We start from the raw sequence: 141,663 nt of genomic DNA on the forward strand, positions 1-141,663 counted from the left end.
GGAATCTGAATTTATAAGCTTAACACTAAAACCAGTCAGTTTCCTTTTAGCTCCTACAGCTGTCTTGTAAACCTGTACCCCCTCCGTATCAGAGGCAGGGAGGAAAGGGCTGGACAGAGCCACACAAGCAAGGCACTCACTGCCGATTGCACTTCGATGGGCACTCTATATCAGGAATGATTCAGACACCACCATGCTCTCTGTAAGGAAAGCAGATTATGGTAATATTTTAAATCATCATGACTATTCAAAGCTCCCTTATTGATCATGATTATAAATCTGAGCTCTCGGAGATCAGTTATTCAGGATGGAGAAGTTTCTTAATACCAAGAATAGTATTTTTATTTTGATATTTTGTTGTATCTTCTCCACAGGCACATGTAATTATTGGCGTATCCCAAAACATCTTGGAGTGCCGATTTCATATCTTTTGGGGTTCATTCTTACAAATATTATCAATCCATTTGTTAGTGTACCTATGAAAACTGCCTACTACAGTATAGTCTTAGGACTATTAGTGTGTTTGTGATTATAAGAATGTGTACATCCCAGTCATGCATCATAATTATACAAACAGGTTTCCTTATATGTGTGATATATTTTGATGCAAAACACCTCAAATCAGTTAATAATTAATAACTATGACAGACCCTTGCCTCACTAAAATCACAATACTAAGTAGATCACCACAATTTTGGCTAAGCTAAAATGGTCGATTATAATGTCACTCTCAAGTCTCTCTCTCTCTCTCTCTCTCAGTGGATATGAACGTGGCAATGGGTCATCTTATAGGTGTTCAGGGGAGCTAGGTTCTACTTTCAGCCTCACTTCTATAAAACTAAAATTTACTTAAAGAATAACATGAATGTACATTTTCCATGTATCTCAAATAGAAAACTGCAGGTAAAATTACTTTCTACAACCTCCGTTGAGTGGTGTTTTTATGGTATCATTATTGTAGACTCCACGTGGCATCCATTATTTGGTGGATCTCATTCCATTTTTGTTGTTGGGTTCATTAAAGATCATCTCATACCAACACATTGATTTATCCTTTTACAGTAAGTTTCTCCAAGAATGCTAGGGGTTGGACTGATTATATAAATACACATTGGGATTGCACACAATATCCTCCAGCCCTATAAAAATATAATCAGTTACACAAACTCACTTAATGAAAGTCTTACCAGAAAAAAAGGTAATCAAGTTAATACCAGATTCAGAAAAATAAACCATATCGCTGTTTATCTAGCACTGCACAAGATGGACACAAGCAATCCCAGCACGAGAAAGATGTTCCACAATGAAGTCTGGTAACACGTTATCATACGTTTTCAATGCTTAGCAACAACATCCCAACAAAACATTCTGTTATTGCCACCAGTGGCATACCAGGGTGACTTGAGTAATATGAGAAGAAATAAGTTCATCTACCCTAACAAAATACCTCAAACAACCCCAAAATATAGTGGCTTGAGTAGGATAAAAATTTCTTACTCTCTCACAGAACCATCTGGATATGAACCAACCTAGCAATGCCAACTCCGCCATTCCCCATATTCATCTCTCAGGGTTGCCCCACTTCTCATCATTCCCCAGTCGATATCAGGGAAAAAATGGCAGGAGGTGTCTAGGTCAAGTGAATTAATTTTGAAGGAGACAACCCAGGAATCACGCATATCCTTTCTGCTTACATCCAACTGATTCATAATTGGCTGCAAGGGAGACAGGAAAAGTCACTTCTAGCTAAGTGAGAGACTTGTCTTACTAAAAAGAAGAGGAGAAAAGAAAGATACTAGGAAGAAGTTACTAGTCCCTGCCCAACCCTCTGGTCATCCCAGTATTCATGCATAGCCATTTTTGCACATACAGAGCACACTCACATCCTCTCCAAGTCCCCTCCAATTTAGTCAGCTCAAAGCCCGGGGTCTCTAAGTGATGCAAAGTCCTTCCCACCAGGACCAAATGAGGCTCTTCACATTTCAGTGACCTATAGACTGATATGCAAGTGTTTTCTCTCTCTTTCTCTCTCTGTCTCAGTTCCTCTCTCTCTCTCTCTCTCTCACACACACACACACACACACACACACTTTCAATGATAGAGAAGGATCGGGATAGCTGTCATAGAATTTCCAATTTATAAAAGGCAAGAATGGCACACACATAGCGTTGAATGGTCTGTAGGAATGATGCATTCTGCTGGACAGGACTTATGAAGACCCACTGCCTTGAAAGTATAGGAGATCTCCTGGTTGGAATGTAGTTCTGTTCATCATCAGGCAACTCCTTGTCAGTTATTCTCTGTGGCCACCAGCATTACTCTCTGGGTAGTTTTCTCTTGTTCACCATTGTCGTAGTCCTATAACCAAAGAAGTTGTCCTTGACACATATGCCACCTAACTGCTGGTACACATTCAGAGGGAGGGAGGATGCTTTAGAACAATCATAAGCTTTTGTAGGCCAGACTTGTTTCTTTGGCAAAACAATTCTCTAAAAATTGTAGCAAGCTCTTACGGGCTTGCTTCTGCCAAGTTCCAAGTGCAATAACCATTCCTAAAGTTCTCCTTCAGGCATAGTTCTTAAACTGATTGACTCTTCCCTTTATTAACTGATCTCTGTGTTTCCTCAATTTCATGACTGCTACCCTGAGGCCGTTCTAAACAATAAGGCTGGGAGGAAAAGAAATGCCCTTAATCAGATCCTTGCCCCGGATTTGCTTGCAAGTCTGGATGTGGTATCTTAACAGGTTTGTGAGAAAAGCTCTGAATGGTAGTTTTATCTTCAGAAGTTTGCACCAGAAGAGTTAACATTTCCAACCCTGTGAATCCCCAGATTCAACCTGCAGCTTACACGCAGAGACTTTCCTTTAGTAGGTCTATATTCCTTTCCATCTCTGTTTCCAAAACTGGCTAATCCCATCTGCCTTCATCTCTCTTTTTTAAAAACCAGGAAGAAGGAGCCAATAGACATCAAATGTTTGAGTTTTTCCAAGTAGTCACCTGAGACCAATAGACTCAGTAAGCATGTAGTCGGTCTTCCAGCTTACCGTATACTAAATTACACCAAATATTTTGTAACAGTTAGCAGTATGAGAACGTGTAGGATATACTGTCTTACAACCCACTATCAGACTGTTAAGCATAGTTTTAACTATTGTTATGTAGGACCTCACTACCAGTACCATTTCCTGTATTCATCAGCTGCTATAACAAAAGATTTCAAAACAGAGTGGCTTATAATAAGAATAAAGCTCATTATTTCCCCCAAGGCAGTCTAGAGCTCCCAAGGTGGTTTTACCGTTGGTGACTAATGACATTCAAGACTGCTCCAGTTGTCACCATTCTCCAACCTGTAGGCAAGAGAGAAGAGACAACCAAGGCAAACAGGTGCTAAAGAGATTACCTAGAAATTACACGTATTTCTGCTCACATCCAATCGGCTTAAATTTATTTACATAGCCGCATCTTTGATTCAAATGTGTTCTCTAGCAGGACAACCACCTGCTCCACTAAAAACGACTTGGAAGGAATTCTATTACTAAAAAGAAAGGGGGGAAATGGTTAGTGAAGAGCAATCATGGTCTCTGCCACATGGGGATTTCAGAATTTCAACCACTATTTTGATTCCCTGTTTGACATGGGTTCCTAAGAGTTTGCAATGCAGAGTATGCAATGCAGCACCTCAAATAAAGACCCAAAGACTCATCCTGGATAAGTTTACATAGATTACAATCCCCATACATTACACCGTTCCAGTTCCACCTCCCGTTTCCCACAGCAGTTTATATCCCATAAAAAGGAGCAAAGAAGGAGGCAGATTTAGCATGTAAGTCTCTTGCTTCCTTTTGGAATATTTGTATTTGAACGTGGCCTTTATTATCTCTTCCACATGTTGAAATTCTTGAAATTCTGTGTCACACAGCACCCACCCATTAGTTGTAGTACAGTCTCCAGATAGATCTAGGTATTGCCAACCTTTTCAGCCCAGATACTATCCTCCTTAAGTTCCATAAATACAAAAATTATGACCTGTAGGAATATGACTTAATCAAAACACAGTCATGTAAATGTGCTATACAACATTCTAAGATAAAATGGAAAGCAAGTTCCCTACTGATTATAGTGCATTGCCCCTTAAGCCAGGTGTCCAGCATACCATTTGAACCTTTTTAATGGTATTTTAACACAGGCTACTTCCAGTATTATAATTCCATGTTCATCTTCTGATCATAATAAGCTCAATTTCCAGACACTTTAATACTAGGAAGTGCAAATCTTGGGTAAGGGATTCATAAAATGTCTTGCTACCTAGCATAAATTGAATATAATGTTACTATGTAGGAGATATATGAGAATTTAACAGCAGTGAGTTTGTCGTCAAGAGATGGTAATTTCTGGTTAAACCAAGCAAATCTTTTTCTTAGACCTGCAAGGAAATAGAACAAACAATAGAAAATGATGACTCAAACACAATGCTTTTTCAAGAGGCTCCACTTACAATAAAATTGTCCCTCAAAAAACAACCTCATTGGCCTTCCCTCAAACTCCTATAAATGCATTTCTAATTCTCATCAGTAGATTTCTTATGAGCTGTCAATCTGAGGGAATGGTGAGGGGATCTTGGCAGTATTTTTTTAAATTCTTAAATGGGGCAAATACTTCAACACTAATTAGAGAAATATGACTGTTCTTGACTTTCTATTTTTTTAATGAACCCCTATTTAGACAGAGGAAACATACATACACACCTCTCATGTACCAGAAGACCAAATACTGATGACATAAATTTTTTTTATCATGTGGGTTGATAAATATACAACTTCATTTATGCCCATAATAGATATTCTAAACCTGTCATAGCACCCTTTCCCACAAAGTTAGAAGTAGCCTTAGAATCATTCTTCACGTGAAAATCCAGGAAATTATTATCAGTTAGAGTTGGTCTTCAGGGTAAAATCTATTCAATGCTCTGACAAACACATACACATGTTAAAATCTAAGGTCACATGACAAGTTAGTGAATAGATCTGGGACTAAGGTCCAGAACTCCTATTTCCTGAGACTAGTGTCCTTTCTTCTATAAGGTATTATGATGGCTAATTAGTACATTAATGATAGTTGTAACAGCTTGAAATGTCTTTATTTGCCAAGAAAAAATTAATGAAAGAAAATGAAAAATTGATCCATAGCTCTCTGGGTGGCATTTTAAAAGATTTGTGCTATAAAAATAATTTCTAAAAGCCCTTCTAAATGTTAAGAAGGTAAGAAAAATTGCTGTTAATTAAATGTTCAATTAATGCTTAATATACATGTTATGTCATTTTTAGGCTAAACTTATACATATGCTTCTTACATTTTATAGTATATTTGTGCTTTCTTGTATAATCAAAGTATATGGAATGTCAATGCCAATTTTATAGGCCTTCTATAAGGAATACAATGAACAATATACTGATAAATTAGAAGAAATAAATGGGATCTGTCCTTATCTTAGAGTATGGGTATGGGCTAGTCATTGATTTTTCTGCATCCTACTATTTTCATTATTAAGTTGAGAGGGTCTTTATGGTCTCTGAAAGTGCTCAAGCCCTATTATTCAAAGCATAATTTTATTGTTTTCAAATTATTATCTTTAAGATTTAGGATACTAAATTTAGGAGATACTAAAATTGAAGTTTTGCCTTATAATGTACCTAAAATATGGCAATTTGACACCAATTTTGAAAAAATTATATACCTCCTCATGTATTTTTAAGCTGAATCTAAATTTTATCTGAAATGTAATAGTTACAAAGATGCAATTTCTAATATATAGAATATTATTTACAAAATTTTAATATATCTTAAGATAGAGTAATAGAGAGAGATCTATATCTTAAAATATACTTGGAGTTGCAGGTTTAGCCTTTTCAATTAATGAATCATAACTGCTAGATAATACCTCCCTGTCAAAGCCAGTCCTCATGGTCAAACCAATTAGTCAAATCATACTTTCTTTTTGCCATAAAAAGTTCAACTTCATTTTTCAACTTAAATAAAATGTCAATATGTGCTCTATAGCAACACTTCTGTTTTTGAATCCCAGTTCCAACACACATGGACAGAGACAAGGTGGGCACAGAGCCAAGTTTGTGGCCTGGATAAAATCAAGCACTGTTCTCTTCCATTATTTTTGTTTGCTCATTTTACCAAATCTGGGCGCTCTCATCCAAGAGCTCTATATTTTCTTTTTTTTTTTTAAGATTTTATTTATTTATTTGACAGAGAGCAAGAGAGCACAAGCAAGGGGAGCAGCAGAGGGAGAGGGAGACGCAGGCTCCCTGCTGAGCAGGGAGTCCAATGTGGGGCTCAATCTCAGGATCCTGAGATCATGACCGACTGACCCACCCAGGCACCCCTAGAGCTCCACATTTTCAAACAAACCCTGTGTTTAGTGACCCTAAGACTGTTATATCCTGGGAAATCCCGCAAAATAAGATTCAGATGGGTGAGAGGTGCCCATTTCTTTTGTAAAGTGGGAGACAGTCCACTATGGAAAGGGAGGCAGGAAAGGAGAAACGCTGACTGCAGGAGTGGTTCTGGGACAGATCAGCTTTAGGAAGGGACACAATGGAAGCTGAGCACCTACAAAATGATTTCCTTAAAACTGCCTAGGCTGTGTACCCCTGGAGGCTCCCAGGGGTACACATACCTTATTTACAGATATCCAGACTGAGATTCCTCTAAGATTATATTCCTCTAAGATTATATATACACACATATATGCAGCAAGTTATGAGGTCCTCATTGAAAGAAATGAGACAAATCAAATTCGATTATGAATTCACTTCCCAATAGTTCACTTCATAATAGTTAAAGTCAACACATTATGGAAAATACAGTTTAGAAATTTTTGTGAGCAAGGAAATTTTCTTTTCTTTTTTTTTAGATTTTATTTATTTATTTGAGACATAGCATGAGCAGGGGAGAGGCAGAAGGAGAAGCAGACTCCCCACTGAGCAGGGAGCCCAACATGGGACTCAATCCCAGGACCCTGAGATCATGACCTGAGCTGAAGACAGACGCTTAACCGTCTGAGCCACCCAGGCATCCTACAAGGAAATTTTCTACAACAAGCATTTTAACAAATGTAGGTCACCCTAACAAGCATTTTTAGTCTCAAGGTTATAAATCAACATTCATAAAACAAACAAGATTCCTCAGCAAACTGCTAGTTATTGTTTATAGTTTCAAATTCCCATTATGTTTTCTAACCAAGTTTGAATGAAAGAAAATGGAGCTTAGCTCTAAAAAGAACCAGAGGTGTTTGGAGAAATGGTTATTTCAGGACTGGGGCAGGGAAAGTACAAAAAGAACCTGGAACATGTTAGAGCAGATAGTAGGACAGGGCTGAAAACTGATGGACCTGTATGTTAAAAGGATGTTGGGACTAGACCAGAGAAGCTCACATAGGCTGAATCTGGAATAATTTGAACATTAAAATTACTAATGACAGAAATGGATTATAATCCCCCAAAAATGTGTCCATACTGATAATAAATAAAGGGAAAGGGGGGCATTATGGGTTGAATTGTGTTTCCCCCCAGCCAAAAAAAAATCCATATATCCTAGCTCCCAGTACCTGAGAGTATTATCTAATTTGGACGTAGGGTCTTTACAGAGGTAATCAAGTTAAAGTGAAGTCAGAGTGGGCCCTAATCTAATATGACTGGTGTCCTTATAAAAGGAAATATTTGAATGAAAATATGCTCAACATCACTATTCATCAGAGAAATGTAAACCAAACTGCAATGAGATATCACCTTACACCTATTAAAATGGCTAGGATCAAAAAGACAAGAAATAACATGTGTTAGTGAGGATGTGGAAAAAAGGAACCTTCGTGCACTGTAGGTGGGAATGTAAATTGGTGCAGCCACTGTGGAAAAGTATAGAAGTTACTCAAAAAATTAAAAATAGAAATACCATGTGATATCCAGTAACTCCACTACTGGGTATTTACCCAAAGAAAATGAAAACACTAATTTGGAAAGATATATGCACCCCCATGTTTACTATAGCATTTTTTTAAAGATTTTATTTATTTACTTGACAGAGAGAGAGACAGCGACAGAGAGAACAAAAGCAGGGAAAGCGGGAGAGGGAGAAGCACGCTCCCCGCCAAGTAGGGAGCCTGACACGGGGCTCAATCCCTGGATCCTGGGATCATGACCTGACCCAAAGGCAGATGCTTAATGACTGAGCCACCCAGGCATACTGTAGCATTCTTTACAATAGCCATGATATAGCAGCAATCAAGCGTCGATCAATAGATGAATGGATAAAGATGTGTGTGTGTGTGTGTGTGTGTGTGTGTGTGTGTGTGTGTATAATTGAATATTATTCAGCCATAACAAAGAATGAGATCTTGCCATTGTGACAACATGGATAGACTAGAGGGCATTATGATAAGATGAAATACAACAGACAGAGAAAGACAAATACCATATGATTTTTATCTGTGGAGTCTAAAAAACAAAATACATGAACAAACAAGCAAAAAACAGAAACAGACCTGTAAATACAGAGAACAAACTGATGATTCCAGAGGGGAGGGGGTCAGGGGAGGGGAAAGACAGGTAAAGGGGAGTGGGAGATACAGGCTTCCAGATGTGGCATGAGTCAGTCACAGGGGTCAAAGGCACAGCATAGGGAATATATCAATGGTACTGTAATAACGTTATGTGGTGACAGATGGTAGCTACACTTGTGGTGAGCACAGCATAACCACTATGCTGCATTCCTGAAACTAACGTAACATTGTGTGTCAACTATGCTTCGATAAAAAAGAGGGGGATATTTGAACACAGAGACATACATGAAGGGAAGACAATGTGAAGAGACACAGACAGAAGACAGTCATCTACAAACCAAGGAGCGAGGCCTGGAACAGATCCCTCCCTCACAGCCTTGGAAGGGGCCAACCGTGCTGACACCTTGACTCAGACTTCCAGCCTCAGAACTGTGGAACAATAAATTTCTGCTGTTTCAGCCACTCAGTGTATGACAGTTTGTCATAGCATCCTTAGCAAACCAACATAGGAGGAAAAGCCCTTTCCGGTAGTAAATGTGAGAGACACAATAGAATTAGAATGTTGCTATAACAGTAATAGTTCATTCTGGCAAGAACCGTGAGTAGATGCCAGAATGCATTGGGTCCAAGCATGATTAGGACAAAATATGTGCACAGTTTCAAGGGATTCTCCCCACAGATTACTTAGTAATTGCTGAAACGGTAACTTCTAAAGAAGCCTGGCAGACACAACCTCAACCAAATGATACAGTTACTATGACCAGTAAATGGGAAAAACTGATATTGTGTGAAAGATAAATCTTGAACGTGTAAGCTGAATCTAATCATGAAGAAACACCACAGATACCCAAACTGACATTTTACAAAACGACTGACCTGCTCTCTCCAAACGCATCAGTGATGTCACGAAAAAGCCTGTTCCAAATTAATGACGTAAAGGAGAAAACTAAATATCACACAACACATGAGCCTAGATTTAATTCTGGATCAGAAAAATAAACTGATTCTCGAACGCTTCAGCAAAAATAAAAATAATATGTATGTATATGTGTGTGAAATATGAGTTTATTCTATTCTTGCAACCCTTCTGTAAGTTTGAATATTTTTCAAAGTAAAATGTTTTTTAAAAAGGGAGTAAAAAAGAAGGATCTATTAAAAATACAGTTTAAATTCATACCAAAAATTAAATTTATAGAAAATTATATTTATACATAATCTTTTTCTTTTTTCAGAAAACATTTCAAACAAATTTTATAATCAGTTGAGTATCTTAACTGTTTACTTGACATTTACTTTCCCCAGTACCCTGAACAACATTACTATATTTGTACAAATCACAGACTTTTAAAATTATAGCCCTCACAGAACTGTAAGATGGTAAAGATCAGTTCTACTATAAAAGGAGACATGAAGGGAGAAGAGGAAAAAAAAGAATTAAAATCTTCAGCTTTCTAGAAAATTTATATAGCATAATTTATACAGCATAATTTGTTGATTCCTAAATTACCTCTAAGTATTAGTTCTTAATATTTATAATTTATGTGACCATTATGCAAGCACATAAATGATGAACAAGTGTTCCATTTAAATTCAGTCCTCCAAATTCAATCCATTTTTTGTGCTCAGAAATACCATTAGACTCAAACAAAAGAAGAAAATTACATAATCCTAAGCAAAGAAAGGTCTGTCCGGATCAAAACATGCTGCTTGAGATCACTCAGCCCAATAACATTTGCTGGGACCCAGAGTAATACGTATTTTTTAAATAGCCATTTATTTTACATATATATGGACTTTCATTTTTTCTCTTTTAGACAATTATGATCAACAATTGGTGCAACAAGTTGAGACTATCAGCAATTGTGAAATAGGATAACCTACAACTCTTTCNACTCCACAGTTATGCTAATTCAATATTTCCTCACGGTAACTGTTCTTCCTTCTGACATAGTTATCAGAGTTCAGCTCTTACTGTGACACCATCTAAGTCATAGTCTCTCATTTTTGGCTCACTCTTTGACCAGTAGGAATCTCATGGATCAAACAGTGTTTCACAGACTACCAACCTATAAAATTATGAAAGAGTAACACAACAATATTTCTCTGACTCAGTCCCCTTCCACAGAATTCAGGTAACAGACCCATCTAAATCCTCTCTCTTAACTCAAAGCGAGGAGAAGAATGCCTGGGAAGTCATACATTAATGTCTTCCTCTTCATTTCCTTGTCTACCCTGGCTTCTCTGTGTGCAATCTTTGCTAGCGTATCTAAGAAACAGGGTGTTTCCAATGCCTGTAAAATCCCAGCTCACTGCGGAGGCCAGCTTGGTGTCAAAACAACTGCTCGGGGCCGCTTTAACATGTGCTTTTCTTTTTTTTTTTTTAAGATTTTATTTATTTATTTGATGGAGAGAGATAGCCAGCGAGAGAGGGAACACAAGCAAGGGGAGTGGGAGAGGAAGAAGCAGGCTACCAGCAGGGAGCCCGATGTGGGGCTTGATCCCAGGACCCTGGGATCACACCCTGGGCCGAAGGCAGAAGCTTAACAACTGAGCCACCCAGGCACCCCTAACCTGTGCATTTCTTCTCCATGGTAGATCTCAAAGCAGCATTGTGTGTGTCCTCTTTTTTTTTGTCTTATTTATTTAAGTAATCTCTACACCTGACATGGGACTCACACTCATGACCCCAAGATCAAGAGTCTTGATGACTCTGATATGAGCCAGCCAGGAGCCCCCTCTTCATTTTAAATACAAGCTCTTATGACAAGCACTTTAACTTTCTCTCCCTCTCTCCCTCTCTCCCTCTCTCTCTCTCTCTCATACAGCTCCCTCTTGTCATCTGTTGAAAGATAACTGGGCCAGAAGCTTAAAGATGATCACATCTTGGTGTAACCGTGTGCAGACCCTACCCCACTCTCACTTAAGCAAGAATTTGTGGAACATAATGCCAAAAAGGAAGGAGCTGTACAAAGAGAGAGAACTCCAGAGATTCACGGGAAGGGTCCACTCAAACGTTTGACTGATTTTTTTTAATTAAAGTATAGTTGACACACAATGTTACATTAGTTTCCAGTGTAAAATACAGTGATTCAACAACTCTGTACATTATGCTATGTTCACCAAAGTGTAGCTACCATCTGTCACCACATAACACTATTATAATACCATTGACTATATTCCCTATGCTGTACCCCTTTTATCCCTGTGATTTATTCATTCCATAACTGAAAGCCTGTATCTCTCACTACCTTTCACTCATTTTGCCCATCCCCCTATCCTCCTCTCCTCTGGTAGCCATGCATTTGTTCTTGGTACTTATGGGACTGTTTCTGCTTTTGTCTGTTTGTTCATTTGTTTTTTAGATTCCACATATAAGTGAAATCATGTGGTCTTTTTCAGTCGGACTTATTTCACTTAGCATAATACCCTCTAGGTCCATCCATGTTGTCACAAATGGCAAGATCTCATCCTTTTTATGACTGAGTAACATTCCATATGTAGATTAGATATATCTACATGTCTATCTATATATTTATCATATTCCTTATCCATCCATCAGCGGACACTTAGGTTGCTTCCGTATCTTAGCTATTATATAGTATGCTGCAATAAACACAGGGGCGCGTATGTCTTTTCAAATTATTGCTTTTATTTTCTTTAGGTAAATATCCTGTAGTGGAATTACTGGATCATACCACATTTCTATTTCTAGTTTTCGTTGTTGTTGTTGCTTTGCTTCTATTTTCAGTTTTTTAAGGAATCTCCATACTGTTTTCCATGGTGGCAACACCAATTTATGTCCCCACCAATAGCACACAGGGTTCCTTTTTCTCTACATCCTCGCCAACACTTGTTATTTCTTGTCTTTTTGATTCTAGCTATTCTGACAGGTATAAAGTGATATCTCATTGTGGTTTTGATTTGCATTTACCTGATAATTCGTGACATTGAGTATCTTTTCATGTGTCTGTTGGCCATCTGTAGATCTTCTTTGGAAAAATGTCTATTCAGGGTCTCTGCCCATTTTTTTACTGGATATTTGGGGGGTTTGGTGTTGAGTTATATTAAGTTCTTTATGTATTTTAGATATCAACCCCTTATCAGATATATCATTTGCAAATGTCTTCTCCCAATCAGTGGGTTGTCTTTTCATTTTGTTGATCATTTCCTTTGCTATGCAAAAGCTTTTTATTTTGCTGTAGTCCCAATAGGTTATTTTTGCTTTTGTTTCCCTTGCCCAAGGAGATAGATCTAGAAAAATGCTGCTAAGGCGATGTCAAAAAAATTATTGCCTATGTTTTCTTCTATGATTTTTATGGTTTCATGTCTCACATTTTGGTCTTTAATCCATTTGGAGTTGATTTTTCTGGTGATGTTGGAAAGTGATCCAGTTTCATTTTTCTGCATGTACCTACCCAGTTTTCCCAGGGCATCTATTGAAGAAACTGTCTTTTCCTTTTTGTATACTCTTGATTTCTTTGCTGTAGATTAGTTGACCACATAAGCATGAGTTTATGTCCGGGGTCTCTATTCTGTTCCATTGATCTATGTGCCTATTTTTGTGCCAGTACCATACTGCTTTGATTACTATGGCTTTGTAGTATAATTTGAGATCTAGGACTGTGATACCTTTGCTTTGATAGCAAACAGCCTTTGCAACAACAGCTTTGTTGTTCATCCTCGAGATTGCTTTGGCTCTTTGGGGTCTCTTGTGGTTCCATACAAATTTTATTATTATTTGTTCCAGTTCTATGAAAAATGCTGTTGGTATTTTGATAGAAATTGCATTGAAACTGTAGATTGCTTTGGGTTGTATGAACACTTTAACAATATTAATTCTTTCAATCCATGAATAAGGAATATCTTTCCATTTGTTTGTATCATCTACTTTGACTGAATTCTTATCTATCCATAAATGTAATGAAAACTATACAAGGCTAATAAAGAAACTCCAGAAAATAAAGGCTGAACAATTCCCAGAGTTCACACAAGGCTAGGAATGGTTTACATTACCACCAGCCAAGGTGCAGAGACTTTAGAATACATGGACCATTGGGTAGAATCCTCAGAAAGATATCACCTTAATAAATTAGCCCATAAAAACTATTCTGGACCTGCCCTAACAAATTTTAAAATCAACTCTTGAAAGAATCAGACTAATACGAAGTAACTAAACTGTGCCAAATGAAGTCCAATCGATATTCCTTAAAAGAATACAATATGAGGGCATCTGGGTGGTGCAGTCAGTTAAGCATCCAACTCTTGGTTTTGGTTCAGGTCATGATCTCAGGGTCACGAGATCAAGCGTGCATCAGGCTCTATACTCAGTGCAGAGTCTGCTTAAGATTCTCTCTCCCTCTCCCTTGGCTCCTTCCCCCACTCCTTCCCTCTATCTCTCCAAATTAAATAAATCTTAAAAAAAAAAGAAAGAAAACAATGTAAGTCAACATCTAACAAAATCATACTGCATAGCATTCAATCAAAAATTGCTAAACATTCAAAAAAGTATGAACATATAATTCCCTAATGAAGAAAAACAATTGATACAGATTCAAAAATAACAAAGTTGATGAAATTAACAAATGAGGACGTTAAAATAATTATTATAAGTATACTCCATATATTCAGGAATATAGAGAAAAAAACATGTGCATAATGAGGAAAAAAATTAAAGATATAAAAAAGACACAAATGGAACTTCTAGAGATGAAATATGTAATATCTTAAATGAAAAATATTCTGAGTGAGATTAACAGCAGGTTAGACAAGGAAAAAAGTAAACTTAAAGACATGGAAATAGAAATTATAGATTGGTGATGGGTAGTAAGGAGGGCACGTATTGCATGGTGCACCGGGTGTTATACGCAACTAATGAATCATCGAACTTTACATCAGAAACCAGGGATGTACTGTATGGTGACTGACATAATATAATAAAAAAACATTAAAATAAAAAAAAGAAATTATCCAAAATAAACACAAAAAACAAAAAGGTCTAAAAACATTAGGACATCTAGAGCATCAGTGACTTATCAACATCACATGATCTAACATACACCTAATTGTAATCCCAGAGATGAGCAAATAATATTTAAGAAATAAGGATTGAACATTTTTCAAATTTGATGAAACCATAAACCCACAGGTCCAGGAATAAGGATCAATGAAATTCAAGCAGAGTTAACATAAGTAAAACCACACCAGGACACATCATAATCCAATTACTAAAATCCAACAATAAAGAGAAACTCTTAAAAAGCAGCCAGAGAAAATGGAAGGATGTGAAAAGGAACCAAAATAGGAATGACAACAATTCTCATCTGCAGCTATGCAAGCCAAACACAATAAGACATCTTTAAAGTGCTGAAACCCGTTAATAAACACTTTAAATAAAATACTGGATACAAATGAAGAGAAAACAAGTGAACTGGAAACTAGAGCTAAGAAACTACCCCAGAATGTAGCACAATGATTTATTCACTCAATGACTATTTGAATGCTAATATATGCCAGGTACTGTCCTTGGCATTGGCAATATCTCACAGAGATAAATAGAAAAGTTTCTTTCCTGACCTTGTAGAGTTTACAACCTAGAGGAGAAGATGTAATAATCAAATAAATAAAAATAAATATATAATGTCGAGTCGGGTAATAGTTATTGAAGAACTATAAAAAAGAAAACTGAGCTTAAAATTGAAAATAGACAATTTTAGATAAGATTCAGAGAAATAATTTCTGAAGAGATGAGTTTTCAACAAATACTTAAAGAAAGTGATGATCCATGAGAATATCTGAAAGAAGGTCATTCTAGAGAGAGCAAACACCAGTGCAAAGGGCCTGGAACAGGAACATGACTGACATGCCAAAAAGTGGCAAGGAGATGGTTCAGAGAAAGAGATGAAAAATGTGAAGTACAGGTTAAGAGACATGGAAGATAGACAGATCTTAAAGAATATAGTGTAAGGATGGGGGAGAGTCACCATTCAAAGAAACAGTGGCTGATAGTGTGCCAGAAATCGTGAAACATGTGAGTCAGTAGACTGAAGAAACATTATGAATTCCAAGTAAGAGAAAAACATCCACGGACCCAGACAAGTTGTAGTGAAAGCTTGGAAAAACAAACAAATAAAAATCTAGAAAGCAACTCTTCATGGTAAACTGTTTTTTTTTTCTCACTCCTTATTTTTCTTGGATTCTCACCCCAACACTTATGCCTCATTCTGAGACAAAGAGAAGTGACTCATGAAACTGAAGAAAAAGCAGGCATGCCTGGCTCTTGTCTCTCTTTGAGTATCTTCCTACACTCCGAAAGTACGTATTTTGCCTTGTGCTGAAAGGAACCTGCATCTACAGGGAAGTTTTGAGGTCACCTACTGTGTCGAGGATTCTGTGATTTACAACTGTAGGTTATTCAAAAGGACATCCGGCTCTGACTGCAGCAATCATAAGAACAAGCTTTTAATTTTCTACCCTTCAATACTCATAAAATAAGTGGTAAGATTGCTAATATGCTAGAGTCCTAAAGAAAATTACATTCATTTATTAGTCAAAAGTTGACTAATATAATCTTAGGACATGTAAAAAAAATAGCACTGGTTGAATTACTAAAATAGCATAGCAAATTTTAAATGTCACTTAGGTTTCTTCCCGAAGTATATTTCTCATGTCCTTTATGTTCCCACTAGCATTTTTGAATTGTTTAGGAAATGCCTTTTTTTTCCCCAAAGGTGAAATTCCCATAAAATTAACCATTTTAAAGTGAACAATTTAGTGGCATTTAGTGCATTCACAATGTTGTGCAACCACCACCTCTCTCTAGTTCCAAAGCATTTTCGTTATCCCAAAGGAAAACAGTTTTCCAGCAGTTACTTCCCTTCCCACTCCCACCTCCTCCCCAGGCCCTGGCAACCACAATCTGCATTCTGTCTCTATGGATTTACCTATTTCAGACATTTCATATAGATGGAATCATACAATAGGTATGATTTTACTTCTGCTTTCTTTCACTTACCCTAATGTTTTCAAGATTCATCCACATTTTGACATGTATCAGTACTTCTTTCCTTTTCGAAGCTGAATAGTATCCTATCGTATGTATATACCACAATTTGTTTATCCATTCATCCATTCATGGACACTATTTCCACCTTTTTTGTTAGGAGTAGTGCTACTATGTGCATGTCCATCTATTTAAGTACTTGTTTTCAGTTCTTTGGGATATAAAACTAGAACTTTAATTCAATGTTAAATTTTTTAGGGAAGGCATGTCTTTTAAACTTTACATTGCTACATTACATTCTGTCGTAATTCTAATTAAGACATTCAGTTATCCCATTCAACTTTTGTCTCTAAAGTAATATTTAAATTTTGTCTCACTGTTTTCAAGTACATGTCATTTGTTTTGCATGGGTTATTACCTATAAGTACAAATGATACATTGAAGAATTTCTATATACTTAAATATTTTCAGCAAGTAATATCTATTCAAATTTCAAAGATATTGTACAATGCTATATCATTGGAAAACTTAACATATTTTTTAAACAGCTATGCGCTATTTGATATATTAAAAACTTCTCCCAAGAACATGATTTAGTTCAAATTCTGAAATGAGTATTTGTTAAATTTAGATTTATAACCTGTAAAACTATCTAATGATAATTCTGGTGGTTCTTTTTCATTGGTTGGAATTCAAAACCTATTATTTTATCTCTATCCAACTTAATTGAATGTTATTTGCTCAAACTACCATGACCTATAATAAATTAAATATATTCCTAACATACTTATTCAACAAAAATATCTCTTATCATTTATATTAAGTGAAATCCATATTATAATTTTAATTCTAAAGCTAAAAGAAATACAACATTTTCTAAGTAGATTTTAATGGTCAATTTTTTTTACTATCCACACATTTTATCTCCAACACAAAGGTCTACTTTGAAATTTTCCTAATTTTAATCTTTGATCATCAGTTCTCTCATAAAGTAAAAAATACAACTACATTCTTGAACCATCATGATAGTTAATTGTGGTCAGAGCACTTGTCACCAAATAACTGCCTTTAGCTGGAATAATTCCTCATTTATGGACCATATTATGATTTTCGTTTACCTAACCTGGCTATATGGACATATAAATACATATATGCACCATCTAATGCATGAAGTTTTAAGAAAAGAACACCAAAAGAGCTCTGATTATCTGGTATTCCATTTTTTCCTAGCCACCACTTAGAGTCATTATACCATGAGGAAAGCAGCATTGTATACTGGATAAACACAGAGCTAAACAAGCAATCACAATGTATATCGTGATTGCCATAACAGGTGTGTGACAGGTATAGAACTTTACAAAGGAGGAAAACTGCTGAGCCTGGGTGTCTCGTGCTTTCCAAGAGAGGTAACCCTGATGGGACTTTTACACAATATACAGGGAATTGCCAAATATGCAAGGAGGGATCATGAACAAATAAATGCAAGTCTCAGAGGCCAGAGGCATCATGATGGCTTCAGAAAACGACAAGTCATCTAGTACTGCTGCTTCAGAAAGTGTGAAGGATGTTAACCAGAAGAGGTAAACAGGGGCTGGCCCACCCACAGCTTCATAGGCCATGCCAAGAACTTTTGATTGAATTCTGTAGGTAATAGGGGCTACTGAAAGGTTTTCTTAAAGGCGACTGATCAGGAGCTCTTTGCTTAGTCCAGTTAAGACATGACAGAGCTAGAATGAATGGCATTAGCAATGACAAAGGAAAAGATGGAATTTATACATATATGTAGGGTATAAAATGGACAGATCTCAGTGTCTGATTAGAAGCTTGAGCTGAGGTGTGGTAGGGGTAAAGGAGAGAAAAGTAGAGCATGATTCCCAGGTGGAACTTGTCTTGGGTGGAACTCAGTTCACCCTTGGTGTCTACTCCTCACAAGGAGGGGTGAGGCAAGGAATGGCTCCAGGACAAATAGGCTATGATCTGACATTTTGAACCTAGTCTTTCTGGGGACACAGAGGGATAGCTCCAGTGTTAGCAAGAGGCTGTAGGAACAAAGATCATTACAAAAACCCAAGTTTGCTTGCTATGAAAGACACTTAATGCTAATAGCCACAACTTCCCAAACATCTTTAAACTCAGACTTCTTTGACAGGTTTGAAGCCCTATCGTCCATCCATCTCATGTATAAAAGGAAACAATAATGTAAACTTTTTTAAAAGATAAATTTGGGGGGCACCTGGGTGCCTCAGTCAGTTAAGCATCTGACTTTTGATCTCAGCTCAGGTCTTTTTTTTTTCTTTTAAGATTTAATTTATTTATTTGAGAGAGAGAGAGCACAAGCAGGGAGGAAGGGCAGAGGGAGAAGCAGGCTCTGAGCTGAGCAGAGAGCCCAATGTGGGGTTTGATCCCAGGACCTTGATATCATAACCTGAGCCAAAGACAGATGCTTAACCAACTGAGCCGCCCAGGAGCCCCTCAGCTCAGGTCATGACTTTTTTTAGAAGATTTTATTTCTTTATTTGACAGAGAGAGAGCACATGCACACGCACATAAACAGAGGGAGCTGCAGAGGGAGAGGGAGAAGCAGGGAGCCAGCAGCTGGTTCCATCCCAGGACCCTGGGATCATGACCTGAACCCAAGGCAGATGGTTAATCAACTGAGTCACCCAGGTGCCGCTCAAAATCTATGATTTTGTTATACAGTAGCTCTTGTGGTGAGCAAATAAATGTTAATGCTTCTACCAAAGGTGATTAACATAAAAACTATAAGCAGGAAGCATTGTATAATTCTAATAAAACCAGAAATTTCCTCAAACTCCAAAAACAGTTGAATTAGACTTTTTTTTAACACGGGAAATATTATTACAAAATTGAGTCTGTGGGTTATAGTGCTTCTAAAACAAAACAAACAACAGCAACAAAACCCTCAAAAGCCATTGCCACATGGTTCTCAAAGTTTTCTGCCTCAACTCTATTCACATATGCAACCAATACATTTTGCCGATAATACATATTCACTCAAAAAATAAACTGAATTCTTTCTACGTGCAAAGCACATGCATCTTTATTTAAGTATACAGAAGTAAATACAACTGACAAGGCCCCATAGAGATTAAAGCTTCCTGGTGGTGGAGATAAATAGTAAATTAGCAATATAAATGTAAATAGGATAACGGGTAAAAGATGTAAAATGGTGTGTCTGCCATCTTGTTCTTTCCACCACCGACCCCCAGGCCCAGTCCCAGCTTTTTTCACATGCTAAGATAAAGATGCCCACGTTGCCCCGGGAGCTATTTGGCTTATTATGCCAATGGAGGTACCAGGCAAGACAGTAGAAACAAAGAAAAACTACAAAATCCAAAGATGTTAATGACAGAGTAAAAATAACAGAGCTGCTTCTGAGAGAAAAAGAATCACTATTATAAAAGAGAAAACAGCTTTAGTTACCTGCATTTTGAGCCACCTTTGTTGGCCATGATGGAGTATGGGGATTTATCCCCATGCAGAAGTAAGTAGAAAAATGGACAAAACATATGAAACAATGGCTTTGTGTTTTCTCAAGAGGAGGTGGTAAAACTTGTCATTGTTTTTTATGGAATGCCAGATTGTGTTATAATTGGGCAGTATCATTAGAGATTTGGGGCCTAAAGTACAGTACTCATCCGGCCTCAAGCAAAACTCCTCATATTTGTGCAGAGAGCACCTTTACTCTGACAGAAAGAATACTGCGATTACCCAGTCCAGAAGTACAAAGTGACCATTCTTAGATATTAACATGGAGCCAGAGGGAAAGGATGGATGGACATTACCCTAAGAATGCTTGATGGGTTCACCAAACTGAGGAAGCTGAACAAACCAGTAATCTACTAGTAACCCATCTTCCAAGGACATCATATTTCTTAAGAAATTATGGTCCCTGGATGGAGAAGAAACTCAATGACTACAGACTGAGAGTGCCTTAAGGTCTTTGCCATGTTCCAACCACTGAGATCAGATCCTCTGGAGATTCAGCTGTTGCTATGGGATAACTGGCTAAGCACACTTCAAATGAGAATGCTACTTGAAATTTGAGAAAGCTGGCCAAGCAATCTAGTAAGTACTGGGACTGAGAAAAAAGCTGAGTCATTTTTGGAGAAATGCCACAGAAATGGTGCTAAAATGGTTGGAAGCAACAGAGAGAAATACCACTCCCTAAGCATGGTCCAAGCTGGCCACTAGGCGTGATGCATGTAGTCCAAATGCCCAGGACCTCTACAGCTGCAGCAGACACCTTCAGAGTCCTATAAAGGGTGAGCCAAGAAGTGGAGAAGACCTGGAATTCACAAAGCGAATTTATACACCTGAGCCAAAGTGCCCAAGTCAGAGGTGACAAGCTGGTCACATTTGACCACTAAAATATGTTATTTGGTTTGCACAGTGCTGTAGAAATCAGAAAATTTCTCATAAAAATTTAGATTTCTGGCTTCTCTAGTAAGCTTGGAAATCTGCAAACACTGAATAAAGGCAGCCTCCTTTCTTTACTGGAGTATGTACCCTCCCGTCACCTCGGTCCCCACCTTTCCCTATGACCTTACATACAGTGTAGTGGATATCCTTCCCTACTTCCTCCTTTCAAATAAATCGGTTTTCTTTGAGGCAGTGATGAACCCAGCCCCCAGCAAAGTATTCACTTTTGAAAACATCCTTTTGCAGCTAAGGGTGGCCATGTGACAAAGTTCTGGCCAGTGAAACATAAACGGAATACTTCTGAAGATTATAAGAAGGCTTTACTTTTCCTCATTAAAAAAAAAAGGTACACCCTATGCCTCCTTCTTCTGAACGTGAACAAAAATGTGATAAATGTTGCTGAAGCAGCCATTTTGTCAAGTGAATAAAACCAGCTTGTAGAACTTAGTCCTGAGGTCTGGCGTATACTTGGAGAGATTCAAGTGAGGTGATTATATGTCAGCTCTCTGCATTCAGGCCCTCAACAAGCAAGGGCAGGAGAAGCAGAAGGGGCCTGGAGATTGAACTGGGGAATGCACTTTCTGGTAATTAGAGTGTAGTAGTTTCACACAGTGCTTCCTCTTTGACCACTCAGACATCATTCCTTCAGCATTTTAGAGATCCTGCCTTCTTACTTAGGTAGGATAATGAGTCTCTGGAAAGAAAGAGGATAAACTCCTCACTGTCACATTTTCCCCCTGGAAAGTTCCAAACTCTGTTTCATCTGGCATCATTAAGTATTCGGATTTTTATTCAGAATCGATTTTCATTTTTCTTAATGTATTCATGATTCTATCTTGTTATTAGGCATAATTTTTGTAAATGTCATGGTCACTTTATCAGTAGAAACTGGATTTTTCCATAAGATATAGAGGTGAAAAAAAATGGCATACAGCGAAATTTATTTCTATCTTACATAAAAGTGTGAAGTTAGGAATCCTCAGGGATTCGGGCTCTTTTCAGCTCACCACTCTGCCATTCTAAGATGAAGTCATACTCTGTGAGGTTCGAAATGGCAGCCTTTGCATCCATGGTTCAGTCAGCAGGACGGAGGAAGGATGAAGAAGTGTGGATTAAAGGCACATAATAGTTGTCTTTTAAAGAAGGTTCCCAAAAGCTACCACAAGACACTTCTGTTTACATCTCATTGGCTAGAACTTGATCACATGACGCAAGGGAAGCTGGTAGAGTCATTATTTTTATAGTCATAGTGGCTAGCTAAATAAATTAGTAATAATGGAAGAAGTGGAAAATGCTGAGAGATAACTATCAATGCTGCTACAGAAAGTTACAGAAATTGCCCATTAAAATCTTGCCTATCTACAAATATATACAAGAATTAATCTATCTCTTATTCAAACCACTGGGTAACTCAAAACAAGATACTATTTTTAATATACAATTGTCATTAATATCTTTTACTAAATATACATTCGGACTTTCTAATGTTGTATTATGGAAAAAAATATTTACTAAAAATTAAAGTGAAAAAATGGCAGTAGATTGTTCTACTGAGCAACAGTTATTTATCAACCTTTCTGATCTGTGTCGAACTTAGAGAAGGAAAGTGTTTCAGTGTAGTTTTAATTTTATTTGTTTTTTAAAATCAGCCCACTAAATATCACTTACAACTTATATTAATTCATTTAGAACTTCCTTTCTAAGATTTTAAAAAATAAGGCACAGCCACAGACTTGAATTTCATTTCCACAGGAGTTCATTCATTCTGCGTACATACCTCATAAGTTTACTGTCTGTTATCCCTGTTTCCAAATGTTTTAAGTCTGCTGTTTGTTTGTATTTTCTGAAAAGATGTTCTTTATTTGGCATGACTACTCTAATTTTAAGAAGACAATAATATCTAGCTTTAACAGATTTCTCTATATAGTCCTTAGCATATAAAACCAGTAAAAGTGAAATTACCTGTAACGAGTATATGTATTCATTCATTCTTATTAGTTACATAATAATAGTACACATGAACATATGAACATACTATTCTCTTTTAATCTAATGTAGAAGACCACATGTACATATAATATAAAAAGTATGGCATAGAAATATATTTAAGTGTATCAGAATGATTGTGTAAGTATGCCAAATATCTCACTAAATCAGAATTGGTTTGGTCTGCTTTATTATAAATTTCAACTATATAAAGAAATTTCAGATTAATTAATTAGAACTACTTGGATTAACAGCATAGACAATATTGTAAATTCTTTAATAAAAGGTTAAACCTAATTTCATAAGCACATTATTGACAGAAGCAACTAATAACATAAATTTGTGAGTGTTTAAAACTACTATATATACTGCCTTAAATGAAAGATATATAAAATTTGGTACCTAGGTTTATCAGTTATGATATAGGAAAATCCATTGTTTAAAAGCACCTCAAAGGGACTGTGGCTCTCCTCCGTGTCCGGCTGGGTTACGGCCATCTCGGACTCGGCTTCGGACTCCGACCGGGAGCCGCACACCAGGTCCCGCTCCGGCAGCTCGGCGCTGGCCAGGATGACCCTGTAGTAGGCGAAAGAGATTCCCAGCTTTCTATCTCCGCTCTAACCAAGTAGCACAAGCTCGGTGGCTTCAAACAACACACATTTATTTTCTCCGTGTTGTAGGCCAGAAGTTGTGTGGGTCTGGCTGATTTCTCTGCTGGGAGGCTCCCCAGGCAGAAATGCAAGTGTAGGCAGGGCCGCTAGCCTTGCCGGGAGAGGCGGCAGAATCTTTCCAGATCCCCGGCAGAATTCAGCTCCGTGGGGCCGGACAATGCATCGCCATCCCTTTGCTACTGTTGACCAGTGGCTCTCAGTTTCTACAGGCTTCCTTCCTTCCTGACTTCACAGCCAGGGACGCTGCCCCTGGGTGGCTCAGTTGTTGAGCGTCTGCCTTCGGCTCAGGGCGTGATCCCGGAGTCCTGGGATGGAACCCCACATCAGGCTCCTCTGCTATGAGCCTGCTTCTTCCTCTCCCACTCCCCTGTTTGTGTTCCCTCTCTCGCTGGCTCTCTCTCTCTGTCAAATAAATAAAATCTTTAAAAAATAAATAAATAAAAGCACCTCAAAGAAATAGAAGTTGATTTCTATCTCCCATAGTAGTGCCACAAAGTCACTCAGATTTCCTCTGTCTTATTGCTCCATCATTCCATAGGGTATTCCTTTTGGCAGCATAGTAAAAACTGACTCATCAGAATCATGTCTACATTCTAACTTCAAGAAGTAGGGGAGAATCAGAAATGGAAAGCAAGCAATTTCCTTTTTACGCGACATGACCCTGAAGTTGTGCACATCACTGCTGCTCTCCTCTTGTGGTGTAGAATTTAGTTGCCTCCCCACATCTGCAAGAGAGACATGTGCCCAGCTGAAACTCAAGGGTCCTTCGCAGTCTCTGCTTTACCTAATCGACTCATTAGACCGATGTCAGGTGAATAAGGTAATGAACGTCTATTGTAGAATATCAGATCATAAGCATATTTGACCTCTCATATCAATTAATAAAATTATTAATTGAGTATTAAAAGAGTTTTTGTCCTTGATCTACTATTATTTCAAGAAAGTTGGAGATTGAGTCCTATAACACTATTTATCAACATGTAGGAAATATCCAAATTTGGTTGCTAAGTTACCATTTTATTTACTAGAACTTAAAAATCTAATTGAATTAAGTAACCTTTAACAAGAGACAAGAAACTTCTTATGTAAATTTAAAGTAACCTAAATGAATTCCAAATGATGACTGTGTTTTTAAACCAGTTAAGAAGACAGTGCTTAAAGGATAAAAAATTATTGAAAAAATAAATATAAATCATAATTTTATTTGAATATAATTATTTTCCTATTTCTACTGATTCTCATAGACTTGGTAATCTTTTCTGACAAGCCCCACAAGAAGATATACATATACGAAGTATGGATTCATTGGCATTCTCATTTCATATTACAATTAAAAAAGATGTGCATCACAATGATTTTAACAGAGCAGACTGGGGTTTCCTCCCTCCTGCTTCCTTCACATGTGTTCATTGGGAGAAAACAAAACCATTCCAGGCATGTATACCACTGAAGTTATCGAAGGAACGAAGGAAGGAAGGAAGGAAGGAAGGAAGGAAGGAAGGAAGGAAGGAAGGAAGGAGGGAAGGAAGAGGGAGAAGGGAGGGGAGGGGAGAGGAGGGGAGAGAGGGAAGGATGGAGGGAGGGAGGGATAGGGAAGGAATGAGGGAGGGAAGGGAAGGGAAGGGAAGGGAAGGGAAGGGAAGGGAAGGGAAGGGAAGGGAAATGGAAGCAAAAGAAAGGAAAAGAAAACATGATAGAATTTGATGAGATGTCAGGAACAGAGAAATATCCTTCCCAGACTTTCCAGCCTTATGTTCTCTAGTCACTTAGCAAAGATCTGCTGACCATCTACCCTGTGTTAGATGCCATGCTAAGCAGTGGCACACCTTAGAGGAGGCATAGTTTATGCTTGCTAAATGTTCACAGTCTTCCAGTAAAGAAAAATAAGTACATGGGCTCTTTCATCTCTATGTGATGTAGATTAAGCATATTTTGAGGCTTTTACCATAGTGTCCTCATTGTGATTAATTATCCTTCCCTCCCTTTTATAAAAAAGTATTTAGAAGACTCTTCTGGGCAAGGCACCTGGCTGTTTCAGTCAGTAGAGCATGTAAGTCTTGATCTCGGGGTTGTGAATTCCAGCCCCATGTTGGTGGTAGAATTCTTTTCTGGGAAATCTTATCAACCCAAGAGAAAAGCCTAAAGATATCACTCCAGATTTCCTAATGAAATGGCCCATTCAGGTCTCCATACACTAAAATGCGCTATTTACATGCCCTGCCCACATGCACACGGCATCCATCCAGTCAGCTGTATAGATCCCCTTGTTTAAATATGGGGAGACAGCCAAAGATCACCAGACATCTGAGAAGTGGCTGGTGGTGGGGGGTATACAAGATGGGGTGCAAGAGAGACAGGACCATTACAACTGAGAGGGACAGAAATATAGGACTTACACTATTGTATAAAACTGTTAACATATTTCCTGTTTGAAGATCCAATCAATGTTCTTACAACAGGGATCAGCAAATTACAGCCCATTAACCAAATCCAATCTATCCACCCACAGATTTTGTAAGTAAATTTTTATGGAAACATTGCCATGCCCATCATTTACATATTACCTAAGGCTGCATTCACATGACAATGGTAAAGTTGAAGAGTTGAGATGGAGACCATTTGATGCACAACACCTAAAGTATCTACTGTCTGGCCCTTGATAGGCAAGTTTGCAGACCTCTTTTCTACAAAGTAGATCATTTGAATGGTCTCTTTGATCAATCATTCCATTTTATTTCTAGTGCCAGCTATATGAAGGGAGAAACAAAGGTGATTAAGACATGGATCCTATCCTCAAGCAACTTACGATTTAGCAGGAAGAGATAACATTTATCTAAATATAAATATATATAAAAATATAAATAGATATAAATATGTACATATAAAGCCACCTGAGGGAGTAGACAGCGCAAATGCTATGCAGGATACAGATAAGATGATGTTGTGGAGAGACAAGCAAATATTTACATAGCACAGGGACTCAACCAGCACTCCTAAAGTACATGATATTTGAGAGGAACTTAAAGATTAGATATGTCCTTGAAGTCTTTACCTTCTTTTATGCCCCCCCTTTTTTTTTTTTAGAGAGAGAGTGCACTTGTGCAAGAGTTGGGCAGGCGTTGGGAGGGAGGGGCAAAGGGAGAAGGAGAGAGAAAATCCCAAGCAGGCTCCACACTCAGCACAGAGCCCTATGTGGGGCTCAGTCTCACGATGCTGAGATCATGACCTGAACTGAAATCAAGAGTAGGACACTCAACCAGCTGAGCCACCCAGGCACCCTTCTTTTATGCCCTTTAAAGTGCTTTAGATATTTACTTGAAACTATAGATTTTTAATTCAGATGTTTAAGTAATAATAATAAATGTGTCTTATTTAAATATCATCTTTAATACAAGCTATTTGTATTATAATTTTATTTAACTTCATTTCTATTTAATTCTTATTGTCAAAGACCTTGAAAATTTTGTCTAAAGAAACTAACAATGAAATCACATAATGTTCTCTACATTACTTTGATTTGGGTAGGTACCATTTATTATGATATATAGTATGGCAGGGAAGAAAGAATAGGTCAAAGTAATTATAGTCAAGCTGTCTTCTAATTAAAAGGGTACCTTTGGCTGTCTGACATGAATCTAATTGCACAAAACATGTCATTCATTATTGGTGGTATAAAAAATATTTTTTTAAAGAACACTGTAGTTCTATGGCAACAGAAGACTAACATCTTATTTTCAATGGTGCAAGTCTTAAATTGTATTAGAAGTGGAGATGAAGATCTCTTCTGGGCTCCGTATACACAGGTAAGCTGAGGCTGTTCACCCACATCAGTCTGGAATGATGGTTTACCACCTTCCTATGAAAGACTACTGCAGCTTCATAATAGAGAAAACAACCTTCTCTTGGGAGTGGAGCCCCAGCTCTTACCTCAAGATTCCTGCTACCACCTCACTGGCTTCAAGCACTGACCACCATTAATAACCAAAAGCACAGAAGGGGAAAAAAGTCTGAAAATTCACCAAGGCTTGATTAAAGACTAGAATAACAAGGAAGTACACACAGAGTATCACATGGGGCGCCTGGGTGGTTCATTTGGTTGAGCATCTGACTCTTGGTTTCAGCTCAGGTCACAATCTCACGGGTTATGAGATGGAGCCCCATGTCGGACTCCACACTCAGCGGGAAATCTGCTCCAAGACTCTCCCTCTGCCCCTCCTCCCACTCACACAGGCACACACACGTTCTCTGTCTCTCTCTCTCTCTCAAATAAATAAATAAATCTTAAAAAAACACACACACAGAATATCCATAAAACTAACTAAATAACAGCTTAGCAGGACACCGAGACACAGTGCCATCCTCATGTACTTCTAGAGGGAAGATGGAACTACAGTCCCAAATTTACTTCCTTCAACTCTCTCCCACACCTGTTTCCTTTTTCTCCAAACTTCTGAGATGCAATCATTTCGTCATGAGAGAATTTCCTCACTATTGTGTCCAAGATGGATACAAATCAATGATTTTTAATTAAAATACAATTTGAATAGTTATTATAATATGCTATATGACAATATTCCCCAGTATTGCTATGCTGTGATCCTGGAAAAGGCATTATTAAGCCAGCTCAAAAAGTAAGCTGTAATCTCAGAAACAAAATAATAATTCTTCAGTGTCTGTCAAGGAATTAGCATTAAATCAATCGCGTACATGACCAACTGGATGTATTTAAAGGGGTACTGCTGGTGCGAAGTGTTGCCTGCTCAGTGTTCTTTCTGTATTGCCTGACTGAGCCTCTCAGGTCAGTGTTTTCTTCTTTAGTGTTTACTAATGGAATTCCAGCACTTTGCCTTGAAACTGGAGAACATTTGAATTCCCACTAAGAAAATTTTTCAAATGATAATAAGAATATATTATTCTCTCTTCCTCTACAGTTGCAGAAATGGAGACTAGTTTTGTGACACAAAACTGAACTTACAAATGTAATTTCTAACAAATAAATCTAAAACACCGGGCCTTCAGAGATAATTGCTATGCCCTGTAAAAGTAACCTCTAACATCTAAAAAAATCTATAACTGTAGTTGATTGTCAGGAATTGTTTTCCAGGTGCTAATATTTAAACAAACTCTTCTCTGTTTGCCCAGGAATTTCCCCGTTTCAGCATCAGAAGGCCCATATCCCAGGAAAACTCTCTGTCCCAGGAAAACCCAGATGGTTGGCCAAAGTAATCGGCATCTTTGTGTTTTAGAAGGTATAAATGCAAGCTAATATTCTTTGTAAAGTCAGAAGAGGATTATTGACACTTAGTTCTTCTTTCTCAAGCAGGAAGATTTTAAAACCAATCACTGCAGTATTTCTTACTTAGATGAAGAGGTTAAGAATCCGTGCTTCACTTAATAATGCAAGCAACTGTAAACTATAAGCTTCTGTGATACATGTAAATAAATCAACAAGCTCTGAGCACTAAATGGGCATACATTTTTGTGCTCAAATACTCACAACAAAAGGAAACTTGTTATATAAGTCTACAATGTAATAAAATAGATTTATGATTAATTTTAAACTGCTAATTAGTAATAATTATGGTGTTTACTTAGAATTTAGTGGAACTTTGAGAAGAATGGATTAATGGACTCAATAAATTTCAAAATTTTTTAAAAATTTTATTTTTAATTTTAAAATTCACCAGGCGGCTCAGTCAGTTAAGGATCTGATTCTTGATTTCAGGTCAGGTCATGATCTCAGGGTCATGAGATGGAGCCCCACATTGGGTTCCATGCTCAGTGGGGAGTCTGCTGGAGATTCTCTCTCCCTCCCTCTCTCTCTCTCTCCCTCTGCCCTTCCCTGCTCACATTTTCTCTCTCTCTCAAATAAATAATCTTTAAAAAATAAAATAGAATTTTAAAAATGCCTCACCTTGACTGAAGCCTGTAGCACTAGATTAGAATCAGAGACATCAGTATGAACTCATGTTTAACTTAATGTAAATACAAATAGATGGATACAAAAACAAGTATAGACATGTGTGTACTGGTGGGTTAGGATGCTACATACATTACCTCACTTGGTCTGCAGAGAGGGCCTAGAAGCAATGACAATCCAGTAGCAGTCACCACATCCAGTTCCTGAACTTGAACCCACAAACGAATGTAAAAGAGCTTTCGGTAACCAGAGCTGGAATAAGTTGAGCAACAAAATAAATAACATAGTATGGGATCATAACTTAGAATATAATATAAATATGAGATTACACTAAGTTTTTAGTAAAAGAATAATAGAAATGGCTGAAAAAGAGAGTGGACATAAGCAACAAATATTTCCAAAAAAATTACAGAAAAAGGAAAGCAGTTCTGGCAATTGATTAATGAAGATGGAAACAAACATAGACCACATCTCTCATAGAAGGAATACAAACAAGAAGACTGACAGCTTCCCCCATCAAATCCTGAGCATGCTCAATCCTTGAAGATGTCAGATGTAGAATAATGTAGAGTTGAAAGACAGGGCTGGAACAAGGGCTTTGGTTACAAGTTTGTATGTAAAATACTGATTTCCAGGGTGCCTGGGTGGCTCAGTCGTTAAGCGTCTGCCTTTGGCTCAGGGCGTGATCCTGGCGTTCTGGGATCAAGCCCCACATCAGGCTCCTCCGCTATGAGCCTGCTTCTTCCTCTCCCACTCCCCCTGCTTGTGTTCCCTCTCTCGCTGGCTGTCTATCTCTGTCAAATAAATAAATAAAATCTTTTTAAAAAATACTGAATTCCTCCATTACCTTCCACACCCTAGATGTAAAATCCTGGGAACTAGGTGCCCATTCACCAGAGGGTCCCGGCTCTAGGAAAACTGAGAGGTTTCAGAGAAGAGATATCTCTGAGACCATAGATAAAATCCTCAGGTATAGTCGAAAGATTTGGCATCTATAAAACGAGAATTAGATACTGGTTCTCCCACCTAATAGGAGCTTCAGAGGTGAAAAAGAAGAATTGGAAGATGCAAATTATCAGAGAAATAATACTAGAGAAATTCCCAGAAATTGAAACACAAGTTTTTATATTGAAAATTCCCACTGAGTGTCCAACATACTGAAAGAAAAACAAAGCAAAACAAAGAGATGTAGGGAACATTATTAGAAATTCTGTTACACCAAATCTGAATAACACAAATGAGAAAATACAGGTTATCAACAAAGAGTAAGAATAGCATGAAGTTTCTCTTTGGTAACCCGGTGTGCTAGAGGATGGTAGACCAAAACCTTCAAAAATATGAGAGAAATTGATTGTCAGCAATTAATTTTCCATTCTGCAAAATTATCAGTCAAGTGTGAGGTAAAATAAAGATGTTTTTGTTAAATGCATGCATTCAAATAAATTCTCCTCAGGCCCATCTTTTCTAAGAATTCTACTCAACAACATGCTCCAACAAAATAATAAGCTAACCATGAAAAAGAGAGTTAAGAAAACCTGATATGGTAGATTCAACCTGAAAAATGGTGGAGAGTCCCCAAATGACAGCTAAATAACATGTCTGGGGAACTGTCAAGCCAGCAGTTAAGAGCAAAGGAAGACAGGACCTCAAGTTGACTCCAAGGCCTTCAAGGAATAAAGGGTAGGAAGACAATTAGAGAACAAAATATGGTAGAATATTCAGAAAAATTAAAGGTATGTAGACGGAATTTGGCCAAAAGAAAAAAGAGTACCTCAAAAAATTTTAAACTATACAATAATGAATATATTCATATAAGCAGTGGTTTCTGATAACTTACATTAGCAATATATCTATATTGGGAAGATTGGAGGAGAGGAGGTGAGTGTCCCAAAATTGATAAATCCTCACCAATCAAAACAGGAAGTCAATAAGGAATCTCTCAACTTGATTACTAAGAATATAATAGTATAAACATATCATTGTAAGTAAGGACATAACCACTGAAAATAGAGCAAACAAAAGCATTAAAAATGATTGCTTCTTAAAAGTAAGAGGGGCACCTGGATGGTGGAGTCAGTTGATCGGCTGACTCTTGGTTTTGGCTCAGGTCATGATCTCAGGGTAGTGAGACTGAGTTTCACTTTGGGCTCCGGGCTCAGTGCAGAGTCTGCTTAAGACATTCTCTCCCTCTCCCTCTGCCCCCCCCTCAAATAAGTAAATAAATCTATTTTTAAAAGGGGGGTGTGCTGGGTGGCTCAGTTGGTTAAGCATCAGACTCTTGATTTCAGCTCAGGTCATGATCTCAGGTTCCTGGGATCAAGTCACACATTGGGCTCCCCACTCAGTGAGGAGTCTACTTGTGGATTCTCTCTCTCCCTCTCCCTGCACTTTCTCTCTCTCTCTCTCTCAAATAAACAAATAGATCTTTTTAAAAAAGTTCTCATCACAAAAAAAAAATTGTAACTATGTGAGATGATAAGTATACTTATTGTGGTAATCATTTCACAATATGTACATTTATCAAATCACTGTCTTGTACATCTAAAATTAATACAATGTAATAGTCAATTATATCTCAAAGTTTTAAAAAAATGACTTTCTTAGTGGGGGTGGTAATGGGCAGTGGAATGTGGATTTTTATTAAAAGTAATTTAGTATATGTTTCATGTTAAATGTTTGTATTTAAAAAATTAGAATATTGGAAACTTCACATTTTAAAAATCAGAGAAATAATACTAGAGAATTTCCCAGAGATGAGCAGTAGATATGTCTCTATTGACAATGCCCTCCCTATGTCCAGCACCTGGTAACATACATGTGCCAGGTTAGATAATTGTGAAATTTTGGATATCTTTTCTTTGTTTTTCAACAGATATTTTTCAATAGATATTTTTCCTGAGCATCTAGCAGGTACCAAGCACCAATCTAGGTCTGGAGCTATAGTAATGATCAAAACCAAATTTTTACTCAATGGAACTCATTTGGGGGATGGGGGGAGTTGGCAATATAACGACTGAATATAGAAAGTGTCAGGGGATGGTAAGTTCTTAGAATGAAAATCATGGGAGTCAAATATAGTAATTTCATGGTAAATTTTGAATGAATTAAACTATCAAACCTCATAATATTTTCCCAAACCTGAGATTCCAGCTACTTAAAAGTTGAAAGAATAAACCAATAATTACCTATATACTATTCTCCTAAATTCATCAATTCTTGACAATTTTCTGCATTTGCTTCCTCTTTCTCTCCAGGTAGAGACAGAGAGAAAGAGAGACTGTTTTACATTATTTAACTTTTTACTGAGCCATTTGAAAATGAGTTGTAAGCATCGTGACTTTACCCCTATTTCAGCATGCATCCCTTAAGAATACAAATATTATTTTACCTAACTCCAACACAATTATTTCACCTAAGAAAATTAATGAGGTATGCTTGTTGCTGCTGGGGTCTAATTGCTTCTTAGACGTTAATGAAGACAGCAAAGAATACATATACACAATTTGTTCATACTGTTATCTCCAATTCAAACCCAACATCCAATGTTCTTCCTTAACTTTTCACATTCCATTTTTGTAAGTTCCTTCTCCTACATGAAAAAGCCTGTTTCCCCCCAAAATGTATGTATTCACTCATTCACTGTCTACTATGCAAACAAGACGGAGAGTTGGAACCCCAATATCACCAAGTACAACAAACCCAGTAAGAAGAGTTCAAATGTGGTTTGTAATTGTTTTTGTCCTTGAAATATATTCTTCTAAGTGTATATGGTCAAAGTACTATATTCAGTTACTTTGATTAATTCCTTTTTCTATGTAATTATGATATCAACTTTATACACAATGAAGATTTTTTGTATTTGTATTAAGTTTTAGTATTTGCTTTTTATTTCATCCTTTTTAGTTGCTTGTTTTTGAATATATAAAATATTTACATGAATGTGTAAAATATTCCAAAAGTCAACACTATTTAAAGGTATGTTCAGAGAAGTCTCGTTCCCAGCCCTACCCCTTCCTCAGTTCTCACCCACCTGCTTATGTAATCACTTTCATTACTCTCTAGGTTGTCACTTCTATGTTTCTTTTTTGAAAAACTAGGCAATGTGTGTCTATGTGCTCTTATTTATTTATTCTTTATTACACAAAAGCCAGTTCACTGCATACCTGTTGGTACTTTGCTTTATTTAATGATATATTCTGGAAATCATCCCATATAGTTACATAAAGATCTAATTTGTCACTTTTACAATGGCAAATTACACCATTTTATGGCTGCTCAACTAATCAAAGCGTGGGTATCTAGATTGTTTTCAGTATTTTACTAATGCAAGTTATTTTGCCACGGGTAGTTTGGGGTATTTTTGTATTGTACTTGTAAGGTGTATCTTCAGGGGCTTACCACTACATTTAGTTTTTGGAATAATGGCTGGTTAAATGTTAGAGAAATACTGTGATAGTTGTCTATACAATATTCAATTTCTCCTACCTAATAACAGAATCCTGGTTTAATTACAAGCTTCGGTATACCAACTGAAAGACTATATTCCCTACTCACTATTAAGGACATAAACTCAACAAGGAGGGGATTTTGTTGTCCTTTTGTCCTCTACATTATTTCTGTCTAAAACTTGAACAAAATGTCTGGAACCCCAGTTGCCACTTTGCACCATGAGGCAACCTCGAAAGTTGGAATCTAAGTACAAAGGATGGGATAGAAGAGAAATAGTACACTGAGTTCCGGTTCTAAATTACCTGCCTCCAGACTTCTTTAACATGAAAGAGAAATAAATTTCTTACATTGCTTGAGCTAGTTGTTGGAATTTTTCTTATAAATAGCCAAATAAAATCTTAGTGATTCAGAAACTGGTAATTGAAAGTGGAATGCTACTAAGCCGAAGAATGTCAAGAGTTAGTGGAGGAATAGCAGCTAAGAAGCTGGTGATCCTTACGATGAGGTAGCAAAATACTTAGTCAAATGCTTGCCTCTGTACTTTGGAAGAATGTCCATGTTCTGCTAGAGACTCCAGTGTTAGGGAAATAGTTGGAATATTCATAGTGATCCACATATGGGCTCTTATCTGGCACTTTTAGTAAAGTCTACAAGGGAGAAACAAACTCAGATCAGAGTTACCAAGCCTATAAACTGAGATTAAAGGAAACACTGTTTTAGGGAGGGAGATGTTCTCTGCCTGAGGTCTGCAATCTAGGCTGAATGAGAGACTCACAGTTCGAAGCTTCCAAGGTATAAAAGCAATCACTGCTTCTGTACTCTCAACCAGCGCAGTCATAAGAGGTGTCTGTAAAACTGCAGCCTTAACAGGATTTAAGATGGAGGGTGCATCTGTTGACAATGATGACAATGACAAGACTGAGAGTGCAGCTTCCTACTAGAACCATTATTTCAATGAGCCTTGAATTGAAAGTGTTGGCCAAAAGTAAAAGTTGAAAGTCTTCAGGCTTTAGAATTATGTATCTACAAGAGAGATAGAGTAGTACCATCATTTTTGGAATAGGAATAAGGCCACTGCAGCAGCCCCAGACTATGACCATGAAAACTGTCCCTGTCTCCTTGACTTCTATCTTCCAGAGGAAAACCAGCTGCTACTAATGCTCAAGAGTTTACCTTAAAGCAGTTGTATCAGATATGCTGCATGGAAGGAAATCCGTTACTGGCTTTCTTCCTTCTAAGACAAGAAAGAGGTCAGGAGGTCTAGCTGCTATTAGATGCACTAACAAGTTCACTACATCAGAACATTCTTCCAGCTGGGTCCTGTTGACCAGTACAGTGTTATCTCATAATCCCGGATTCCTTTTGAGCCAAAAGACTTGAATGCTGGTCTTTGACTCTTTTCAGGGGAAGGAAAAAACATCTGTTTTTTTCCTTCCCTTGATTAAAATCTGCTTTGCCTTTTTACAAATAAATCCTCTAGGTGAGATCATCGCAAGGCTAAATTGAAGGGATATCTCTTACAGACTTTATGAAGGAGGTGCAACTTGAAGAATGGCTAGAACTTAAATTACCTGTTACTTATTTCAAGCATAATAAACAACATGCCCAAAGGTTGGGGGAGAGAAGGCTCGGGCCTGTCCGAACTACAGTGAACTGGTTTGGCTGAAGCTTTAGTCACAGGCAAGGAGATATATTTGGACAGGGCCTTGAAGGCAAAGCTAAGACATTTGGACTTTGTCCTGTAGTTGACAAGGATTCCTAGAAAACACTGAATGCTGTTTGCAAACACTGTTTTCATACAATTGAATAGAGCAATGCCCAAAGCTAAATCATGGAGTCACTGAAGGACCCATGCAAAACTGCACAAGTTCAACTGAGGACAGTTAATAAGCCAAATGGAGTAAACTGGTGGTTAAACCAGAAAGCCCCTCTTGTGCTCACCAGCACAGGCAGCAATGACAGGGCAGAAATGAGGCCAACTCTGCTCATTTGGAAAAACTCTTCCATTCGAATCTCTACAGAATCAGACTAACGAATGTGGAGACTTAGGTAGCATATGATGTATTATCCTTGCCAATTGAGAACTTTTTAAATCTTTCTTTTTTCTCTCCATCATTACTTGATAGTTGGTCAGCATTGGAATTCATCTAGGAGCACCAAAACTCAGATTTGTGACTCATCCACCATCCACATTAAAATCTGTTCAAATACATGGCTAAGTGACTATTTACGAATGTGTTGGCAATGCCTAGCCAAATACAAAGACAGAAATTCTCCTGGGGCGCCTGGGTGGCTCAGTCATTAAGCGTCTGCCTTTGGCTCAGGGCCTGATCCCAGGGTCCTAGGATCGAGCCCCGCATCAGGCTCCCTGCTCCGCTGGGAGCCTGCTTCTTCTTCTCCCACTCCCCCTGCTTGTGTTCCCTCTCTCACTGGCTGTCTCTCTCTGTCAAATAAATAAATAAAATCTTTTTAAAAAAAAAGAAAGAAAGAAAGAAATTCTCCTAAGCTTACTAAGCAATCTTGAATTTTTTGCATCGATTTGCATTAGTTCTCTCTATAAGCCGTAATCAAAATAGGATACAAAACATTGCCTTTTGATCTCATTTATATCCAATAGTTGTGTCACTTCACTCTGACAGTGCACTATGATTTTTCTGACCTTGAGGAACACGGTGTAATCTCAGGGGACTTCAAGAACAGCCATTATACATTATGCCCACATCTGTGCAGTTATCTTGGCCACTGAACTGTCAGCTCCAGATTATAAATTTCATCTACCCATTCATGAAGCGGGGTCTCAGAGAGAGAGCATCAGGCCTGGCTTTAAAAAAGTATCAGAGGGGGACCTGGGTGGCTCAGTTGGTTAAGCCTCTGCCTTTGGCTCAGGTCATTGTCCCAGGGTCCTGGGACTGAGCTGGGTGGGCCCTGGACTTCCTGCTGAGCAGGGAGCCTGTTTCTGCCTCTCCCTCTGCCGCTCCCTCTGCTGTTCCCCCTACCTGTGCCCTCTCACTCTTGCTCTCTCTCAAATACATAAATAAATAAATAAAATATTCTCAAAAAATAAATTAGGGGCACCTGGGTGGCTCAATCCATTAAGTGTCTGCCTTCAGCTCAGGTCATGATCCCGGGGTCGTGAGACTGAGCCCCACATCAGTCTCCCGGCTCAGCAGAGAGTCTGCTTCTCTCTCTCTCCCTATGCCCCTCCTCCCTGTTTGTTCTCTCTCTCTCTCTCTCTCAGACAAATAAGTAAAATCTTAAAAAAATAATAATAAATAAAATAATTTTTAAAAAGGTATTGGAAAGCAAAAATGGATTCAAAGGTAAAAACAGTATTAAAAAATAACAAAACAAAAAATATACTATCAATGTCTCTCTAAACAACAGAATAAATTATTCTAACATGAATGCAAGAGGAATATTACTATTTGTTAGAGTTTTTCTTTCTCTCTCTCTTTCTCTCTGTTTATCTTTTTACCACTCTTCTATTTGGTATGGTACATCTTTTAAATTATGTCTTGCCAAGGGCAAAGATAGTTTTGTTGGTGCTTTCCCTCTGGAGAGAAAGCAAGGGTGAGTGTCATTTGAAGGTAGACAGCATCTTATTTGTTCTGTTGAAATCCTGGCGCACTGCAGAGACTTGATAAGAGCTTAAAAAATAAGGAAGAAATCTACTATCAGTTGTACCATCAAGATCAATGTCCATGCTTATACTGAGTAAAAAAATTTTAACTCCACAAACTCCAGAGTTTGTGTTCCTGTAGACACATGAAAACCCTTCTGAATCAGGCACTTGAGAGTTCTGATTATCTTTTTTTCCTCCATAAAATAATACTTCCTACTCCTAAGAGGAATGCAGAGACATCAAGCAGAAATTAACTAGACATTTTCTTTTTGGTTTAAAGATTTGTTTAAATTAATAATGTTGCCTAAATTATAGAACAGTTTCTTCAGTGAGATAGCATACTGCATTCATATGGAGACAAAGGTGATTGGTACAGAAAACCAGGAGCTCTTACTGGGTTACCTGATATTATGAGTTGAATCCTGTCCCCAGGAAGATATGTTGAAGTCCCAATTCCTTGTACCTGTGAACGTGATCTCATTCAGAAATAGGATCTTTGCAGATGTAATTCAGTTCAAGTGAGGTCATTAGAGTGGGCCCTACTCCAACATGACCATTCTCCTTGTAGGAAGAGGAAAATGCCACGTGAGGACAGAGACACAACAAGAACACCACGTGACAAAGAAGACAGAGATTGCACTGATACAGCTGGTAGTCGAGGAATGCCCAGGACTGCTGACCACACCAGAAGCTGGGAGAGGCAAGGAAGGATCTACCAGAGTCTGAGATGGAGCCTCACCCTGCCCAAACCTTGACTTTGAACTTCCACCCCCAAGAACTGTGAGAGAATACATTTCTGTTGTTTGAAGCTATCTATCTTGTGGTACTTTGTTCCAACATTCCAGGAAATTAATAGAACATATTGTATTAGAACAATGGCAGGAAATAGGAAGTCAAACTGGATTGGCAAAACCACAAAATTTGTCTCAGAAAATTTGGATTTGGGTCATGGTTCTGCCACAGCCCTCCTACCTGTATCTTATGGTCATTATTATATGCTAACAAACTATTTTTACCTGAATTACAAGATGATTATTTTAATCCTTAAACAAATTATAAAAGTCTATAATTCTGTGCAAGTGGTCCAAGAATTAAGAGTTGTACTAACCCTACTATCCCAGATTGCGAGGATAACTCTGATAAGTCCTACCAAACAACTGGATGCATCACTTTGATGCTTTATAAAGAATTTTGTATTTTGATACCACAGACTTTTAAAAATTTCTACTTTGTAAATTTTAAAACAGTGGTGAGAAAGTAAAGTGTTAATAACTGTAATGAAGAGAAGCTAGAAGGACACTCTGTGTGTATGTATGTCTTATTGTGGTGGCTAATCTCCCTTGAGATGGGCAGATTGGCTTTACAGACGACTGCTATGGACTGAACTGTGTGTCCCCCTAAAATTCATATGTTGAAACCTTAAACTCTCATGCAACTGTAGCAGAAACATGATCTTTAAGGAGCTAATTAAGGTTCAATGAAATCATAAGGGTGGAGCCTTGCTCCAACAGGACTAATGTCATTATAAAAGGGAAGAAACACCAGATCTGTCTCTCTGTCTCTCTCTCTCTCCCTCCATTCCCCCAACCATCTCTATCTCTCTGTCTCTGTCTTTCTTTCTTGCCACCATGTGAGGGCAGAGAAACACAACTGTCTGCAAGCGAGAAAGAAAGTCTCACCCAAATCGGAACCCTTCTAGAACCTTGATCTTGGACTTTTCAGTCTCCAGAACCATGAGAACATATATCTCATTTTTTTTAAGCCACCCAGTCTGTGTTACTTTGTTGTGGCAGCCTGAGCAGACGAAGACAACCTTCAAACGTTTGGCAGGGTAAAAGAAGGGTTGTATAATCTGAACAGTTAGAGAAAACCTATTCTAAAACAAAACTACCGTTTTGAAAATACATTGTATCTGAGTCGTCAGCAATATTTTGGTTTTCTTTTTAACACATTAAGGAATCATTTGGGGAAGTCTTTGGAAAACACAGATTCCAGGGTCACTGGGGACCACAGCCTGAGATTTTGATTCAGTAGGTCTAGGGCAGGGTCTGGGTTTTGTTGCTCTAGTTTTTACATTCCCCAGATGATTCTGATGCATCATCAGGGTTAGAAACCACTGTGCCAGGGAAACACATCACAAAGAATAGAGTTAATGAGTGAAATCCCCTTCTTTCATGTTTTCTTCTCCTCCCCTCCAACCTGCCTATCCCTCACCCACCTATTTCTTACCAGTAAAATGATTTTAAATTAATCAGAGTATTGAATTGAAATCAGTGTGTAGAAATTTTCTGATAAAGAGCAAGAAACCTGCCACTCTCGGTCCAACAATTAGAAGGTATGCACAAAAGCAGAACACAAACCCGAGGAAGCCACCGAATCAGTTCTGTCTGCTCCAGAGGCCTGTTACAGGCCTCGGGCTACTGTATTCAAAATGGCCTGCTGGATTCTTCTACTTACTGTCTTTTTACCTTTGCATTTTTTGGTCTCCCAGCCTAGAAGCAAGAGAAATTCCAACATTCCTTTTCCCTCCTGCCCCTCCTCTCCAGTTGGTCACCAAATCCTGTTGATTTTGCCTTTTTAGGCAAATACTTCCTTATTTCTGTATTATCCATAACCTTTGTCTTATTTCTGATTCATATAACTTCACACATAATTATTGCAATAGCTCTGGTTTTCCTTGCTTGCACTCTTGACCTGCTGTGATCCAATCCAGACTAAGATCCTTCATACTCCTTACAGTGAGTGGCAGGGTTCCTCTTCCTTTCAAGGATAATTTCCACAGCATTACCCCAGCCCTGACCCCTAAACACACACTCTAGGGCCAGTCACACTGAACTGTTTTATTCGCTAAACACTTTATGATTTCAAATGAATTTCATACATTAGCTATCATAAATCACCCCTCTGCTCAGAATAGGACTTTACCAAAATTTGTCCATTCGTACTCATCACTCCTTCCAGACCATCTTAAATCCTGCCTCCTCCATGAAATGCTATAGATCTTCGCCTGTACAGTTAATAAGAAAAAAAAATCACTTCTGTGAATAACTCAAATCTCTGAATAGGCCTATTTTGGGTAAGAAAAGACTATGGGGATGTAAAAACCAAGCCTTGGCATTGTGCCTCTAGAGCCTAGGTTGTAAAGCCAAGTCTGATGAAGCTATGATGAAGAAAGAATCCAGTGCCTGGAGGGAGTCAGCTCTGGATCCCTTATCTGCCCAACAGCTCCCCCAACAGTGCTGGGGGAGGCACAGTCTTTCCTTCACCATGCAACATGGCCATGGAGAACCACCTCCCACGTGAAGGACCATGTTAGCTATAACATCAGGGACCCTTACTCAAAATGTAAGGAGAAAGAAAGGAGTTGAAAATCCACTGAAGAAAAGTAAAATACCAGAATATTCCACAATTGGTGCTGCCATTACGATGTCTGAAGTTCCTAGGGCTAAATTTTGAGAGAGACCCTTGTGAGAAACTCAATCTACTTTCCTTTCAAGGACTCGCTTTGGGAAGTACTTACTAATAATAATTTCCAGAGCCTGATATAATTAACTTTAAAAACCTTTTTTAGGGACATCTGAGTGGCTCGATTGGTTAAGCATCTGCCTTTGGCTCAGGTCATGATCTCAGGGTCCTGGGATTGAGTCCCACATCAGGCTCCCTGCTCTGTGGGGAGTCTGCTTCTCCCTCTGCCTCTGCCCGCTACTCATGCCCTGTCTCTCTCTCTCTCAAATAAATAAATAAAATCTTTAAAAAATAAAAACCTTTTTTAATACCAATACTTTCTGAAAGGATTGTGGCCAATTCTCTCTGTGTAGACACATGGAATTCCCATGTTGACCCAGTCACCTGTGAATTCAAGAATTTGCTGGAACTAAAGTAGGTTTGGGGCCCTCAGACTCAAAGAAACACAATTATGTCTCCATGATGCTTTTACTTCCAGTTTCAATATCCTCCTCAATACAAGACCACTCTTTTTCTGTCTCCCAGCACACCAGGCTTTGTATCAATCTTTAAGGAGAATGCTAATGACAAAAATACCAACTTTGGAGTCAGGAGACCTAGGATGTAATGCAGACCCTGCCTCTGACCAGATGTGTGACTTTGGAAAAGGCCATACATATCTTTCTTTTCACAGCCTATATCCTTACCTGTATTTAAATAATAATAATAATAATAATTAATTAATTAAAAGGTATACTATATATTAATGTCCAAGGGTCAGATTTCTCTAAAATTCTTCGGGATCTGATAAATAATTTTATATTGAATATATCTACATTGAGAGTACACCTCCATGTACTAGCAATAGCCTTAAATAATTTATCTACTGACTTCTCTAGGCCTCACTACTGGTGCCAGATTGCCAGGTTTTAAACCTCAGTGTTGCCACTCTCTGGCTACAAAGATTTGGGAATGTTGCTTAACTTTGAACCAATCTACCAATCTAAAAGATGAGGATAATAATAGCCCTATCCACAAAAGGTTGTTGCAAAGATTAAATGAGTTAATACACATTATATATTTAGAGCAGCATTGCACGTAGGAAGAGTTCCATAAACGTCAGCTACTATTACCATCCTTATTGTCATGATAAAGTGAGAACAGCAACCTGCTTTGACTTCTCCCCTGATTTGTGAGGGTCAGTTAAGATAATATATGCCGAAGTGATTGGTAAATGTAAAAGTGCTATTTAAAGTTAGGGAATTATACAAATGTTCAGCAACTGGTGACAAGACTAGGAAAAAAAGTACCACATGTCCATATAATGCAAAACAATTCAGTATTGGAAAGAAGGAACTACCGATACATGCTACGTACAGGTGAACCCAAAGACATTGTGCTAAGTAAAAGAAGCCAGACGCATAATATTGCATATTTATATGCACTGATATGCAAATTTATAAAGACAGAAAGCAGATCAGCCGGTGGCCTAGGACAGGAGGTGGGAGCAGGGAAATTGTAAACAGTCATGAGGGAACTTTTTAGGGTAATGGAGATGTTCTACAGCTGGACTATGATGATGGCTGCAAACTGCATGTTTAACAAACCCATGAATTGTATCCTTGCAACAGGAAAATGTTATGTTATGTAAGTTATACCTCAATAAAGCTTTAAAAATAAGTAAATAAATATACACAAAGTTAAGGTATTATCATCACTTAATATGTTATGTTGTAAACTCTGTTTCTTTGTTTATAATGATTTGAAATTGTTGGGTTTTGTGGAGATAGTGAAAGTATTTTGAAAGTTGTAAATCTTCTATGCAAAGCAAAATGACTAATAATAATAAATAATAATAAACATATCTAAGGCACTCTGAGATTGGTCCACTCAACAACCCCCATACACACACATCCTCACCGCCAAATTCTGCCACAGAAATCCCCTGCTTTGGTGAGTTTGGGTCCCACAGCCAACTGAGCCAGTCCCATAACCAAATCCCATAATCTCTCCCTTTCCCCAGCACTCCATCAGCCCATCCCTGGAACACATTGCAAGATCGTTAGAGCCAGTCTTGGGTTTAAATCTCAGCTCAGCTACATGTATATCCTTAGGCAAAGTATTTACCCCTGAGTTCCTCCTTTTCCCTAAGGGCAGGAAGACAGGTACTGAGACAGAAGGACTCGCCATACACAGAGAGAGCCTAGTCATACTCTGCAAGTCTTTCCAAATTCAGCTTAGCCCCAATTTCTTCACAGACGCTTCTCTGCTCCTTCAGCTCTTTCATGTAATAATTCATGGAAGTGCTTTCTCTTATCTTGACTTTGGAGCTCCTTGAAGGACAGACCAGTTATTTGCCTTTTAAACTTCCCAGATGGAGGTGTTTAAGAAATATTTATTGAAAATATGTCAACTATTTCTAGTCTTCACTAAGTGAGCTGCTTCTCATGATCACTTTCAGTGTAGAAGCATGTTGATCATGAGCCACTCCAATACCCCAGAGCCTGAGGTTTAGTTCCATGGAACTTGTGGAAATAAGGCATGGAGAAATGGCCAGTGTACGCCCAGAGAACAGAGCTTTTTCTTAGTGCAAGGCTAACTGTGCCTGTAAAGGTTGGACCCTGATGACATATTCTCATCAACTAAGTTAGTCAGCCTAGATTCATTATTTTGCTCCTTATATCCTGAGGGTGGTGAACACCATTAGCCAATAGAGTCAATGATTCATTTTTTTCTTTTCAAATTTTTATTTAAATTGTAGTTAGTTAACATACAGTGCAATACTGGTTTCAGGAGTAGAATTCAGTGATTCATCACTTACAAAAAACACCCAGTGCTCATCACAACAAGTGCCCTCCTTTTTTTTATATAGATTTTTAAAAGATTTTATTTCTTTATTTGAGAGAGAGACAGAGAGAGCACGAGCAGGGGGAGGAGCAGAGATAGCGCCAGAAGCAGGCTCCCCACTGAGCAGGGAGCCCAATGCGGGGCTCAATCCCAGGACCCTGGAATCATGACCTGAGCCGAAGGCAGATGCTTAACCGACTGAGCCACTCAGAGGCCCCACAAGTGCCCTCCTTAATATCCATCATCCAACTATCCCATCCCCCACCCACCTCCCTCCAACAACCCTCAGGCTGCTCTCTGTCCTCTTATGGTTTGTTTCCCTTTTTCTTTTTTCTTTTTTTCCCCCCTTCCTATATGTTCATTTGTTTTGTTTCTTAAATTCCACATATGAGTGAAATCATATGGTATTTGTCTTTCTCTGACTTATTTCAATTAGCATAATATTCTCTAGCTCCAACCACATCATTGCAAATGGCAAGATTTCATTCTTTTTGTTTGTTTGTTTGTTTTTGTTTTTGTTTTAAAGATATTATTTATTTACTTGACAGAGAGAGACAGCCAGTGAGAGAGGGAACACAAGCAGGGGGAGTGGGAGAGGAAGAAGCAGGCTCCTAGCGGAGGAGCCTGATGTGGGGCTCGATCCCATAACGCCGGGATCACACCCTGAGCCGAAGGCAGATGCTTAATGACTGCGCCACCCAGGCGCCCCAGGTTTCATTCTTTTTTTTTATGGCTGAGTAATATTCCATTATATATATATATATATAGCTCATAACTTCTTTATCCATTTGTCAGTCGATGGACATTTGGGCTCTTTCCATAGTTTGATAATGACAAGTAAATATTTTAAAGAGAAAATGCCTTCATTCAAAAGCATTGCTGGAGACTGTTGTCAATTGATAATTTGTTCACAATATTTTGTCACTACCAGGCCCATTTCTACAGAGCCCCTCTACAGAATCCTTCCCTGGAGGAAGTAAACTCAGCCATATGACTATTTTAGCAATGGAATATGAATAGAAGTGATTTATCCTAATATTAAGGAAAAGCTTTAAGAGCAATTGTGATATTCTACCATTACTCTTCCCTCTAAGAATTGGTCTAACCCCATTAGCCTAGGTCCCCTAATGAACATGTGGATTGGACTGCAGCCAATCCACAGCTAATTTTTACTGTGGGCAAGATATATCCCATAGCATAACTTAGTGACAGCTGATTAGTGCAGAAAGCTACCTACAGACATTTCATCCTTTCCCTCTGGCCTTCATCACACCATGAACATAGAATGCAATTCGAAGTTCATTCTTTAAAAGCAACAGTAAAGGGGCATCTGGGTGGCTCAGCTGGTTAAGCATCTGACTCTTTATTTCAGCAGGTCATGATTTCAGGGTTGTGAGATGGAGCCCCATATCTGCTTGAGATTCTCTCTCTCTCTGCCCTCCCACCCCTCCCACACTTTCTCTCTCTCTCTCTCTCAAAAAAAAAAAAACAGTAAAAAAGATAAGAAGTATGTCATAAGGTTGTTGGGATTGTTTGGTGGGATACCATATGGAGAGAACCTAGGACTGCGTAAGCTCAGTAAGCATGAGCTCCTCCTCACCATAACTCCTTCCTTTCCCATTTTACTTCCACTCCCACAGTATAGGCAAATATCTACTGGAGTCTTGACTTTCCTGGATACTGATGACATGAAAAAGTCATACATAGTCCGTACCTTGAGAATCTTCTAGTCGAATTCGTATGAGGAAAATGCAGCGTGTGTATGCTTGCTTCCTCAAATATTTAAGTAAGTTTCCAGCATCCTAGGAGAAAGCTAACAAATAGGATTAGAATGTGTCTTGGGGATGGACACAAGCTATTGTTCATCATTTTTCCCACTCCCCACCACTATCAACCACCCCTTCTCCTATACACACACACACCACCCACACCTCCCACCAGTTTCCTGACCCTCAAGGCTGGATTACGGTGCCCTCCTTTGTGGTTCCGCAGAACACTGTACTCCCCCTTTTCCCAACTATTACTTAGGATTGGCTTTGTTAGTTTGTGAATTGGTCTTCCCACTAGAGTATACAGTGCATCAAAGAAGAGACTGTGTCTTCTTACTCTATTCCTAGAAGCTGGCTCATGCCTGGTAAAGGCTAGGTATTTATCAACATTTTGGAATGAATGAATGAATCTGATCAGTTCATTCCTTCAAAATGACTTTTGAGTTTTCACCACAAGTTGATAAATTTGTTATGCCATGTGCCCAAGCCTCTACCCAATATCTTTATAGATATTTTTTAACTGACAAGGAATTCTCCATTATGAAATCAGCATGTAATTTACATATACCTATAATCATTAAGTACTCATAGAGCCTCATGGAAATTCAAATGGGCAATCCACAAATTGAATTATCAGCTCTTATTAAGCAGATGTTGAGTTTCATTAAAACTGGTAAATTAATTAATTTATCCTAGAGATTAATTAATAGCTTGAGAATAACCATGAACCTCTGAAGCTAAAATCTGCCAAAGCCAAGGTATGCTGAGGTATGCTCAGGAGAGTTTCCAAATGTATAATATATGTTTCCATATTTGCTAACACTGTAATAATCAAAGAATAAGTAAGTTAATTTCCTTTAAAAAAGACCAAAATGAACTCAAATTTTATTCATCTTTTGGAACGATTCCGGAGTTGCCAGAATAGGGCCATATCCTCATTTACTCCTGGGATATCTAAATAAAAAATTTGATCCTATGAGGTTCTTTTTTAAAATGAGGAGAGATTCTTGTTCTGTTTGTTTTTACATAACAGCTCTATCATTAAACACATTTCAGACTATGTCTTGGAAGTACTATCTTTCTTTGGTAGGAAAACACCCTTCCATCCCATCCTCCTGCTTGGCTTTAGTCCACTGAAGCCTCTTTTCTTAGGATTAACAGAAGCAAATCACAATTCATGACTAGAGTTTACCAACCTTCCTTTCTCTCCTTCAGTGAAATTCCCCTTCACACCACCACCCAGCCCCTGCTGATCCTGAGAGGCACTTCAGAAGGCAAGAAGGGCATACATGCTTGCTTTCTGAATTGAAGAAGAAGGATTTCATGTGTCTTAGAGAAGCCAAGCTACCAAAAAATTAAATCAAACCAAATAAAGCCTCCTCAATTCAGCCATAAAACCACACACTAGAAAGGCAAGTGTGAGGCAGATATTTTGGGGAAATACATGGGTTGTCTACAGAGGCTGCACAGTCCTCTCAACTTGTATCAGGCTGTCTACAGATCATAGAGTCTGCATAACATTTGCTATTCTATTTTATAACTCCCCATCTCTCCTCTCCCATCTGCCAGGGTTGTAGCTCAAATAATTCGATTTTTTTTCTCCCAAAATAGGGAATCAATCTATATAAAGCTTCAAGGTTTCAGAGCCACCCAAGTTCCCTTTGAGAAGTAACCAACTAGCCCTCAGGAAGCTTCCTTCAGCAGTGCCAGGATTCTATAAAGTCCCTCCTAAGTCAACGCCTCTGGCCTTGTAGCAGGTGGATACCCCTGGAACACTGGGAAGAGCACAGAGACCTTGCCAACCTGAAATATCACCTCCAACACTTCCCCTTCCCCTTTTCTCCTCTGCTTTCCCTACCTTTCTGCCCCTTCTACTTTTTTCCACCCCAATGTCCCCCTACTTCTTCCTCACCCCCTTCTTCCCATCCCTCTCCTTAAAGCACCCTGTAGATGTTGACTGTAATTTTCCCCTCAAGGAAAGATGAATAATTCACTTCCGTAGGGTTTGCCTAGAGGAGCCACAGAGAGGCAAAATCCAAACCGGCCAGCGACTGTATTCCCTCTCTCCCCAACCAAGGCTGGCCACAGAAGAGTATGGGATCTGCCTTTCCTTGCACCACCTGGACCCTTCTCCTCCTGGGCCGCCCCCAACACAGGGCTCTGGATGTGGGACCCAGGTCCACACCACCAAACCCTTACGCCACGTTTATAGCATGGACAGCGCTGCCCTCTAGTGTTTGCAACCGGGAGCCCTGAGGGCGCCATCAGCTCCAGAATTTTTCTTTTACAGCCTAAGCAAGACCTGAAGCAACTCGGAGCTCCGACCCCCAAGCTCTGCTCCACAGCCACCGTCCGCATTGCACCCTGGCTCACCTTTTGGTCCCTCCCACCCCCTCCGCCGTCAGTGGTGTCCTGGGCGACTGCAACCTGCCGGTGATTTAGTAGACTGCTCCCTGCTCCTGCTCTTGTTCCTGCTCCGCTCCGGCTCCCGCTCCTCCTCCTTCTCCTCCTCCCAGCTCTCGCTCTCGCCTCCTCTTCCAGTCGGGGCGCCCAGACTTCGCAAAGCGCAGGGCCTGCCGCCGGCAGCGCCACGGGGTTGCCCGGCGCGCCGCGCTCCCGGCTCCTTCCCCCACAGCCTGGGGGCACGGGCGCGGGCAGAGGACGCTCGAGGGGCCAGTGCTCCGGAGCCCGCTGTCGAGAGAAGCTGTGCTTTGATAAAGCTCGGGAGAGAACCGAGCGTGTTCGGAGTGAGACTTCGGGAGCCAGCGGGACGCCGCAGGTCACCGAGTGCGGCGCGGCTGCACGCACCGTCCACAAGGTGAGGGGCGCATGCTTCCGGGGACGTCCTCGGCTTCCCGGCTCGCCCCCTCCGCGGGTCAGGAGCTCAAGCGCTGGTTTAGGGATTTTTGCCCCCTCTGAGGCGCAAAGGCGGCGGGGGTGGGGCACGCGGAGGGAGACTACAGGGGTCGCCTGGGCACTGTGCCTCCCCTTGGACCTCTTAGTAAGGAACGCATTTCTCGGTCAGACAACCCTCAAATGTGTGAAGCTGAGTGTTGACATGGTGTGTAACTGTGGTTTAAGAATTTTATCCTGCTTCCTTGCAAAAGGATTTGAGGCGGCTTAAAGATGAAATGAATGTGGGAGGGGTGCTAGGAGGAAAAAACTTGAGTGGAAATCACGCGGAGATAGGTGTGCGGCGAGGACCGCTGGAGGACGAGGTGATTTCAAAGCCAACGCTGATTGAAAAACCTTTGATTAAAAAGGACTGCGCGGTTGCTCCAGCCCTGAGAAAATAATGATGTGCTTAGTCTCGATAAAGAAAATACCCAGCTGGGCAGGTGATGGGGTTGACTCATTTTCTTAAATTACAAAATAAATGTTGAAAGTGAGAGTTGAGACGGGAAGTTAAGTCTTTAGCTATTTCTACCCAATACTGCAAGGTGAGAGACTGGCCCCCTGCGTAATGAAGATGGAAGGGCATCCAGGCTCAATGCAAGGGGTTCCTGCTCCTATTACAGGATGATACATAGTTTTGCATAATTAAAATATATATACTTCTGTATTTTTTTTATTTGGGGGGGCTGTGTCCAATTTTGGATTCAACTCAACCCTGCTTGTCCTTGAGTTAGAAGGGTGAGGCAGAGGGTATCAGCATCCCAGGATGCTTCTTCCTAACCTTCCTCACTGTCCTTCTCTGCCTCCTGCACCAAATCTCTCTGAGTCCAGGAGGGAATAAGAGATGGTGAAATAAGTTGGGGGAGGGGTATTTTCCCAAATATGTCGGGTTCTCCTACCATTCGTCTTTTACTCCAAGCTCCAACAGTTTATGCTCCTATTCTGCACTTGACATTACTCTGGGTCACATTTTCTGTGGCTACACATTTGGACATAATGTGCCTGACCTTAAATACCCAAGATGGACCTATGAATCTGAGACTTCCCTGACTTAACCGTTTATGGAGCAGAAAGCAGGGGCCTGGGTCTGGTTGCCTGTGCAGCTCTTTCACTGCGAACATATTTGAAACACCTTTGAAATGCATGTTTGAAATACAGAGAGGAAATTATGAGCCAGCGTTTCTGCACTTGCTGAATTAAATGAGATGACCCTGTCTTCAACAAATAAATGAGCAGAGGCTTTTGAGGCGCACTAAACAAGCGCAGGAAATATGCCTGCCTGCCTTCCTCCTCCCTTCAGAGCTTTAGCCCCTAGGCCACAGAACTGTGAAAATGAAGCCAGCCTCCTGAGTGGGACTCAGTGCAATTTCTGCACCATGTTTAAAGCAAAGTGTGTTGCTTATTTCTGAAATTGCACAGCACCTCCACAATGAACCACTTTGCTGCCTAGAGGTGGGAGAAGTACTTCTGCCCAGATATTTCATCACTAGAGAGCTATACAGAGAAACTCATTCAAATCCTGACTCATCATTGTTGATAAAACTTAACTATTATGTCATCATCACCTGATATGGGCTTTTGAAACCCAGAGACCGCCTCAGATCTCTGTATAAATTGAGACTTGTAATGACAGAGCCGGAAAGGAGTTCAAAAAATAATGTAGCCAAAACTCCAGTTCTCAGGATCTTGGTAAATGCATGCCTAAATATTCCTTTAGGTGGTGATTATTCCTTTCATAAAATTTCCAGGGATGAAGACTTCACAGATTGTTTTTATATTAAAAAGTATTCACATTGACCATTTTTATCTACCAGCTGGCAAATTTAAAATTACACAAGAATTGGGGCACCTGGGTAGTGCAGTCGTTAAGCGTCTGCCTTTGGCTCAGGGCGTGATCCCAGCGTTCTGGGATCGAGCCCCACATCAGGCTCCTCTGCTGGGAGCCTGCTTCTTCCTCTCCCACTCCCCCTGCTTGTGTTCCCTCTCTCGCTGGCTGTCTCTGTCAAATAAATAAATAAAATCTTTTAAAAAAAAATTACACAGGAATCAACATCACAAACAGTAAACTCATTTTCATTTTCTCTTCTGCCCATGGTGACTTAACTTTGGGGTATATTCCTAGGCCAGGTGTTCCTCAGTACCCTCCTGGACACACCATTCCCTGGGGCACATGTTGACACGTAAACCAACCTCCCTTGATACTCACCCTGATGCCACCTTTGTTAGCCATTTTGGTACCTATTAAAACATTTGCTCCCCATTTTTTCTTACTGATGCCTCATCAGCATCAATTATATAAATAAATTTATTTTCTTTTGAGATTTACCATGTGGTTACACATTTGGTAACAATTTGGTAACAATTTACCAAGTCAGGATTTCTCAGAGATAGTATTTAGGAAGAAACAAAATCTAGGACACACTGCTATCCCAGGTGACACTGCAGTATGTTCCCATTCTCTGCTGTTTGATGAGATTATTATTGGAGAGCAAAGTGAGATTATCAGTAGCAGTACATCACCCCAACTGGCTGAAGTTCCTTTCTATCAACATATTACAGGGGCACCTGGGTGGCTCAGTCCGTTAAGCGACTGCCTTCGGCTCAGGTCATGATCCCAGAGTCCTGGGATCCAGCCCCACACCAGGCTCCCTGCTCAGCAGGGAGTCTGCTTCTCCCTCTGCCCCTCGCCCTACTCTTGTGGTCTCTCTCACTCTCTCTCAATCTCTCTCTCTCAAATAAATAAATAAAATCTTTAAAAAAAAAAAAAACAGCAACAACAACATATTACACCACCACCAAGATTCCAAGGCTTCAAATCGAAAACATAATCCCTTTACAGAAAACCTTAGGCCCTGACCTGATGGGTTATCTTCTCATTGCTCAAGTACCTGATTCCCTAGACCTTGCCTTTATGCACATGCCATTTTTGTGTGTGTCTGTGGTCCTTAGAATTTTATTTCTATGCTATCCTTTGAAAGTGAAAGATCTAAAGATAATATTTTAATAGGAGGAGGCCTTTCCTCCATTTCTGTAGGCTTCTTTACATGAGAAAATAAGCCTGAGGCTGCTCAAGAGGTGAATTTCAACCAAATGGGGATTTATTGTTCATACCATATGCTGTCAAGGCCATCTCAGGGCATCTCATGCTGTACACTCCTTTTTTCTCCACCTCCCACATTTTTCTACAAATGAAATTATATGAACATTAACTTCAGGAAAACACTGAAGATAAGTATGCTCTATGAACAAGGAGGGAGCTGATGGGTGAACAGGGGAGAGAAAGGGGAAATGGGGCAGCAGCTCTTTGGAGTGGCTAAATACTGCCTTGTGTCTTCCTCCCTGAGTCATTGTGTGGCCCCTACAGCTTGGGGCCCAGGTGAGTGAATTTACCAATTCCTGAGAATGAAAGGCCTTTCATCAATATCCCATCTACTTTTCATAATTTAGTATCCCCTCCCACATTTTGTGGATTAAGAAACTAAGGACCAGAATTTATATAGATCATTTAGTCAATCTGGCACATTCCTAGATCACAACAGATTCATAAAATCCTTGAGAATTCTATTTCCAATACACTTTGATTCTAATTTTGTTTTTCATTCTTAGTGTTCTCGCTCTCTCTTTTTTGTCTTGCCCACTATGGATTACCTGATTCACTATGGTCCTTATTCTAATAGATTTCAATGCTTTTATTTCATGGTTTTATTCTCCTAAGACATGCCAAACGAAAAATAACATAGCAAGTGGAAACTTGGAATAGGTTCATTGTTAGAGCTCTCTCCTGTTGGTCAGTTCTCAATACGTGCAGTTGTAGGATAAGGAAACAAAGTCCTTTAGAAAAAGCTGTAAAACCTAATTCTTCTGTATCTGGATCATTTTAACTACAAGTTGTAAGAGGAATGAGCATCTCAAGATTCTAGTTATCACTACAGACCAGATGGAAGGTCTTTATGAAATCTGGCATGAGAAGGAAAGCATTTTTATAGGAAGAAGGTAATATTTTGCAAAACAGCAACCGAAAGAAGCAGCAGCTTGAAGTTCTAAAACTCTCAGATTCTTCTAATGACCCCATCTACCTACAGTGCCCAAATAAAGGAAAACCAGACCCCATGAAATGTCTTTCCTTAGCTGCAGCTGTTCTTTATCCCTTTATCAGATAATGGGCATGTGGTGATATTTCCAAGGGACTTGGGAACGATCTGACTTAAACATTAAAGTATGAGTTTTGTTGGGACAGCTTGCCCCAGAAAGTCACATTTATGTCAAGATTTGTATTCTTGGGAATTGAAGACAAGTCAGAGTGTCTTTGGGGAATAAACTCCACAAAATGGATACAATACCACTCAAAAATTGACTTCAGCTCTAATACCCTAATAATATCCAGAGTTATCAAAGGTCCATTCTTCTGCACTGGTGGGAGGGGAAAAGAGGAAGGAACTAACATATGCTGTGTCTGCTATGCTTCAGGAACTGTGCCAAGACCTGCATGTACATTCTTATATTCAATCCTCACAAAAGTACTGTAGGGTAAGTGTTATCAGCCCCATAATTATCACCCCACATTCTTTCATTAAAAACTTGTATTTGTCATCCAACCACCTGCCCTGCTGTCCCTTTCAGGGAGAGGCAAAACTTCAGATTGAGTGAAGTGAACGTACACAAGGAGAATACCTAGAGAGAAGGTTTGAGAAGTGTGCGGGTCATTGAGGGGATCTTATGAATTTGGACTTTACCTTATAGGCCTGAGGGAATTATTACAGGATTTTTAAATGTATTTATTAAGAATAATGTTCATACAGGGAAGCATACAGATCATGATTGCTAAGCTCGGCAACTTTTCTCAACGTGAACATACCCACGTCGCTAGCCAACAGCAAGATAAGAAACAGTACATCACCACTACACAAGTTCCCTTCCTGACCCCACCCAGTCGTGACTTCACCCTCCCTAAATGTATCTACCTGCTTTCCAACATCACTGGTTATTTTGAGCCATATATCTGTATAAATTGTGTAGAATGATACCTTTCATGATTTGGTTCACTGTTATACTCATGAGATTCATTCATGTGGATGGTTATGCTAGTAATCTGTTCACTCATTGGAGCTGTCAAATAGTATTGTGTTGTATGAATGTGCCACAAAGTTAATGATCCATTCTCCCATGGTTGGGCATTTGGGTTGTTGCCAGTTTTTTGCTATGATAATGCTGTATTATGGTATTTTAAACTGTTGACCAAAATAATTAGTTTGGTGTTATCAAGACCTCACTCTCACTGCACTATGTAGTGGAAGAAGATACGTGTGGAGGAGGCAGTTATTGTGAGAGCCCAAGCCACGATAGCAGCAGTACACACGGAGAGAGTGAAACAAGAATACAATGAGTTAAGGCTCAATGGAAGAAGGAAATGATCATGTGCAGATATTAAATAGAAATAAATCTGTGTTTGAAAGAAGTACCTTGTTTCTTCCCTGGCTCCCACCATGCCCCTTCCTCCTGCAAAAGCACCTCTCACACCCCAAATTGTAATGGTTAGTTGCCTAAAAAGAAACATGAACTACTTCACATTTCCTGAACTGTTGACCTATGAATCATTTGCTTTTCTCTTCAATTTTGTCTCACAATTACCAAAGAAGAAGGAGATGATAATGAATCAGCTAAAACTTTGTGTTACCTTTTAGAGTACAGAATTCAGGGCAAAAGAATGGAAATAAATGAAATAGAATGTAGACAGCCTAGTCTTGTTCTGGTTGGTTCAAGAGGACAGATCTAGTTAACAAAATGTGCAGAGAAGCAGACTGCAGCACTTGATAGAAGAGCTCACGCCATCTGAAACACAGTCAGACTGTCTGAGGTATGCACTCGGCAGCTCTGGGAAGTACAGCATGTTTGGGGACGTGTCACAGGTTGGGTTCTCCATGCTCTTAGAGAAACATAGTCTAAATGAGGTTGACCACCTGTTGTTGATTAGGGAATGCCCTTGGGAACCACAGTGAAGGAAGGGAAGGAAACAGGAGTGGACTGAGGGAGAAACTGAGCTGCACAATAGACCCACCAACAGCTTCAGCCAACCCCGTGGGGAGTCTGAGCTACAATGATCCATCAAAGTTGTCCCAAGCTAGGCTAAAAGGGTCAGACATTCCAACCCCTTCCTGCATCAGGTGCTGAGTGTGTGGTGCCCCAGGAAGAGCACCATCTTGGGAGAGACAGCTCTCTATAGCCCAGGACATCCCTGAAGGGGCTGAAGGTTATCCTGGCCCAATCTCAACAGCTGACTATAAGCTCTTTCTTGAAAGAGGGATCTGGGCAGTGTGTCTCTGTGTCCATCTCAGGACATTTTTTTATTTGGACTTCAACTACGGGAGATTAACTTAGATAACCTTCCAGGTGCCTCCCAACTCTGAGATCTGTGTTTACTTATTTCATGAGACTTTCCAGGCTCCTTTTAGCTTTGAGGTTTGCATGTACTTATTTCATATATCCAGGTTTCTAAGCCACTGAAGAGTTTACAAACTGCTGTAAATAATTTGACATTTCACCTTTAATCTCTCCTCCCTCCCATTTCAGCAAGTAAATAAATCACTTGAACCACTGAAAGTGGAGGGAAGGCAAGAATTCCTATAAACATATGAGATCCCTTCATGAGAAGGTAGAGAGGGTCTCCTGCCCACTGTCTTCGGAAGGAGCTTTTTAAATAATCATAAAGGGGTGTGTGTGTGTTTAATGCTTGAAACAGACTTTGCCTTTGCCATAACTACTCCTTTTATGATTGGACCTGCATGACAGCTGAAATAGAACAGAAAAACTGCTCGTGAAAAACCTCTCCTTAATATCTCTGCCTGTTCAATTAAGTAACATAGTCCCCCACCAAGGGATTTTATGCTGAACACTTTTGACAAGAGGCTGGCTAAGACTTGGAAGCTTGAAGAACCTCTCAGAGCAGATTCTACTGGGGAAACCCCTGCTCTCACCTCAGACACAGTAGTTCCTGAGTGGGAGACGCTGCCTCTGACCTATTGACTCATTCCATCCTTGCCTTCAGTGCTGGGGCTGCTGCTCCCAGCTTTACCACAATTGTATTTAGTGAACTGCTACCAAGAGCCACTCCACAAAATTTCTATGGCCCAGAAGGGGCAGAATTATACTGTTTTCTGCATCTATCCCAGCCCCATTCCTAGGTGCTATTTTGTTTTTTCTCCCACAGTTTGGTTCCCTTTCAGAAATAGCTTTTGTATCTGCAAAAGCATCATTAGAAAAGAAACATAATCTTTTAAGAAAATATCACTAGTTTTTTGGTCTTTGTTGTATTGGTATTCTGTAGGAGTTCTTATTCTAATTCTCCAGTTTGCTTCTGTTGATTGTAGTCTGAGGCTCTCCCCTCACTTTGTCCTTATCACCTAAAGTAACTTCTTTGATGGCTCTGTGCCTCAGTTGTCCCATCTCTAAAACATGAATGACAATTCCTGCCTTAAAGACCTATTGTGAGGAGTAAAGAAAAGTAGTACAACACAGACCATGAAGAAATGATAGGTATTATTACAATTATCATTATTATTTCCTGTGTGGGGTGTTGTACAAATAATCCCGACCTAAATTGAGGTGAAGAATGTGGTCCTGGCTTTGGAAAAATAAAGAGAGATGGGTCTAGGCCAAGTTCCACTGCCCTGAGCCCTTTGGGCAAGAATTTTTTTCTCTTTTAATTACTAAACATTGCCTCAGGTCAGATATATCCTCGATCCCCAGAGAATGCCTTTGCCTGCTACTTTCTCCAACCACTGACTCTCCACACCCTGAATCCACTCACAAAGCCCTTCTTTATACATGCAGGACAAGAGACTGATCCCAGTATCTGGGGTTCCCTTTGCAATTGCTCTGCATCTAGAAAGTCATGATTTCTCAGTTTGTTTCCCAGAGTCCATAGTCTGGGAAACAAATTGAGGGCTTCAGAGGGGAGGGGAGTGGGGGAATGGGATAGACTGGTGATGGGTAGTAAGGAGGGCACGTATTGCATGGTGCACTGGGTGTTATATGCAACTAATGAATCATCGAACTTCGCATCAGAAACCAGGGATGTACTGTATGGTGACAACATAATATAATAAAAAAAATTAAAAAAAAAAGAAAGTCATGATTTCTGCTCTCTATAGTGGTGCCTCTGAAATCTTAGGGTGCAGAAGAATTGCCTGGAAAGCATGTTAAAGCTCATGTTCATGGTCCCCACAGGCAGAGATACTAATCGGCAGGGTAGGGTGAGGCCAAGAATTTAAATTTCTCACCGAATCCTAGGTGATGGTGATGCTGCTTGTCTACAAACCCCACTTTGGGTACCAGGAGATCCATGGGAGTCAATAGGACACACAAAACTAAATGTTTTTGTTACAGCCAAAGAAACAGAAAAATGTGTAAAGGAACTTACTCTCAAAGGACTACAGACCTGATTAGAGACATGTAATCTTTAAGCATGAAAACATGTTGCTGTCATGTTGCAAGTATTTTTATGACCAGAGTCCTCTTTATGGGGAAGGCAAACCGCCTTCAAAAATATGAGCAAGAATATCACATCGACGAGACAATGACCCTCAAAGTGTACCAAGGTTTACAAAATTCAATAGTCATATTTTTTTAAAAACCGGTAAACTAGTAAACTAGGAATAAATTTCTAAGTTAACTAGAAATAGAAACAGTTTCTTACATTACAAACACCTTTCTCAAACAATAGCCAACATCATGCTTATTGGTAAAACACTATACAGATAAGGCAAGGATGCCTGCTAATAGCACCATTATTTAACATTCCTCTGAATGTTCTAATCAATACAATAGAATGAAGGATAAGAAAAGAGAAGATGTGATATCAATTTATAAATACTGGTCATGCAGTAGCCATATTATTACTTACAGATGATATGAAAACACAGTGAATAAATGAAAATGCCATTAAAAATTGTGTGGAAATTAATAAGATGTCTAGCTATAAAATACACAAAAGCCAATAGGTTGCCTGATTAGCAACAATATAATTGTAGGGATTTCTACTAAGCTTGCAAATCACTGGGGAGAAAACAGGCGTAAGAAATGTAAAAAAGGGGCGCCTGGGTAGCGCAGTCGTTAAAGCGTCTGCTTTCGGCTCAGGGCGTGATCCCGGCGTACCGGGATCGAGTCCCACATCGGGCTCCTCCGCTGTGAGCCTGCTTCTTCCTCTCCCACTCCCCCTGCTGTGTTCCCTCTCTCACTGGCTGTCTCTCTGTCACATAAATAAATAAAATCTTTAAAAAAAAATGTAAAAAAGATTCTGTCAGAGTCCAAGAAGAATAAAAATTGAAAGCCCACCTCATGTGAAGATGATGGCGGAAGAGGACCCTGCAGGAAAGGACTCCACATTCCAAAACTCATCCCTATGAATTCTGTAACATTTATCCCTCCACGATTTCTGACAACACAATGGGGTGTTGTAATTCACTCTCTCCTGTATTACTATAAGTGAACAAGAATAGCATACTTACTTAAGCAGCCTACATCTTAAAACTTTATTACATAGTACAGATTTTAATGTTGAACTCTGTCCTACTCAAGGAAACCTTTGTCACCTGCATGAGAATTTGGCATTTAGTAATCCATGAGTCTCTCCTGCCATATTGTCCAACACAATTTAAGTAAACATTCAGGGAAAGAAGAAGGGTTTCCTTTTTCGTTATGTTTTCATTTGATCATTCTGTCCCTCTGAACCTGATTCAGTTCCTTACACAGATGCTTTAAAAAATACTAAATATGATATTTAATTAGTAATTAGCAATTTTGCAAATAAATTTACAAGATACACTCATAGTGGCTAGCATATTTTTTTAGCACATTTTATTTCAAAGATTCTAAACTAGTAAAGCAATGTGATCTCCTGACCCTTTCTGTGACATGATAAAGCCTGTTTCTAAGGCCATCTGAGGCCTTAATTTATGTCCAAGGCATTGGAAGACCAAAATGTACTCACCCTGGGGTTTGGTCACTTCCAAATAAATGGAGCACCTTACAAGAAGGGATGAAAAATTACTTTAGAGGAAACAAAAGTCTCAAAGCTCACAAGACTTGATTAGTTTTTCAGCTTGGTAGCAGAGGCAATGCTCTGTGATGCAGATGGAGCAGTTTTCCGCAGCACGTCCGTGGCAACTTATGCCTTCATACCAAAAAGGTGGCCAACCAGTTCCCTCTGAGTTTTGGATAATCTCTCACTCACATTGCCCTGAGTGTACTAAGCACCTCTTTCACAGGCATATGTAACATTGATGTGCATTACTTAATAATTGATGGTTCTATAATATTGTTATTATGATTGCTGCACCTTACTGTTATAATATTAAAATATGTGGTATTTGCAGCATATGGTTTGTCTGTTTAATAAAAAATGAGTATGAATCTAAGGGTGAGAAGGCATGGAGCAGAGACATAGTCAGAAGGCCCAGGTGAACATCTCAGCTTCCTGGCTGTATGAGCTATATGGTTCGTCATCACTACAATAAGACAATAATAGGTGCCCTGCCTCTGTAGCCTCCTTTTAGGGAAGTTTCTCAGATTCAGTGTGCTGTTGGAATTCATCCTTTACATCATCACCGTGTTAAGTCAAACTGCATCTTGCCTTTCTCCTAGGAGGCAATTCAGGACAGGTCTCAAGCTCCGGTGTCCAATGAGCCAGGAGCTCGGCCACTTGCTAACTACTTGCTTTCGGGAAAATTACTTCACCTCTCTAAACCTTAACTTCCTCATTTCTTAGACATGGCTGGCATAACAGTACTACATCATAGGGCTATTGTGAGAATTTAAAATATGTATTAGTTATCTGTTGCTGCACAAATTACCCCAAAACCTAATGGCTTAAAACAACAGACATATTTTCTCACAGTTTATATGGATTGGGAATCTGGGCATGGCTTAGCTGGGTCCACTGGCCCACGTTCCTCACAAAGCTGCAATCAAAGTGTCAGGAGTGCAAATATCTCAAGACTCAACTGGGGGAAGATATGCTTCCAAACTCACCCATGTAGCTACTGACAAGCCTCATATCCTAGCTGGCTGTTACCTGGAGACTTCAGTTCATTGCCACATGAACCTCTCTACAGGGCTATTATCAACAGAGCTTGCTTCTCCCAGATGTTGCAGCTTGCTTCCCCCAGAGCAAGGGCTGTGAGCAAGAGTTTCCAAAATGGAAGTCACAGCCTTTTTGTAACAATCTCAGAAGTGACATCCCATCACTTCTGCTATTATTTCATTCATTAGAGGCAAGTCACAAGTGCCAACCCATGCTCAAGGGGAGGGAGTTATACAAGGGCAGGAAATACCAGGAGGAACAGATCATTGAGGACCACCTTAAAGCTGCCTACCACAATACGATAATATACTAAAAGCTGTTTGATAAGGACTCAATTCTGTATCAGCTTTCACTACTACCTCAGTACTGTTCTTACACTGAAATTAGATAATCTATGCAAAAGAAATTTGTAAAATGTAAAGATCAGTATAAAATCAAGGTTTTGTTAGGTTTTTTTATTTGTTTAAAATCCCAGTTAGTTAACATACAGTGTAATATTAGTTTCAGGTGTACAGTTTAGTGATTCAGCACTGCCATACAATACCTGGTGCTCATCCCTAGTGCACTCCTTAATCCCCATCACCCATTTCACCGCCCCCGCCGGGAACCATCAGTTTGTTCTCTATAGTTAAGACTCTGTTTCTTGGTTTGTCTCTCTCTCTTTTTTCCCTTTGCTCATTTGTTTTGTTTCTTAAATTTCATAAATAAAATCATATAGCATTTGTCTTTCTCTGACTGACTTATTTCGTGTAGCATAATACTCTCTGGCTCCAACCGTGTTGTTGCAAATGGCAAGATTTCATTCTTTTTTATGGCTGAGTAGTATATATGTATATATATATATGAATGCCACATCTTTTTTTGTCCATTCATCGGTTGGACACTTAGTCTGTTTCCATAATTTGGCTATTGTAGATAATGCTGCTATAAACATCAGGGCACATGTACCCCTTCGAATCTGTATTTTTGTATTCTCTGGGTAAATACCTAGTAGTGCAATTGCTGGATCATACGGTAGTTCTATTCTTATTTTTGAGGAACCTCCATACTATTTTCCAGAGTGGCTACACCAGTTTGCATTCTCATCAACAGTGCAAGAGGGGTCCTTTTTCTTCACATCCTCGCCAGCACCTGTTGTTTCTTATGTTGTTGTTTTTAGCCGTTCTGACAGGTGTGAGGTGATATCTCATTGTAGTTTGATTTGCATTTCCCTGATGATGAGTGATGTTGGGCATCTTTTGATATGTCTGTTGGCCATCTGGATTCTCTTTGGAGAAATGTCTGTTCATGTCTTCTGCCTATTTTTTAATTGGATTATTTTGGGGTGTTTAGTTGTGTAAGTTCTTTATATATTTTGGATACAAACCCTTTATCAGATATGTCATTTGAAGATATCTTCTCCCATTTTGTATGTTGCTTTTGATTGTCTACTTTGCGTGCAGAAACTTTTTATTTAGATGTAGCAGAAAGAAAAATTAAGGAATCAATCCCATCTACAATCCCAATTAGAATCAAAAACAATAAGATACTTAGGAATAAACCTAACCAAAGAAGTGAAAGACCTGTACTTTGAAAACTATAAAACATTGATGAGAGAAATTAAAGATGACACAAAGAAATGGGAAAAACATTCCATGCTCAAGGATTGGAAGAACAAATATTGTTAAAATGTCTATACTACCCAAAGCAATCTACACATTTAATGCAATCTCTATCAAAATACAGTGTTTTTCAGAGAGCTAGAACAAATAATCCTAAAATTTGTATGGAACTACAAAAGACCCCAAATAGCCAAAGCAACCTTGAAAAAGAAAAGCAAAGCTGGAGACATCACAGTTTCAGAACTGTAATCATCAAGACAGTATGGAACTGGCACAAATATAGACACATAAATCAATGGAAAAGAATAGAAAACCAGGAAAGGAACCCACAGCTATATGGTCAACAAAGAAGGCAAGAATATGCAATGGGAAAAAGTCTCTTCAACAAATGGTGTTAGGAAAACTGGATAGCTACATGCAAAAGAATGAAACTGGACCACTTTCTTTCACCATATACAAAAACAAATTCAAAATGGGTTAAAAAGACCTAAATGTGAGACCTGAAACCATAAAAATCCTAGACGAGAACACAGGCAGTAACTTTGTTGACATCGCTGTAGCAACTTCTTTCTAGGTATGTCTCCTGAAGCAAGGGAAACAAAGGCAAAAATAAACTATTGGGATTTTACTAGTTTTTATTAATAGTGAGAATCTAGCTCAATATTACAGGTGGTGATATAAGAACAGCAAACCAAGCATTAAGATATCTGAATTCTACACCTTACTCTATGAATGATCTTGGCAAAACCATCCGTTTTATGCCTTAGTTCTCTTATAAGAACAATGATAATAACAGCTTTACCACAACAAAATGAGATAATATATATGAAATTATGCTGAAAAGTAAAGAAATGAGGTGATGATGATGATTGTGATGATGATGATGATGATGATGACGACCATGACAAAGATGATTACATATTTCAGCTACTGCTTCTTGGTCCTCTGTCGACAACTGAACTAAGAAGATGTGATTTCTATCAGTTTTGTTTTAAATGTATGTATCAAGTCCAGCTTCTTCCAATGTTTATAATAATTTTATATGGCTTAATCGTATCTTGTTTTGTACATTAGATATGCTGCCCTGAAAAGTGGATGCAAATAAAATTTTGGGAAACTGACCCATAATTCAAATGCCCAGAGAAGGTTTGCACGTATCTAGTAGAATTTTACAATGCACATGTGATATTGTGATATAATTAATATTTCTGTAATAGAAATAATCTTTAAGTAGCTTAAATTTTCTGATATTATATCAAGTGCTATAGAATCGGGCACATTTGTGTAAATATTCTTCTAATATAAAGCTGGATTCAGCTTTATAGTGATTGAAGAAAGAACTCACAAAACAGCCTTTTGAAGTAGGCAAATATAACCAGCTCTTGATTATCTAAAAGAGTGTTTTATGTTTGATTCTTGTGCTATCCACATTTCTTCTCTCACTGCACAGTGACACAAATTTAGCAGGTACAAAACATGTGAAGGTTAATTAAACTCACTTTAAGGGGTTATTTTTCCTTTGCTAAAAAATATATTTACATATTCATTGTAGAAAATATGGAGATACAGAAAATTATACAGAAGAGAATTTAAACTACTTCTATTCCCACCAGCAAGACATTGCCACTATTGATTTCTGCCTCCACTGCTTTTCCTCTATATGGATAGAAATTTTTAAAATAAAATTAGAAACATACTAAGTATTTTTTATTTCTACATTTTTCCAATTAACATATATCTTTAATACTTTCACATATAATTAAATATTCTTTAAAAATATCACTTCTAGTAAGTATATAACATTCTACTGTATGGATATACCATAGGATTTTACCAATCATTACTACTGGACTTTTGTGTTGTCACCAGGGTTTTTTCAACATTATAAATCATAGTGTGTAAAAAAAAGTTTTTACATAAATCTTTATTCTTTATGATTCTGGTTATTTTAGTAAAAGTTCTATGGCAAAAGAGTCCTTGAAGTCATTAGGAGAAAATGAGGTTTGGTAATTTAAGTGTGGATAGGATTTATATACTCCCCATGGCTTTTTCTTACGCCTCCCTGTGCACTGGAAATTGCCAAAGCAACAGTCTAATTGGGGTGGCTATCCGTCATATTTTTGTCCACCCAGCATCCATCCCCCCCCACCCACCCAACTATCCCTCTGGTGATAGTGGCCGGATTTTCCTTGAGGAGCCACACTTCTTCATTCTCAAGTCATATGGTTTAGGTCAAACTGAATGCACACTTGCTCCAAAAGTTATGTGTGATCCAGACTGATCACAATATCATATTCTCCAGGCCACTGTGATTAGTTCAGGGATGGCCCATGATCCAGAACAGGCCAGTCAGAGCCCATGAAACTCAGTTTGTAGGTTTACAGGTCCCATCAAGGCATTCTGTCTATACTGGCTTTGGAAATTTGAGGCTCTACGCCTGGAACTGCTGGGGCGCAATTTAATGAGAGAACCTCCTAAGGACAAAACCTTACACAGAGGAGAGAAGAAATGGAATGAGATTCTTGATTTCTACTGTTTGGATTTCTGTATCTACAGGTGCCTGATCTCCTGTGGACACCGAAGTTTATGAGCAAATACATTCCTATTTTTGCATAAACCCATTTAAAAGGATTTCTGTGGTATGTCTTTGAAAGGATCTTCACTAATCCAGAGATCTTACACTCCCAACTGATGAGGACGAGTTTTGGTTCAGATAGTGTAAGCACATACTTTATAACCTCAGGAGTTGTGGTGAAGGCAGATTCTGGAACTGAACACTAGCTCCACTGTTCACTATGTAACTGAGGGGAAGTTGCAAGACCTTTCCCCACCTCAGTTTCTCGACCTCATTCCCCAATGGGGAGAATGATAATACTTAACCTCGGAGGGTTTTTGAAGGGTTAAATAAGTGGATATGTAAGAGGCGCTTAGAACAGTGCCTGGTACCTCGTAAGTACTGTGTAAGCATGTGCTTGCTGCTGTGCTGTTATTTTTTTGAAGGCGGAAAGTGAAACACAGAAGAATAAATTTCACTCATGCAGAGATCTATCCGCCAAGCTAATATTCAAACTTACATCTTCTCTCTTCTCTGCTTGGTGTGCCTTCTCAAAAGATGATGTGGTTAACATCATCATCTTTAGGACAGAGATTTAAGCGTCAAGCTTTGAGAGGGTTTCTCTGTCCACATATTTGAATATTTCTGTGAAAAGCATTTGAGAGAGGTCTGAAGCCCGCAAAATAGGTCTATGTTACAGCAGTGACCAGACCCTATTGTTAGTACTGTAGGTTATAACTTGTAACTGAATAGCTTTTATTATAATAAATTTAATTAGATTTATTGTTAAATTTATTGATTTAATTTTAAAGTTAAAATACATTTTATTGTAATTTCTATTTAACAAGTGACTGAAAAAGAAATATTTGGTACCTTCTGCAGTTTTTTTCATTTTTTAAATAAAATATACCTTCCCACTAAACCAATTGTTCTTGTAGAATACTTGAATCATTTGGCTCTCAGATAGTAGGTTCCCATTACCTTCTGAGTGCTGGGTGAATGTGTTTGCTGGGGGAGGCAGCTGGTCTCTCCTAAATGTAAATCAGATTTCATCATGTCTGGCTTGGAGAGAATGTGGCATATGGCAAATGAATACACAGCTGCATGGTGAATTTTTCCACCAAGAATTGGTCTAATACTTAAATGCAGAGTGAATAAAACATTTTCTAAATAAGAATATTATGTTCAGAGGCGCCTGGGTGGCCCAATTGGTTAAGCATCTGACTCTTGGTTTTGGCTCAGGTCATGATCTCAGGATTCCACTCAGTGCAGAATCTGCTTGAGATTCTCTCCCTCTCCCTCCCTCTCTGCTCCTTCCCAACTCAAGTGGGTGTTGGGTGCCCTATTTAGTTGTCTACATTGATCAAGCTAACCTGAAAATCACTTTTCAGTCCTTAACTTTATACTTCACCAATAGAGCTTTTGAAGTATTTGTGCTTTTCTCTTCATGAAGAGCTCTAAAAGTTTTTTTGCTTAGACTCCAAAGTAGGAAATTAATTTAAATAGCATTACTTTCAAACTAGACTTCTGAAAGCCTCCATACATCATCATTAAATCTAAATTGGTATTTTTTTTCCTTAAAAGATGCAACTTTTAAAACCAGTGCCATTTCCTATGTGAATATAACTAGATTGATTTATGAACTCCAGGAAGAATTACCACTAGGGGAAAAAGACAGACTAAAGGAGCATTGGCCGTTAAGCAGATAAAACATTTTAAACTGATAGTAATGCTCCTCTTACAACATGTCTTTGTGCTAACTGATATTTATACTCATTTTCCAAAAGTGAATTGCAGATTGATGAAGAATACATTCAAAACTCAATTCACTAAAAGAAAAAAACAATGGATATGTCTATTTAAATATACTCTGCAAAACTGAAAAAATGTTTTTCTAATAATAATATAAATGAGATAATGTAAATAATGTCACCTGAGTTTTAAGTGGCACACAATATTTTTGGTTCCCAGATTGACTACTGTCGTAACAGAAAATAAAATAGAACTAGATAGAGCCAGGCATTGGCAAATATCCTTTCATACAATTTTTAAGAAACAGAATAACTGCCCCTTTATTGGTGTGAATTTTCCTTGAGGCTTCTTGATTACAAGTAACAGATCCCCACTTCAAATTAGCTTAATCATGATGGGAATTTTTCAGATGATGCGAAGGTATTTGGTGGGAACCCAAGAGCCAGAACTAGCTGCTAGGAATTTATCAGGAATCTGGAACTCGGTATGTATGTGTCTTTCTCCAACCCCCATCCCCTTCTCCCTGCCCTAAGCTGGATTTGTCTTTTAGTGTATCTGCATGCATGTAGCCAAATCAAGGTGTTCCAGCAACTTAGTTTAGACGTCCAGGTTGAACTAATACAGAGAGAAAACCAATAAGTGTCTCTCACTTGAAGGTCCAAATTTTCAGAAAAGAGACTGATTGGCCCAGCCATAATTGTCTACCCCTGGCCCAATCAGCGATAGCCAGGGGTAAGGTTATGGAATGCAAACGTGGTTGCTGAGAATCTAGTCCTAGCAGGAGAGGAACAGTATGAAGAGAAAATGAGGATATGGATTATAGATATACTCCCCCAAAAGTTGTCTGTTCTTCCTTTGGCACACACACACACACCCCTACCTTTATTCCTCTTTATTAAGAAGTCTCCCTGCCAAACATGATTTATCTTATCCACCTTCTAACTATAGGGAGATGATCCAATCAGTCATATCTAACAACTGAAACCAAAAATGTCATCAGAAGGCCCCTCTCTTCATAGTGAATGATCTCCAGATTTGTCCATTTTCCTTCTAGGTCAGATTCAATTTTGTTCAGACAATGCTCTTTCCCATTCTGCAATGCAATGCTTAAATCGCAAAATTAGAAAGCTATCAGAACCACAAACACTCCCACATAGAAAAAGATGCAAAAAGCAAAATATTCACTGTAACACCACATATTGGTTATCAGACCACAGAATATATTGCATCCCACAGGAAAAGGATTACAAGGTAAAGGGTAGGACAGACATATTTTATGGGCATCCATTGGTGTTGGGGGGGGTTCTTTGCTTAATCAACTGCTTTACTACCTCATAATGCAAATGAAGGAATTCTTTGCGTATGCCACCCTGAGTGACTCAGCCAATCAGTTCCACATTCTTTCTGTAGCTCTGTTCATTGTACCCTTCTCTATTGATACAGTTTCTCTTTTAGTGAAGATTCTTTTGATTGCAAGACACACACTTCAAGTTAGCTTAGGGAAAATTTAAGTTAGAAGTTTAAGGGAAGGGTATAGAGATGTATCAGTTAGCTTTTACTAAATAACAAATGACCCCAAAACTTAATGACATAAACGACACCCTTTATTTAGTTCAACTTTGAAAATTGGCTGGGTAGTTTTTAATGGCCTCAGCTGGTCTCTGCTGAGATTGTTCATGCATCGGTACATAACTGGCAGGTCAGTTAAAAGTCTATCTAGTATGTTCTCACATTTCTGGGGGTTGGCAGGCTATCAGCCAGTTCAAAGGAAGCAGATGGACAATGTAGTTCTCAATATCCAGAAAATTAGATGAGGTGTCTTCACATGGTGGTCACAGGGTTCCTAAAAGAGCAATGGAGAAAACTGCAAAGCTCTTGAGACCCAGACTGAAAATTAACACAATTCCATGTTTGCCATGTTCTGTTGGTCAAAGTAATTCATAAGGTCAGCCCAGATTTGAGGAATGGAGAAACAAATCTACCTCTTGATGGGAGCTGAAAAATATTACAGACATTTTTGCAATCTGAGTGATATTTCAAGGAAGTCAAAGATAATATATATGGCCAGACACCCCTGGAACTGGGAACTGTACACCTCACAGAGCCTAGGAGATTTCAGTTTTTCTTCAGGCTATCTGTCTGCCTGTTATCATACAGTCTCTTGCTCTGCTTCTATCAATAAGACAACTAACCTTATTCCATGACTTTCTTCTCTTTGGTGTGTATATACAAGACCAGAGAAGATGGCCCCACATTCAAGTGACCTATACAGACAATAAAATAGTATCTTTTGATACCAATGGGCACATATTCACAGAGTTCACCCACTATGTCTGGGTGGAGAGCCACAGAATAGACACAAGGTTGCTGGAAGAAGGTGTGGGATCCTTCTCAGAGGATGAGACCCAGGAGGCATATTCTATTACAGCATGTAATGACAAAGCCTGTGTGCCATGAAAAGGACAACTCTTCGAATGATATAAGTACTCTAATACCAAGTCAGTAGCAAGCAAGTGCAACAACAATTGAAAACAAGCTTGTCTTTTTCTTTTATCCCTTCTGAATCTGAGTTCCTGTAAATACTCTCTGTTCTTTTAAAAGGTTGATAAATAATATTTAATGGGAGTTAAGTTTGGTCTGCTGCATATTTTTTTGAATTTACTTTTCTCCCTTTACCTTATCTTGGGAACATCCCCTATTGAAAGATGTATTCCAGAGCACCATCACAGGATGTGTCTGAGAAATGGGCGCAGCATAAACTAGAGCAAGTAGACTATCTGATTCCTGATAGCAAGCTTGGTTTTCAGGAGCTTCCCTGAGCCATGTCTTATGATGTCATCACACTTACCTACAATTTCTAGAGGTCCAACAAAGAATCAACTTCCCTGGCGGTCTTTTGGGGGCAAACTATCTCTTGCTGGCACCACTGCTTATTTTCTACAGAGTAATTTAGAGGGAACATGGGCTCCATACAGGTTATCTTCCCATCTGCACTTACCAATCATGGGACCTCAAACAGAGCCTCCTCTCTGTCAACTTGTCACATGCAAAATTTAGATTTAAAATATCTGCTTTTGCTGGTACTTCATATGTTGTTTATTAAGATCAAATGAGATCATGTCTACATGTGGTAGCACCTTGAAAACAGTAGAATGTTCTACATTTGAGAAGAAATGGAACTTTTCTCAAAGATACTTGGTAGTGAGCTCCATTGTCACAAGTCATTTTATGCCCAGTGTCATCATACAGAAGTTAAAATCCCACCCTGGAAATGTAGGTGACCACATGTAGAATTTTTGCTCTACCACCCCAGCAGTCTGCTGCCTCTTGCAAAGTTTTTGAGGCTTTTCCTCTTAGCCTTCCTCTTTAAGTAGAAACACTTGAATAAGTCCATCAGAATAGGGTTGAAGGTATGCGAATTTAACAAAGTTTGGTTCTCCCGGAAAAAGCCTCCAGAAAGCTTGCCAGTGGGTTCAAAGATGTTTTGTCACACTGGTCTTGTTTAGAAGCCCTTTAGGCCACCCATCTTCTGATACCTCTTCATAGTTTTCTCCTAAATTTATCACTGTCTTCTTGATTTCCTTTGAATTTTTCTTTAACAGATCATGCTTTCCCATCCTTGAAGAGACTCCCAAAGTGTCAAGAGGACTCATAAAATGCTAAAACAGCCAACCTTCAAATTATGTTCTGGATATAGTAACTTTGCCTTTTATTTTTCTTTCTTACACTTGAAATTTTTCCCCTACCCCAATATTTTATTTTGATAAATGTCAAATCTACAGAAAAGTTGAAAGACTAGTACAATGAGCATGAATATATCCTTCTAGATTCTCAAATTATTAACATTTTCCCACATTTATTTGTCTTCTGATTTCTCTCTTTCTTTCTCTCTCTATATAGATGATAGATGATAGGTAGATCAATGGATAGATATAGATACACAAATTAAACATAAATACATTGTGCATATTGATACATGTCTATATGTGTTTAAACCCACACACATATGTATAGGTTGAACTATCTGAAGTGACAAGATATTCTGGGCTTATCTTAGACTTTCTCTACACCAATTTGGAATCATCCATTTCTCCAAAAAGTACTGGGTTCTTTTAATGGAAAACAGTATTTAGAAACCACAATCTGCGCTTAGGTATACTTGTTAATAGGGTGTCATTACTTCTAGGCCTTTCTATTGATGGATTTGATGTGATTTGATTTGATTTTTTTGAGAGACAGAGAGTACAGAGGAGAGTGAGAGGAAGAAGCAGACTCCCTATTGAGTAGGGAGCCCTACATGGGGCTCAATCCCACAACCCTGAGATCATGACCCGAGCCAAAGGCAGACACTGAACAGACTGAGCCACCCAGGTGCCCCATTTCTAGGCCTTTTAGTGAACAGAATGAGGGTATGCATAATGCATTTATGTTTAATTTGTGTGTCTGTCTGTCTCTCTCTCTCTCTCTCTTTCTCGCTGTCTCTGAGAGGGAGTCAGAAGGCAAATAAATGTGGGAAAATATTAATAATTGGAGAACCAGGAGAACAACTTTAAATTATGAGTTTATATCGATGTTTCCAATTCAAATGAAGCACCCTGGAGGTCCTTCTCACCATCCCGTTTCATATTTGTATGTATCTCCCTTCTTTCATGGTGAGAACTCATCAGTAGTTTCCAGCTACATACAGGTATTTACTCAGGTGTTCTGTCCTGCACTACACACAAAATAGTTTCAGAAATTACTCAACCAATACTACTGCTAACAATAAAATTTCTAAGGTCAAGATTTCTTTGCAGTTCCTTTTTTCCCCTTAGAATATATATTCTCTTGTATTATAGAACATGTGTAACTATATTATCAGTTTGATTATATACATTCAATTCTATTTACACTGAATTTTATAATTTTCTTTTTTCCATTATTTTTCAATTAACTATTTTTTGAACATTTGAATATTTGAATATTCACTGAGTTCAAAAGTCAAAACATATTTTCACAAAGTATACTCAGAAAAGTAAGTATGCCTATTCTTCACTTCATCTTCAATCACTCCCCATAGGTAACAATTTATATTTGTTTCTGGTTTATCGTGTGTGTGTGTGTGTGTGTGTGTGTGTGTGTGTGTGTGTGTTCACAAGCTACAGACATATACTTCCATTTTGTCTTACACAAAAAGTAGCATATAAGAAATACTCTTTTATACATTATCTTTTTTTTCTGCTACTCAGTAAATCTTGGCAATAGTTCTGTGTTAGTTTACAGAGGTCATCTTCTTGAGTCTGTTTTCATGACTACATGGTCATTCTGTGGATGAAACATAGGTTATTCAACCTACAACATATGCAATAGCTTTAAAGTTGTTTCTAATATTTTACTTTTAAAATAATATTGCAATGATCAATGTTGTGCTCTTTTAAACTTTTAGAGGTAAATTCATAGAATTTAAATTTCTAAGACAATGGTTAAACATCCCTAGAAATGTTATAAGTATATATCAGCAGTGTGAGGGAGTGATGTTTTCTCTCAACATTTCCTGATAAAGTATATTGCCAAATTTTTAAATTTTTGCCAATCTGCTAGTTGGGAAATGATATTTCAGTATAACTTTTTTCATTTCTCTTATTGTGAGTAAATTTGAACATGTTTTCATATGTTTAAAGGTCATCCACATATCTTTTCTATGAGCTGTCAGTTCATGTCTTTCACCCATTTTTTATATTGGGCTTGGGTCTTTTTCACTCAATTTAGGAGTTCTTTTTGTATTACAGAGATTAGACTTTTATCTTCAACATGTGCTACAAAATATTCTCCCTATGTGTTTGTGTATATCTGTGTTTTGCAATGTGACTTCTTAATTTAGTCAAATTTTTAATATTTTCTTTCATTGCATCTGGATTTTGAATCAACATTCTCAAGGCTTTCATTTTTTTCATTTTCATTCTCAAGTTATCATTTTTTCAGTGATTATAGATGCCATTTGATCATTATCAAAATTTCCATTTGTACCTGAGTCTGTTTGGGGGTTTCTATTCTGTTTCACTGGTCTATCTGTCTATTCATGCATTAATATAAATATGATTCCTTATCACCTGGGTTTCACACAACAGCCACAAGAAATGTTTGAAAGGACTCTTTGTGTGGAAAAGAAAGACCATAAGCAAGAGTAAGAAAAGTAGGAAAAACAAAAGCAGAAAAAATAAATATATCTATAAAAATCAGTCCAGGGATTCACAAAATAAAAGGATGTAATGTATGACACCATATACCTAAAGCACAGAGGGGAGAAGTAAGGAATGGGTTCACATTTAAGTGACCATCAAATTAATATAAACTGCTATATGCAGAAAAGGGTATATACAAACCTAATGGCAACCTCAGATGAAAAACCAGTAATAGACATGCAAAAAATAAAGAGGAAGGAATCCAAGCATATTGCAAAAGAAAGTCAGTAAACCATGAGAGAAAAGAGCAAGAGAAGAAAGGAACAGAGAACTACAAAAACAACCATAAAACAGTAACAAAATGACAATAAGTACATACCAATCAATAATTACTTTGTATGTAAATGGACCAAACACTGCAATCAAAAGACATAGTGTGATGGAATGGGTAAAAAAGCAAGACCCATCTATTTGCTGTCTACAAGAGACTCATTTCAGACCTAAAGACACATCCAGATTGAAAGTGAAGAGATGGAAAAGCATTTATCATGCAAATAAAAGTGAAAAGAAAGCCAAGGGAGCAATACTTATATTAGACAAAATCAACTTTAAAGCAAGGACTATAATAAGAGACAAAGAAGGAAACTTCATAGTCATAAAAAGAACAATCCAACAAGAAGATACAGCAATTAAAAATATTTATGCACCCAACATGGGAGCACCCAAATACATAAAGCAGCTAATAACAAAGACAAAGGAAATAATTGATAGTAAAACAATAATAGAAGGGGGACTTTAACACCCCACTTACATCAATGGATAGATCATCCAAATAAAAAAATCAGTAAGGAAACAGTGGCTTTGAGTGACACATTGGATCAGATGAATCTAACAGATACATTCAGAACATTCCATTCTAAAACATCAGAATACAAATTCTTTTCAAGTGCACACGGAACATTCTCCAGAATAGATTACATATTAGGCCACAAAACAAGTCTCAACAAATTCAAAAAGGTGGAAGTCAGACCATGCATCTTTTCTGACCACAATACTACGAAACTAGAAATCGACCACAAGAAAAAAATCTGGAAAAAACACATATACATGGAGGTTAAATAACATGCTACTAAACAATGAATGGGTCAACCAAGAAACCAAAGAGGAAATCAAAAAATACATGGAGACAACTGAAAATGAAAATACAGTCGTCTGAACTCTTTGGGGCACAGCAAAAGTGGTTCTACAAGAGTTTATAGCAGCACAGGCCTACCTCAAGAAGCAAGAAAAATCTCAAATAAAAAAATAACCTAACCCTACACCAAAAGGAGCTAGGAAAAGGAAAACAAACAAAATCTAAAACAGGTAGAAGGAAGAAAATAATAAAGATCAGAGCAGAATTAAACAAAATAGAAATTAAAAAAAAACACAATAGAACTCATCAATGAAACCAGGAGCTGGTTCTTTGAAAAGATCAACAAAGTTGATAAACCTTAAGCCAGACTCATCAAAAGAAAAAAGAAAAAAAAAGAGAGGGAACTCAAACAAAATCAGAAATAAAAGAGAAGAAATAACGACCAATACCACAGAAATACAAACAATTAGAATATTATGAAAATTATATGCCAACAAATTGGACAACCTAAAAGAAATGGATAAATTCCTAGAAATGTATAACCTCCCAAAACTGAATCAGGAAGAAATAGAAAATTTGAACAGACCAATTACCAGCAATGAAATTGAATCAGTCAGTCATCAAAAAACTCCCAATAAACAAAAGTCCAAGACCAGATGGCTTCACAGGTGAATTTTACCAAACATTTAAAGAAGAGTTAATGAGTTAATAACTATTCCTCTCAAACTATTCCAAAAAATAGAAGAGGAAAGAAAGCTTCCAAATTCATTCTATGAGGCCAGAATTACCTTGATACCAATACCAGATAAAGACACTAGGAAAAAAGACAACTACAGGCCAAATCTTTGATGAACATACATGCAAAAATCCTCAGCAAAATACCAGCAAACAGAATCTAAGAGTACATTAAAAAAATCATTCACCACCATCAAGTGGGATTTATTCCCAGTATGCAAAGGCAGTTCAATAATTGCAAATCAGGGGCGCCTGGGTGGCTCAGTCGTTAAGCGTCTGCCTTTGGCTCAGGGCGTGATCCCAGGATCCTGGGATCAAGCCCCACATCGAGCTCCTCCGCTAGGAGCCTGCTTCTTCCTCTCCCACTCCCCCTGCTTGTATTCCCTCTCTTGCTAGCTCTCTCTCTGTCAAATAAATAAATAAAATCTTTATAAAAAAAATAATTGCAAATCAATCAATGTGATATCAACAAGAGATAGGAAAAAAAAACAAATGATCATTTCAATAGACAACAGATGCAGAAAAAGCATTTGACAAAGTGCAACATCAATTCATGATAAAAGCCCTCAACAAAGTAGGCTTAAAGGGAACATACCTCAACATAATAAAGGCCATATATAAAAAACCCAGAGCAAACATCATACTCAATGGGGAGAAACTGAGAGCTTTGCCCTTAAGGTCAGGAACAAGACAAGGATATTCACTCTCACTAGTTTTATTCAACTTAGTACTGGAAGTCCTAGCCACAGCAATCAGACATGAAAAAGGAATGAAAGGCATTCAATTTGGAAAGAAACAAGTAAAACTTTCACTATTTGCGGAAGACATGATACCCTATATAGAAAACCCTAAAGACTCCACTGAATAACTACTAGAACTGACAAATGAATTCAGTAAAGTCATGGATACAAAAATTAATGTGCAGAAATCCATTGCATTTCTATATGCCAATAATGAAGCAACAGAAAGAGAAATTAAGGAATCAATCCCATTTATAATTGGACCAAAATGAATCAGATACCTAGGAATAAACCTAACCAAAGAGGTAAAAGACCTGTACCCTGAAAACTATAAAACTTAAATGAAAGAAATTGAGGACGACACAAAAAAATAGAACAATATTCCATGCTAATGGGTTGGAAGAACAAATATTGTTAAAATGTCAATACCACCCAAAGAAATCTATGGATTTAATGCAATCCCTTTTAAAATATCAACAGCATTTTCACAGTACTAAAACAATTAATCATAAAATTTGTATGGAACCAGAACAGACCCCAAATTGCCAAAGCAATCTTGAAAAAGGATAAAACTGGAGGTATCACAATCCCAGATTTCAAGATATACTACAAACCTGTAGTAATCAAAATAGTATAGTACTGGCACAAAAATAGACATGTACGTGAATTGAACAGAATAGAGACCCCAGAGGGGCACCTGGGTGGTGCAGTGGATTAGGTGCCCAACTCTTGGTTTTGGCTCATGGTCTCAGGGTCATGAGATCAAGCCCCACAAGACTGAGCCCCATGAGACTGAGTACCACGTCAGGCTCTGTACTCAGTGCAGTCAGCTTAAGATTGGCCCTCCCCCAGCGTCTCCCCTCCCCCACCCCATGCTCATTCTCTCTCTTTCTCTCAAATAAATGAATAAATCTTAAAAAAAAAAAAAAGGAATAGAGACCCCAGAAATAAACCCACGATTATATGGTCAATTAGTATTTGACAAGGAAGCAAGAATACACAATGGAGAAAAGACAGTCTCTTCAAAACATGATGTTAAGAACACTGGGCAGCTACATACAAAAGAATGAAACTGGACCACTTTCTTACACCATGCACAAAAATAAATTCAAAATGAATTAAGTACCTAAATGTGAGACCTGAAACCACAAAAATCCTAGAAGACAGCACCTTCTCTGATTGGCCATCGCAACTTTTTTCTAGATAGGTCCCCTGAGGCAAGGGACAAAAGGAAAAATAAACTATTTGGACCATATCAAAATTAAAAGCTTCTGTCCAGCAAAGGAAACAATCAACAGAACTAGAAAACAATCACTAAATGGGACAGGATATTTGCATATAACACAACTGATAAAGAGTTAGTATTCAAAATATACAAAGGACTTATACAAATCAACACCAAAATATCAACCCAATTAAAAAACGGGCAGAAGACACGAACAGACATGTCTCCAAAGAAGACATCCAGATAGCCAACAGATACGTGAAAAGATGTTCAACATCACTCATCATCAGAAAAATGCTAATCAAAACTACAATGAGATATCACCTCACACCTGTCAGAATGGCTTAAAACCAAGAACACAAGAAACAAGTGTTGGTGAGGATATGGAGAAAAAGGACTCCGTTTGCACTGTTGGTGGGAATGCAAACTGGTGCAGCCACTGTGGAAAACAGTATGGAGTTTCCTCAAAACGCTAAATATAGAATTATCACAGTAATTCCACTACTGGGTATTTACCTAAAGAATATGAAAATGCTAATTCAAAAAGGTATATGCACCCCTATGTTTATAGCAGCATTGTTTACAATAGCTGAATTATGGAAGTAGCCCAAACATCCATTGACTGCTGAATGTATAAAGAAGATGTGATAAATATATATGGTGGAATATTACTCAGACATAAAAAAGAACAAAATCTTGCCATGGAAAGGAATGCAGAAAGTCTAAATGCTATGTGAAATAAGCCAGTCAGAGAAAGACGAATACCATATGAGTGATGTGGAATTTAAGAAACAAAGCAAATAATCAAAGGGAAAAAAGAGAGAAAGAGAGACAAACCAAGAGTAGACTAGAGAACAAACTGATGGTCACCAGAGGGGAGGCGGGTGGGGGGATGGGTGAAATAGGTGATAGGGATTAAGGAGTGCACTTGTGATGAGCACCAGGTGTTCTAGAGAAGTGTTGAATCACTATATTGTACACCTGAAATTAATTTAACACTGTACATTAACAATACTGGAATAAAATTTTAAAAAAATTATAATGATTATCAGATACAGGGGGAAACTGATGCAACTATATCTTGTCCACAAAACAATAAAATAAAATAAAAACTTCTCTTCCTTCACCCTGTCCCTGCTTTCCTTTTTCCCTCAAAACACTTGCCACAAACCAAAATTAACTTGTATAGATATTTACTGGCTTCTTCCCCAACTAGAGTTCAGATTTTGTGATAGCGTAAGTTTCATCAGTCTTGTTCAATTTCAATTCTCCAATGTTTAGAAGAGAACTGACATAGAGTAGATGGTCAATAAATACTTGAATACATATTTAGATGAATGAGACAGATGCCCATTTGCCCTTGTACTGTTCTTCTCAGCTGCACAATCCCAAAGTGGCAGGAGCTACAAGGAAAAGTAGCAGTTTTTTTCAAGTTTGACATCTGCTTCTGAAGGACCCCTCCCTTCTTTGTTAGAGACACTTGTTTCAAGAGCCTCAGAGAATATTTGCCCAACGGAGGATCCTAGCAGTCAGAGACCTGAAAGGGAAATGTCCACCTACCAGACGTTGGCCTGGCTCCCAAACAGTCTGAGGCAGCGTGTTAGTCAGGGTTCTCCAGAAAAACAGACTCTCTGTCTTTCTCCCCCCATACATTATATTCTGTTTATTTTATTAAAAAATGCAAAACATGGATTTTTTTCCAGCAGGAGAGGACACAAAGGAATAACTACAGCCACCATCTATGTAGAAGCTACAGTCACATATCAGATTGACTCCCGTCAAAGACTTTTAGTGAGGCAATGATACTGTTCAAAAGAATCCAAAATTGGTCGCAAAGTATCTCTGTCTACTTGCAGGAAGTAATTAAGAAATGAATTATTCTAGAAGAAGAATAGAAAATGTTAGATATAGTAAAAACATGAAGGAAACAAAATTAAGTAATTAGTTCTCAGTAGCAATGGTAAAAAAAAAAAAAGTAGCATGAACTAAGTTTGTACCTTCTTCTAGGAGAGCTTAGGTGTGATGAAAGAACAGCAGCATGGGACAAGCAGGCCCTCCTACTGGGAGAGGATAACATGAGTTTCCAGGATTGTCACTGTGACATGTAAGATAGCACTTTGTCCTTTGGGCACATTTTGAATTGGAGAGTCATCCTCTCTCTTGTCCCATTCAACAGCTCCACTGGCTTCAGAAGTATCACTCCATCTACTACTGAGAGAGAGACAGAGACAGAGAGTGAAAGATTTATGTTAAGGAATTAGCTCACAAAATTAAGGGAGCTGAGATGTCCAAAATTTACACAGCTGGCCAGCAGACTGGAGACCCAGGGAAGAATTAATGTTCCAGCTTAAACCCCAAAGCAGTCTGCTGGAGAATTCCCGCTTCCTTGGGGAACATCAATCTTTTTCTTTTAAGGTCTTTGACTGACTGGATGAGCCCCACCCTCATTATAGAGGGTCTGCTTGACTCAAAGTCTACTGATTTAAATGTTAATCTCATCTTTAAAAAAATACCTTCACAGAAACATTTAGACTAGCATTTGACCAAACATCAGGGTGTGTCACAGCCTACCCACGTTGACACATAGAATTAACCTTCACAGGCAGGATGACAGAGCTTCAGTGGACACAGGTGAGAAAGAGGGTCCTGTAGGGAAAGATTAGAAACAAGAGCTTGCGTGAAGAAGGGGCAAGTTTTACATAACTTCCTGACAGATTTTGAACCTCTCTTAACTTTTTTATGCAATTTTTGGAAAGAGAATCAGAAGATAGAGCCAAGTTCATTGCATCACTATGTTGTACACATAGAACTAATACAACACTGTGTGTCAAATATATCTATATAAAGCTTTCCAATCCCATCTCAGCCAAGAGCCAAGATCAAGCTGTTGGTGGAAGCTGGGTAGCCCTGAATCCCTAGCTTTGTCTGGAGTGACACTCCTCCCTCGTGTCACTATATTCTTGAGCACTAGTAAGGAAGCCAGGCCATTCTACCCAATTTACAGACAAGTTCATTGAAAGGGAGGCTGTCTAAATAAGCAAACTTAAGTGGCAACTGAAAACGCTGCCCAGATAAATCAGGAGGAGATTTGGCAGACAAGTTTGAAAAGCTTATATTTTGGGTTCATGTTATCCCACCTGGTGACCTTCACCAGCTAGATTCCCTTTACGACTCACCTGAGGCACATGTTTGGTTATCACGGGCATTTTGTCAAGCTCCGTGAGGCGTATTGAGGAGAAGATGGATCAGGTGCAACCACCTCAGGAAAGTAGGAGTTAATGAATGGCCAGACTGGTGTCCAACGAACAGAATTCGAATAGATTTTAACACCTCTCTGGGTAATTTGGGACAAGTGACTTAATCTTCAAGCCTCAGTTTCCCCTCCAATTCTCTCCCAGCCTTACAATTTCATAGGAGTTCTAATCCCAGACACTCTGCTGATCATAAGGCCCCTCTCCTAATGCCTACTGTTAACCCTATGTGTCTTCAAATACACTACCGCTGCTGTTGATTTTATTTCTACCACTTGAGTACTGGAAAACCCATATTAAAAAACATTGATTTTCTCCACAATGGTGAGTCAGAAAACAGGTTCTGAATTGCTTTACACATACACTGGATGTTTATCTAATTATAAATGGAAATAATACTGTGCCCGTGAGAAAAATGAAGCTAGGAACTATCAAGAGAATCTCATCATATTTCCAAATACCATTACATTCTTTAATATTTTGGCTTCCAATAAGCTTCTAGTAGTTGGGGAGTTGATTTTTCTTTTTTAATATTCTTGCTGCTCACTTGATTCAGAAAATCTCCTGTTGCTATGGAAGTCAAATGGGCTTTTCATCTGTTTTAAAATCCTCTCTCCGTGCCTTTACAATTAGAAGTCAGACCTAATTATAATGCTAAGCATGTGAGTGTGAGATCTTGTATGAAATAAAGAATACTTTTTCTGATTCAGTTTATTATTCTACCAGACTTTAACTCTTTCCCATTCTTTCACATGCTACTTGAATGAGACTGAAGTGTATCTAAAATCAATTATATGAGTTTAATTTGCCCAAGCTCAGGGTAAAATTTTATTACTTTTTTCCTGAGCATCTGGTTATTCTAATTAATTTTCTCTTCCTTATCAGGGGATTTAATGATTCAATTCCATGCCCGTCTTTTTCCAAGTGCGTCTGAACGGTGTTGTTAGCCAGAGTTGTCTCCATGGCTGTTACGAAGCTCTGACTCTGGATGAAGAAACTGAAGTAGCGTACTGAGCAGGAGAAAAGGGATGAGGTCATGCCACTGAGCAGTGACTGTCACCTTCATTCTGCCCTTGGTTTTGTAATGTAACATGTGCACACACAAATATATGCCTCCTTATAGGTATCCTTATGTTAGAAATGGGTGACAAGTGAAGATGAGGGAATATTCCACATTTTTTAACCTAGTCTAAATTCAGCTCCTTTGCAGAGCTTGATCTGAGTAACCCTTTAAATATGAGCCCTCTAATTACTCCAGATTCACTTAACACTTGGCTACTCATGTGCCTGTGCTGTCAAAGCAAAGTCACAGGCTGACATCCACAGCAGGGAAGACAAGTAACAAATGCATGGACTTGTGGCACAAGACCCAGGCATACATGCTCATGACTGGCATTCAGGGAAATGTCAGACCTGCTTTAAAAATGGAGAATATGATGTGAGTGCCTGGAATTAAGAATGGAGACATATTAAATCTGAAATGGTGTGTATAACACCTGGCCATGGAAAATGTAAAAATGTCCCTGGTCCACTGCAATCCCCAGTGGGTTTGTTTACTCTTCTAAGGTGCATGCTGGGGACATGGCTCAGCCTCAGACACTGAACGTCTGCCAATACTGAAAAACGTGTGGGAAAACAGATACATGAACGTGAATACATCCCTGTGGAAGGATACTATCACCACCAAAAACTGCAGTGAGGCTAATATCAATCGTGCAGAAAGATTAAATCAACAACCCATCCCTGTGCTTCTGGTTTGCCTTTACTTCCCAAGGCTAATCTTCTAAGTACGAATGCCTTCCTGTGAGCATTTTTTCCATGTACCTTTCTTGTTCACAGAAAATGGGCAAAGAAGAAAGGAACATAAAGCAGGTGAGATTTTATTTGCACATGAAGAATTGCTTAGTGATGAAAAACAGAACAATTTAAAATGTGGTTGTGTGATCTCCTACCCTTGGAGAGGGAACACATAAAGAAAAAATTTTAAAAAGAACATTTGCCTGAAGTTGTTTGGGTCAGAAATAAGGATCAAATGCAAATCATCTTAACTCATTGTGAAACTGGCCAGACATTGATATAAAGAGATTAATATAATAATTTATCCTGTAAGGACTTGTCAAGCATCTACTATATGCCAAACACTATGTCTAGCAGTGGAAACACAAGGAACACTCTTTTCAAGGACTTCATAATCTTAGGGGTAAGACAATGAGACAGCCAAAAATTACTATACAATTCAAGACATAATTCTAGAAAATCCTAGAAGGAAAGTGTGCACAGGGTACTATGGAATACAGAGGAGAGGCACCTTACGTGAGCCAATTCATGCTACAGAAGGCTTCCTAACAGTATACAGCCTGCCAGTTCTAAAAATCATCCATGACTTTGATCTAAATCATCACTGATTTTGAATAAAGCTCACATAGTCATCTGTAGGAATAAAATAATATGCATTGGAATCATATCTTCGGGTGTGGGATAGGTTGCACTATTAGCACACAAGACAAAAATTAAATATATTTACAATTATTTGTAAAATTCTTGCATGTTGTCCGTAAAGTACTATTACATGAACATATGCAGTTTTATGTTATAATTATATTCAGTAATAAATATGCATAAACATGTGGTCTAAGCAGTAAACGTAAGAATCATATTCAGCATAGCATGATGCTCTCAGTGTGAGAGAACCAAGGAAAATGTGATGGAGGGTCATACAATCACTTAGTGATATAGCAGAGTCATTCACGGTATTTAAATGATTTCTTTCTGCCTCTGTATATATTTTTTCAAGCATGAGTAGTTAGAGTTGCCTAAGTTAAATAAGCACATGGTGTGGTTACACTGTATTACTTGGACTTTTCTTAGCAACAGTAATAAATTACAATTTGAAAGAAAGCCTTTGAAGTATCTTAGGCAAAAGATATATATGATCTGAGGAGAAACTAGAGTATCTCTTCACAGTACCTTATATTCTCTTAAAGCTGATTCACAGTATTGAAGAATCAAATGAAAAAAGGAATAAAATAAAACTTTACAAATAACAAATGTTTGATTTTAGTATCCTTATATATTCCTAATGCTGTTAAAAAATTTTTGTTTTTATATATTTTAAATAGGTAATGGAATATATAAGACTGTATTCCTTTGGATACATTTAAATGAAAACAGATTTATTTTGATATGTCAATAATTTAAATGTACTGGAAGCTACACTCCTTGCAGCTATTCAAACATATACATTTTTAGATGGCAAGTTAAGAAGGGTAAGGGGTACAATTTTTCAAAATTCTCTTAAGGGGTTTTCAAGCAAAATAGTATGATCACTGATGCACAGTAATTCAGTGCTATTGACTTTTCACTGATGTCGACAGAGGTCCCACCTTAGTTCCCTAAAAGTTCAGTGTTAAGTAACACTTATTCCTGAAATTATGAAGGGTTAACTTCATATGTAGGAATGATAACTTTCACATAAAACTATAATTGATAATTTAAAATTAGTAAATGAAACAACATGGTACCATTAAGAGAAAGGAGAAGGAACATCACTGGAAACATAGTCTCCAAATTTCCTGTGCTTCATCCGCCCCCGGATTGTGTCGTTCAGGCTGTTGGTTCAGAATCAAATCTGTTCAATTAAAATCACCTTCTGCCTTGTTTCCATTGCCTCTACAGGCCAAGTTCTCCAACACTGCACCTGCTCCATGCCCCACTGGAAGCCTTCCAGGCCAGTCCTGACCTGAGGGACTCAGCCTCTTGGGCTTCCTACCCCTTGAGGGTTACAGTCTGAGGTGGGGGGTCTCCATCAGTCCTGGAGTGTTCACTGTGCTCCTACCCAAAGTGTGACCAGTGCTACCCACTGCCTCCAAGCAATTCACCACCCTCTACAGGAGTGCTCCTATCCAATAAAGAGGCTCCTCTCCCTGGCATGGAATGTATACCACTCCCTTCACCTCCTATGAGTCCCAGTTCAGAGATTCTCAATGATTCTCAACTGAAAACGTCAGAATTCCATAGTGCATTCCTAAACATGCTCTTGTGTTTTATTCACCTGGGAAGTTTCGGTTTTGTTTTGTTTTTTTAATATCAGTGTCTGGCCCTGCCCCCATAGATTCTGATTTAATGGTTCTGGGGTGGGTTACAGTCATCAGCATTTTGCAGAAGTTCCCCAAGTAGTTCTAATTTGCATTGTAGCCAGGGTTAAGAACAACTGCCCTAGTAAATTTCACAAATAATCCCAGTCTGACCTTCTCAAGTAATCCCAACAGCCAGGCCAGTCAATCCAGGGGTTCCCAACACACATGCACACACACAAACACAGACACCCCACTAGCTATAAGTCAATAATCCGAGGAATGATTACAAATAGGTGGTCTTTCTCTAAACTAAGTAGTTCTAACCAATAGTCTTTCTCAGAAGACAGTAAGGGATGAAACGATGGGGTGGTTTCATAATTTTCCAGACTCTAAAAAAAAAAATGAATAAAGGAAATGCCATGGCCACGTGGAATTTAAGAGAGAAAAATGATATACCAAGAAAAAAGAGAGAAAAAACAAGTCAGGTGACGTAACTGGGTCCAATGGGGAAAAAAAAAAGAGATACAGGGGAATAGAGAAAAGTAAGGAGGGAATAATTTAGATTTTTAAGGAAAGATAACCTTCTTAAATTAACAGACTTACAAATAAGGGAAATCTTCTAAGTATTAGCATCATCAAATGACTGAGATCCTATGGTGTAATGAAAAGTGTGTAAGTCTTAAACTAAAATGGACAGATTGAATCTCATCTCTATCTCTTTCTAGCTCTGAAACCTTGGGCTATTGTGGCAGATTTTCTAAGATGCTCACTAGATTTCTCATCACACATGTTCTCTTTACAATGAGATGTTAAATCTTCTAATGAGAGGCGGGGTCTATGTTCTCCATCCCTTGGATCTGGGTAGGCCTGTGATTACAGTGGGTGTGGCACTACATGACTTCTGAAACTATGTCATGAGAAGCAATACCGCTTTTTTTAGCCCTCTTGAAACACTTCGATTGGATCCCAGTCACTCTGGTGTGAGGAAGTGAGAGACCACATGGAGAGGCCAAACACGGGCGTTCTGGTTCCAAGCTCCAGTTGAGATCTCAGCTAACTACCAGCATCAACTTCCATGATAAACCCTTAAGTGATTCTAGCCCCCAGCCTGCCAGGCATTCCCAGCTTCAAGACTTCCTAGCTGAGGCCCTAGACACAGAGCAGCAGAAACAAAGTATACCTAATATGCTGGTTCTCAACTCCCCACCCATAGAATCCAGGAGTGTAACAAAATGGTCACCATTTAATGCCCTTATGATGGGGGGTGGAGGTTGTTACATAGTAACAGATAATTGGAATAGCAAGTTATATAACTTTTCTAAGGTTTGGTTCAATGGTTTTCTAAGGTTTTGGAAGGTTGTGTTGAAAATTAGAAATAACATGTAATTTACTTGGCATGAAATAAGTGCTCAATAAAATATCAGTTCCTCAAATATAAAGGAATTATTGTTCATTTCCATTAACCATTGTCTCTTAGAGACCCAGCCTCTGCTACCACTTTATAGTGGCCCTTCAGACTTGAAGATGCATGAGAACATGAACAAATACTTCTGTGGTACAGATGGTCTTTTAAACCTAACCATGCAAAAAGACCAGCCCTTTGGTTTGAAGTGATACCAGTCATCTGCCCAACAATTCAATCATGGCTTGCTTATTTGATATGTTTTTCTGAGTGATATAATAAATATTTATTTATTTTTTTAAAGATTTTATTTATTTATTTATTCGACAGAGAGAGAGACAGCCAGCGAGAGAGGGAACACAAACAGGGGGAGTGGGAGAGGAAGAAGCAGGCTCATAGCAGAGGAGCCTGATGTGGGGCTCGATCCCACAACGCTGGGATCACACCCTGAGCCGAAGGCAAACGCTTAACCGCTGTGCCACCCAGGCGCCCCAATAAATATTTATTAAACAGTGTGCTATGCACAATGACACAGAAGATAGAACCCCTGCCAAAAGGAGTTAGTAATCTTAATTAAGAAAACAAAATCATCAAACAGACCTGAGAGAGTTTCTAAATTATCCCTTCATTTTATATTTGAGGAAACTGAAAACTGGAAAAGTTAATCAAGTTGCTCAGTTACACATTATTAGCAGCAGAGCTGGGACTAGAACCCAGGACTCCTTACTTCCAATACTTCATTCATTCATTCATTCCTTCAGGAAACATTTGTTGAGCACCTCCCATGTTCCAGCCACTGGGATTCAAAGATGGATAAGAAACACTCTTGCCAAGAAGGAGCTCACAGTCTGATGGAAGATGCTGTCAGAAAAGCAGATAAGTATAGAGCTCAAGAGAGTGCTGCAGCACTGTAAGATCACAAGGGAGCAGAGCTGGCTCTTCTTTGTTGGGGAAAGGTTCAGAAAGGAGCTGATGTTTAGACTGAGTTTTAAATGCTCAGTAGGAGTTTGCCAGGCAGAGAAAAGACATTTCGGGTAAGAATAAACAATTTCTGTGACGCTTCAAAGATATGAATATGCATTTTCATCACCCTGAAGTTTCTGAAACTCAGCTCTGTGGATGTATTCTTAAAGGACCTAAAGAATTTTTATCCTTTTAAAGGGTTAATGTTTTATTCAGGCTTATTAAACCAACATACTTCCTCATAACCAAAAACAATACCAGATACATAAAATGTACGTCTTCTCTTGAGAAACGTATATTATCTGAATTGGAGGGGCTCTCAGAGACCATTATCTCAGCCCCCATGTACACATGTGCCATAGCTGAGAACTGATATAGCATAATAAGCAGGAAGACTCTGAAAACACAGACATAGTTAAAGAGCAAGAGCAATTACAGGTTAAAATTAGGTTATTACTCCCTTTGATGCCCTTCCCCCACGGCGTATCACAAAATGTGAAAGCAAAGGGAAGGGCAAAAAAAGAGCAAATGGGAAGACTATCCCCTCTAGCCAGCCTATCACAGTTATAATATGGTATTTGAAAGAAGAAAAGACATTTCAAAAGGGCACCATTATTAATGCCACCAAAAAAGAATTGGAAAGTTGCAGCTTAAATCATTGGTTTTGTGCCAGTTCTCTTTTTTATATAAATATCAATTTTCACTGTGAGTTATTGCACCTTAATTTAGTTAGGAATACATTTTAAAAATGGCTTGCTAAAAGGTGTGATTCAATGGAGGGAAAGTATTATCAAGAGGTGCAATGATCCATAAATAGCTATTATTATTATTTAACATTTGTTAAACACCCACAGTGAGCTAAGCACCGTACTAAACTTCAGAAAGATATGGTTCTTTCTCTGACAAGGAAAGATTAAATACACAGAAGATAAGAGAGCTTAAATCTACTTAGGATCTGAGAAATGTATTTTTCTACTCCAACTTTTCCTTGCTTCCCTTGTCAAATTAACATAATTCACAATATTAGACGAGGACTAATGATAGTTACTCCTTACTTGTGTTCAGTGTTTTATATTTTACAAAGGGTTCTAAATGAATTTCTCATTAGATTAGGTGGCAGATGGTCTCCGGAAGACGTAAGCACTAAACAGAGGTAGTTTCATTTCAAGAGAAGACCAAAAGCTTGGAGGGGTCAGCTGTCCTGTCAGACAGAGCATCAAAGGACAGTTGTGCTTTGCGGAAGGAGAGAGATTTTTCAGATAGGCAATATATGCACAAAACACCTCTTTCTCTCCCACCTCTGTCTTTCAGCTACCAGTTTTCCTCCCCAAAGGCAGTCACCATAACAAATTTCTTGTGTATCCTTCCAAAGATATCAAATGCACTCACTAGCATACAGTTTACACATGTGGCTTCATACTGCACGCACTGTTCTGCACCCCACTTCTTTCTCTAATGATATATTTTAGAGATTATTTCATCCTGAATTATCATGTTTAATGGTTGCATCATATATTAGGTATAAACATACCATAATTTACTTAACTAACCACTCTTTTTTTAATTTTTTTTATTATACTATGTTAGTCACCATACAGTACATCCCTGGTTTTTTATGTAAAGTTCGATGATTCATTAGTTGCATATAACACCCCACTCTTAAAGGATGTTTGGGGTTTTTGGTTTGTTTTGTTTGTTTCTGCAAACATCTGCTGTTAATAATGATTCAATAAATAGCCTTGTAGAAACAACTCTGCAAATATATATATTTCCTATAAGGGAATTGCCAGGCCAAAATGTATGTGAATTGGTAATTTTGATACCTGTTGCCAAATTCTCCTCTGAAAAATCTATATTGATTAAAATTCCCAGCAGCAATGTATAGAAGTGCCTATTTCCCCACTATCACTAACACAATGTTATCAAAATTTGTAATCTTTGGTAACCTGGTAAGTGAAAAATAAGATCTTGTGGTAGTTTCATTTGCCTTCCTTCTAATTATGAGGCTGTTTGAAATTTTTTTCAAGGTTTAAAAAACATCAGTATTTCCTTTTCTGTGCACTCTGTTTATACCCTCTCAGGTTTTTGGGTTTTGGTTTGATTTGGTTCTTTTTGAAGGAGCTGTTCTTTTACTGATTGATTTTTGGGAATTCTTCTCATAATAATGAAATTGGTCCTTAGTACATAATCTGAATTGCATGTATTTTCCCTAGTATGTCATTTGTCTTTTGACTTTTTTAATGATATTTTTTGCCTCACATAATTATCTAGTTTTAATAAATGAATGAATTAACCAATTTTGGTTTACTTCATATTTGTAAAAGTATGTATTAATACAAGATTATTTTAAAAAGAAGCTCCCTCATTTTCATTCAGTACTATGATTTTATAGGTAAATTACTAATCCATTTGTTATTTAGTTGATGTGAGATAAGGATCTAACTTTGTTTTTCTTCTTGATGGCTACTAAGTGGTCCAAACTGCATTAATGAATAATTCACCTTTCCCCCACAATTTGAAATGCCACTTCCATCATATATTAATTCTTTTATAGAGAGTAGTGCTATGTTAAGACTATTATTCAGTTTAGGGATCTAGAAATTCCTCTGAGTCAATTCACCACCGTTGGTGCTAAATATGACCTACTGAATCCAAGTAGACGTGGGGGGCGAGGAACACAGAAAAGGTAATATGCAGGAAACAGGCAGAATGCCTAGCTGGAATTAAGATAGCAAATAGGGAGGCCCCTGGGTGGTTCAGTTGGTTGAGCATCTGACTCTTGGTTTTAGCTCAGGTCATGATCTCAGGTCATGATCTCTGTTGGTGAGATCCAGCCAAACGTGGGGGCTCGGGATTCTTTCCCTCTTCCTCTCCCTCTCTGCCCCTCCCTCTCTCTCTGCCCTGCCCTCCTGCAAACGCCTGTGTGCACATGCACTCTCTCTGTCAAATAAATAAATGAATGAATCTAAAAAAAAAAAGAAGATAGCAAACAGGAACAAAAAAAAGTCAAGATAAAAATATGAGGGAAAAAGTAAAGAAGATTCCAAAATAAATGCTTTAATGATACAGAGGATAATAATAGGAGACCTCTTCCAGTTGCCCTCATGACAGAATCCAGACTCCATTACGTGAACTCTCACAACTGTCTCATCTGGCTTCTGCCTACCCGTCTAGCCCAAGGCATGTTCCCCTTAACTCTTCTTTCAGGTTTCAGCTGACATATTTCCCCAGGTCTACTTCTAACCTGGTCGAGACTGAGTCGAACATTCCTCTTGTGTGTCTCTGCAGGTTTCTGTACTTTAGAGTCTAGCAGTCTAGTTTCTTAACGCTTTCACCTCTGTTGTGGACATCTTCCTTCACTCCCCAGCTTTTGTAGCTCGTTGTCCTGGTAACTAAATTTCTCTCCTTGTGTGTGTGTGTGTGTGTGTGTGTGTGTGTGTGTGTAAAGGAGGAAGGAGGGAAATTTGTGATCTGTAATTAGCAACTGGTGCTTCTTTTTTTTTAATTTTTTTGTTTGAGTATAGCGGACATACAATGTTACATTAGTTTTAGGTGTACAGCGTAGTGATTCAACTACTCTGTATGTGATGCTCTGCTCACAATTGGTGCTTCTTATGAGAAAGGCTCAACCTGTTCCAGCACAGCCCTCACATTCCGGCTTCTGCACCCACTACTTGGTCAGAAACTCTCAAATACGGTTTTCCATCGGGCCTATATGCACAGCTGTCAGCACAGCAGCAGGCCCTAGAGTGGTTTCCATCTCACAGAGAAGCAGACTGGGCCGGAGTCTCCTTGGACAGCCAGCTCATCGGAGCATCCTCCAGGGCAGTGTTTGGCACATTATAGTCCATGAGCCCAGTCTGGCTCCCTGCCTGTTTTTCTAAATAAAGGTTTATTGGAACATACACCTACTGTAATAATAATAACTACACATATCAAATACTCATTCTTAGAACTGATTATTTCACCCTTTTCCTCATGTAGGCTCAATGCTCTTCAGAATCTTTACAGATTATAAAAATCACACAGAATTCTCTAAACTCTGAAAGAAAGACATTGTGGCTATAAGAGTTCTGCAAATAAAATTATGTTTTTATTTACCTTCCAATTGTCTCTTTTGATGAGAGATTGCAAAGTAGTGGATAATCGAAAGTCATTTATATGTGCTTGGGGACCTTGTTCTATGACGAGTTCAGTAGTAAATTTTCCTTCTTAATTGCATTTTGCCTACAGTGGCACCAAAATGAGTTTGGATTGCTTGAACATATGTTAACTGGGTGATAAAGACAATAATCATTGTGCTGGACAGGAACAGAAGCCATTTAAGAATGTTTTAAAATTTTACTTCATATAATCCTCAAAGCAGATAATCCACAAAACAGAGGAGTGAGTGTCAACTGAGTATAAGAAATTTTTTGTTCCACTGCATCATTACGATTTTTAATGTATCATTATAATTTTTTATTTTGCAATAATTTTTTAAAATCTTACCTACGTTAGTTAATAGGACTTTCATTAACTGTAAAATTTTATACCACTTGAATAATTTCATGTTTCAATTACCATCTTCTTAAAATAGCTCTCAAGTGATGGCTAAAGCATTATTCATTCTATTCATAAGTTAATGTTGTTTAAATTCTGTTAGTTAAATATATTAAAAATTTCTTTATGCATTTTTCCACTTTTCATATTTTTAGCTATGCAGGGTTTAAAGGCCAGGCAGAATATATGAATACTGTGGGCATTCTTAGAAAAATAATTTACCTGAACTAGATAAAGCAAACCACTTTTACAAGAATCTACTTATTTAAAGAATACTTATTTAAACACTACCCCTGGTACCCTTATTATGTTTGGTGGTTGTGTACAATGATATATTATTTCTGGACGGCAGTTTTCCCATTTCTACAAAAATCCCTGAAATATTTATCATTTGACTCAATTACACTTTGAGGTGTTATCTTAGGAAAATAACTAACACAAAAAAAGATGTCTTTGTAGCACTATTTATTAAAGGGGGAAAAATCTAAATTTATAGCAATAATAGCATATCTATAATTTCAGAAATCATGTTTTCAAAGATTACTTCATGTTTTGGCAAGATGGCTATAACATAATTATTAAGTAAAATTAAACACACACACACACACACACATACACACATGTAAAGAATTATCCCATATATCTATGAGTGTGTGGGGAGTGGGGCAGGAGCTGGATGGGGGAATATGGAAGAAAATTTGCCAGTGAAGGGCACTTAGGTGGCTCAGTCGCTTAAGTTTCTGACTCCTGATTTCAGCTCAGGTCATGATCTCAGGGTTGTGGGATCAAGCCCCACATCAGGCTCCATGCTTGGTGTGGAGTCTGCATGAGATTCTTTTTCACCCTCTGCCTCTCTGCCTGCTCATACTCTCTCTACATTAATTAGTTAATTAACTACTTGATTAAATCTTTAAAAAAAAAAGAAGAAAACTTGCCAGTGGTTATTAGAGTTGTGGGATGGTGGATAATTTTTACTTCTCGTTATCAACTTTCACCATCACAAATTTCTGTAATGCATACATATATCTTTTATAAGAGTGAGTTTTATTTCAATAGCTAGATGCTGATTCCCAGAGCAGGTAGACTACGTAAACAGCCCTTTTTAGAAAATGCTTTCTAAAAAGAGGCGGTAAGACGAAAGCTTGTTTTACAGCTGCTATTTCTCATTAGCCAGTTCGTTATCGTTGCTGTACTTTACAGCTCGGTCTATGATGTAGAAACTCTCTAGCAAGGCTGGATACTTCCTCGGTGTTCAGTAGAACACACTCTCCTTCTCTATCAAGTCTCTCCCATGCTACCATCCACCTTCTCATCGTAAATCCTCGACTTAAAACGCACAGTAGGCTCTAGGCTCCTTGTTTGGAGGCAGGAAGACCTGTTAGGGGACTGCTGCAACAGTCTGGGTGAGGAATGATAAATCTAAACCAAGGCAGTGGGGGAGGGGGGGCTGAGCAGGAGATTCTTTTAGCCCACACAGCCCACATGTATCTGCTGCTAGAATGATCTTCCCTTCATTTTTGCTCAACCAGATCCTCCCATCCTTCAAGTTTCCACTCAAATGCCTCCTTCTCCATTAAATTCTCCTTGTGCCCATAACTGAAAATCATTTCATCTCCTTTTATTTTCATCTTTAACCTTTTTTTATATACATATGCTTTTCATATTGAAACAATCCAATGTGCAGGTGGGAAAATGCAGTTATAGTACAAAGAACTTTTTTCTTAAACCATTTGAGAGTAAGTTGCCAAGCTAATAATACCCCATCACCCCTGAATACTTTAGTAAGTATTTCTACCAAAAAAAGACATTCTCTACATAACCACAGTACAACCATCAAAATCAGAAAATTAGTATTGAAACATTAATACTATAATCCTCACTCCAGTAATGTTCTTACAGTAAAAAGATCCTGTTTGGAATCAAGTGTTGTACTTATTTACCATGTCTCTTCAATCTCATTCACTCTGGAACAGCATCTCAGTCTTAACTCTCATGACGCTGACACTAGAAAACTATGGTCCAGTAGAACATGCATCAGTTTGGGTTTGTCTGGTGTTTCCTCATGACTCAATCTAGGTTATGCATCTTTAGTAAAAATATCACAGAAGTTATGCTATTTTCCTATTAAATTGTACATAACTGCAGTTTGTTCTCTTATTGGTTATGTTTACATTGATCACTTGATTCAGATTATTTCCACCAGTCTTCTCAACTCTGAAGTTACTCTTTTCCCTGTGTAATTAATAATATTCTGTGGTGATGTGCTTTGAGACTTTTATTCATTCATGTATTTTTATCAGTATGAACTCACTGTTCATTTTATTCAATGAGCTATAATCCAATACTATCATTACTTATTTGAAGTTCAAACTGACACAAATTGGGCCAGTGGGAGACTGTTCAAAGTGGTTCTTGTGTCCTTTGACTCATCCTCATCATTTTTGAGCATTTCCTTGTTTTGTGGTGGTATAAGATGATTCAAGCTCATTTGTACTTTCCTTGCCCCAGACCTGGAATCATCCATTTCTACAAGGACTTCTGGCTCCTTTAAGAATGATATCTAGAAGCCAAGGTCTCAGCCCTAGGAGTAGTTACTGCTTTTGGAGTATCAGTGCTCCCAGGACCATGGAGTGGACAGAGATTAGGAATCTTGGAATATGTGTATGTGCACATACACATGAATCTACACACATTTACATCTATAGTTATTAAGACATTGGTCTATATATTCTGAAAACCTTGAGTTTTCACAATTAAGTCTTCTAACTCCACTTTTATTCCAGCTTCTCCCTTTCCATATTTGCAATTCCTTTTTCCAAAGGTGAGAGATCTGGCTCCCATGAACTTTAACATAATTACTTATTTAAACACTTCCCCTATATGTAACCAGTCTCTCATCTTTGAAACTACCACCTCCCTCACATAGATGTCCTCCTTACTCCACTCAGGTCATGACCACATGTGGATGTTCTCCCCACCCTGTTCAGTCACAAAACCCCATGCCAAGTTATTCTACATACCCCCTTCCCTGTATACCCTCTTCAACCTGTTCTATCTCTGACACCCCAATGCCAGGCCACTGGCCCCCATGTGAATGCCAACTTTACTCTGCTTGGGCTCCAATACCCACCCCAGGCCATCATACATGTGGACCCTCTCACTCTGCCAGGCTGCCCCATACATGCATCTTCTTCACTCTGTTTACAAATAATAAAATGTTTAAGTTAAAGGAAAAGAGACACTGATAGAACTTTTAGTCTAAGAACATTCTAATACCTTAAAGTCCTTAGCCAAATCCTGACTGTATCAGAATATGTGAAACACACTAAAGGAATAGGGATTCCTCCTTTTCTTTTCTTTTTTTTTTAAGATTTTATTTATTTATTTGACAGAGATAGAGACAGCCAGCAAGAGAGGGAACACAAGCAGGGGGAATGGGAGAGGAAGAAGCAGGCTCATAGCGGAGGAGCCTGATGTGGGGCTCAATCCCATAACACCGGGATCACACCCTGAGCCGAAGGCAGACGCTCAACCGCTGTGCCACCCAGGCGCCCCAAGGGATTCCTCCTTTTCTACCCACAAGGACAGTCATCAATGGAATCATTGTTTAAAAGAGAAAGTATATCAGTTTTTCATTATTAAATATCACACACACATGTACAGCACGCTCATACTCCTTCACTGTCACTCATTCCTCTGAAGATAAAATTTGGCAAAAGAGAATAAAATTATTAGTATTTTTAATGAAAAGCACTTCCTATGGCATTCTGTTGCTAGAAAGATTCTTCTGATATAACAGGAAAAATGGCAACGACCAAGGGGATACAAGGAAGATATTAGGGAAGACGGAAGGAAGGAGATGAGAAAATAAGAAAGTGAAAAGGTGGGAACAAGGAAGGTAGCAAGGAGAGAGACCGAGAGAGGAGACCTAAGAGAGAAAAGGCAGAAGAGGGAGGCTAAATGGGAGACACGTGAAAAGGGAATGGCAGGATGCCATTCAGGAGAGTCTGACGTGGCCACCAAATCGCATGGCAAAGGGCTCTAACCCTGTAATCAGCCCCAAAGCAATGCCACTGTCAGAATGAAAACATATCATCTCCTCCAAGATCACTGACAAGTAATGAAGAAACAGTTACTTCATACACTTCACAACTGAATGAAACTGACTTCTGAAAGTTTGGTACAACCAACTTCTGGATTTTATCTGTATATTTGCTTAATAACACCTTTAAATGATTCCTATTTTGAGAGTCAGTTTTGAAAACTACAGAAGTATCAACATCTGCAAATGGTAAGAAGGTTCTCAGTTAGTAAAAACTTCAGTGAGGCAAAATATGGATAATACATATATAAGTGGACCATCTGCAATGCTTCACATCATACCTGATTTGGCTGCTTTGATAAAGAAACCATATATCCTCTAAATTATGGTGTCAATGTTTCAGATTCAATCCCTACCAACCATCACAAAGCTGTCTTGTCTGCTGTTGTGGTTCTTGTCAAAACCAGGGTTTTGGGGCGCCTGGGTGGCACAGCGGTTAAGCGTCTGCCTTCGGCTCAGGGCGTGATCCCGGCGATCTGGGATCGAGCCCCACATCAGGCTCTTCTGCTATGAGCCTGCTTCTTCCTCTCCCACTCCCCCTGCTTGTGTTCCCTCTCTCGATGCCTGTCTCTATCTCTGTCAAATAAATAAATAAAATCTTTAAAAAAAAAAAAAACAGGGTATTGAGCCATTCCTTTTTTTAAAAAGTGTAACAGAATATAAGGTTTTCTCTATTACACATATGATTGCTGAATTTCTAAAAAAGTATTCTTGAAACACAATAAAACTTAAGGCAAAACTTTTAGAGAAAAGGAATACCCATTCTCAGAGTAACTCGATAGAGAGTTAATTCGTGGCTTAGGTTAACTGGCAGATATTTTTAGCTGAGGTAAATTTTTTTATATACTTCCTACAGTTGCTATTATAGATACTATTGAAAAGATCAATAGAGAACCTTAGTTCCCTTCCCATCACCCATTTCCCTTTCTTCCTTCCTAATAGAATCCTGATTTTGTTTGGATAGCGCTGCCCTCCCCCTCCCACCCCAAACCAATGACTGAGGGACAACAGACCTCACTGTCAGGTTGTTTGTGCTTCATTGAAAGCACTCAACACATGGCATTGCTTTGGCCCCTGTTGTAACTACAGAAGTGAGGTCTGCGTTGGTCCAATTATGGTTGGGGGAAAGGGCTTTCTCGTGTTTAGGATGTGAACAAGAATGTATATTGCATCAGATAGTGCTGGTAAGTATTTTATAGCCATAAGAGGAGCAAGTCTAAATTCAACACTGTCACACTGAAGATTACAGAGCAGAAATATAGGAAGAATATGGATTCTTGATGACCATCATTGAATTACTGAGTCACCAACCTGACCAGAACTAATTCTACTTCTGGACTTTCTGTTATGTAAGATAATAAACTTCTTTACTATCTAATTTTTTCTTGAATTGGGATCCTGCATTTGCAGCCCAAAGAATCCTAGTTCATCAAACCACACCTAAGTTCCAGTATGAAAGCCAGAATTGCAGGGAGACATCCACGTCAACCTTGCGGTGCTGGGAAAAGTGTTTTTATAGGTTAGAGTCAAGAGTGACAAGGCCTTCTCAGTTTCCTGCAGAAAGAAATCTGAAAATAATTGGAAGCACTGGAGACTTCTCTCACAGATTCCTTCTATTTAGACAGCTTTAAAACTTAAATATGGACTCCTAGTCCTTTCTTTTCTGGCATAGAGGAAATCAATAATGCCAGCTTTGCAAAGGTAAACTTATTGATTTGAGGACAAAGGAAATGATGCTAGATAAATTCAACCCAAAAGAGTCCCAGAAAATTCTGATATTCTTTGATAACAACCTACCTTTGAGTTACAGTTTTTAAGCACTGGCTGCCATCAAAATTAAAATGTCGAAGTCAACTTAGGGCCCAAGATACTTTCATGTTGCTATGACAACCTCTTTTTCAGCTTTAACATCAGATACCTTAATTTGGGCAGAGTTAACACTTACCTTGGGAGTTTTTTTTTGGGGGGGTGACTATATAAATTAGATTTATTTCAATTATTTCCAGAAAATCACTATTAGATTGTATGTTTATTTTCCATAAATAAAATATTCTGTGATCAAAATGTGATCAAAATCAATCTCCAGTTTAGGGCGCCTGGGTGGCTTTGTCAGTTAAGCTAAGCGTCTGCCTTCAGCTCTGGTCATGATCTCATGGGTGCTGGGGTTAAGCCCCTTGTCGGGCTCCCTACTCAGCTTCTCCCTCTGCCCCACCCCCATGCACTCTCTCTCTCAAATAAATAAAATATTTAAGAAAAATCAATTTCCAGTATAGTGAAATAAATCACATGAAAATTTATTACATATATGTTTTATATACTGTTCTGGGGAGAAAAGCCATTTTCATCTAATTCACAAAGGAGTCATGTCTCAAAAAGTTAAAATTATTGCTGGAGACTGAATAATAACTGTAGGTGGTCAGAGAAATTATCATGAAAAGGGAAAGAAGATAAAAGGAATGAAATAAGATGTATTTTTAAAGTTTTGTCATGGTAGATACAAGGAAGGACAGGTATAAAGAATATGCCTGCTGGATATGCCTAGCCTCGGGAGAGAGGACTGTACCACAGGCCACTAATCCAGAAAAGATCAAAATTCAAAAATCAAACAACAGTTTCTAGTGAATGAGTATCGCTTTTGCGCCATCGTTAAATTGAAAAATCATAAATCAGGGACCACCTATATTTACAAAAAAAAAATCCCAGGCAGGATTAAGGGAAGCCTCAGGGCTGATGAGGGAGCCTAAACTGACAATGGTAAAAGCTATTTGCATTCCTAACCAGGAAGAGGCAAAAGGAGGGAGTTTTCTCAGAAGCTAAACTGGTGGGACCAGTGCTCCTGACACGAGCTGTGACCTTGGGCGAGGGAAGGAGAGACTCCCAACGGCAGCCCCATAGGATCCTCGTTCTCTCCCCATCCTCTGACCTCCTTGCCAAAGTCTTTCATTGACTAAATCCACACAAAAACTGTGCGAAGAGGAGCTCGATTATCCTGTCTGAAGAGGCCAGATCCCGAGGCCCCAAACAGGGTCAAGGGTGGAAAAGGAATCTGACAGAGCAAACAGATACCTCCGAACACAGACACTGCCCAGATAACAACATGGGGGGGGGGGGGGCGGGGGGGGGGACTCATTAAAAGATGGAGACATTTGGTTCTGCAACAGCTTTGGTACACATTTTGGGCTAAGATGTATATTTTAGAATCCTTTCCATTTTGTTAATGTTAGTTTTTAGTCATTCTACTTCATGTTGACAACTTTTGAATATAAACAAATACATATTTCATAATCATTAACTTTAGAGACTTTTTTCTCTCAGGCAAAAACACCCATCTAGTTCCATAAACCTGGCACTACTTCATTACTGTCAAAAAGTGAAGTGTTTAAGACAGTTTGCTTTGACTCCGTCTCCAAACTATACTCTTTCACATTGGATTCGTGTTTCTCTTTTGAGTTGTTATGAACATAAATTGTGTGTGGAGTGTGGGTGAGCGTGTAGGTATAGCTTACTGAGCTGACCAAAGGGAAGTCCATGCACACAGATGCTCTCCAATGCCACCACCAGCTCATCATGTCGGTGTCTTTTCAGGACCTGATTGAATAGGTTCTGTGGTGCAAGGGACAGTGTTCTGGACTTTAGGTCTGGAGGCTATAATCAGTCTGTTCATTAACAAGCTGTAGGACTCTGGCAAGTCCCTTCACCAGCTTCTCTTTTATTTCTATAAAAGGGGTTGAGGCAGAGTCTCTGATGTCACTTCCAGCTTTAAAATTCGGTGCTTCTCATGCATGTTCCTAATTATCATGCCTAATAGGAACCATCAGTCTTGCTGCTGCTTGATCGCTTTAGTTTGAAAAGGCCTTTTTCAAACTGACATAGAGAATGCTAAATACTCTATTTTAAATTAAAATTTAGATAAAGAAACTAGCAGATGACATTAAAATACAGCAAATCCTCAGTGACTTTTTGAGTCTAACAATTACAGCTTCCCATGAACCTTAACATTTCCCTGAATTGCAAACATTATGTTTACCATTTCACAGGTAAATATTTACATGCCTAAGTAATGAGAGCTTGAGAAATAAAGAAAGCTCTGAGAAATGAAGAGGATAATTTATGCTCTAGAGTAGATATGTACTTTGTAATTCAGCTCCATTGAAGAAACTCTCCTTAATATCCTTAACATCTTCTTCAAGGTCCTAGAACAAAGGAAAGAGCTATTTGTCCACTGCGAAGGCTGAAGTATTTCATGCAAGGTGTCAGGTGCGTATTCAGAAAACATTACTGCATTGTATAAATTCCTGTGTATTTAATACCTACTATACACTGTATTAAGGGTATTATGTATATTGTTTAATTCTCACAACTGTCCTTTGACATTATCTCCAATTTTCTGGTCTCAGAGAAGTCAAGTAACTTAACCAGGGACAACAGCTAGTAGGGGACAGAGCCGGGATTTGAACCTAAGATTCTAAGGCCAATACCTTCATTCTTGTTACCCCATTGTCTCTGGGAACACTGGCCAGACACACCCACTACATGTCAAATACTTCATTGTTTTTCATAGATAATGACACTGTTTCTCCCTAGCAATGCCTCTGCACACTGAACCCCTCCACGTGTCCCTCCAGCAACATCCACCAATCCCTCAGGAATGAGAATGAAATAGGCTTAGCCTCAACTATCGGTGTTCTCAAGCTCTGTAACAGGGACAATTGACACATCAATGTAGCATGTCTTCAGGCATGAAAAGCCCTATCTCTTTTCTCTCTTCTTAATCATAGACCACATTTTTTCATAAGTATCTACCTCCTCTCTCCTTCCATTGTAATTACCCAACTGTCCCTAGAAGACATCTACCTTCTAAATGTGCTTTAGAAAGTTTTTGACCTTTACTGGTCTTTGAGAAATAAAAAAAGATTGGAGGCACTGCCCTAGACCGCTCCACTTCTGTCTTAGACTGGATCTCCTGAAAACATTCTGAGATGAGGAACTGTGTGCATAATGCTGGTTGGGGAGTGCTCTCAGGAGATATACCTGCAAAGAAGTGAGGAAAGGACTGAGGGAAGGAAGACCCAGGGATGGGTCAGCCCTGGAAAGGGGTCTGGGATGGAGCAGCACAGAATGCTCTACACCCTGTCAGACTGGTAGACCTAATTTGTGTCTTCAATTTAATTATGTTTCTCTTCCAGACAAAGGGTTTTTAAAGTTCTAAAGACCAGTCTGAAATCTGACTATGCAGAATTTAAAATATCCTGAGCTTTCTCTCCTGGGAAAATAAATAGAATAAAGAAAGATTATGAAATCTGAAATTTCTAAAAATAATAGCCTGAAACTGGGTAATGTGAATGAAAGCCAGTCAAATCTGTATGGAATATAGCATATTACTGATTCATTATCAGATCACATAATTTAATTATATTCTATTTACCATGCAGTTTTCACACCCTAAACTTCCCAGTGTAAAGTCTATGTTATCTGATTAGAGAAAGCAGAAAGAGAAAGAAAGAGGCCATGCAAAAGAGAAGCTTAGTTAAGGATGGCAGACTGCATTGTAAATTCAGAAACATCTTTAATATGTAAAAGAAATGATGCAAATTCATCTTTTGTTTTCTATAAATAAGCCAGGTTTATCTTAAACTATTGGTAAGAATATTTTTCCCTTTCATCTTTCCTGGACTTGAGCCATTTACAATTTGTAACACAGAGAAACATTTTTCAGATCTAACTTAACATGTAACTCTTTGTTGTTTCAACTGAATTTAGCAAAACCCAGAAAGAAAATTCCTTCCTAAAACATAATTAATTTCTACAACATGTTGATTTAAGCTGCTAATTTAGGAACATACAGATCCCTATTGCTAGGTTCTTCCAGTCAGACTTTAAAGATATTCTTCAAAATATGTATATATCTCAAGTCCTAAAATAAGGAGGTTTTAGTGACTGAAAGATGTTGAGGAAAATATAAAGCTCTTATTTAAAAGTATCAAGTCAAGGGATGTCTGGGTGGCTCAGTTGGTTAAGTGTCTGCCTTTGGCTCCACTCATAATCCCAGAGTCCTGAGATGGAGTCGAGCATCAGGCTCCTTGCTCAGCGGGGAGCCTGCTTCTCTCTCTGCCTGCCACTCCCCCTGCCTGTGTTCTCTCTCTTTCTCTGACAGATAAGTAAATAAAATCTTTGAAATAAATAAATACATGTGTTTGACTTGATATTTGGCTATAATATCATAGTATAATCTATGCTGAAAACAGTTATTTAACTTTTTCCTAATGGGAGATTATATAATAACTATGCAAATAATGCTGATAGGCTAATCTGATTAAATAAATTAATAACTCAATAAACACTTAAGGTTTACATGTATGTATATATTTAAAACATTTCCCATAAGTTAGTGTCCTGGGAATTATATAAAATGTACTTTTAAGTCTGTCTCTAAAGGAGACACAATATTTCATTTTAGATAAATTATGCTAGGAACAAGATATAAACTTGTGGAAAGTACAGTTTTTTATTTGTTTTATTTACACCATATCCCCAACAGGTGGCATAGTAACTGCACAAAGTAGGTGCTCATAACTATCTGCTGAATTAATAAATTAGGACAAGGTTAGTGGGGACTATAAGATAATACTAAGAATAAGAAATGGTCCCGGCCATTCAATGAATATACTTCGCCTTAGAAAGAGAGCCAGCAGATATTTAAAGCAAAAGGAGTTCAATCCAGGTTTGGGTTAACACTAAAACACTATTGACATCTGTCCAAATTCTATTCACAATCTTGGGTTCTTACATAAATGTTCTGAATTCTTTTAAAATAGCACAACGGGCATAAGCCCAGAACCATGACAGCTTTGTTTCAACAGAGAGTTAAGAGATGGCCTGTTTATGAAATATCTTTACCACAAATTTTTCATGCTGGGAAATCAACAAAATACTTACTAATTCAGCTATAATGCTTAACTATGTTATTTGACCAAGAGATTGAAATGGTCCTGGAAAAGCCAGGAGAGAAGTGAGAACTTGGCAAGAAATATGACCCCATGGAGTCACATAAAAACCCTAAATACTCCATTATCATCACTATTATATAATATGCTTTATACTTCATGAAGCAAATTGGCACATAGTATCTAAATTGGTGATCGTGACAACCTTGTGTATCAGGGAGCAGTACTGAATCGTGTTGGAGGTTTGGGAGTACTAACGTCAATCTTTCGCAACCTGGTCAGTTGAAAATAATAATACTGATAATCATGACCATACTTATCATAGCTAGTACCTAAATAGGACTTATTTATGTGTCAAGTGTGACCTACATGCCTTTACCTGTTAGCTCAATTACTCCTCCAACCACCACAAGTCTCCAAATGGTAATCGAGGCATCTGCTTTATTCAAGTTGGTTGGCAAATTCACTTTCCACCTGGTTAAAAAAAAAAAAAGATGCATTTTTTGTCTCTCTCTTCTGCACTGAACCAGGGAGTGACCATGCTGACTCTTCCACCCAGTGTCATGCTGTAAAGCTGAAACAGAGAGAACTGAGGTGTAGCTGGAACAGGCTCATGTGGTCTGATGGTCTGTCTACTGATAGCCTGAGTGTGTGAGCCCCAGCCTTCCCTGCACCCAGGCAGGTCCGTGAGCTGAGGGAGAGGTGGGCACAAATGCCAGGCTTTCCACAATGTCACACTCTCTCTCAAGTTTTTTCAGTAGGTGGAAAATTTGTACTGAAAATGCTGCTGCTCTCTCCTGGGAAGGAAAGCAGCTATCCCCCATGCCTCCATGGGAAACTGCAGGGAAGAAAATGAGTGTTTCAGTCCATACTACCCCCAGCACCTCCAACAGCCAATTGAGGGAAACTGAGGACCATGTAGGCTTAGTTTCTTCCTCAAAGGCAAGGAACTGGCAAGTAGCAAAGACAAACCTTGAGCCCAAGCATTCTGACCACAGAGCGCACATCACATTCACTCTCCACTACACCAGAAACCTTGCACTCCAACAAATTTGATGAACGCTGAAAGGCAAACATTCTAGAAGTCAAAACCCTTGAATGCTCTTCTGGAAATGCTTTCATGCCCTAACCAGATTCTCTTTTTCCCATAATTTCTTGTAAAATGTGCTGAAAACATATCTTTCAAACCATTTCTTTCTGAGCCAAGTTAAGGGATAGAGTAAACGACAGAAAAGAAAGAAAAAAATTGTAATTATAGTTCATCTCACAACAACATATTTAAAATTTGACTCAGTCTGACTTTGGTGTATTTCTATTACTCAAAAATACTCATTATATTGTGTAGCAGGGTAAGACATCTTCTGTTCATAGAGTTAGCAGTTGTGCCAAAAGCACTAATATTTTGCTTTACTGAATATCAGACTCAAGAACAGATGTTATATTATTCTCTTATTTGTATTTTTTCATCAGGCTTCATTCAACAGGTATCCCAATATGGAGCTGCTTGTTAGTTTACTTTCCACTAAATATAGACACATAATTAATATGTGCTGGGCCATAAAATACTTACTTACTGTTTATTAACAAGCTCAACTTGCAGAACATGTATACATTTGACTGCATTTTGTGAAAAATAACTCAGAGTCTTGAACTTCCTCGTGGGAGTAGAATTATATCACCTTCCAGGCTGGAAGATAATTTTATATTTTACATGCGTATATTCTGTAACCACTACTGCTGTTTTTTACTATTTGTGATCTTGTAGAGAAGGGAAGAAAGTTATATCACTTCCTAGCTGTGATTCTTATAAACAATAAAAAAGTAGCATGAAGGGTAACAGTTCTATCAGTTTTCTGATAAGAGCTTCAATTCGTAAGCATGGTGACTGGAATAATTGGTTTTTCTCTAAGCAGAACTGGAACTGAAATTAGATTGAATCAAGACAATGGTCCTCAACACCTTTGCTTCCATTTAGAAGGATAATTTTTTTATTATTTCTAGGAAAATAAAAAATCGTAGCTTTTCAGATACCAATCTAGGCTAGTTGCTAGTGTTTGATCACTAATCAGTCATAATTCTCTTCTGCTCAGTCTAGACACCACCTCTGAATCCTCAGCCCAGCACTCCATTAGTCAGGACCCATGAGTTGGAGTTTATATGAGGTGAAACTATTTGCGTTTCCTATTACATTTGAAGTACCTCAACTGCAGCAGTTTAAAAAGAAAAAAACAAATATAATCCTATAATATTTACAGAGATATCAGTGCTCTTTCAAATTCTGATTAGTGCTACTAATCCCTATAGACTCTTTCAACACTTTGCAGGAAAATAATGAAATCTAATTAACTATATTCTAGAAGGACAGCTGATCATAGCTTAGCAACTAAGAGGGTTCATCAAGGTAAAAAGAAACATAACAAAGTCCCCTATTGAGCATTTGAAAAATGGCACTAGTATAATCAAGGAACTGATTTTTAATTTAATTTAATTTTAACTTAAATATTCATCGATGGCTGCCATATTGGATAGCACAGGTGTATTGAATCTTGTTTTACCTTCACAATAACCTGGTAAAGCAAATCATCTCCACTAAAAAGAGAAGGAAGTACAGACATATTAAGTGACTTGCCAACATTACAAAACCGGAAGGAGACCAAATGTATACTTGAATGCAGTTCTCAACTGGATTCCAAGTTCTCAACTCTGGGAATCCAAGTTCTCAACTCTTTCTATGGTACCATATCAAGCTCAAGGTAAGTATGAATCAAGAGAGGACAACCCCCCAAAACTAGTGATTGTACACAACCCACCAAAAGTTCACAACAGGGAGGGGCGCCTGAGTGGCTCGGTCAGTTAAAAGTTCATGATAGGAAGTACACTACAAAGAACTGTCAAAAATCTGAAATCTTATCCTACTTGTAAGCTAACAAATAAGCATGCCACAGTTTCATGAAAGCTGTCAGAAGACAGGAAATTCCTGAGTTAGAGAGGAAGGATTTTATTATAGCAATAGCAGTAGCCAGAGTATTAGCATTTTCTTGTACCAATTTCCCAAGCCCAAACTCACACAGTGTTGCAAAAAGGGTCAGATGACTCTTGCACGTACAGTGAGTGCATTACAGGTTGCTTACTGAGCTTAGAGAACCCAAATATTTTATAATGGGCAGTAAGCATCCTGCCCATTACCCCATAAAGAGGCATTATCTTTATCATACTAGACAATAAGCATGCCTCCCTTTTCCAAGTTCCACCTTTCAAGACTATTCTCTCCGGAAATATCCTTGAAGTAGATAGTCTGGAACAAAGGCAATCCCAAGACTTGCATGAATGTGAGAGACCACACACGATACAGATACGTGCAAACCTCCCTCCTGTAGAAAATGCCCTTGGAAGCAGTTGGAACAGAGCCAAGTGGTCTGAGCTAGCAATGCTTCCCCAGGTGGAAGCCCAGTAGGAAACCTTAGCCCTGCACATAGCTTAAATGCTCATTCCCTCGGGTCTGCCACAAAGGCACACTGCATTGCAGAAGAGTTAAAAGAAAAATGTATGCACAGTGCAGGAAGGAGCCCAGATCTTCTCTGAGGAGCTGAGTACTTCAGTGGTATCATTCAAGCTGGGTCAAAAAAAAGTCATTTCATTTTTTTTTAAATATGGTAATATAACCTCAAGCACCAGCTCACTTCAATGACAGGCACTTCATAAAGTTCATTTTTATTATTCTCAGCTGAAAAGTAAATAACACTTCTACAGGTGTCCTTCATATTAAAAGGCTTTATTTGCAGGCAATAGAGACTCTCTGTTGACTAAAACCTTATCTATGCTTCACAGAGCAGATTGTTTTTCCCCAACACCTTTCAAAGAGGTATGGCCAGTCCATTCTGCACAAAGAAAAACAGTGTGGTAAAAGAGATGATGCAACAAAAGCCAACTGAAAGAGCTCTAGATGGCCAAACATGGAACAATTTGGGCAAAATCAAAAAATGCAGTATTCGATTATAACCCAAAGAATAAAATAAATATTCATGAGTCCATATTGATAAACAAATAATGTTAATAAGCATCCACAGCACTTTTATAAAGATAATTTTCCCAAAAGTGGAGTCTACTGTTTCCTTGGGACTGAATCATAAATGTATAGATGTATATAAATACACATTACTGAATCAGTAAATAAGTGATAGAGGACAGACAAATCTTCCTTCCAGAAGAATTCCAAATAATATATCTACATATTCCCACCTCCAGGAGGTGGAACTCAATTGCCTACCCTGGAAGGTGGGCTAGACTTAGGGACTCACTTCTAAAAAATAGAGCAGGAAAAGTGAAAAACAGTCCCTTAGCAGTGGAGAGTCCTGGCAAGAGCTGCCTTAACCAAGTGATGAAGGTTAACATTGCCAGTGATGTCACGTGGATACAATGTACTCTGATGTGAGGTAATGAGACGGGCACTTCAACTCCATGGTATTCTTTCCAAATCCCATAACCCCAGTCTAATCCTGAGAAAAACATCAACAAACCAAGATCAGGAGACATTCTACAAAATATCTAGCCAGTACTCCCCAAGGCCATTGAGGTCATGAAAAACAAGCAGAGTGGGAAATTGTCACAGACTAGAGGAGACTGAGAAAATGTGACAACTAACTACAATGTGGCATCCTGCAGTGAAACAGAAAGAAGGCATTAATGGAAAAGCTAGTTAAATCCAAATAAATTCTGGAGTTTAGTTAATAGTGATGAATAATGTTGCTTTCTTAGTTTTGATAAATGTTCTCTGTAATGTAAGATGTTAACAATGGGTAAAACTGGGTGGTGGATTTACTCTCTGTACTATCTTCACAACTTCCCTATAAATTTAAAATTATACAGAAACAAAAAGTTTATTTAAAAAAATAGATGGTACAAATTTATCTCTTTGTGTGCTCTTGCCTGACGCATGGCAGAATTCTATAGCTAATGCACTGCCCAATCCAAGAAGCACAGTGAAAGGAGGCTCGGGGAAGCTAAATGAATTCAAAGACAGGGGTGAAGTAGCAACAACGCACTTCACAATAAAAGGAAAAGCAACATTGGTTCTTCACTGAATAACCTGAGTATTTGCATAGTAATCTGAGAAGCAGAATATAATCTGAACATAATAAAAATTGAGGCTCTCCTTTATAGGTCAGGAAGAGTAATAAGGTAAAAGCCCAAACCGATAAACCAACCAGATTTCAAAGAAACAAAAGTGTGCTGGCTATCCAAAAATGTCTATGTTTAATAGTATAAAAGACTCAAATTAAAAACATAAGTTTTAGACAAACCCTTCAAACTTGTGAAATTTCTCTATATTCTCTTTATTAATTATCTAGGATATTATAATAATATCTGACATTTATATTATCATTTCCAAAGTAGTAAAACCATTTTGCCAATAAATTGTATCTCCTTCTTGCCACCCAGTTCTCTAAATTACTTCCTTTTCCCACTCAGGCCATCCTCTGCTTTCAACCCTGAAGGTTTCAGCCCCAACCCAAACTTCCCAACCTGCACTCCTCTCCCAAGTCCCAACTAAATCCTATCTCTTGCTTTTGACACATTTTTGGATTCATGTTCTAAATAATAATCCCTTCAAAATAACTGTGAATGGATAGAAGGACATCTGGCTCTTTCCATATTTTGGCTATGGTGGTCATTGTTGCTATAAACATTGGGGTCCATAGACAGATGAATGGATAAAGAAGATGTGGTATATATATATATACACACACAATGGAACATTACTCAGCCACCAAAAAATGAAATCTTACCATTTGCAATGATGTGGATAGACCTAGAGGGTATTATGCTAAGCAAAATAAGTCAATCAGAGAAAGACAATTACCATATATTTCACTCATGTGGAATTTAAGAAACAAAACAGATGAAAATAAAGGAATGGAGGGGATATAGCCACTTTGGAAAACAGTGTGGAAGTCCCTTAAAAAGTTAAAAATTGAGCTACCCTATGATCCAGCCATTGCACTACTGGGTATTTACCCCAAAGATACAAACGTAGTGAAGAGAAGGGCCATATGCACCCCAATGTTCATAGCAGCATTGTCCACAATAGCTAAATTGTGGAAGGAGCCAAGATGCCCTTCAATAGATGACTGGATAAAGAAGATGTGGTCCATATATACAATGGAATATTACTAAGCTATCAGAAAGAACGAGTTCTCAGCATTTGCTGCAACATGGACGGCACTGGAGGAGATAATGCTAAGTGAAATAAGTCAAGCAGAGAAAGACAATTATCATATGATTCCTCTTATCTATGGAACATAAGAACTAGGAAGATCGGTAGGGGAAGAAAGGGATAAAGAAAGGGGGGTAATCAGAAGGGGGAATGAAACATGAGAGACTATGGACTCTGGGAAACAAACTGAGGGCCTCAGAGGGGAGGGGGATGGGGGAATGGGATAGACTGGTGATGGGTAGTAAGGAGGGCACGTATTGCATGGTGCACTGGGTGTTATACGCAACTAATGAATCATCGAACTTTACATCAGAAACCAGGGATGTACTGTATGGTGACTAACATAATATAATAAAAAAAAAACATTAAAAAAAAAAGAAGATAATAATCTCTGTGAGACACACACGCATGCACATGTTTCACTTCAGAGCAATAGTTCAGTATTCACTAATACAATGCCCATGGAAACTTGATACAGCATAGCTACTTGAATAATGAGAATCAACTGTATATCTTGATCCTCTTTTTACCTTTTTACTTATTCATGATTTTATATTTAAAGTATTAAAATATGTTTCCTGTTCACAGCAAAAAAAAAATATTAAAAAAAAATTTTAAAAAAAGAAATGGACTCCTAAATGTTGCATAAGTCAAATAAGAAACCGTGAAGGAATTAGAAAATATTTCTGACTGAATGATAATGAAAATACAAATACTAAATTTGTAGGATGTAGCTAAAATAGGGCTTAGAGCAAAATTTATAATTCTTAATTCTTATGTTGTTGGTGAAAAAAGTTTTATTTTATTTTTTTTAAGTCTCTCTTTTTTTTTTAAAGATTTTATTTATTTATTTGACAGAGAGAGAGACAGCCAGCGAGAGAGGGAACACAAGCAGGGGGAGTGGGAGAGGAAGAAGCAGGCTCCCAGCAGAGGAGCCTGATGTGGGGCTTGATCCCAGAACGCTGGGATCACGCCCTGAGCCAAAGGCAGACGCTTAATGACTGAGCCACCCAGGCGCCCCTGAAAAAAGTTTTAAACTAATTATCTTAGCTTCTACGTTAAGAGACTAGAAAAAGAAGAGTGAGTTAAGCCAAAGTAAATAAAGGAAGGAAATAATAAATATAAAAGCTGAAAGTAATTAAATAAAGAATAGATAATAGAGGAAATCAAGTCATTCAGAAGCTGATTCTTTGTAACAATTAATAACATTGAAAAATCCTTACCTAGACTGACCAAGAGGAAAAAATAAAATTACCAATATCAAGAATGAAAGAATACCACATAGATATTACAGGCATTAAAAGTATATGAAAGGAATATTATGACTAACTTTATGACCATGAATTTGACAACCTAGATTAAATGAACAAATTATTTAAAGACACAAATTACCAAAAGTGATACAACAATAAAAAGAAATTCTAAAAAAGCCCAACATATGGTATATTGGTGTTGTTGTTGTTGATGGGTTTTTAAAAAATTATTATGTAAGTATAGGAAAGAAACTGAATTTACAGTTAAAAATCTCCCCACAAGGGGCGCGTGAATGGCACAGTTGGTTCAGCATCTGAATCGGTTTGATATCAGGGCTACAAGATGGAGCTACATCGGGCTTTGCACTCAGCACAGAGTCTGCTTAAGACTCTCTCTCCCTCTCCCTCTGCCTCACCCCCACCCTGCCTCTCTTTCTCTCTCTCAAGTAAATAAATCTTTAAAAAGAAGAAAACCTCCCCACGAGGAAAACTCAAGATCTAAAGGGATCTGCAGGTACGTTCCATCAAATATTCACAAAAGAAATGACATTATTTCTCAAACTCCTTCAGAAAAAATTTTAACTCATTTTTTAAAGCCAGTATACCCTTGACACCAAAACTCACAAATCAATACAAGAAATTTTCAGACAATATATCTCCTGAACATAATGCAAAACTCCTTAACAAAATATTAACAAATCAAACTCAGCAATATATATTTTTTAAAAGATACATCATAACTAACTGAAGTTTTTCCAAGACCGCAAGATTGGTTTAACATCCAAAAATCAATTACTATGATTCACCACAAGATATCATAAAACAATCTCAGTAGTTGAAAAAGATACATTGGATAAAATGCCCACTTATTATAAAAACTATCAGAGATTTAGGAATAGAAGAAAATTTCCTCAAACTAATAAGCAGGATCCAAGAAAAACTTATAGCTAATATATTAATGGTGAATGATGAACATTTCCCCCGTCTGATTGGGAAGAAAATCAGAATGCCCTCACCACTTCTACTTAGTATTTTGCTATAGTTCTAGTCAGTATGACATAGCAAGACAAAGAAATAAAAGCAATAAAATAGGAAAAGAAATAAAACTGTCTCGGTTTGCAAATGAAATGATTGTTTTTATAGAAAAACCATAAGAATCTATAAAATATCTACTAGGATCAATAAGCAATAAGAGATCACAGATTCAAAATCAATAGCCAGAAATACATTGTATTTCTCTATACAAGCAATAAAAATGGAAATTGAAATACAAGTACCATTTACAAAAACATCAAAAATATTAAAATACATAGGAATAGTCCTCTTTCTGCTACTTCATTATCAGTTTATAGAAACACTACCAACTTATGCACCCCTATATTTAATGCAGCATTATTTACAATACCTAAGATCTAGAAGCAGCCCAAGTGTCCACTGACACATGAATACATAAAAAGTATGTGGTATAGATCTCGATATACACACACAATGGAATATGAAGTAGTCATATAAAGGGTTGAGGGTTTGTTTTGCCATTTTTGCCATTTGTGACAACACAGATGGACCTTTAGGGTATTACACTAAATACACAAGTCAGACTGAGAAAGACAAATACATACGATTTCACACATACGTGGAATCTAAAAAACAAAAGAAATGAACAAACAAACAAAAAGCGGAATCAGGCCTATAAATAAAGAGAACAAACTGATGGCTTCCAGAGGAAAAGTGGGTATATGGGATGGACAAAATGGATGAATGAGTGAGAGATACAAGCTTCCAGTTATGAAGTGAATAAGTCATGGGAATAAAAGGCACAGCATAAGGAATAGAGTCCATGATACTATAGTAGCACTGTATGGTGATAGATGGTAGCTACACTGGTGGTGAGCACAGCATAATATATAAGCTTGTCAAATCACTACATTGTATACCTGAAACTAATGTAACATTGCATGTCAACTCTACTCAAACTTAAAAATTAAATTAAAAAATACATAGTGATAAATTTAAAGAAATATGCATAAAACCCCTACACTGAAAATTACAGATATTACTGAGAGAAACTGATAACAAGTGCAGAATGCTTCTTTTTTCTTGAATTGGAGAACACACAATATTGATAAATTTTAATTCTCCTTAGTCATTAGTTTTTACACAATGTCAACTAAAATTCTAGCAGGTTTTTGTAGAAATTAACAATTTGATTCCAAAATTTATTTGGAAATTCATAGAACCTGGAATAGCCAAAACGAGGTTGAAAAAAAAAGAACAAAGTTGAACTCACACCACCTGATCTCAAGACTTACCGTAAAAGCTACAGTTTAAAGACAACGTTATGTTTATACAAGGGTAGGTCAAGGAATAGAAGAGAGTGCATAGAAATAAACGACACATACAATTGATTGATTTTTGACAAAGACACCAAAGCATCTCAGTGGGGAAATAAAGTCCTTCCTACAAAATTTGCTGAAATAACTAGACATCCACACATGGGGGAAAAGATAAACCTTAACACCTATCTCATATCCAAATGCAAAAATTTATTCAAGATGGCTCATGAACTGTTAGTTTACAAATTTGGGAATTTGTCAGGTGAAATCTGAAATTGGCCCCTGAACATGGAGAGCAAGGAGAGTCTAAGAGTCTAAGAGTCCAGACTGGTAAGTGGTAGGTTTACCAAGGGAAATTACACAGGAGTTTTGCCTCAGGTGGCCACAACATGAGCAGATCTCCACACCCACCCTCTATAATCTTTCAAGTTTATATAGAAGACTTACCTGTGTTCCGTAATGTATACCATCCCGATAGTCTCATCAACTTATTGCTCTCTCAAGGCTGCATCCTTGACAATGGCTCCACTGTAGGAATGGTAGGCCAAGCACACATTCCAAGGATGGGGGACTGTAGGTGGTGAGATCCCTCTGATTGTCTGGGTCCAGCTCACAGATCACCCAGTGGTCGTGTCCCCCTGAGGACCTCTTCCAACATGAAAGCTAAAGGTATTAAGCTTCTAGAAGAAAATATAGAAAAATATCTTTGTGACCTTGAAGTCATTTCCTGGGACACAGGAAGCTCTAATCATAAAGAAAAATAGGTAACTTAGACTTCATCAAAATTAAAATCTTCTGCTTATCAAAAGACATCATTAAAAAAACAAAGGTAAAGTATAGAGCATAGGAAAATGTTCACAAAACATTTTTGACAAGACATGTGTCCAGAATATATAAAATCTCCTAAAACTCTATGTACCCTGTTTTGTTTGATTTTTACAATGACAATGTTTTCCTGTTATTATGAATATAAAAACTTCATAATAACCAGATCTCATGTCCCAACCACGATCTGAATAAGCAAGAAGAGAATAAAGAACCCCACACTCCAGTATCTCCTCTACATCTTCCTTTGCTCCCAGTGAAGACCAAATAAGAAACAAACTACTATCCACCCTTTCTTTCCTGTAGACAGGCCAAGAAAATTCTTTATGAAGGCTGAGGAAATGAAGTTAATGAACAATTGGAGAGATCAAATTAGTAATATGAGGGCAAGCAGCTGCTCCTGAAATTAAAAAAAAAAAAGGAAACTGGCACATATTGAAGATTTTTTCTTTCTTTTTTTAATTGAAGTATAGTTGACATATAGTATTATATTAGTTTCAGGTATACAACACAGTGATTCCACATTTACATACATCAAGAAGTGGTCACCACGGTAAGTCTAGTTACTATATATCACCGTACATAGTTACTATAGTATTACTGACTATACTCCCTATGCCACACTTCACATCCCCACGACTTATTTATATTATTACTGGAAGTTTGTAGCTCTTAATCCCCTTCACCTATCTCATCCATCCTCCCACTCTTCCCTCTGGCAACCACCAGGTGTTCTCTGTATTTATGAAGTTTATGAGTGTGTTTTTGTTTTGTTTTATTTCTTAGATCCTATAATAAAGATTTTTTTAAGTTATTTGAAGAAATTTGGGCAAAATGAAAATGATCAAAGAAGAGATGAAAGGATATTTATGATAAATTAGCAATAGTTATTGAAAACCAATAAAAGACTAAATAAGATGGTGAAATTAAAAGTGAGTGTGCTCATGACCTCTTGTCCCTGGTGTTCCGTCACTGGGGTAGTATAAGTCAGAGGCTCTGACACATCTCAGTAAATGAGCGCAGCATACATTGACCCATTTGGTTTATAGCGATTCTCTCCTCTTTCTGATCTCAATGAAAAACCATTTAAATATGGCTTTGGACTGCACTGGTATTTTCTATGTCATAATCAGAGCAGAAACTAAAAGTTACAAACCCCCAAAGCAGTCCCTGCTTTAACTCTGATAAGATTATGTCTGTTTTTAGCTATGATTATTGCAGTTAATTTTCCAACCCAATGGACTAATGAAGGTTTGGTATATTGATATTGCTGTTTGGACTGGTTCTGCAGAACGTGTTTTGAGTTAAGTGTTATAATTCCTCCTCCCCTACTATGAGAAAAGCTAAAGAGACTTAAATTTTCAGGTGCTACTTAACTAGCACTGTTCTCATTAGAAATCATACTACCTCCTAAGGAGTGGGTAGTGATTATAAAACCATACGTTATTTTAAGAAGGTAAAGGAACCCAAGACAACTGGAATTGGATCATTTCCTGAGTATGGCTACATCTTTGTTCCCATCACAGTCCCTAGTGTAATCCCTTAAATTGCTCAAAGAATTCTACTTCCCTGGTGTCCCAGCCCTATGGACTCCCAGCCTCTTCCATTATTGCCTTCCTGCTTCCTCCTTTGCATTTCACTCACTCCAGAAATGCTCTGGGCCCCAAGATAAAGGATACAGAATGTAGCAGTAAAAAACAAAACAAACAAAACTGCAAGTAGTCCAGTGTAAAAAGACAATCTCTCACCCTAAAAAGAAAACAACCTTGACCCCACATCTCCCTCCACAGCTACTTTATTTCTCTGCTCCCCTTTTCAGCAAAACTCTTGAAGTACTTGTTCTTATTCAGTGCCTCTATTTCCTTTCTTCTCATTCTTTCTTGAAACCACTACCTTCAGCCTTCACTCTCCACCACTGCACCAAACGGGTCTTGTGAAGATCACTGGTGTCATCCACATTCCCCAGCCCAATGGTCAAGTCCTCACCGCCCACCACCTGTCAGCAGCACTTATACAGCTGATCACCCTTACTTCATACACTCTTTTCACCTGGTCTTGGGATGGAATTATCTCTCATCCTTCTCCTGCACCTGAATAAGCTGTTCTCCTCTGCCTTGCTGGTTCCTCCTTTTCTTCCTGATCCTTGATTAGTGAAGAGCTCCAGCACCCAGTTCTCAGACTTGTTCAATCTAAAATTGCTCCCCAGGTCATCTCACCCAGCTATTCAAAAGATTATGCTCTACATGGTGTTATGGAACACACTTCAAGATATATTTTTAAGTGAAAAAAGATAAAAGATGGCAAACTGGTTGTGTGCAGGAATTTGGAGTGACCGACGACACGGAGATACAAAACTTAACTCCTATTCTGAAAGGCTTGGGCACAGAATAAACCAGGAAGACACATTAAAGACCTGACAGTGTAGCCCCAACCAGTAATGTTTTTGCTAATTTAACTGGAGGCAGTTAAAAAGATGAATCAGACATACATCCCATCCTCCAGAAATGTACAGTTAGTTGGGGGCGGGGGGATGAAAAATAAATAGGGACAGAGTAAGGAAGAAAATGGTGCCACCAGAGAAATGAGAATTAGGATGTATGGGAGCTCAGAAATAGAGCAGCTTTTAAAAGCTTGATGAAGCTGAATTATTTGATTTTTTTTTTACTTCATGTTTTTAAAATAACATTTCCTAATTATCTCTATTATCAAACTAAAACTTCTAAAGTTTTCTGTCTCTTATCCATGCTACTCTCTAAATTCTCAATCTTCCAATCAGAGTGGAAAAGACTTTTTATTTAGAACTACTTTTCTGGGGTGCCTGGGTAGCTCAGCTGGTTAAGCATCTGACTCTTGATCTCAGCTCAGGTCTTGGTCTGTGAGTTCCAGCGCCACACTGGGCTCCACATTGGGCTCCATGCTGGGCATGGAGCCTACTTTAAAAAAAAAAAAAGAATTACTCTTCCAACAAACCTCAAGAACCCAAGAAAAACATAACTTAGGATTAATGTTTGCAGGAAAAAAAAAGAACTCTATTTCATGTAATTAAGGAGAAAGGGATAAAATAGAAAACATGTTGGTCACAGGGAGAAATGTAGAGAGGTTGCCCCAACCTAATAGATGGCTCAGGTGCAACCCAGGTCTCTCTGATTCCAAAGCCCATACACTTCCAATGCTACAGTTTATCTCAGATATAAATGCAAGTCTAAACTGACTATAAAAGAAGGGAAAATGACCAGGGGAGAAGAAAACATTTAATTTAAGAGAAAGAATGTATTGTTGGTGGATCAAGTCCCATAGAAGAATTAGGGAAACATGAATTTCAAGAGGATACATCTGCAGAAATGCTATAAAAGCATAAGGAAAACAGAGAGGCAGAATGATTCTCATTTCACTGCAGAAAGATAAAGACTGTTTTAAAAACAATTGCCCCATTTTTGGCCTCTAGTGAAATCATTTTCTTTTACTTTCTATATCTAAAGAATAAATGGTAACCATCTCCCAGTCTTGATTTTTGCCCAATGGGCAGACGAAATTAAATCCAGAGCTAGACAGATCTCACTCTGGCTGGAGATTTTTATTCCTGCCCCCTGATTTCCAGTCCCCAGGCCCCCCAGACTTTCACCCAGTCCATTCTCCATTTCATACTTGCCTCACCTGCTCCTGCCCTCATTAAAGAATGTCTGTTAAGCCTAATCCACATCAATCTATGTCCGTCCTTATAACAGCCAAAATGCCAGTTGTCTTTCAAGTTTTCCTGGACCTAATCCCACAGAGACAAATCAGAGGATTTGATCGATGTCCTGACCAGCAGCCATTGACTATGAATATTCCTATGTGGATTTTGATTGATATTTGGGTTTACAGTAGTCCCCCTCCTCCGCAGAAGATGCATTCCAAGACTGAATACCTGAAACCACAGATAGTACCGAACCCTATGTGTAGTACGGTTTTTCCTCTACTTACAAACCTATGATAAAGTTTATCAGTTAGGTACAACAGAAGATTAACAACAGTAACTAATAAAAAATAAAACTATTATAACAGCATACAATAGTGGCGCCTGGGTGGCTCAGTCAGTTAAGCACCAGCCTTCCGCTCCCGCTCAGGTCATGATCCCAGGACTCTGCTCAGCGGTGGTTCTGTTTCTGCCGCTCCCTCTGCCCCTCCCCCGCACTCGTGCTCCGTCTCTTGCTTTTGCTCTCTCACATAAATAAATAAAAATCTTTTAAAAAACAGTATACTATAATAAATATTATGTGGTGAATGTGCTCTCTCAAAATATTTCATTATGCCGTACTCACCTTTCTTGTGGTGATTTGAGATGATAAAACGCCTACTGATGACATGAAGTGAGGTGAATGGTGCAGGTTTTGCGAGGTAGAGTTAGGCTACTATTGACCTTCTGAGGATTCGTCAGAAAGAGGACCATGGGCTTGCAGACCTGGTAACTGAAAGTGCGGAAAGCGAAACTACAGATAAGGGGGACTCGAACCTTTTTTTTTTTAATTCCTTACAACTATGCGTTCAATAAATGTCACTATCTCACTGATTGCCAGCTATCCAGAGACAGACAGATCATAGATGGTAGGTAGACAGATAGATGATAGATGATAGATAGATAGATAGATAGATAGATGATAGAAAGAAAGAAGGAAAGAAAGAAATTGAAAGAACACAAATGTTAACAAACTAAACACATTTTTTTTTCTAATGTGGAGTTCTTTGAGCTTGGTGATGATGCTGTTTCACAGTCAATTTACTGTATTACTCTGAGAACAATTTGCCATAAACATCAAAGTAATGTTACATGCTTTTTTTCTCTCTTTTCTCCAAAGAAATGAACAGTGGGATGTGTAAAATGTCAGAAATAATTACACAAAATCGCACAATTTCATTGTGACACTAAAATATCTTTGGAGTTGAGCATTTGCTATGAAATTTTAAAACTGCTTTGAAGTCTGATTATTATGAACAACATAATTTTTTTCTTTAATGTCCCAGAATTTCTAAAGTATGATGCAAGGTGAATATGTTTCCAAATAAAAAATAATTTATGTACAGATGTATATATATTAATAAATATAAATAAGAAAGTAATTCAGGTGGCAAGATAGACTTTAAAGTCGGTAATGTCTTCACAAGAAAGAGTTTGGGTACTTCATTTTTTAAAAAGTATCTTTTTGGTAGCTATACTTGTGTTTAGCACAGCATAAGGATTAGACTTGTGAGTCACTATGTCTACCTGAAATTAACGTAACATTGTGTGTCAGTATATGTCAATTTTAAAAAAATATCTTTTGAAGAATAATGTAAAAATGAACTTTATACCCAGAAATAAAAAAGAAAATCATGCCAAAAATGGTAAAGAATTTATAAGTACTGAAATACGATAACATTTTCCAGGGGGAAAAAAAATATGACTTTTTCATTCATTAACCAGTAGCATACTATCTTCCAGGAACCCTCAGAAGAAATGCTGTGGTGCTTCCTTTTACCCATACAAAATGGAACATAAGAAACTACATAGCTGAAGAAACTACAGTCTTTTATAAATGAGAGGCATTGAAGTCTAAGTCATTTCCAGCTGAGGGAAAATCACCAACAGCTTCTCCACAGTGTAGATTGAAACAGGGAAAACATGAATATCACTAACTGTACCCCAGAAGCCAGTGTGGCTGCGAGACCCAAGACCATCACTGAGAAGATGCTCATTTCCATGACTCTGGTGGTCATCACCACGCTGACCATGTTGCTGAACTTGGCCGTGATCACGGCTATCTGTACCACCAAGAAGCTCCACCAGCCTGCCAACTACCTGATCTGCTCCCTGGCTGTGACAGATCTCCTGGTGGCGGTGCTCGTCATGCCCCCGAGCATCACGTACATCGTCATGGACAGCTGGAGACTAGGGTACTTCATCTGCGAGGTGTGGCTGAGTGTGGACATGACCTGCTGCACCTGCTCCATCCTCCATCTCTGTGTGATTGCTCTCGACAGGTACTGGGCCATCACCAATGCTATTGAATACGCCAGGAAGAGGACGGCCAAGAGGGCCGTGCTGATGATCCTCACCGTCTGGACCATCTCCATCTTCATCTCCATGCCCCCTCTGTTCTGGAGGAGCCACCGCCAGCTCAGCCCACCTCCTAGCCAGTGCACCATCCAGCATGACCATGTCATCTACACCATCTACTCCACACTCGGGGCATTTTATATCCCCTTGACTTTGATACTTATTCTGTATTACCGAATCTACCACGCAGCCAAGAGCCTCTACCAGAAAAGAGGATCGAGCCGGCACTTAAGCAACAGAAGCACGGATAGCCAAAATTCTTTTGCGAGTTGTAAACTGACACAGACTTTCTGTGTGTCTGATTTCTCCACCTCAGACCCTACCACAGAGTTTGAAAAGATCCACACCTCTATCAGGATCCCTTCCTTCGATAATGATCTAGACCACCCCGGAGAACGTCAGCAGATCTCTAGTACCAGGGAGCGTAAGGCAGCACGCATCCTGGGGCTGATTTTGGGGGCGTTCATTTTGTCATGGCTGCCATTTTTCATCAAAGAGTTGATTGTAGGTCTGAGCATCTACACAGTGTCCTCTGAAGTGGCTGATTTCTTGACGTGGCTTGGTTACGTGAATTCTCTGATCAACCCTCTGCTCTACACAAGTTTTAATGAAGACTTTAAGCTGGCTTTTAAAAAGCTAATTAAGTGTCGAGAACATACTTAGATGGCAAAAAGCCAAAAGGCGTTGTTTTTACCAGCCTGTGAGTGGACAGAGGAAAGGGGTTCAACTTATTAATTCTTGAACACAGTTGGTTCAGAAAAGATTGTAAGGTAGTGTGGTCTTTTTGTTTGTTTGTTTGTTCCGTTTCGTTTGAGGTTTGTTATGGTGTGCCGTTTTCTACCTCTGGTTTTATTTGTGGTACATGATTTCAAATAAACATCCTATAAAGACAGAAATTTCATAGAAGTAATAATAAGGTGAAATAGTAACTACTTTTTTTTAGCCATTTCAATTAATCCTGCAATTAAAGAATGCCAAAATAAATCTTCATTTGCAGAATTTCTTATTACTTATAAATCAAATACCTGATAACTTGCCCTCGTGTGGCATTACATCTGAGGTCGTGGCTCCATATACGTGCAAATTTTAGTGGGGATTGCATGACTACATAAAGCATTAATAAAATTTTTAAAAAAGTGGTGCGCTGTCATCTGCTTGCAGACCTGAGCTAAAATCATTTACTGTGACTACATAGCCCACTCCTTTTAGGCACAAATAGTACAGCTGACGTGTCCTTTATAGTTCATGATTAAATATGCTTCTTCATTCTTTAAAAAGAACCTGGAATGAATACTCTGGCACTTTCCTAGGTCTTTGACTATGAATATGAAACATAAACAAATACAAGATAATCTAAATCTCCTTTGGTCCATGTGTTGCTTTATTACCTGACAGGCACATTGGACCTCCTCCCATTCTAAGAAGTGTCCCACCGAGCCTTGCACACACTCCCTCACTCTAGCAGGATTCGGGTGGGAGTACAAGCAGCTTAACAGAGTGGAGTGATCAAATGAAGGAATATTTTATCTGAGAAACTTTGTTGGAGAATGTTACTCATTAAATTCCCAGTTGTGCACTTGGAAAAACAATTAGAAGTTGAAAATCTGTGTTTACCACAAAGGTCACCCGTCGAGGAAATGAGCATGAAATTGTGGACCCTAGGATTTCAGGGGCTTCCAAGCCAGGCTGCACCCTGGGGCCAGGAGGTCGCAGATGGGACCTGAGGCCACAAGCACCTCTCCTGACCTGGGGTGACTACTGTAGTCACATGGAGGAGCTTACAACTAAGTCAAGAGTGATGACAGAAGGGAACAAAAGTCTTTAAATTCATGTACACTGTCAAGTCAGTGACTATTTTACACCTCTTCTCGTCTCATCCATAGCTTCTCCCCGTCACTCTCCACAGGTCATCTCTCTTTGCTTGCTGAGAAGACACAAATTTGCTCCCTCTCCACCTCCATGTTTTAGCCTTAAATCTATGTCCTCTAATCTTTTCTGTAATCTTGCACATTTCTCCTTACCCCGAACTCCTCTTCCCCACTCCCCCCTCCTCTCTCTGCCCCTTCTCTCTTCCTCCCTTCCCCACTCCTTCCTCCTTCCCCCTTCCTCTCCCCACTCTTCTTTAATCTCACCTCTCAGTTTGCTCAAGTCTCTCGGACCCTGGTGTACACTTCCTTGGGCCCTCCTTCCCGCTCGAGTGCCTGCTCCGTTTCTCTCCTGGCTCTCCCACCTGAGTTTCTCCACTCATCAGTCCTTCATTCTGCTCACCTCTCACCTTCCACCAACTTTCCTGTCCTTTGCCATCTGAGTGTGCCCCTCCTAGCTCTCCTGAAACAGATCTCCCAAAGGTCTTTGGTGACTTGCCAGTAGGCAAATATAATAACCTTCCCTCTGTCCTTATCTACTTCCCAATCTGTCAGTTAAAATAGCTAAGCCTCCCTTTCTTGTTTAAGCCCATGACTTCCAAAATGCTTTACTCCCCTGATTCTCCAACCACCTCCTCATTCTTTGTCTCCTTTTCTTCCTCCTGGGGCATTGCCCTCAGCTCTTACCTCCAGTATCTCCATACTCCGTCCCATCCCATCACATGCCTGTGGCTTTTCAATTTGTGTCTTTAGTCTTGATCTTTGTCCTTCTCAAACTCCAGACCCAGGAATTACATCCAGTGAACATCTCCCTATGAATAGTCTATTGGTTCCTCAAACACAGCTTTTCCAAACTGAACTCACAATCATTTTCCCACATTCAAACCTTCTTCTCCTTCCACCTTCCCAGTCTCAGATAATAGGATTACCATGCTTTTTATCATTCCTATTAGAAAAATGTGAGATCCTCTCTTTGTGGCTTGTCTCAAACATCTAGATAATCTTAAAGTCTTATCCATTTACCTCTACAGAAATATTTGAATATGCCCCTTCTTCTCCAATAATTTGGTCCCCTCATCCATTCCAAATCTTCTTATCTGATCTACATACCTCTGGAGTCCTTCACCTGCAGCTCTGCCCCTACGCACCTGCATACCCATCAGATGCATCGTCTAGAACAGTGGTTTTCAGAGTGGCAGCTCCCAGCCAGCTGCGTTAGCATCACCTGGGAAGTTGAGACAAATGCGATATCTAGGGCCCCACTGAAGACATACTGAATCACAAATTCGGAGAGTAAAGCTTCTGTTTTGATAAGCCCTCTAGGAGATTCTGGTTTGAGAATCACTATCCTCAAGCATACCACTGGTTTTTAATTATAGTACTCATAATCCTTTACTATTTTCCAGTTTCAAATAAATTAAGAATCCTTAGTATAATATTCAAGGCTCCTTCATTTTGTGACTTTAAACTACCTTCCCAGAGTTGTGTCTCACCACTTCTTCTCACCCACCTCATCTTCCAGAAAAGTCTGGATATTTTCTGGGTTTTCTGAGCTCCGCTAACAGTTGATCCCACTGCTTCAGAAACCTGACCCCATGGCTTTCCATTCTTCTTCTGCCAATTCTTCATGCAATCTTGCAGCTCAAATGCAATCTCTTCTCAGATCCTTCTTCCTTCTCTATCACTATGAAAGTCCTCTCTCCCAGCTCTATGCTCCCATAGAACCCCATTTCTATTGCTATTATAATATGCACCCTATCTTATAGTACATTTGTTTGTGTATATCGGCTGTCTGCCCTAATAGATTGTGAGCTCCCTGAGGGCAGGAACCATGTCTGTTTCATTTCTGTATTCCTAGGGACTCCTGCAGTGTTTTGCACAAAGTAGGTACTCAATAAATGTCTGTTAATGTGAATGAATTATGTCCCTGGAAGAGAAAATGTAAATGTACCATCTTCCTCCAGTGAGAAAACCAAACTTCTAAAATCCCATGGTGCAATACTGACTTTTTTTTCTCCCAAAACTTACCCTACCACTTCCCAACCTTGTTCTAAAAACTGTTAGAAAAAGCTTCCACATGGAAAGAAAAAGGATTGCCTGTTGAATATAAATGAATATACTTTATTCTGTAGGATTCAGGCTAAGCTGCTTTCAAAGAAGGGGCCCCCAAATATAGTAGTTCACACAAGATAGTTTCTTTCTCCCTCACATGACAGTAAAGAGGTAGGAGGGCAGCCCAGAGTGAGTAGGAGACTCTGCTGCCAACACTATCCAGGACAAGATAGTTCTGCCTTCCTCCCGGGGCTTGTTCTCATCTGCATGGCCAAAGCTGACTTACCATCACATCCACATTCCAGTGCACAGGAAGTAAGAGAGAAGTAGAGAGCAGTTTCCTTTTAAGGAAGTTATGTGGATCACACAACTTCTGCTTGTACTCCCTCGGCAATAATTGGTCACACGGCCACACCAATTTGTAAAAGAGAATAGGAGAGTAAATCTCCAGCGGGGCAGCCATGTGCCTTGCTAAAATTGAGGACATTATAATAAAAAGAAGAAAGAAGGAATGAATACAAGGGAACAATGAACAGTCCACCTCAAAGGGAAATTGGTTTCTGTATGTACAACTCCTACATCTCAGGCAAGTCAACTGGCTACCCAGCTCCTGGTGATCTGTGTATGAGGATGGTGAGATTTAAATTATGGGTGACTGGACTGAGGTTGTGTGTATGCTGAAAATTCAGGATTTGTCATGATTCTATCTCTACTATCTAGAAATTATATGAGCAACTCACTTGCTTTCCTATCATCTTCCACATATCATCACTGAAAATTATTGGCAATTTTAAGCATTTTAAAATGTTAAGAGTCCAAGTAAATAAACCACACAAAGCAGATGTATGAGTAATTTTCACTTACTCATTTCTACTAACACATTTCTAATTTACTAGATAAGTCCTAATTAAATGCAACTCTCTCACACCCACCTTTGCCCTTCGCAAAGAAGAATCTGTATCTATTTCCCAGTATAAATCAAACCCATTGGGGGCGGGGGGCATCTGTTCTTTGGTTTACTCATTTAACCACTAGTGCTAGCTGGTATTGACCGCCATTGTTACTTTCAATTAAATGCAAAAGAGTAAAGTAATGGTTCCTTCCAATATGGTCAGTTTTTCTAGTGTAAACATTAGAGGATTGAAAGTAAACCCCTGGAGTGACATTTCAAAAACCCCCATTAACCAATAAATTAGGACTCCCTGATTTGTGTACTTGGTGAAAGAATTCTTGGATATAAGTCACTCCCTTGGAGACCTGGTAGGTGTTTGGTTATAACTGGTAGCAGCAATAAGAACCCCTATGAGCATTGCTACCACTATCTGCTTGGATAACTGTATAGCCTCCTATACTTAAAAATTTCAGTTTGCAAACTCTGATAGGTATGTACAAGGGAAATTCCAGAGTGAGGTTCAGCAACTATTCTGGCTACCAGCACAAGAAATCCAACATTGTACTGGTCTCAATCCACTGTGTGTTTGCTATGTTTGCTTAGTTTTTAAGGTCTTCTATACACAACAACTTCTAACTCCATATGTACAGTGTTTGCAAACACAATAAGAGCATCAGAAAAATTAGTGTAAAAAAAATATGACTTCAAAGGAAATACAAGCCAAGGCAATTTTTTAAATTAAAAGTGCTTCATGGAACATTACCTCAAAAACTAAGGATATACTATATGGTGACTAACATAGCATAATAAAAAATTATTATTTAAAAAAAGGACTCCAAAAATAAATAAATTAATTAATTAAAGTGCTAATTAATTAAATAAATAATTAAATAAAATGCTGAGAAAACAACAAGAACCGCCTATGAGAATGGGATCAAATCTTGTTTGGTTTTCAAGGACAACCATATGCAGCACATGAAAAAGCAGTATGCCTAAGTTATTAATTATAATCAGCAGGAAATAAGGAAAAGTGATTAATGAGATGAGAAAATGTCTGAGCACCACACAGTAGTTCTAAAAGTTGTTTGGGAGTGTGTATGGGCATGTCTACTTATCTCAATAGAAAACACTAATGGTATGTTGTAGTAGGAGACACAGAGGCTAAATTCTGTGATTGAAAAAAAGAAAAAAAGAAAAACAGTCCCACTCAATAAAGAATCACCAAGCCCAAAATACCGATATCACTAACCTGCTAAGAAACTCAGGAGTACCAGCATCGACATGGGATGCTCAGAAGCCTAATGTTAATTCAGGTGTTGGCTAGGGACTATTTGAGAATTTAGAAGATTAAGCATTGCAAAAGTGCTGCTATGAACTTTTATTGCAAGCCATGGAGGGTTACAGAGGTTCAAGGCCAATGTGAATCTGTCCAATATCGAAATGAGGGTCAGGTCAACAAATATAGACAGCACATTGGTTAGAGAGTCTCCCATGACATTGGCAGAGATCATTAAGAAAAGGGACACAATGAAATGTCTATCAGCAAGGAAGAGGTAATGGTGCTTCAGAGCATTGACTCAGGTCCGTATTTGATGAAAAGGCTTTCAGAGGCTAAATATGGTCTCACCTAAGTCACTTCAGAGTTAGAATTAAAAGAGAATCTCAGGCACCTGTCACTAGATGGAGGAGATATTTCAAAAGGTAGGAAGAATGACACTGTATGTTCCTGGGACCCTTAAATTATCCCAGGGCCCTCCTTTCTCCCCCTAAACCCCACCTTGGAGAATACACAGTAGGTTTCAGCCTTGCCACAAAAATGGTTTGAAATTATTTCCTTAAGAATAGAAAAGAATCACTAAGAGAAAGAGAATTGTTTCAGAAAAGTAACCTGTCAGCTCCTGGAAGCTCCTAGCACCTAACACAGGGGTGGTGCATGGTGGCATTCAGTTCATATAACTTACATGTCTGCTGAATTTAATTGAAATGAACACAGTGATTACAGACCTCAAGAAATTTGAAAGTAGAACTATGTTGTGGTTAAGAAGGAAATGTTCTCATATGGAGTTGTCAAATATTTATTTTTTTTTTTAAGGAAAGGGGGCATCAGGACAATGATTATACAAAAGAAACAGCAACGGGTGGAGTTGGGAGATAATATCAGCAGAGTTTTAGGCAATAAAAAAACATTGATCATCTGCTACGAGTTTGAGTAGATTATAAAAGTTTTTCATTGAAAAAGAAAAAGTGCTATAAAGCAATGATATGAAGAAAGCAAGAACACAGCAATGAAAAGAGCAAAGCTGGGGAGATTATACTGATGGAGGTTTGAGATCCACGAACACCAAGTGAGCATCTGCCATGAGTCTGACAAAGTACTAGGCACTGGGATCTCTGTAAGGACAGAAAGGGAGTAGGGGAAGAGAGCAGATAATCCAGGTGGAAAACTACAAGATCCAAATCTTAAGAGCAGATTTGTAGAAAGCTGATTATATTTATTTTCTATTTGGATAAAACAGCATTTCAGAGGGCGTCATAAACATTGCCTTTGTTTAAGGGGGGTTGGGGAGAAAGAAGACAGAGGAGAGCATTTTGCACATCTGAATCTTAGGGAAAAAGAAGATGATACAAAAAACTCTGAAGAATGAAGGAGAACAGATGTTTCTTCAAAGAAAATGTATAAACAACATGGATACAAGAAATAAGGTCTTAAGGGTACGTGTTTCCAGTTTGCATGGTATCAAACAGTGTTCATCAAGGGATGGTTTACGAAAAGCTAATTTATGAAGACATCCAAAGGAATGAGGATGGAAACAGAACTCCAAGGAAAATGTAGATTTATTAGTCTTATCCTAAGCAGACCAGTGACCCCAAGTGTTTCTTCTTCATGGTTAAGCACTCAGTAAGGGATTGGGAAATGAATTACTCAGTTAAGCCATCAAGCCTGTGCTAGCATTTGGTGGCTAAAGAGAACAACATGGTGATATAATAAAAGTATCTATGTGGGATGCCTGGGTGGCTCAGTCAGTTAAGCATCTGACTTCAGCTCAGGTCATCATCTCAGGGTCCTGGGATCAAGTCCCGCATCTGGCTCCTTGCTCAGTGGGGAGCCTGCTTCTAACTCTGCCTGCCTCTCCCCCTGCTTGTGTTCTCTCTCTGACAAATAAATAAATAAAATCTTTTTTTAAAAAGTTTAAAAAATTCTAAAAAGTATTTGTGTAAATCAGTAAGAAAGATACTAATAAAATATGCATTCCGAGGTATGAAGCAGTTATATAAAAATGCTAACCCATCAATCATCCTCTCTTCCTGCGCTTTGGAGGGGATGGGCAGAGAAGGGGTATTTCATAAAGAACAATAAGCATGACCGCAATGTAAATAGTGTTACCTGACAACTTTACCTGATTACTTCTTTTTTTTTTTTAAAGATTTTATTTATTTATTTGACAGAGATAGAGACAGCCAGCGAGAGAGGGAACACAAGCAGGGGGAGTGGGAGAGGAAGAAGCAGGCTCATAACGGAGGAGCCTGATGTGGGACTCGATCCCAGAACGCTGGGATCACGCCCTGAGCTGAAGGCAGACGCTTAACCGCTGTGCCACCCAGGCGCCCCTACCTGATTACTTCTTATTTATCTATTTCTCACTAACAAAAAAGTAAGGCCTAACTGCCCTTTCTAGAAACAAAAACAATGTCCTCAACTCTAATAAGGAAAACAAAGGCAAGTTTGATACAGGCAAATGTCATTGGTAGATCTGTTACAGGAGTCCAATTAGAAACAAATGCCAGGGGGCACCTGGTTGGCTCAGTCAGTTAAGTGGCTGCCTTCAGCTCAGGTCCTGATCCCAGGGTACTGGGATCGAGCCCCATGTTGGGCTCCCTGCTCAGCAGGAATCTTGCTTCTCCCTCTGCTTTTGCTCTCTTGCTCTCTCTCCCTCTCTCTCTCAAGTAAATAAATAAAATATTTTTTTAAATAAATAAATAAATAAATAAATAGAAATGAATGCCAGGTGTGCTCTGTATGTACCTGTTATTTCATGTGTAATTATTGGGTATTCTACAAACTGGAATAGGAGGATAAAAAGATAACAACTTCATTGGTAATACTTAGAACGAATCATGATCAGAATTTCCAAGATACGTCTATACTAGAGAGATCTTGCCTTAGAATGCCTGCCTTGCCCACAAACTCCTTCTAACATGTTACAAGACACAGCTCTTACTGGGGAAAGCAGCTCTAGCAGTTCTTGAAGCATAACCCACTATGTGGCACCATGTGATATCTGCTGTCTGTCCTGAGCTGCCCTATCTGCAGCTGAGTAGTTAGGGCAGTTGGGCAACTGACCCAAGAACAGCAGGTCTATATGCTAGCTGTGTGCTGTGAGGAGCTATGAGGTGCTCTGCTGTGAAAGCTCTTCCCACACAGAAGGTGATTGGTTGTGATAATGGCATGGCTTTTCTTTTTCTTTTTTAAGAGAGGGACAGGGGGAGGAGCAGAGGGAGAGAGAGAATCTTAAGTAGTCTCCATGCCCAGTAGGGGGCCCGACATAGGCTCAATCTCACCACCCTGAGATCACGACCGAAGCTGAAATCGAGAGTCAGATACTTTACCAACTGAGCCACCCAGGCACCCCGATAATGACATTCGTAGCTCTCAAGAATTTGAACAAAAAATACAGACTCATACTATCGTCAGTGGAAACAGAACTAGAAAGATAAGCAACGTGAGGCTAAAACAAAAAGAGCAGCCAGCTGGCGTCCATGGCAAAGCACAAGAATGAAGCTCAATTAATTCCTGCTGCCGAGAAACTAACAATGTTGCCTGTCCTTTAGAGTTGCTTTTTAGAATCCCAGACAACCTTCCAGTTCCCAAACTCTGCTCCAGGTCCTTGAGATTTAGCTGTGAGAATATCCCAGAGACTCCTTTCTCTCTTATTGCAACAGTTGCCACTACAAGCAACCATCACTACTTGAGGTAAATGGCATTACTCTCTTTCCTCCAAAGGAAGGTTCCTGAACACACAGAGTCCCTAGGTCTCGGAGCCACAGCTTCTGGAACAAGCACACTGGCTCCATTTGGACAATAAGGGCAATTGGACAAGAGTCAAGTCTTTTCATTCCCACTGACATTTATAGTGTGGAAATGTACATACTGTCCATCACCCTGACATGTCTCAGTTGCCTTCATGAAACTAAATTTTTCCATTTAGTTTTTACTCCATGAATTTCAATTCTATTCCTCATTGGCTGTTTTTTATTTTTAAGTTGTTGTTGTTGTTTGTTTGTTTTTGCTTTGGTTCCCAGGTAAAGTAACCTACCTTTGCCCAAGGAGCAACTGATTTTGATTTTCTTAAACCAAAAGAGAGGAAAGTTTCAAACTGCCAAAGAGAATGTATAGTAATTTGAGCAGCAGGTCATAAATCCCACAATTTGGGGGTATAGTAGAATAGAACAAGAGTCACCTTCTTTGCCAAACACACCAATCCTTTTCGCATGTTGGAGACTGTCTACCTTGCTTAATCATAGTCAACTGGGCAGAAAATCTTTTCTCGGAAACTACAATAGGTTAATTACACACCTCATTTGTCTCCACTACTCTTTCACTGAGTCCTTTGAAACACACTGGTTACTTAACAACTCAGTTAAGCAAACAACCCTTCCTCAAGCAGATATTCAATTCATTTATCATTTAACAAACATTTACGGAGCACGTACTATCTGCCAGGAATTATGCTGGGTCCTAGATATTCAATGGTGAACTAAATAATACAGATTCTTTCCCTAACTGAAAATTTAGTCTAATGGAAGACTTTATTTAAGTAGCATTTTCAATACAGTGGGTTAAAGTGTGGTGAAGAGCAATATTTCTCCAATTTCCAATATGGAAGGTCTGAAGTAAGACCCGAGATTGTGCATTTCTAACAATTTCCCGAGTAATGCTAATGTTGCTGGTTGAGGGATCGAACCCTGCGTGGCACAGAATCATGTAACATAGTCTAGGCCATCTTCACCCAAAGCCATTTGAAGAGAAATTGGCAGGAGAATGAAATCTCTTGCATTTCCCACATTTCATAATTTTAAGAACAGGAAAAGAAATAACAAGCACCATACATGTAGATCCACAGAATTCTGATGGGATTGAAGCACAAAATCTGCGCTGATCTTTGAGCGAGTTGGGACAGAAGATAATGGGGGTGAGAGAGCCCACACTGGGGGCCTCAAGCAGAAATATGGAAGCTGAACTATGAAAGTCTAGAGGACAAGAGCCAGGACAGAGCACTCGCTTCATCTCTCAGGCTTTCATGTTTTGATCACAGCACAATGTAGAGGGATTCGGATTTAACACCTGGCTCCAAATTAAGTTATGCTGGTACTTTTTAAATAATTTTCTGTGTGTTTTTATGCTTATATTGACCACCCTATAAATAAATGCACTTTATCCCATGGGCTCATATCTCCTCAACTAATCCTTATGTTAAAAGACCAAGAGAAGGGTGCCTGGGTGGCTCAGTCAGTTAGGTGTTGGACTCTTGATTTTGGCTCAGGTCATGGTCTCAGGGTTGTGGGATGGAGCCCCGCATCCAGCTCCATGCTCATTAGGGAGTCTACTGGGGATTATCTCCCTCTCCCTTTGCCCCTCTCCCTGCTTGCACTCTCTGTCTCTCAAATAAATAAGTAAATCTATAAATAAATAAATAAATAAATAAATAAATAAATAAATAGGCTAAGGGAAATGGAAAAAGGAAGGAAGTTGCTCTTGCTTATTTAGTTAGCCTGCTTCACATCTGACAATATTGGATACTGTAAACCAAAAATCCTAACAAATGCAACACAAAAAGACACAGAAACACAAAGCAGGAAATCTAAAGACATCAATGAAAGATTATTCCCTAAGGAAATGGTCTTCACTTTGCATTTTAATACAGAATAAAATCCAAAATGTGCCTTTAAGTTCCAAAATTTAAACCTATATCATTAACAGAAGATATTTAAATGTATACCTAAGTCAGCATCCTAAAAAATGGCTCACCTGGCTTCCAAGGCTCTATGAGACCATACTCAGTGAGCTCGTTTCCTTCCAGAAAGCTGTACTGCTGAGCCTGTGTCCTGGTAAATGCCTCAGCACAGCGGGTGAGCGCCAGGCAGGAGGTACATCATGCCTGTCGAGAAAAGCCAGGAATCGTGGTTTTGCATAGTTTTCTTTGGCTTTTGTTATATTGGTAACCAAAATATGTCTTATACAATACTTCTGAAGATCAGTCCTTAACACCATTAGATTCTTTGAGCCTTGCCTACACTTACTCTTGGTTGCATTTATTGGTCTGCCCCCAGTAAAGGAGCTGCCCACAGACCTTCCCTGAGGCCCCCACCCCAACAGCCCATGCTCCAAAACCATTTTACCTCTCTGTTCTCTGGAATCAGCTCCTTCAGGAGTTTAGAGAATTATCCCTTGCCCCCATTTCATGTGGCTCCAGGGGACCAAAGTCCTTTCCTAGGAGTTATGCTCGGTCCCTGAGAATTATAAAAATAGGAACCCAGTGGCCATAGTCCCTGCTATGTGGAGGAGCCTGAGCTGATGAGACCAACACAAGAGACAAGATGAAATGAAAGATGAAGATAAGGACAGAGCCGTCAGCATTTTTTGCTAACGAGGAATTAGAACAGCTAATTCCTTCCACCTCTAAAATCTTCTGATTCTTGAAAATATATTCATGAGTAAGTGTAATATAGTTAGTTACTTCTAGCAAACAACATATTTGGAATTAAGTGTTGACTTATTCTGGTAGACCGAAAAGAATATTGAACATGGAATAAGAAAGCCTGGATTTAAATTTCCACCCCAAAATTAATGAGTCATATCCAGGAAGTTGTTTAACCTCTCAGAGCCTCAGTTTCTTCATCTATAAAAATGAGGCTAAGGGTCACCTGGGTGGCTCAGTCCTTTAAGCATCTGCCTTTGGCTCAGGTCATGATCCGGAGTCCCCGGATCCAGCCCGGAGTCAGGCTCCCTGCTCAGTGGGAGTCTGCTTCTCCCTCTCCCTCTGCCCCTTTACCTACTTGTGCTGAGAATTAAATGACATAATACTCAAAAACATGCTTGGTGAGCCACAAAGCCAGAGAGAGAGGAAAGAGGGAGAGAGGAAGGGAAGGAGGGAGAAGAGAAAAAGAGATTGAACAGAATGGAAAATGAAATCAGAAAATCTCTAAAACTGCCTAACATGATGCAATGCAATGTGGGCTCTATTTTGATAAAAACGCTAAGAAATCAGACACATAATGTCCACAAACCATGTAGTACTTTTAATCCAGGTTCTGGTCTGATGCTGGGAGCCCTCCAGTGGCTGAGAGATAAGGATGCATCTGAATTCTGCCTTTCGCTCTGAGGCTCCCAGAAGATGAATAAAGACTCGCCATCACAGTATGATAGAACTAGAAAAGACTTGGAGAGTACTTCCTCAATCTCCCACATTTAAAAGATGAGGGAATGGAGACACTAAGGGGCTGTATATACTTATTTTGAAAGTTAGAAACTACACTATTTATTTTGAAATTTAACCTTGTATATTTTTCCTAAGAATGTCAAAATTCAACAGTTTCCATTTTTACATGAGTAAGAGCTACTCTTATTTCAAAATGTATAATTAAGGCATGTCTATAGTGACCGAGACCCAAATTATCACTCAGTAATGTAACCATGATGCTTGGGACATATTCACATCATGGAGTCATTTTTGTATAGAAGCTTTGGCTGAAATTGTGCTGCAATTAAAACAATATTTTTGTCCTCTCAAAACCTGTACTTGGGACAATTCCTTGATGCCCTCTACTGGCCATAATGTTATTATCCAACGTGCAATGTGAATTATTTCTGCCTAGCCTACTTTATAATATGCCTGAACATTAGAAAGGTTGACTTTGGGGGGGAAAATTAGTAAATAAAGGAATATACAGAATATAATAATGTATCAAAAACATTTAGGCAATGAAAGAAACCAAAAAACAAGCCATCACTGGAGTCAACATTTGGGATGCTAAGAAATTATAACATCAACTAGTTATACCTCATTTTGCCCTACAAAGTAATATAACTAGACTGTGGATTTTGTTCTTAATTTACATAGTCCAACTGCACCAGATTTTATAAGGATAATCTACTGAAAAATTTATTACTGAATTTGACACAGAAAAGCAGAATTGTTAAAATTAAATTATCAGGATGCCTGGGTGGCTCAGTCAGTGGAACAGCCGATTTTTGTGCTCAGCTCAGGCCGTGGGATCGAGCCCTGCATCAGGCTCCATGCTCAGTGGGAAGCCTGCTTGAGATCCTTTCTTCCCCCTTCTCCCTCTCCCCCAGCTCGTGCTCTCTCTCTCTCTCTAAAATAAATAAATAAATCTTTTTAAAAATTTTAAATTATTGAATGTTGAGAGATGCCATGTTTAGAGTGCAAGCAATAGAAAAATATGAATGAATGCACTAAACACCAAGATAGCCTTAAGACCAGCCTTCTCCTTCCCTGAAACAGAATGTTATCAACCTTAGGAACAGCTCCACAGTTCGTGTGGACCATTATGCTGGTTCCTCTGGCCTCCTGGGTGGGTGTCAGCCTGAGTCACAGGTTCATCTACCTCCTCAGCTACATCATGTGGCCAAAATATATTACCTATAATAATAATAATAATTAAAACATTTACTGAGTTTTAGCCATGTTCCAGGTACTGTTACAAGTGCTTCTCATGCAGAATTCTCACTATAATGCTGTAAGTTTGGTGCAAAATAGATGCTCGATAATTGCCTGAATAAATTAATGAATGAAGACTATAATTGTCCTCATTTTACAGATAAGAAAAATGTCAACTTCTAGACATTAAGTAGCTTGTTCATTGTCACAGATCCAGCAAGTGGCAAAGCTGGGGCTCACCAGAACCTGTGCTCTTTACCAGGCCTCATGCACTGCCATGCCTTGTGCACACCCCCTGAGTTACACCTGCCAAGCCATCTACTGCCTTGTCTCTCTTATGACTCACCCCTGAACCCATGCTTCAAAGATATGAGACAAGTGAAAATTGTTCTATGACATTCAAAATCAAAATCCAAACGGTAGATAGACACACTTACATAGACTGGGGTAAGAAATATATTTAAAGTTAGAAACACTTATTGCTTATGGCAATTTAAAAACCTCCCAGATTATATGACACTACTCCCACCTCAAGGTGGGGTATATGTCCTCTTTCTTTAAATCTAGATGTGTTTGTGACTGCCTAGATCAACAGAGTAGGAATAAACTGTAGTCTGACTTCCTCAGGTAAGGCAGAAAAGACCATCAATTCTCCACCTGTCCTTTTGGGATGCTCACTCTGATGAAGCTAGCTGCCACAGGTAAGAAATCTACAGGCTCTTTGGAAGGTTGTTTATCACTGACTCAATCTGTTCATAATTAATTGGCCTGTTTAAGAAATCAATTTCTTCCTGTTTCAGTCTTGGTAGTTTATAGGTTTCCAGAAAGGCCTCCATCTCTTCCAGATTGCTTAATTTATTGGCATTTAGCTATTGATAAAAGTTTCTAATAATCGGGGCGCCTGGGTAGCGCAGTTGTTAGGCAGCTGCCTTCGGCTCAGGGCGTGATCCTGGCGTTCCAGGATCGAGTCCCACATCGGGCTCCTCTGCTATGAGCCTGGTTCTTCCTCTCCCACTTCCCCTGCTTGTGTTCCCTCTCTCACTGGCTGTCTCTATCTCTGTTGAATAAATAAATAAAATCTTTAAAAAAAAGTTTCTAATAATCCTTCCAATTTCATTGGTGTTGGTCGTGACCTCTCCTTTTTCATTCATAATTTTATTAATTGGATCCTTTCTCTTTTCTTTTGGATAAATCTTGCCAGTGGTCTGTCAATTTTATTGATTCTCTCAAAGAACCAGCTTCTAGTCCTGTTGATCTGCTCTACTGTACTTCTGGTTTCTAATTCGTTGATTTCTGCTCTAATCTTGGTCAACTGCTTCCTCGTGAGTGGATTAGGCCTGTCCCTCTGTTGCTGTTCCAGCTTCTTGAGGTGAGAATATAAAAACTGCATTTTAGATTTTTCTATTCTTTTGAGTGAGGCTTGGATGGCTATGTATTTGCCCCTTAGGACTGCCTTTGCAGTATCCCATAGGTTTTGGTCCACTGTGTTTTCATTCTCGTTGGTCTCCATAAATTGTTTAAATTGATTTCTGATTTCCTGGTTTATCGAGTCATTCCTGAGCAGGATGGTTCTTAGTCTCCAAGTGTTTGAGTTTCTTCCAAATTTTTCCTTGTGGTTGAGTTCCGATTTGAATAATGAGACTGAAGAAAGAGAAATTAGGGAATCCATCCCATTTACAATAGCACCAAAAACCATACATTACCTTGGAATTAACTTAACCAGAGACGTAAAGGAAACTATAAATCACTCTTGAAAGACATTGAGGAAGACATAAAAAGATGGGAAAATATTCCATGCTCATGGATCAGAAGAATTAACATAGTTAAAATGTCCATGCTACCCAGAGCAATCTACACTTTCAATGCTATCCCGATCAAAATACCGAGGACATTTTTCAAAGAACTGGAACAAATAGTCTTTAAATTTGTATGGAACCAGAAAAGGCCCCGAATTGCCAAGGAAGTGTTGAAAAGGAAACACAAAGCTGGGGGCATCACAATGCCGGATTTCGAGCTGTACTACAAGGCTATGATCACAAAGACAGCATGGTACTGGCACAAAAACAGACACATAGACCAATGGAACAGAATAGAGAACCCAGAAATGGACCCTCGGCTCTTTGGGCAACTAATCTTTGATAAAGCAGGAAAAAACATCCAGTGGAAAAAAGACAGTCTCTTCAATAAATGGTGCTGAGAAAATTGGACAGTATATGCAAAAGAATGAAACTTGACCACTCTCTCACACCATACACAAAGATAAACTCCAAATGGATGAAAAACCTCGATGTGAGACAGGAATCCATCAAAATTCTAGAGGAGAACATAGGCAGTAACCTCTACAACATCAGCCAAAGCAACATTTTTCATGACACATCTCCGAAGGCAAGAGAAACAAAAGATAGAATGAACTTATGGGACTTCATCAAGATAAAAAGCTTCTGCACAGCCAAGGAAACAGTCAAAAAAACTAAGAGGCAGCCCACGGAATGGGAGAAGATTTTTGAAACTGACCACAGATAAGGCACTGTATCAAGTCTACGAAAGCTTCAAACTCGAATACACACGAAACTGAAGAAACACAAATAAAAAGTGAAGTACTGGCCTTTTCACACTGAGACTAAAATGCTAACGACACATGAAAAAATGTTCAAAATCATTACAAAGGGAAATTAAATGTCAAAACCACATCTGAGAATGCCACCACGATTAGAATGGCAAAATAGCAAAGGCTAGGCAGCTAGCTGGAGTTTGTGGGAACAGAGGGATTTCCACCAAAATGAGGTGAGCTTGACTGACATACCGACTGATGATCCAGATTTCGCACTACTGGTGTTTACCCCAAGATACAGACGTAGTGAAAGAAGGGCCATATGCACCCCAATGTTCATAGCAGCATTGTCCACAATAGCTCAATCGTGGAAGGAGCCCAGATGCCCTTCAACAGATGACTGGATTAAGTTGTGGTCCATGGGCGCCTGGGTGGCCATGATCGTTAAGCGTCTGTCTTCGGCTCAGGGCGTGATCCGGCGTTATGGGATTGAGTCCACATCAGGCTCCTCCGCTGGGAGCCTGCTTCTTCCTCTCACTCCCCTGCTTGTGTTCCCTCTCTCGCTGGCTGTCTCTCTCTGTCAAATAAATAAATAAAATCTTAAAAAAAAAAAAGAAGAATTTGTGGTCCATATATACAATGGAATATTACTCAGCTATCAGAAAGAACGAGTTCTCAACATTTGCTGCAACATGGACGGCACTGGAGGAGATAATGCTAAGTGAAATAAGTCAAGCAGAAAGACAACTATCATATGATTTCTCTCATCTATGGAACATAAGAACTAGGAAGATTGGTAGGGGAAGAAAGGGATAAAGAAAGGGGGTAACAGAAGGGGAATGAAACATGAGAGACTATGGACTATGAGAAACAAACTGAGGGCCTCAGAGGGGATGGGGGTGGGGGGAATGGGATAGACCGGTGATGGGTAGTAAGGAGGGCATGTATTGCATGGTGCACTGGGTGTTATACGCACTAATGAATCATCGAACTTTATCGGGAAACCGGGGGATGTACTGTATGTGAGCTAACATAATATAATAAAAAAATTAAAAAAAAAAGAAATCTACAGGCTCTGAGATCACCATGCTGGAGAGCTCAGGCGCCAGTGCTCAGCACGCTCCAGATGGGCTCCTGCTGACAGCTAGCCTCAACTGCTATGAGGCGAGCCATTGTGTCAGAGGATTTGAGCCTTCAGCGACTGCAGTCCTTGCTGACACCTGAAAGCAAATGTGCGAGCCACTCCAAGCAAAAACTACCTCCCAAGCCCTCTTGAAGTATTTGCCCCCAAATTGTGAACAAATAAAATGCTGTTTTGAGCCAGTATGTTTTGGGGTGATTTTTATGCAGCAATAGTAACCAGACCATGGCTCCCCTCGGTTTTAATTTTGCTAGCCCAAGCTCTTGACCTTGTCCCAGTTAGCATAATATGGGAACATTCCAGCAATCACATTCATCTGTGGTTTTGAAGTTTGTTAGATATGTTTCCCAAAAAAAGGCACATAGAAAACAGGAAACTGATGGAACTGAAACAGAAGTATATGACGCACACTTCTAAAGTTTAGGCTGACTGGTTTGTACTTTTTAAAAAGAAATAAATATTGCTGTTTGGAATAAACACACAGAGAAGCATAAGTGAACTCAGGTCTTGTGAACTCCAGAAAACCTGAGACAAAGCCCTTATTTTCAGGCCGTTCCCCTTTTCCAGATGATATGGACCATTGAAAATGTCTTGTTCCACTGTCACCATATTTTCCTGGTGCCAAGACTCCCACACTTAATAGGGTACCCATGCAGGCACCCATAGAAGGTTCTGCCGCCTCTTGAGGGCTATATACAAGTAGGACTCAGGACTCCAATACCCATGGAAACGAGCATCTCTATGCCCTCCCAATCTCAGTAAATTCATCTCCTGAAGTTTGGAACATTTCCTACTTCTCAAAACAAAAATCTTCACCCCCAAACCAGAAAGTCAATCCTAATTGCCGGAAGATCTTCAACCTATAATCTAAAACCTCTCTAAGATTGTGTTCTCCAGGTACCAAAGTTGCTGGAAATTTCTTCATTTATCTATGATCCACAGACAGATCCACGTGTACAACCATCACAACTTGATTAACTCTTTTCCTGAGACCATGGACATTCCAGAGTTTAAAAATACAACTAGCCCAGGAACCATGGTACATTCAGTGCCCAGATCTTAAGTTTTTTGGGTTTTTTTTTTTCCTCACGATTTTATTTATTTATTTGAGAGAGAGAGAGAGAGAGAGAGAGAGCACAAGCAGGGTGTGGGCAGAGGGAGAGGGAGAAGCAGACTCCCCCTGAGCAGGGAACCTGAAGTGCGGCTCAATCCCAGAACCCCAGGATCATGACCGAGCTGAGGCAGAAGTTTAACTGACTGAGCCACCAGGCACCCCACAGATCTTGGTTTTCAATATCATTCTCCAATTAAAGGAACTGGGGGCTCCTTAGAAAAATATGGCTGATTCTAGGGCTGAGACAGGAAATATACAAGAGGAATTTAAAGCATCTTATAGTTCCAGAAAGCAAGGGTGTACTCAAAAAACACAATGATAGGGGTGTGTCAAAGAGACACAGTAGTCCACTGATAGAGCTCCCAATTGTCAAAGCTGTAACAATTTTAGGAACAAAGTAAATAATGTAGTGTTGGATTATAGACCAAAGTATAAAATAAATGTCCGTAAGTCCATAATGGTATAACTAAATTATTGAGAGAGAATAGGAAAACTGCCGTATAGAATTCCAAATCATCTATATGGATAGTGCCCCCTCAAGGAGATCGAGCATAACTCCCCATCACTTAACTGTAGACCATACATAGTGACCCCCTCCCAAAGAGTACAGCTTAGAAGAGGAACAAAAAGTGATTGTACCAAAATGTACTGACAAATACTACTTCAGCCAGGTGATCAAGGTTAATATTAACAGTGATGGGTCTGATGATGTCATGTACCCTTAATATGAAGTGATGAGAATGGCACTTTACTTCCGTGCTTATCCTCCCCAAAACCCGCCTGTCCGCCAACCAGGAGAAATCAAGTTAGAGTAACCTTCTACCAAACACCTGAGCAATAATCCCCAAACCTGTCAAGGTCATCAGAAATAAAGAAAGTCTGAGAAACTGTCACAACAGGGAGCGCCCAAGGAGACCACGATGACTAAATGTAAGGTGGTATCTGGTCAGGATCCAGGGACACAGAAAAGAACTTTGGGTTAAAAACTACCACAACATGACTAAAACAATGACCTTAGTTAATAATAATGCATGTAATGATTACATACATTATATACACATTAGTTGTGACAGATGTATCATTCAAATAGAAAATGTTAACCATAAAGAAACTTCGTACAGAGTACACGGGAATGATCTGTGCTATCTTTGCAATTCCTTTGTGCATCTGAGAAACTGTTCTAAAATAAACATTTATTTTAAAGAAGCAAAAAGAATACCGTACTATTCTATCAAATGTTCACAGCTGTTTACAACATTTTGGTGCATTTCATCGTTCATTTATATATATTTCATCGTAAACCCAATTAACAATCACATTATTCTTAGATGTAACACTTAAACCCAAGAATCAAATGCCGCTCTATTCATGTGAATGCTCCTAAGTTCTACTCTCTAATCGTTCCCTGTAGTTTGGCACTTCATGTGCATGCCCTAGAAAAGAGCTCTCATAATAAAATAGGTGCCTAAGATAGCATATGGTATGCTTATGATCTATCTTTAACTGTCAACAACAACGCATTTGCAATGCTCATTCTAAACGTACTTTTCTGTTCGGTATTCTAGTTGGATTATAAGTTGTTGATGACTTATATTCAGATTTCATTTTGACTAGTCTTATAACATTTTCCTCCCTTCTCAATTCCAACCATTTTCCTTAAAATAAAATGTTAAATGGGACATTCCCAAATCTCAGCTGAAACTAATGGTTGTCATATATCCCTACATTCTAAGAGAGGTGCCAAACACTCATACAGGACTGGCTAAGAAGCATCCCCCCAAAAAAGAACTGCAATCCTTAGCACTATCCAGTCTCCAGGATACAGGAAAGCAAGCCAATAAGTGACTTAAGGTTGTTAGAGAGTCCTTGAACTGGGAACTCTAAGTGTTATGCATTTCCACCCCAACCCCACTGAAGGACTGCCACCCCTGCCACTAGTCTAAGGATAGGGCTTTCAGAAACTCCTCAGAGAGAACGAGGAGGTGTTTGCTGGGAAAATGAAGGAGGACAATGAGGAAGGGAACCCCAGGAGAAAATTGCTGAGCATCGGGCCTGTGTAACCATGGGACCGGTTTAATGTATGTGTCCTCTGGGGTTGGAGAGTGAACATTCTGGGGCCTGTTATTATCAGAAAAACTTCTACGGTGAGTGGCTGCCTGGAATGACTTTTGACTGGAGGGCAAGGAGAAGCGTGGCACTTGCACGCATAATGGACCAAGCAGAAGAGAATCAGGCTTGAGTGACCTGTGAGGACCTGCCCCAGAGGACGGCTAGAGAGTAAGCTGGGCCACACAGAAAGACACTGCATGGCACAGACAGAGTGGACATTGCAAGGGGTAGCCAGTGAACACAAAACCAACTTCGAGGGGAAAACTTGAAGGCTCTTGGCGAGGGTGGGGGGAGGGGTGTCTGAAAAACCAATGAAAAGCTCCACAAGAGAAAGAGCTAGCATCTGGGCATGAACCTGGAGAACACCAGTTCTAGATTACAATCATACCAGGCCAGGCCAAAATGCTTCTAGTTCCAAATGATCAGAACTGATTTGAAACTATAGTAACTGTCCTACTAAAAAAAGATTTTATAAAACCTGAAAACCAGACATCTTAATAGGTTTGCGAATTTTATTTTTTTTTATGGCAAAGAAATTAAAAACAAGTTGCAGTTTTGAAGGAAGGAGGTGATATTATTATGCTTCCACTGGCAAAAATAAGTTTCTGTTTAGGTTTAACCTTAGAATCACACAAATTGATTTTTAAGGGAATGGAAAGCTGTGAAAGAGATCTAGAAAACACAGGCGAGAATCACCTTTCAAAACTATATTGATTCTGCCTGGAAACCAACTATTATACAAATACAAATTGCAGCGCAGGCTTGTTCGGGAGAAGCTTGTTGGCATAGTATCAAATAATGCCCATCAACCCGAGCGACAATCTTCTTGCTATGCAAACAGATGTGTCAGTCCCTGCTATTGTCAAGAGATCAATCACTCACCAACTTCAATTAGAGAGTGCAAATCAATACTCTGGTTTAAGAAGCATAACCACTCCATCCACACAAAAGTATGGGTTTCCTCAGAGAAATTTTCTCATGAATTTCTCACCCATGACTCAAAATTTACAATAGACCTTGGGTATTGTCAAAATGTTGATCCCCTGACACTTGAGAGCTGGAGGTGGGTGATGATGGCAGTCGGGACCCGGGGGCCTCACAGTCTCTGTGGTAATTCTAATAGAAACCTGCAAGCCTAGATACTCCCGTGGCTGGGATAGACAACAGGCAGGCTAAGCAACCATAAGCCACCGCCCCAGACCCTCATGCCTTCATTTTTTGAGGGTTGCTACCTGGAGTTAGTTTTCTAGGGATGCCATAACAAAGTACCACACTGGGTGGCCTAAACAACAGAAATTTAATTTCTAACCATTCTGGAGACCGGAGTCCAGGATCAAGGTGTAGGAAAATTCAGTTTCTGGTGAGGTCTCTGTCCCTGGCTTGTAGATAGCCACCTTTTCACTGTGTCCTCAATGACCTTTCCTCTCTGTGCTCTCAGGTGAGAAGCTCTTGGGTTCTTTTTCTCTTATAAAAACACCAATCCTATTGGATTATGGCTCCCACCCTTATGACCCCATTCAACCTTAACTACCTCCTCAGAGGCCTTGTCTCCCCAAACAGTCACCCTGTGGCTTAAGCCTTCCATGACATATGAGCGTGGCACGGGGAATGATGACCTTAATTCAGTCCATAGCACTACGTTTTCAGCCTAGAGCAAAAATCAGGGTGGTTAATGTGGAGATGGAAGTGAAAAAGTTTAATCCTGTTCTCTCTCTTGAAGTTTGTCAGAATTTCTAAAGATTAACTATTCAGACAGTAAGTATAAGCTCTATGACTCAGACACCACTAATTTGAAATGGTGCTGTTAAAACTGAGATGACCAGCCATTCACTACTGATTATTTACCCCAAAGATACAGACATAAAGTGAAGAGAGGGAGCCATATCACCACAATGTTCATAGCAGTTCTGTCCACAGTAGCTATTCGTGGAAGAGGCCGAGAGATGCCCTTCCAGCAGATGACTGGATTAAGTTGTGGTCCATATATACAATGGAATATTACTCAGCTATCAGAAGACGAGTTCTCAACATTTGCTACAACATGGTTGGCTCTGGAGGAAATAATGTTAAGAAGTGAAATAAGTCAAGCAGAACGAAAGACAACTATCATATGATTTCTCTCAGTCCTATGGAACATAAGAACTAGGAAGATCGGTAGGAGAAGAAGGGATAAAGAAAGGGGGTAATCAGAAGGGGAATGAAGCATGAGAGACTATGGACTCCTGAGAAACAAATTGAGGTCTTCAGAGGGGAGGGGTGGAATTGGATAGGCTGGTGATGGGTAGTAAGAGGAACGTATTGCATGGTGCACTGGGTGTTATGCGCAACTAATGAATCATCGAACTTTTACATCAAATAAATAAATAAATAAATAAATAAATAAATAAATAAACAAATAAACACTTAACAACAACAAAAAAAACCTAGAGAGTCTACAGGCTTCCACTAGTACCATAGATGCAAAAGTAATCACTGAGGCAATTGCAAGAGTTAAGCAAGATTGCAGAAGAATTGAGGAACCAAGGGAGAATAACTCGACCACTGCTATTGGTATATAAGTCATGAGCACGTGTCTACTTTACCCTTTTCTTGCATGACAGCGGGTTGGCCAGCTCTTCCTTCAGTATGCCCCTACTTCATCTTTAGTCAAGTAACTATGTTCACTGCTCTACTCTTCAAAAAACGTAG

General features: G+C 38.8%; 2 protein-coding genes across 2 annotated transcripts; one reads left to right on the forward strand and one right to left on the reverse strand.

Moving 5' to 3' along the window:
- Positions 1 to 29,760: 29,760 nt before the first annotated feature.
- Positions 29,761 to 50,846, reverse strand: LOC121102305. Its single transcript, XM_040628096.1, has 4 exons — positions 50,823 to 50,846; positions 48,095 to 48,718; positions 45,667 to 45,765; positions 29,761 to 29,842 (listed from the first exon to the last, which is right to left on the reverse strand). The coding sequence occupies exons 1-3, from the start codon at positions 50,844 to 50,846 to the stop codon at positions 45,727 to 45,729; spliced, it is 687 nt and encodes a 228-aa protein (XP_040484030.1). The 3' UTR covers positions 29,761 to 29,842; positions 45,667 to 45,726.
- Positions 48,295 to 118,686, forward strand: HTR1E (5-hydroxytryptamine receptor 1E). The gene is made up of 3 exons (XM_008687326.1): positions 48,295 to 48,539; positions 98,123 to 98,189; positions 116,960 to 118,686. The coding sequence occupies exon 3, from the start codon at positions 117,140 to 117,142 to the stop codon at positions 118,235 to 118,237; it is 1,098 nt and encodes a 365-aa protein (XP_008685548.1). The 5' UTR covers positions 48,295 to 48,539; positions 98,123 to 98,189; positions 116,960 to 117,139; the 3' UTR covers positions 118,238 to 118,686.
- The last annotated feature ends 22,977 nt before the right edge of the window (positions 118,687 to 141,663 follow it).

The sequence above is a fragment of the Ursus maritimus genome, unplaced genomic scaffold, assembly GCF_017311325.1.
Source record: "Ursus maritimus isolate PB19 unplaced genomic scaffold, ASM1731132v1 scaffold_13, whole genome shotgun sequence".
NCBI classification, from domain to species: Eukaryota; Metazoa; Chordata; class Mammalia; order Carnivora; family Ursidae; genus Ursus; species Ursus maritimus.

Coding starts and splice junctions, on each gene's coding strand:
- LOC121102305 (XM_040628096.1), bottom strand. CDS start 50,846: ATGGCTAACAAAGGTGGCATCAGG. Junction 48,719..50,822: donor CTAACAAAGGTGGCATCAGG/GTGAGTATCAAG, acceptor TTCCTTACTAAG/AGGTCCAAGGGGAGGCACAG. Junction 45,766..48,094: donor GGGGTGGGAGGGACCAAAAG/GTGAGCCAGGGT, acceptor CCTATTTGTTAG/CTTTCTCCTAGGATGCTGGA.
- HTR1E (XM_008687326.1), top strand. CDS start 117,140: ATGAATATCACTAACTGTACCCCAGAAGCCAGTGTGGCTGCGAGACCC.